The sequence below is a fragment of the Rhipicephalus microplus genome, chromosome 6 (genome assembly GCF_043290135.1).
Source record: "Rhipicephalus microplus isolate Deutch F79 chromosome 6, USDA_Rmic, whole genome shotgun sequence".
NCBI lineage: Eukaryota > Metazoa > Arthropoda > Arachnida > Ixodida > Ixodidae > Rhipicephalus > Rhipicephalus microplus.
The window spans coordinates 185,177,230-185,321,408 of NC_134705.1; positions in this window are offsets into that span (position 1 = coordinate 185,177,230).

Genomic DNA, 144,179 nt, shown 5'->3' on the forward strand with positions numbered 1-144,179 from the left:
CAGCAGGAGCTCTTGTGAACTCAGCTCGTGCGCGACCCCTGAACGGGGCTTCGAGTAGGCACCGATGCCTGCTCGATTTTATCATCATCATCGTCATCATCAGCCTGACCCCGTCCACTGCAGGACAAAGGCCTCTCCCATGTTGCACAAGTCAACTCGGTCCTGTGCTTGCTGCTGCCAATTTACACCCGCAAACTTCTTAATCTCATCTGCCCACCTAACCTTCTGTCTCCCCCTAACCCGCTTGCCTTCTCTGGGAATCCTGTTAGTTACTTGTAATGACCAGCGGTTATCCTGTCTACGCGCTACATGCCCGACCCATGTCCATTTCGTCTTCTTGATTTCAACTACGATACCCTTAACCCTCGTTTTTTCTCTAATCCTCTCTGCTCTCTTCTTGTATCTTAAGGTTACGCCTACCATTTTTCTTTCCATTGCTCGCTGCGTCGTCCTCAATTTAAGCTTAACCCTCTTTGCAAGTCTCCAGGTTTCTGCTCCGTAGCTAAGTACCGGCAAGATGCATATACCTTCCTCTTGAAGGATAGTGGCAATGTATCTGTCATAATTTGAGAGTGCTTGCCAAATGTGCTCCACCCCATTCCTATTCTTCTAGTTACTTCAATCTCGTGGTTCGGCTCCGCAATTATTACCTGCCCTAAGTAGACATAGTCTTTTAGAACTTGAAGTGCACCATTACCTATCTCGAAGCGCTTTTCTTTTCCGAGGTTGTTGTACATTACTTTCGTTTTCTGCAGATTAATTTTAATATTCACCTTTTTGCTCTCCTTGTCTAACTCCGTAATAATGAGTTGCAATTCGTCCCCTGAGTTACTCTCGATTTAGGATGACTGTATGCGGCCAGCGTTGCTGTATACTGGCTAAGGGATGACATTGCAAGCCGTGCTTATCCACCACCTGACAGTCGACCTTCCATTAAGCAGTTCACACCACTAATTTGACGCTTGTTTCCGGTTCGTCAACCTGGACCGATGAATTAAGCGCTGTAGCTTTTGCATGCTCACAATACAGGGAAACGTGATCAAGTCTATAACTACGCAAAGTTCACCCTGTTACGTGAACTGAAAGCGTTGCTTCTCGATGCCTGGCAGGCCGACATTAACAAGCATGACTCGCATGCTGCACACTTGCTGGCATTGACGTAGACCGTGTGGTCCAAGTCCACTCTCGCCACCACATATGTAAACAGTCCGGCACGCGGTATTCAGCACTGCTTCTACTATTTATATAGGCTCTGATTAATGATGTGTTCATATAATTCTTATGTGTGTAGCAAAGTGTTAACTGTAAAGCAGGCTATGTTAGCAACTGCTAAATTACATCGTATTTAAACAAAAATGTTATTTGTTTTTTTTTATTCTTCTGGCACCTTTCGAGTCTCTGCTAGGGAAGCTTGACGTTCAACGCATCAGCGGCGCTTGAGTCGTTGTTCTCATAGGTCTACATCATTTATAGATAATCAAAAAGTGTTTATAGGCAGGCAAATCGGTGAACTTACTTACACTATTGACTTGATTTGCTTTACGCTGTTGTAAATAGAGGAAGCGTAAGAAAAAATATGTGCAGCGAAGATCGCTACTCCTCTTCAAAATAAAAATACTAGTAGGATGAATTTGATATTGTTTTTGAGAACGATTTCCACGCAAACACCCAATGTCACGCCACCGCTATTACTTGCCAAGGCAAAAAGATAGCGTAGCAGAGCCGTTCATTTTGTACGGAGATTCCCCACGTGTACCAGAACTTCCGGAACTGCGAAGCTTCTGACGTAGGTTACGTGGGGTTTATGATCATTATTCACTTTACATCTTCCCTAATGCGACTAATGGTCCTACCACATGCTAGCAGTGACGCTGCTCGTATGCAAATTAGGTATGCTCGCTTTCCGGAACAGTGCCATTACCGGTCGCGTGGCACGATCATCAACTTGTTCGCTGTCGCTGTGCGTGTGGCATACATTTCTCAGAGCTTGCGACTCGTTTAAAAGCAGTCCGACATCGTAACCTACATCAATAATCATCGTGCATATCTGTCGTTAGCCTGCTCATTTCCAGAAGCACTTATTATTTATGCGCAATACTCGTACGTTACTGTATCGTTCTGCAAAGGTTGTGATTTGTGTTGTTACTGTCTACATGTTTTGCGTACGCCAATCAACTTCTCGTCTTTGGCAGCCATAGTGTCTCTGCTGTGTTTCACTGTAGTTGTGTTGATATGATTGATTTGAGTGATATGCGGGGTTTAACGTCCAAAAACCACCATATGATTATGAGAGCCGCCCTATATAGTGGAGGGCTTCGGAAATTTCGACCACCTGAGGTTCTTCAACTTGTGCCCAAATCTGAGCACACAGGCCTACAACATTTGCACCTCCATCTGAAATGCAGCTGCTGCAGCCGGGATTCGATCCCGGGACCTGCGGGTCAGCAGCCGAGTACCTTAGCCACTAAACCACCGCGGTGGGGCAGTTGTGATGATATAGTCTTTCCTCTATAGCAGTGATACCCCTAGGTTGAGGTTACAGTTGCGAGTTTTCTGCCATGACCGCTCAATCGGAAGAAAGAAGAGAGAAAAATTAGATTAGATATGTGGGGTTTAACGCCCCAAAACCATTAGAGGATCATGAGAGATGCAAGAGAGACAGATTAACTGCGTTGACCGGGCCCTTCGTACTCTAGCCCTGTGGTGGGCGCCTTCTAAGTCCAGGTAGCCATGGCTCACTACCGCCGCCCAAGCGTTGTTTGTCAATCTAGCTAGTTGTCAGTGTCCTTCGTCACCAGCGGAAGCTCCCAGTGGTCTTCGAACTCTTCCTCTGGACCCGTTTTTTTTCTTCGTTTTCACTTGGCGGTGACGACTATGGTAAGATCAAGTTGTTATACACACACCAGCACAATGTGTCATGGGCGAGGCCATAGTACTGTACAATTAACCATTTGCTCTCGTTACCTGTTACCATTTGTTTTAAATTAATTCATCCTTGTAATCGGTAAGTGGCGCTGACTTTGTGAAGCAAATATTCTTCAAATTCATGTTTATTAGGAAAACCTACAGGGCCCCATACGGATTCACTTAAGGCGGCTAGAAGCCAAAGCCACCTTCTTTTTTTTCTCTATTGGTTGCATCGGCCACCCTACTCCCCTCTTTTCTAAAACAAATATTCTCCATCTAAAGTCATTTTGAAATGTCTCCGCGATACCGCCAATCTTAGCCAAAACGAGGATGCAGTGTGAGGCCGTCACCATGACGTCATCAGAGGGTCACAAAATTTTCAATGGCAACGTCACTGTGCGACCACTTGTGAAACCAGAACTGTGTGTGTGGTGTCTGTGTTATGTACGATTTGTATCTTTCTCTCTCTCTCTGTTTCTCCCTTATTCCCCTCTTCCCCGTGTAGGGTAGCATAATGGACTTAGTCTAGTTACAGCAAGGTGGCAAGTTGGGCTAGTTGAATTGAGTTCATAATTGAAATTTTTCTGTTGAAGGGCACTAAAGACGGACGGACAGAAGAGGCTGACCAGGACAGCGATTTCTCACAACTGAAGGTTTATTAAACAGAAAAAAGTATTTAAAGCGGATACATAAAAATACTGGTAGGACGAATTCGATAGTGTTCAGGAGAACGATTCCCACGCAAACACCTTACGTTACGCCACGGTTGATACTTGCAAAGGCGAAAAGATAGCGTAGCAGAGCTGTTCATTTTGTACGGAAGAGGCTGACAAGGACAAGCGCTGTCCTTATCAGCCTCTTCTGTCCGTCCGTCTTCAGTGCGCTTCAACAAAAAAATTTTCAATTATGAACTGAGTCTGGTTAACCTCCCTATCTTTCTGGTATTTTTTTCTCCTCTTCAATCTGTGAGAGTCAGCAGGATGCGATTGCTCGAAAAGGTTAAGTTAGTTCTTGCATAGTTTCCTACAAATACACTAGAGAAAACCCTGACGCTATAGTGTCTATGGGAACTGCAACGCACGGCGCTTCAGCCAGAATGGCAATGTTGGGTAGTACATGATTTTATCTAACCTTAGTATATTCGACTCCGCTTGGCTTCACTCACGAAACAATAAGTCACTGTTCGGCTGTCGCACTTCACCCCATAAACCTTTTAGGCTCACCACTTAACGTCAGGTCACAAAGTTCACGACGTCTTCTTCTTTTATTCGAAGCAAAATCAAAACACTGCAACAAACAAATCCGCAGGTGCGCTCGAAGCAAGACAACTTGGAGACTGGGCAAATACGTGCACTACCCATCACTTCTATGCTCGCTCAACGATCGCCGCGTCAGAGTTCGTTCTAGCTAATTTTAGAAGACTCTATGGGTTTCTGGACGGTACATTGTGAGATTTTACGGGACGTTGGTAATCGTCGAGGTCTCGCAAAGTACCGCGAAATCCTCACAGGCAGGGTCGCGAGCAGTCAGTAAAGGTTTGCGAACAATCAAAAAGGGCGTGGCTAGATTTCCTGCTACTGTTGTTACCACTTTTTTCCTCGAACTTTCCTGCGAATATTTGTGTGTGTGTGTGTGTGTGTGTGTGTGTGTGCGTGTGTGTGCGTGCGTGTGTGTGTGCGTGTGTGTGTGCGTGTGTGTGCGCGTGTGTGTGTGTGTGTGTGCGTGTGCGTGTGCGTGTGCGTGTGTGTGTGTGTGTGTGTGTGTGTGTGTGTGTGTGTGTGTGTGTGTGTGTGCGCACTGGCTTCGACAGTGATTTTCGGTCCAGGTGGTGTAGCCATGGGAACAAGCACGCTGTTTTGTGAACAATCTTAACCTTTTGTTCTCGAGTAGTACAAGATACGCTTGCGCTTAGTGCGTAATGGAAACATAAACCTTATTCAGCAAGCAATCTATTTACGTTGGAGCACCAGACAACAAAGCAGCTTTACAAAAAAGTGCAGACACATGCATGTCCTCATATAGACGCGGCTGCAGTCTATTCTAGGGTTGTCCGCATACACACCTGCTGCGAATCACTTCCCAATTCGGTTCGTGGCTGAGATTGTATACGTTCGATCGTATACAACGAAGTCCATTGTTTTCTACGCTTGAAACGATCACCGTGGCTACAGCAACCGTCAACGATAATGAAGCGGGTGACGATGTGCAGTTTTTCGCGCGGTCGGTGGATCGTTATTTCATCTTGTACAACATACGCTTTCTCTCGCCTGCGCGCTGCGCATCGCTCTTTATTTTTCTTCTTTCCAACGCTGCATTGGTTTAAGTAGAAAGCGGGGTTGGAGAGACCACAATCACACCGCTTACATCACGACCGATAGAAACATGCACAGTGTGTGGATGAGTGCAATGAACCATGTTTGTTGTTCATTTCTTCCCAGGGGATGATTCCACGTGTTATTCTACCGCCGAGATGTTTTTTGCTTTATTTTTGTTATCTTTACTTCCGGCATGTTTGGATATGTTTATGGGTATAATTTTTTATGTAGCCTACAGCGAAATTGGCAGCTGGGCAAGTGCGTACAGTTACATTATTATCTTTTTTCACAAGTAACTCACAGTTTCCACGTGAGAATATTGAGCGAGGGGTTCAGGCAGTGTAAAAAACACTAAAAAGGAGACATAAGCGCTCACTCACAATTGAGTTGTTTCTGAGTAGAAACAAAAAGGTGAACTCAAACTAACTGCACTGTATTCAGCGGCGTAATTATCCCACCTTGAAGAAACTGCCGCGAGTTGCACTGAATACCATTTAGGTAACATAGGATTATTCTGGGTTGCTTCAGATTTCAATGCATCTTTCGAAGACCTGCTGTAATTTTTATCTGCTTCGTTTTTTTCTACCGTTGCAAGTACTTAAGATTGCTTGAAAATCTTATTGTTTTTGCTTGATGTTTTTGCAAGCTCGCAAGCCTTCCCCGAGGTGGCGACTGCAAAGTTTGTAGGAGTTTATCTTCTTGTTGTATTCTGATGTGGGCGTATTCTCGTTGTAATCTTATTTTGTATCTATTCTAATAAAAAATTTGGCTGCTAGTAAACGCTTGTTCACTTCATCTGTAAGAGCAGTTTGCTCTCCTTAATTTCTAATCACTAACCTATCACACGTCTTTCAGAATTAAAGCTTTGCGTTTACAAACTTACGTAAAAGGCATAACCCTGGTCAACATACCCTACTAGCTACTTTCTATAGAGAAGGTAATGATTCAAACGAAGCATTGTCAAGGTAATCGAGCGTACTGCTAGAACATTCTCAAACGAAAGACTGATTTCTCACAAACGTATAAAAATGCCGAACCGTGGTGCCCTTAGACAGCGAGCTGCCAATAACAACTGTCGTAAGATACGAAAAGTTATCTTCTTTTAGTGGTAGCGTTTCACCTGTGGTTAGTGCGTAGAGAAGGCGTAGAATATTTCACTGAGCTAGAAGCGGCACTCTAAGTCTTGCAGGTCGTGCCTTTTACTATGACAAATAGCGGTTCGGACAGGCGCATTGCTTTGCATCTGAGGGTGTTACAACATGTGCACGTGCGAAAAAAAAAATTGAATAAAAGCTTTAGATAGTGTGACATTGTTGATCTTTCTTCTGAACAGCTAATAGGGTATCTTGTCGCAGCCCTATACTGTTCCTGATTGATGAAATAAACGAGCCTGTTGTCACACCAGCAGAAGTAGCATCTAGGGAGAATCCATGCGGCACAACCACTTGAATGTGCTCCACCTCGGCAAACATGTAGGTGCCGCGGCGTCGTACATGCTGTAGGTTTGATCTCCCGGCATCCCCGAGCATCTGGTATAGCGTGCATTGTGCTGCGGGGCCGTGATCCTGGTGATTGTAACTGTAGTCATCGTTCCTTCGTGGATATATGAATAGCACTGCAACTGACCTTGCTCGGTGAAAAACTTGCTCCGGACAATATCAAGGTAACATTTAAACTATTTTTCTTCTCTTGTTTTTGTTTGCCTAAAATAAAGAAATTGAAGTTCATTTTCTTTAGTTCTGGGGCTTTTCTGTGGTGAAAATGGCAAGTAAAGAGATTTGAATCGACAGTCCAACTCGGACACACAACCAGATCTTGCAAGGAGGCTTTTCACAATGAGGTAACATATTTGTTGCCTGGCTCGTTAACCCCTGTCAGCCGTCAAGAGATTTCATCACGTACAGCACTGAACGTCTGATCTTCTACTGTGAGACCCACGGGACGGCTTTAGGCTCTCCCATAGTCGAGTACTAAGTACTCGAAATCGTTATCCACTTTTTCTAAACACACAGCACGGTCCTGACTGCTTCTTCGGGTTCTGGAAACGGGACTGCTTTAGACTCTCCCATAGACGAGTACTAAGTACTCGAAATATTTAACCACTTTTAAACACACAGAAATCGTTAACCACTTTTTCTAAACATACGATAGAATAAACCTTTTCTGAATACACAGTGTATACGGTCTCATGAACTTTGAGGCCCACAGGACGGTCCTTACGCTCTCTCATAGTAGAGTACCAAGTACTCTAAGTCATTAATCACTTTTTTTAAACACACACAGTAGACTTGTTTTCGCGCACCAACACAAAATAAGTTGCACGTACTTAGCGGGGACCACGCATTGCTCTCCCATAGTAAAGCACCCCACACTTTGAAATCGTCGAACGTTTGTTCTAAGCACACCACTCTGGTACGGTATCCTCCTGTGCCCCGATATTAGTATGACGCACTCTAAACCGTTAAACATTTCTGCTAAATACAGCCGGCACAGCCTGACGTCCTCCGATAGTAGTGAGTATTCCTTGCCCTAAATGCGAAACTTCTCATACTCTCTGGCCTTGGCACAACAGATTCTTCAGAATGCACGAGACACGTGACTTCTGCTTGAGCACCATGGACCGTTGATCTCGAACTGCCGATAATACGTAAACGTACGATTCGCCCCTCACCTTCCGTGCCTCTTACCCCCGTATTCGCAAACGCTCCTCGATTCGACTTCCACCCTTCACTTGACCGAGTTGAGCATGCGCCACAGCTCGGCTCGAAAATGACGCTGTGCTACTCAAGAATCGCAGCAGATTATCGCTGATATGCAGTGACTTGCCGTGCCTAGAGACGGCGCTCACATCGGCTTTCTCAAGTGAAGGTGAAGCGTTGAGTGAACGGACGTTCTAGAATACGGGGGCTAGTGAGCCGACCTTCCACTGCGTGCTTCATGCACCGCACAGACTACGCAATTCGTTCGCGCTAACGAAAATTCGCCGGATGCACAGAGGCCTGTTTTATTATTCGCTGAATAAAAAAAAAGAAGAAGGCATGCCAGTCACACGGCGAAATTGCCACCGACTAATACACCGGTCACTACCCAAGCCTAAAGTTTAGCTCGTGTAGCCTACAGTCGGCACGAATAAATGCATCTTATACATTATTTGCACAGGCGGTTTAAAACGAAGTTAACGTAACCATACTTACGCGTAAGTGCGGCTCATTTATGTTGTACGGTACACCAAACCACGATTATGCCACTAACCGTGGTTGTAGGAAATCAAACTTGAAAACCTCGGTTTTACGGTCAATCTAATAAATGAAGGCTTCTATGGAAGATGAGTCAGCAGCCGCTTCAACCGAGGACCTTCCGAGAACCAACCGGGGTTGGTGCCAACCGAAGTTCAATGTGGTTAACCGCGGTTGGTCAAAACCGCGGCAGAACTTGCCTGTTTAACGAAAGTATTACACGTATCACAACGCTCGTCGCAGGTTTTAGGCAAAAAAAAAAAAAAAGAAACCGACATAGATAATAGGAAAACCCCGTACGAAGACTGTGTCATGTGATTGCCAACGCACAGTGACAAAACGAGTAAAAAGGATGAGCTACCCGCTAATGTCAATTGAAGTGGTGTGAACGCTCAAGAGTTGGAGCTACCAGTGCTCCGCGCAATTTGCCGCCACAAGTTCACAATTCATGAAGGTTTCGTGGCATGGCACTGAAAGAAGAGCCATTACTGCTGCTGTCTTGAGGGCCACTACCTACCCCCCGGCGCTCGATGTGTTGGTGCGGCGTGTGATGGCTTTGTTAGGTGCCAAATCCAATGAAAATTTACTTGTCTAAGTAAATGAATTAGCTGCTATTTGGGACTAAACGGGGGCGGGTTGCATTGTCTCAGTCCTCTGTCTTTCAGTTATCGTCAGTTATTAGAGAGTTTGGGAGTTGAGGGCCCAAGGCACTGGGTCCCCATGCTCCGTTGAGTAGCGCACTCTTGCGTTTGGAGGATCAGCAGAGCTTGAGAACATGGGTGAAATGCAGGCTGCGTTAAATCGAAGGTGTTTTTAAACCTCCTTGGTTCATTTAGACGCACGGGGTGCCACCCGTGGCCAAATTAAGTACTATGTGAGACGCGGGCCATACGGCACCGTGGCTTGCGCTGCGTCTTCTTCGTCTCGCTGGCGACCAAAGACGCCTTGGGGCCGCCCACGCTAGTTTTCAATATTATGGCCTTGGGTCAACGCGAACGCAAGAGCCTAAGGATTGGCTTGGGTTCCGCTTATGCATCCTGGCGCGTCGCAAGGTTCTTGGGTTCCCAAGCTCCTTGGGGCCCCAATTCTCAAACTCTCTTGATTTGCGAGTTATTGATTGTACTATGACTACATTCCAACCTATTCAAGGCATATTATTTTCCTGTTCTCATTTTCCATGACATCGTTTAGCCAATGTAAAGAGTGTGATTTGTGGAATGGAAGGGCACTGAAACACTTCACACTGGACCAACTTCACACTGAATGAAGTTACACTACTCAAAGCGTTAGTGGCTTCATGCAACACCTGAAGCACCGCGACAAGTGTCTACGTACCCTACGTCACGATAATATAAAAAAAGTGGGGTCTGGCAAGAATGTGGGACTATGAAGCGTGATATGTCGTTTACTGAAAGTGCGCCAACTGTTGTCCATTAGAATCGATAGAAAATTGTTGTAGTAGTCCTTGCGCATACTGAACGCACCAGACAAGGCTTCTTATCTTTTTATTTTATTAATATAGTTTTCGAAGTGGCCCCAATGCATAGTGGCACGGAATACGCACGTGAGACCTAAAGGTAAAAAAAAAAAAATGAATGTAGTCATTCAGCTTGTAGTTAAATTCGAAGCCAAAGTATAAGAACGTTTACAAATGCAGCGCGTGAGAAAGCATCCAACTCTTTACAAATGCACTCACAACCGATTATCTTCGTGTCAATTGGTGGAGAAAAAAAAACGCGTGCCTTGGTCCATTGCGAAACTATTGTTCGCCAATTGTCCCTCCTAAGTAAACTCATGTAAGCGATGCGCGAAACACATTCAAAAAACGGGTCAACTGCAGGAAAAAAGAAGAAATGTGCTCGGCTGAAGAACGAGCGTCAAGTGGGAAGGTTAAATCAGCGTATAAGGACAACGTGAACCCTCGATGTTTTCATCAAAGCCGCGAAGCCGCTGTTAAGAGGACAGGCTATACCCTTCGTGATTTCCGTCAACAATTCAGAGGTCGCACTAAATTACATACGCGTCCCATTCGGAGGTTTCAAAGGAGATCGCGAAACATCCGTTTCGGGGAGAAAAAAAGGGTGTATCCCCTCAAAACTTCCATTCTTTACTCCAAACGTGGTGCACTGATGTTCTTTTTGTTTTGTTGTTTTTAATTTTTATTATAAATACCTGTTTTAGTTCAACCCGAACTTACGGGACGTCATTCATTCGGAGAAAGGTAAAGCAATGAATCGGCACTGTCCGGCGTCCCTCATTAAACAACTGAAAGAGCAAGCATATACCCAGGGTGTCTGGGTCGAATCGTACAAACCACACGTACTCCATTTCACACGCCACTCCGGTTTCGACAACGAAGATGGACTGAACGGGAAAGAACCATGCAGAGCCCCTACAATAGAAGCACTTCATTGAAAACGAAGTTGGGGCCAATAAAAAAAGTAAGAAATTATGCGGGAACCAGACGTGAATGACGGCTTCAATGGCGACGCACCGCTCTCTAGGGAAGCCACAATGCAGGCGATTGAAGAAGCGGCGAAAGACAATTAAGGAAATGAAAGAGTGACTAGTGTTTCCTACAGAAAAAAAAACGTGGATGACTGTTCGCGTGACGTCCACACTTTGTTCGCACGACATGAGTCACAGTCTCACACGTGGAAGTCGTCGCACCAAGCGTTCAATTCTAAACGCGAAAACGACAGAACGAAATACTAGAGAACAAATTGTGGAGCTCATAAAAATAAAAGCGATGCACTTAATCCTAGAACGCGTAGTTCTCCAACAAACAGCCGCGTTAACTCGTCGCCTGAGCGAAGTATATAATGGCGACGACATAGCGAGGTGGCTGCACCCCTGGTGGCTCGAACGGCGGTGTTTCAGTGCGTGGGACCGGGGCGACACCTGGCTGTTTCGACGGGAGCACCATCCCCCGTCCCGTTTTAGTAAAGAGACGTCCTCATTTCTTTTAAGGATTTGAACGTGGTAGTATCAAGAAGGCACACTCCGTGTAGTTGGTGCAAAGGGGGGGGGGGGGGGGGGTTGAGAGGAATAGCGTAGAGGAGGTCAGAGCGCGTTGGATTAGGTATAGAGGAGCGGAGTTGAAATCCCGATCGTATTCTGATATAGAACTTTGTACTCATAATTCTTTTCCTCATTTGCATTGCTTGAACAGTCGGCTAAATATTGCCGCCTAATGAAGGAAATAAATGAAATAAAAAAGCACTGCTCTACTTCGTGAAATGCTACGCGACATGTATTCGGTCACTTCGTCGTTGAGTGCGTTGGCGTATTTTTAAACTGTGTTTAAACAGGGCCACCGTGCATACACCGTGTTATATGGGCAATCGTTACGCCACTGTGTACAAAACGACAGCTAACAGTTGTTTTTTATTGTCAAAAACTTTTTGGCCATCCAGAGCACTTATTTCTGGCATAGCAGCTTTTCTTAGGGATAATAAGTAGAGCAATTCGCCAACTAGGTTTCGAAAAAATTGTTCAACACTATCAAAGAGCGCTAAGGCGAATATGTGGGTTTAGGAAAAGTGTTTACCGATTTACAGTACTTGGTACTCACACAAACACAGCCACACAAGAATGTGTCACAAGAAGACAGATACACGCATGCGTATTGCAAGGTAAACAAGAGGCACAAATAAAACATGAATATGTACACTTCGCGTATTTACATGCTGGCATGTCATTTCTGCCGACGCATCGATATACATCAGCCTACCTATACCAGTGCGGCCGAAAGACGAGTTTCACTCGTCTGTCACAGATGAACACATCAGGGCAAGAAGATCGTCAAAGGGGGTTTAGCAAAAGCATTTAACGATTTAGGCCACTCGGTATTCTACTATGGGAGAGCACAAAGCTGTCCCAGATGACCATGACTAAACAAAATGCTTAACGGTTAAGAGTACGATGCAAATTACTGAGAGATCGTCAACCTGTTCCAATAACGTCAGTAGATCATGTGTTCATAAATAGTGGATAATGATTTAGGAAAGACGGAAAGAAAATAGGAGGAAAAGAACGGCAGGGAGGTTAACCAGCCTATAAGCAGCCGGTTTGCTACCCTGCGCATGGGAGGGGGATGAGGGAGAAGAAAGGTACAGAGCAGAGAGGGAAGAGAGATAAACACAGCACATTGGGCAGCACACGCGCGCACACTCAGTCATAGTCCAGTCCTGTCTTTCGCGGTGTGTGACATTGCTGTCACAGCCGCTTATTCAAGTCCGTGTCGCGTAGGAATTTCAACGGAGCTTTTGTCGCCTTCTGTTGCAATGTCTTCTCTCGGGCACTTGACAGAATAGTGTCCACAAACATTTGCCTGTTGTCGATGCGCTCAAAAACGGACGCCAGTGACTGTCTCTGGATGTCATACAGTGGACAGTCGCACAGGATGTGGTGTAGCGTCTCTTCGCAATGACAGGCATCGCAGAGAGCGTTGTCGGTCATTCCGATGACAAAGGAATACGATTTTGTTAATGTCATACCTTCTTAACAATTTAGAGTACTATGTACTCTACTATGGGAGAGCACAGAGCCGTCCCGTTGGGCTCACACTAGTTTTTGTGACGTGAACACCCTTGTGCAAATAGACGCGAACAGAAGACGCAACATCATACGTGTGCGATTGAAAGCAAACTAGGAGGCGACGCTTTTCGCATCACACATCCTGAAAAACCACCGTGTTTTAGCGGGTTACGTTGCGCAGCTCGGCTGACTATCCAAGCAGCTGGACTAAAACCTACGCAACGAAAAATACTGAAAAAAAAGAATGTGTACCGTAAATTATATCTCTCAAACAAACTACTGAAACAAGTTCTCGAAATATTGTGTATCAAATATCTACTATGAATTCGTTATAAAGCAAGATGACTGAATTCTTTTTTTATTTATATTTATATACCTTAAAGGCCTCTAGGGCATTACATAAGGGGGTTTCATACAGTAATCAGTGACAACAGCAATTTTAAGATAAGGGTGAAGCCTTTCACCCTTATCGGTTACACTTTTATTTATTTTTTATTTCTTTTTATTTATTCAATACTGCCAGCAACTGTTTGGTCGCCAAGGTAGGAGTGGTTATACAGTGCACTGACCGTTAGATTAGTTCCCAAGTGAAATGTTGGTGCTTCTTGTAGAGGTTAGGCGCATGTTTGGCTTGGGTTTACCACAGTGTCTATTTCGGATAGCGCACATTGTGCCTCGCCTATGAAGCACGATCATCCCCCTCCCATGCGCAGGGTAGCAAATCGGCTGCTTATAGGCCGGTTAATCTCCCAACCGCTCTTTGCCTCCTATTTTCCTTCCTCCTTGTGCCTCGCAGGATCACGGCCATGGAAGAGTGTTATGAGCGGTCGGATACGTTTCGCAATGCATTAATCGCAGTGGTTGTTCTCGAACCACAGGCGGTCACAGACGTCGCAGCCGAAGCCTAAGTGCCCGGCTGAAGAAACTCCCGCCGAAAGAGGGCGTCCGCCCCGGCAAACCTGCTCCTGCAGTTATTACATCGACGCCGCAACGCCGCGTTGTTTCAAGTGTTCGACATTGCGAGCCAAGTCAGCGGCTTTTGACATCACGAGCCAACTCATAACGCAGCCAAAGGCGCGTGCATGCGGGGGTATGACACTGTGAATGACGTAACTGATAACTCGGCCAATGAAGACCGTTCATGACACCGCTGCCGGACGGTTTCTTCCTTTCCCATAGCCATATACAGCTTTCACTGTAATACGATCGAAGGATGATAGGGGATGTTATTAGGAGTAATTGTAATGTAATAGTGCAGAAAGAAGAAGTGGACGCGAAAAGATAACTTGCGTGGGCAAAGAGCGATCCTGCGACTTTCGAATAAAGCGTCCGAAGCTCTACTGACTGAGCTATTATGGCGGCTATCGCCCCGCCCGCGTTAATGAGTACGTATGTGTATCTAAACGTAACAGTGTCAGTAAGCGCCGCCTTGTGCTATTACGGTGAATATAGGACACTTTTTTTTTGCCTGTTGGTGTCACCAAGAACGGGATCTCATTACGAGCGAGTGATTACCGGTCAGCTGCCAGCTCGTAATGAGCCTCCAAATATACACATCTTTCCTTCGTTTTTAGAAAAAAAAACCTGCTGTATCGTTTCCTATAAAATGCTTTCTCTTCAATCTTTTCAGCTGGGCCATGACGACTCCACCGAAAAACTGACGTTCTTGATGATCTGTCAGCCCCATCATTCACATGCTCACTTTTCTTCCCTCCTTCCACAGTGACGTAAACATAGAGCTACATTTCTATTCCACCATGCACACGTGCGTCATGAGGGTCAAAAACAGGAATGAACTTGAAAGCTGCGTGACGTAATCAATGTTAGTTAATTCATTGATTGATTGATATGTGGTCTTTAACTGCCCTTCATATGATTATGAGGGACGCTGTAGTGAAGGGCTCCGGAAATCGCACCCAAATCTGAGCACATGGGCCTACAGCATTTTCGCCTCCATCTGAAATGCAGCCGCCACAGCCGGGATTCAATCCCGCAACCTCCAGGCCAGCAGCCGAGTACATTAGCCACTAGCTAATTCATCGTGGCTTCGCAACGTGCATGGGATAGCGGAATTTCGGTTCTTACTAGAAGTGCAGCCAGAACTTCTATAGAAAAAAACGTGAAGGGGGGAGAAATCATCCATCTTTTACGTACGTTCGTGTAATATACACATAGAAAACTGATCTCTGCCGAGTAGTTCAAACGCTATCATAAAGATGTCACAGCTTTGCCGCAAAAACAAAGCAACGAACGCGATAGGAACAAATGGTAAGTCACGTGCCGCATGACAAGCAGATTGAAACGTGGCCCACGTTTCTCACGCCCAAATGACACACAAAACCTACTCAAAGGTTTACATGAACGCAAATAAGCGTCTCAGTTGTTACTTCGCAGTGTTTGAAAAGCGCACCCTTTTAGGAAATGGAGACTGTGCAGTGGTGGTGGTGAACTTTGTGTGCCCAGTAACTACAACAGAATCGTTCTAGTGAAATCCGAAGGCCAGCCAAGAGGTACAATCTTCCCCAACGTGAGATAAAGGCGCGCGAGTGAGCATCCACCCCCCTCCTTTCCGCGGGGCAAAGTACGCGTGGGAGATGAGAGTGCGCGTCTCCGCGTCTTGACGATGTGGCGACGCACGCTCATTGCACCTTCTTGCCGGTAATGCTGACAACACGATAATTGCCCCCGTGATGCCCGTCAACAGGGGTAAGTGATATATTTAAATAGCTTGTCGTTTGAACGTTAGAGGAGGTGCTCCTTCATGGCTCAGGGGTTAGCGCCTCGCAATCACGATTCAGAAGTCCCACATTCGATTCCGTGCTCCATAGTCTTCTTGGATTATTTTTCTGTCTTGCGTTTACATATATGTTTACGTACAGATGCGTGTAGATAAATCCAACGGAACGTGTCGCTATAATTGCTATTGCAATAAAAAGCTGTCATCGCTTACAGAAGCTGGCGCCTCAAGGTACGTGTGCCTGTTCTTTCCGAAGTATTTCAATATCGGTACATTTTATTTGACTCATTAGTTCAATGAAGCCTGTTTTCAGGTAGCAGTGATTTCGCTCACTATGTTTGGTACTTTTTCTTTGTCCATGTGCGCGTTAGTTCTGAATTCGAGAAGAGCTTGTACACAGATAGCTGCTGAATTAGTTTAACGTTCCGAACATGGCTGCGTTCCAACGGCTTTTCAGTGGCGGGCTAAAAATCTCGGGTTTCGCTCGACCAGTACTATCGATCAGGCTACAACGTTAAGAAAGCAACCCTTCGGCACTGGTGTTCAAACAATTGCGTGGCGCGACTGCTTGCTCGATTCGTGGCTGCAGTAAAAAATGTTCGCAAATATACAACTAGGCGATGGAGGATGGAGAAGCGTTAACAAGGGAGAGCTGTCGAATCTATAACGAGTTTCTCTGCACGCTTCACGCTCCCAGGTTGTTTGTCTTCCTGGCCCCACTTTGCTTGGCGCGGAGGCGTTGCTCTGTATGGCTGCGTCGAGCAGACGCTTTCTTCGCTCCAAATATCTGAGCGAAATATGTGCATTTTCAAAGAGAGGGAGAGCATCGCACAGCTCCTCCAGATGACGTGGTTCGACTACAATCCCGACGATTCTTGAGGTGCAGGCCCGAGAGACATCATCTAACTCGAGAACTGGCCACTGGTGGCATCGTGGTTCGACTACAATCCCGACGATTCTTGAGGTGCAGGCCCGAGACACATCATCTAACTCGAGAACTGGCCATTGGTGGCGTCGGCGTAAAGACGAAGTGAGGCGAAGAATTGACATAATAATAATTGACGGGCTTTTTTTTATTTCGAAAGTCTGCTCCATGCATAATAATTTTTTCAAAAATACACCTACAAGTTTCCTTTGAAGTCTATAGCAGAGAACGGTGGTGTCGTCCACGAAGCCAGCAGTCAAGTCGGGTGGTCAGCCAGGACTGACACCTGTTGCACGTAGGTGACTGTGACGATTTAATTGTAGACCAGTGCATGTACACAGTAAGTGTGAGGCAGTTACATCATGGATTGGGGCGTCACAAAATGGACATGATGTGCCATCTACGGGCCTCGGTACTTTTGCACCCAAAGGGTGGTCATTGACGTGGTAAGCGCAACCCCAACGCTAAGCGTCCGCAACGTAACCTCCTCTCAGCGGGTTAAACCACCAGGTAGGTCTTATCCACACCGAGGTATAAGAGCTCATGTGGCACGTCGGAGGCTTTTTCTTTCCTGGAACATCTTTCTTTCAGCGTCCTCAGAAAAATTCGGTAGCGGGTATGGCGTAACTGCTGTCGCATTTTGCTGCGGACGCTCAAGGACATGTGCTCGCCACAGAACTTCGGTGTGATTATGAGAGAGGCTACAGAGCCGAGCTTCCCGAAGCACAGCTATTCTGCAAAATTATTGCTGCGCTTATATATTCCTCAAGGAAATCAAAGTGCTTTGATGTAACAAACATTTCGTTGTTCTTTTCTTGATAATTTTGATGTTTCGGGGTTCAGTTATTTGTAACACTTTTTCCCGATTCCGCACAAAGTTCAAATTACGATCCTTTGTTCTACTTATTTCCAATCACAGGTGTATACGCCTTCGTTGCTTACCAGACCAGAGCCAATAGTCAGCACAATGTTACGCGGTGGCATATCCCCTGCGCCTTACGCCAGACCGCCTTCACATAACCTACACGGTTATGTCACCGATAAATCTGCGAATCTCGCGTTAGTCGCGCGCCCGTATGTATGACTGGAGGGGCGGGGCGAGTTTCCCCGCTATGTCGTCAAGGCCGCAAAACGGCGGTAGTTTTACGGGAGCGTTATTGCGCACGAGTGCGCCGTGTTTCAATGCTGTGGGAACCTCGGTAGTAATTGAGAATTGATGGCGCACCGCTGGTGCCCGTCATTTGACACGGGCGCCGATGGATCGAGCATCGTCCGGTAGGCGGTCGCCGTTTAATCTCAGACAGAATAGACAGGCACAAAGAGCTTTTATGATAAAGCGAAGTCCTATATGTGGTAATAAATACCTACGCTTAACGACTAGCCAGTACCATAGCTTTGCTGCAGGCGTGTGTAATATATGGCTTGGAAGGCGATATCATTAAACGAAAGGCGAAGACGGCAGGTAGAGAAGTACACTGGCGGCGTGACCAAACTCCACATGAACAGAGCAATGAAATTGGCGATTCGGGTGAACCTGAGAGCCCTCCCTGGGGCAGTGCATTCGTTTTTGCTACTGAAATAAAGCGCAGACACCACATAATCCCACTAAGGTCATTCCACGTCAAACTTACCAAAAATTGCCCTCTGCCTTCTACAACTGTGTTGTAAAACATTGGGGACATTCATATCAGTGCTATATTGGCCTTCGGAAACTATTTATCGGAAAAAAAAGTGTTTACGTCTACTACAGCGCTTTAAATTTTGTTTTAGTGAGTGAAAACTACATTGAGAAAAAAAGTACTCAAAAATACAATACTCTTCGGAATGCCTCAAGTATATGCTATTCTTTTTTTCGAAATTGAATGCCACTATCTTATTATGGCCTATTGACGAACACTACTATATACGTCTCACGACGGGACTTGTACTGGAACAGTGCTGTAATTCTGTACCCATAATTATTGACTTTTAACATCCTACTTATATTACGGGTACAAAGAGACTGTAATACATGACTGGATAGTTGGCAGTATGCGTTAAAGTTTTCTATATGTAGCCAAGCAGATGGTCCATCGAAACTTTGTCGTTCACGCTCACAAGCCAAATTCTTTTTTTGTGTGTGTGTCTTCACTACAGCGTCTGCAAGGTTTCGGACACATCTTCCCGAGAAGCAGTATTGCAGTGCCTCATAGCGAAAGACTCCCGAAAGCACAGCTTTGAGTAGCTCATTGCGCCAACTCAGTTTGCCCAAGTTGACAGTCGAAAGTCTCAACTTATGTAAAGGATCTCTCAACTCAGTTATATTGACATATGAGCGGCTATAAGATGCCGTGTTGCTAACCTTACGGAGCAGCTTAAACACATTGGTGGGCTAGTTGGTTTGCATCCATGACGTGTGAGTAAGCACGACAGACAAGTGCGCAGAAAAAAAATCACAAGGACAGAGAGCTGTATCCTTGTTCGCTTTTGTTCTACGTCCTTGCCTGTCACACTTACTAGCAAGCATGTAGTGGAGACGGGTTTGAATCCCGGCTACTGTTTCAATGTTACGATGAAGTCGAAATACATAAAGACCGCTGTGCATGAATCATATACAGAATAAAGAATCCAAAACGATGAAAGTTATTCCGTAGTCATGTAATACGGCACGCTTCTTAGTAATCCTGCACCTTGTTTACTAGCAAGGTAAGCTCTGGTGTTTCGTGACATTTTTAGCAATGAAGCTGTTTGAGGGAATGGCCACTTGTGCTCGTCAGAAACTCCTCTGGAGGGTACGCCTGACGGGAACTGGAGAAGCCGCGCTATCGAGTAAACCAGGTAGGAGCGTCGAACAAAAATTCTGCTCAGAGAAGCGCTGCCCGTGAAAGAGATAGAAATTAACAAGAGAGAACAGAGACCGATATAGAACGAAAAAAAAATGAAAGCAAGAGAAATGAAGCAATAGAAAGACAGAGAATAACTGAAGGAAATAAAGACATAAAAATAGCCAGCCAGAAAAAGAAAATGAAACCGACACACACACAAAAAAATGGGACAATAATACAGAAATAGAAAAAAGTCAGATAGACACACAGAGATAAAAAAGGAAATGATAAAAACAGGAAGTGATAGAAATGAACAATAACAAAGAAAGATAATAAGAAATTGAGAGGAAGAAAGACAATGATAATGAAAGATATCAATAGTGACAAAGCCAAGCGTCGCGTTTCTCCTATAGTCGATTGATTTGTGGGGTTTAACGTCCCAAAACCATTATAAGATTATGAGAGACGCCGTAGTGGAGGGCTCCGGAAATTTCGATCACCTGGGGTCCTTTTACGTGCACCCAAATCTGAGCACACGCGCCTACAGTATTCCGCCTCCATCGTAAATGCAGCCGCCGCAGCAGGGATTCAATCCCGCAACCTGCGGGTGGGCAGCCGAGTACCTTAGCCACTAGACCACCATGGTGGGCGTTTTTCCTATAGTCATAAAGCATGCAACATGCATGCCATGCTAACTAAAAAAGAGTTCTTGAAAGAAAACACTAGAGAGGCAATGACCACGTGGTAGCACAACCAGCTGCTTACCTTTGGAGTATTTCATTCACGAAGCGCAGCTCGCGTTGCGTATAGAGGCCGTCCGGACAGCTTACATGACAGCGCCGAATGAAGTCGACGGTCGCCAACTTCTAAATGCTGGAGTTCAGTGATGGCACACATAACGCGGGGGCATACTTGATACTTTTCCCGTTGTAAAAATCGCAATGCGAAAGAGCCTTCAAAGATTCCTTGAAGTAGAAGAGCGTTTGTGAATATGAGCCAGATTACAAAAGGACACTCAAAATGCGAGTACTTTCGTGAGAAAATATCGACCAGCCAAAGTAGCACAACACGCGCCAGTAAGTCTAGTAACGGCGTGCCTGTCCGTCACAGGTGCGACGAAGCATCAAGGGCGGAAGGATTTGATATCGCATTGCCATGGCAACCGGCGCTTCGTGAGAATGCAGATTCAGATACAGACGGTCATGTGTCTAACACGTGCCTTACCATAGCTGTCGGGTGCCCGTGACGTGGCAGTTTTCGTAGATGTAGTGTTCATGTGTCCGCCACCGATCTTCTTTCACAGCGTGGCTCAAATATTTCGGATGCGTTGCTCAGCGTAAGTTGCGATAGCAACTCGAGATAAAACCTTTGCCGTTTTGGAAGTTTCGTTGGGCTTTCAATGGATGTCCGTTGCCGTCGACAGACCGAAGTGTGCGTCAGTGCTGCGCTCTATCGAGTGGATGGCGCCTTGCACACAAGCCGACATGTTTCAGCGTTTGAAGAGGGCGTGCATTACACCGTGGCGATAGCGAAGAGGGGTCGTTTACACGACATCGTTTGTGTCAACCCGATCGCGTCCAAGTGAGTACGTTAAATTCAAAATAACTTTTCCTATCGCAAAAGGCAGCGTCCCCAGCGCGATGGCAACTGGTACACGCTGGAAACACTGGGACACACTTGTATTCATTGGCACTTCGCTGGGTCGCACTGGTAGGGGCGCTGGCTTGACCGCTGTGACGATGGTGCACACTGGGAAGCACTGGAAGTGCTGGAAGTTTGACTGGAGTGCAGTGCTGCATACGGGAGCACTTTTCCGTCTCTAGGGCAGACGGAGCACGTCTTTGACTCGTATGTAGAACGACACAATTTTCAGTCGGCGATTCGGTACGCATTAGTGTAGTAACACACCGGCATATTTTTTTTTTTTCAGCAGACTGCTTTAGTATTTTCTGGGGCGGTTCAATCGTACGTATCGATATAACTGCCAATCTGTACCCTGCCATGCCCACTGTACGGCCAGCGAAGGCCAGAGAAACAGTTGTTGCTCAATATCGCCCCACTGAAAAAGCATTTCTGGCATTGCTTGCCCCTTTTTCTTACTTCAGGTACAGTTCAGCTAACAGTTGAAAAAGTTTCGAAACTCAAACGCAGAAACTTTAGAAATCGCAACTCTGCTGCTTCGGGAGCGGCCTTACCGAACGCCCCGTATCAGTTACACCGATGCGGCCGGCAGCCGGCCTATCGTGCCGGCCACATCGGTGTACTACCGGCGCTTCTTGCTTTAATTATACACAATTCTGTAGTGTTAGAACTTAATGATTCCAGGAATGAGGAGAAAATCGGACTTACCGACACATGCCCTGAAACAACTGAGTCTATTCCCACTGGAAGAAAACTACAGTAACCACGTGCACATTTACACGGATGGCTCTACTACGCCGTCTAGTTAAGGTGGAGCAGTGGTTATACCATCACAAGGGGTAACTCGGTGTTTTAAGACTTCACATGTGACAAGTTCTACGATGGCAGAACTCGAGGCTCTGCGCAATGCACTGGAACACATCAATTCAGAAGAAAGACCAGGTAAATGGGCTGTGTTTTCTGACTCAAAACCAGCGTTACAGTGCCTGATATCAGTTCTCCGACACGGATGCCACGACCAGTTGACCTACCAAACCGTGAAACTTCACCACTTGTTAATACAAAAAGGCCATGACATCGTCTTTCAGTGGTTACCTAAGCATAGTGGTATAGGCAGCAATGATTCTGCAGATCATGCTGCTCGCACGTCACATAAAGAAGCGAACAGCGTTCCGATACCGCTTTCAAGAGCGGATGCGGCGAGGCAGATTCGTCAACTGGCCCGCAGTCTCACACTGACTGAGTGGAACACACCAAGCATACGACGTACACGACTGCACGAGCTCGACCCTTCACTACAACTCCGGCCTCCACCCGGCCTACATCGACGTGAAGCTTCGCTTCTCTATCGCCTTTGGCTGGGAGTTGCTTTCACGAAAGCTTATACCACGTTAATCAGAATTACTGACAGCGCGGCGTGCGATGTTTGCGGCACCGACGAAAATATCGAACACCTGCTGTGTCATTGTCCTCGATTCGCCTCAGAGAGACAAGTACTTGCCAACGCAATGCGGCGACTGGATGATCGGCCCCTTTCTGTGCAGGTGCTATTACAGCAACGTACACATGCCTCGACAGCCCACAAGGCAGTAAAAGCCCTGCTGCGTTTCCTGAGAAAGACAGGCTTGTGTGAACGCCTCTGACATGCGGTAGAGTTCAACACGCTGCAGTGAAATTGCTATCAGTCTCTCCCCCACCCACCTTTTTCCCTCTCTTCCCTCTTTCTCGTCTTTCTTGTCCCCTTCCTTAATCCCCCTGTGTAGGGTAGCCAACCAGATGTCTTTCTGGTTAACCTCCCTGCCTTCTCCCTTTTTGTTGCTTCCTCCTCCCTACTGTAAAGCATATTTATGACATCTGTTCACCTAAATCAACCAAGTTCCTTCGTGTGCCGTGCCACACAAGGAGCGACGACGATCGATGTGTTGTGCTTTCAGCTACGCAGGCTTTCACCGAAGGCTGCTGGGCGTGTTATAACACGCAATTTTCACTTGGCAATTTGATACTTCTCAGTAAACTTACGCACTGGCATACTTTTTCATTGGATTGCATTAGTATTTTCTTGGGCTGTTTTTAGTGTAGATATCGATATAAGCGACGTTATGGTCATTCTACCGTAACGTCGCTTGCGCGAGAACACTATACCCAATATTGAATCCTGTATACACATCTGCATCAAACAAGTCATCATAAAACCTCTGTTCATAATGACCAGCAGCAAGAGCGAGAAACGGCCATCAAAGAAAAAAAAACGGTAGTAACAGCCGGCAATTTGTGACTGCTCCTACAGTCCATTCGATATCTTTTTAAGTTCAGATGTGAATTCCTCAAAGAACTTTGTGCTCTTTCCAATATGCGCATGTCATTCAGTGCCCGGCAGCCGTTCGTTAGTGTTGAATGAGGACGCCATTGTTATTTGAAAGGAATACCGAGTCTGTGTTGAGTATGCGACTTGTAAACTTGGAACGCGAACGGCAAGTTTATTGGATCAATAGTCATTTTAATAGCCGGTAGTCACGAACTTGTATGGTAGAGTGGGTAGAGTACTCGGTTGGAAATCGGGATCCCTGAATGGATATTCAAGCGAAAACTTACAACGAGCTGTATTTTTGCGGAATCCCGACAAAAACCCCGAATGCCACACTTTTCATGAAGAGGTGTTTCAATAAGAAAAAAAAAAGAATTCAGTGACACTGACATGGGTATTGACAGCAAAATTCACAAGGAGTGACACACTATAGATTTCCTGTTTCAGGAAGCATCTTGACCCATATCATGTGTGTTTTCCAACGCCAAAACAGTCATGACATGGGTGTTTAGTTTTGTCAAAACACCCATATTGTATGGTGTCAACCATAGACATTGGATACGCCCTTAAGGGTGCGAACTGGCTTATGGAGTAAAGCTTTCGCCATAGGAAAAAAAAACAAAAAAAAAACATTCGGCAGCTCCCACGTGCCTTGGGAATCTATGTTGTGCAAAGCGTGCCGAGCAAAGGGGACCGTATTGTGATTTTTCCTTTAGAGATGCGTTATGAAATGACGCTAAATATATGTACAAATGCTGCACGCACAAACATATGTTGAGTTACAGATGTTTATACAGTCAGCTGTTTGCACTTGCACAATGAAGCCAACATGGCCATGTGTATTAGCAACACCACAAGTGATAAGCTGATATGAAGCGCTGGTGCTTGCGAGTATGGTAGCTCTCGACACTGCTGCATACATCAGCTTCGATGCATGGCACTTCACTACCCCTGAATTTAACTTGACGTGACGTCTGTATCATTGGAGTACATGCGTAATTTTTATGAAACTGGACAGCCAACACTGCAACCATGATTGACGCTTCTTGAATATTAGCCTCTGTTTGAAAAGTAGTTTCAAGACCTGGCGCGGCTCTGAGGTAGAATGCTTGATTGTCATGCAGAATTCTTGGGTTCAAATCCTGCTAGGACCCTGACATTTATTTTTGGCATGCGTTCAGTCAATGCTGCTGGTGTGAGATTTTTCTCGACGCTCAAGCATTAAAATTACCGGCGAGTGTTCTTGCCATTCTTGGGTAGATACCATAGTGTGAATCACCTGTGGCAAATACCCGCATACCAGTGGCACATACTCACCAGCGGGTATGTGCCACTGTCAGTCGGGAGGTGTTTGATGACGTACACGATGGTGTTGTGAGATTGCTCATTTCTTAACCAGCACGTCATATTCGTGAAACCATTTTACCCTCCCGTATTGATTTTAAATTCCGCCAAACTGAGGGGGTGATCACGAGAGCTCCGAGACTTAAGTCGATAGATAGATAGATAGATAGATAGATAGATAGATAGATAGATAGATAGATAGATAGATAGATAGATAGATAGATAGATAGATAGATAGATAGATAGATAGATGCCAAAAGTTCGGACAGTAAGCAAAGAAATGCTTTGCATTAAAAAAAAAGATTACATTCACTGACATTGTGAAGCAATGAGTGCAATAGCGGTCAATAGGGTGTCATACGAAGTAAGGCTTTCAGCTCGTGCTTTTGAATCTGATCTCGTGTAACCCTACGGAACGCTTGCGTAAGCCACCATGGTCGCTTCAGGAAGCGAATCAATTAACGGATGGTCCCTCTGAGACTGGCTCAATTTCTTTTTTGTGCATTTAAAAAGAAATCAAAGCTCCTGTCCTAATTGATACTGAGTAAAAAACAAATTTTGTAGCTTTTCGTTCAATTTCGTGCCGAGGTATTTTGGATCGTTTTTTTTTTTCGTGGCAATGAGTGCTGAAACCTTCAGACAACATGACGGAGATATATCGATGACACAGGACGGGAAGTGAGCATATTGAAGAAAATCGCTACAAAATCTACAAACTCGCTTTCCGCTACGACGTCTTCGATGCATAACACGCAGCGCAGTGTTCCCGCTTTACGGGGACCCCGTGCACGCTGCATGTATGCAAATAGTCTGGGATTGACCGTGGACCGTTCCTATGCGTGCACGAGTCCGTCAAGGTGTTTGGTGGTGCTGGTGTTGACATATCTCAAAACGGTAGGAGGGACATAGACGAAAAAAAAGGGATCTCTTGTCCTATAAAAAAATCGAGGCAATAGAGGTGCGTACGTGTATGCCTCATTAGTTATCCTTCTTTCATTTTTCTTTCTCTCTTTGTTTCTTTGCTTCTTTTTATCAATCTTTATTTCTTTCCCATTTTCTTTTTCTTTTTTCATTCGTTTCTTTCTTTTTCTCTCTCTTCCTTTATTTCTTTATTTATTTACCTCTTTCATCGCGAAATACTCCCTCCGAACTCTATCCTTCCTCCTTGCTGGGAATAAGACCTTCATCCGCGCCTAATTAGCAGTGTGACATCAATAGTTGCAGGCAACAAAGACAGCCATGTGTTCACATCCGAGCAACAATGCAATACGGTAGCGTAACAGTTCGAATCCTTTTAATAAAAGGATTGCAAGAAGATGTCACAAACGGCTGACCTCCTACAAGCCCGCGATTGAGAGAGCACCGATCATTGCGAAACGCGGCTCGCAAATACGCACGTGAGCTGCGAACCTTTTGAGGCCACTTTTCTGTAGACTTACCGGCCCCTCTCCAAACTGTGTTCTGCCCCTCCAAACTGTGTCTCTTCTCGTTCTTGCGGATTCGACCTGAAACATTTCGTGCGGGCAGAGTCATCCTTCTGCTGAAGAGCGGTGGCGAAGCGTCAGACCCAAAGGCATGGAGACCCATTTCTTTACTGAACTCTGACTATAAGATATTACCGGTAATTTTAGCGCATCGCTTATCATTCGTCCTACCTGAAATAATCGGTACTGTTCAAACTTGTTGCGTTCCATGTCGTGCAATTTTTTTATTCTTTACTTGCTTTGACCCGTGATCTGTTCACGTTTGCTACGAGAACACAAGTGTCTGGTATTTTTGTCTCCCTAGACCAAGAAAAAGCCTTTGACAGGGTTGAGCACAATTATCTTTTCGTCGTGTTAGAATACTTTGGTTTTCCTACTTGTCTTGTCGAGGTTCTTCGTCTGCTTTATACTGACCTGGAAGCTTGCTTAGTAGTGAATGGCCACACCACTTAACCCATCGCTGTGAGTTGCGGTATACGACAAGGTTGCCCTGTCTCTGCGCTTTTTTTTTTGTACTCTGTATTGAATCTTTGCTAGAACAGATCAACAGATGTAGTTCAATACGCGGATTCCACCTTCCTGGCCTGAGTGACGTGAAAGTGGCAGCATATGCTGACGATATTTCACTTTTTCTCAGGAATATGAATAGCTACAGGTCTTTCTTGTAGCTGTTTCACACCTTCAGCAGCCTCTCGGGAGCACAACTCAATCCAGATAAGAGTAAAGCAATGCGCTTTGGTAGCTTCGCTGAACAGTTTCCCGATGGAGTCCACTGGGTAGACAGAGTAAAGGTTATGGGGGTGACCTTCCTTGCGTCCGGTGAAGTAGCTCGTACGACCTGGAATGAAATTAAGCGCAAAGTGGATAAACGTATTGAGATTGCGAGGGCCTTTCATTTACCTTTTACTGGACGAGCGTATCTCATCAAGACAAGCATAGCAGCTTCTCTTTTTTATGTAGCTAAAATTGCACGGCCACCTCGACGAGTTTTGCTAAGAGTGGCAACCGCATGTGGCTCCTTCTTTTGGGATGGCCATGCGGAAAGCATCGCCAGAGCACTATTCCGCCTGCAAACAAAAATGGGAGGTTTTAGCATTCCGGAATTTTAAGTTATGTGTCGTGTGTCGGTTTTGAGAACCACATGGGAACTCATCTCAAATACGACATACCGAGGACGAGAACTCACGAAGTACCTGCTGGGAACTTCCCGCCGTTTCTTTGGATAAGCAGACGAGACGAGACCAGCAGCTGAGCGGCCACCACCCTTACTATACGTGCGTGGTAATATCTCTGCATTTTTTGCAAAATAACTTACCAGACTGTGAACTAATGAATATGTCACCCAGTGAAATATGTGAATGTACTGCTGTAAAAAATTTAAACGATGATTAGCGAAAGAAATGCCGCAAAAGTCGACGCTGCTTCCTGAAAACCACGACCCTACCCGCGGAAGTCCGAGACTTCACTTGGTTCAGAGAATGGCAGGCGTTGCCAACGGCCGACCACCTTGCGGCGTGGGATGCGGCGCCCTCCGCCTCGTTTCCGCAGTGAGGGCGGACCGAAACTCTAAATCATGTACTTCACGAATGTCCTGCGGCACGTACTTTCTGGTGTTTGGTGACCAGCATGTTTCAAGTCAGCATGCAATGGCAGTCTCGGCACGGAGACATTTTTGTTGAGTTAATAATGTGTATTGGTGCTTTTGTACTGTGGAAGCGGAGGGGACTGGCATGCCTGTGGAGACGCCCTCAGAGGGCCATGTTTCCTCTGCTACATCGCTTAAGAACCATGATGTTAACACATCTGAACAAACAGTTATTCATTCTGGGGGAGGAAGCTTTCCTCCTGCGGTGGTCAACACGATTTAATATTCTCAGAAAGAACAAAGTGTCCATGCCTTGCCTTCATTACTGAGAAGGTAGGCCAGTGTTTGTGATTTCACTGAACCCGCATTTAGTATTGTATAAGTATTTATTTATTCTTATACGCTTTTTTCAATGTTGTTTTTTGTTCCTTTTCATGAATTGTACGTACCCCTGAGCATAGTTTTCTTTATGCACGTTCGAACTTCTGTTTAAAGGTACAAACAATTCCTGTAGTGCATTTGAATGTATATTAAGATATGTTAGCAATGTCTTGAGAACGAAAAATGTAACACATAAATGTCTTCTCTGTATGTATGATTTTTTCAGAAATAAAGTTCTCTTAAACATCTGCCTCTGCAAACTGTGCTCAGAAATTATGTTCGGTATTTAAGTGGGTGTGCAGCTGTCGGTTGTCGAATAGTTTGTGAGCTAAATGCTGGTGTTTTTATGCCTTTCGGCGTAACTTTTTATCAACAGGGCCTCATCAAGAGTAAGGCCCACAGGACGGCTTTATTTTATGCTCTCCCATTGTGGCGTACCTAGTACTCTATGGACGGTTTCAAGATCGCAAGTTTTGTACCCCCCAAAAGTTCCGGTCACCTCATTTACTAGCTCCTAACGTCAAAACTCAAAGCATATTTTCAAGTTTTTTTAAAAGGTAAGGAAGGTCTTTCTGTAGTTTTTCAGATAAAGAGAACGTGCGTAAAGTTCAAAAAATTTTCTTCTAATTTTTATGAAGCTCAAAAGAACATTTATTTGAATATATTTTGACAAATAAAAAAAGAAACTAGAAAATCAGTGCGCTATTTTTAAACCTCTTTTTGCCCGCCGATGCCATTCAGGCACATAAGTGGACGAAACCGGATGTCATCAAGGGCCTGTGTTAGCAAACAGTGAAAGGGTTGTTGCTCATTTTTTCTAAACACCTGTTGTTCGCTACGTACTACGATGCATCGAAGTATTTCATAAACACAAGCTCGTGTTTGCGTAATTTATCTGTGCGTGTTTTTATATCCTTGTGTGTGCTTCTTCTTAAAATATTTAGGCTCACCAACTATAGCCGATGAGTACACACTAAACAGTCTTTGCTTTCAGAAGAGAATAACAAATGACAGAGAGAGATTTGCAAGCAATGGCAAGGAGGCTAACCAGACGCACGTCTGGTTTGCTAACCTGCACCAGTGGAACGTGTATGATTGGGTGCATGGAAGAAATTAGCGATTGTTCTTGTTACGGAAGCAAAATTAATAAAGTCGTCTTTGGTGCAAGCCTTGCTCCATGCTATATATAAGTGTGAGACTCGAAATAAAGGGAGGTCATCGCAGAGATGGAGTTCTGATTCGGGGTTCGGTCGACAGTTGAGCGCACTCACCGCCAGGGGGTGGGTGACGTACGGTGACGTGAAAAGGACGCGATCGACCCCTACGGGCATTTTAGCGTATGCCGGCACGTGCGCGGACTTTTCGCGCTTCACAATATGCAAAACGACCTCCGGAAGGGTGAAAAGGTGGGGTTCAACTCTTTCTTTTCTCTCTACTAGCTTAGCTACCGTGTGGTAACATCAAGATGCAGATGCATGTTACATGCACAGAACAAAATGACTGCATGGTTGTTTCGCGTCACCAGCATCATAATCATCATCATCATCATCATCATCATCATCAGCCTGACTGCGTCCACTGCAGGACGAAGGCCTCTTCCAGGTTCCGCCAGTTAACTCGGTCCTGTGCTTGCTGCTGCAATTTATACAGGCAAACTTCTTCATCTCATCTGCCCACCTAACCTTCTGTCTCCCCCTAACCCGCTTGCCTTCTCTTGGAATCCAGTTAGTTACCCTTAACGACCAATGGTTATCCTGTCTACGTGATACATGCCCGGCCCATGTTCATTTCCTCTTCTTGATTTCGACTATGATATCCTTGACTATGATATCTTATGATATGTTTCGTGTGCCCATCATTTGTTGTTCGGGAGGACTGACACGACCTTGACACGTGCATGAATTCTAATGATTCCTGTGAAGCCGTATGTGATTGCTATAAGCGAGTACTCTCACAAAACAGTTAGCCTGGTTTGATAAGCAGTGTGTGTGGTACCGAGATGTATTGACAACGTATCAGCTATAAATGTTATACACAACAATGAATTTTGTTTCGAAGTTTCAAACCATTATCAAGCTTATCCTAACTAACTCATCGAGCTTTTCGCCACAAATACAATGACGATTCATATAGCGCGAGATCAGAACGATGAACAAAGGGACAAGAAATGAGCGCTTACTTCCAACTGAGTTGATTGTGCAGAGCTCGAAAACATATAAAGCAGACTGTAAACAATGAAACAAAAAAGAGCAATGCAAGAATGAGGAAAAAGACAAAAGCCAAGAAAGAACTCTATGGAAGTGGTACAGAAAACTAAAAGAACTATAAAATAGTTGTGCGCGACAATACTTTCAAAGAACCTTAATTCCTTTCGAGAAGCCTTAATTACATTATTAGAAATACACAGTGGCGCTGTACAAGCACAGCGATGAGCGCACCCGAGTCATCGTCGAGGCCGCGTAGATGGCACGCGAACAGGTTTCATGCATTAGCGAACCTTCCGTGTCTCTGTCCGAGAAAAAATTAAAGTTCCTCGAAAACATAGGTGCGCTAAACTAGTTAAAGTTCTTTGAGTGTTCTGTATCACTTCCTCGATGTTTTATCTTGACTCTATAGTTTTTTTCCTTACTCTTGCGTTGCTCTTTTTTGTCACATTTTTTTTCGGCACATGGTTTACTGTCTTCTTTATATGTTTTCAAACTCTGTTCAATAATCTCAGTGGGAAGTTAGCGCTCGTCTTCTTCTTCTCCCTCTGTTGTTGTACTGATCTCGCGCTATCAAAATTGCCATGTAAAACCAACTCCCACAAACCGCCACGCTTCTAGTATACAAATGCCATGTTACTTATCAAAAAATTGATTTCAGATGGATGCCCTAGTATTGATCTTTCAATTTTTTATATGATGTGACTTCTGGAAAAGTGCCCCGCCGCGGTGGTCTAGTGGCTAAGGTACTCGGCTGCTGACCCGCAGGTCGCGGGTTCGAATCCCGGCTGTGGTGGCTGCATTTCCGATGGAGGCGGAAATGTTGTAGGCCCGTGTGCTCAGATTTGGGTGCACGTTAAAGAATCCCAGGTTGTCGAAATTTCCGGAGCCCTCCACTACGGCGTCTCTCATAATCAAATGGTGGTTTTGGGACATTAAACACCACACATCAATCAATCAACTTCTAGAAAAGTAACGTAACATCTTGAATCTCTATCTGACATGTGCATTGGCGCTTAGATACGCCAAGTATGTGTCATTGGTTCGGAGTTTCTCTCACCATACTATGAAGTTGCCCAAATTTTATCAATAATTGTCCAGCACGTAAGCAGAATGTAATATACCATAGCCTGGTTCAATTGAAATACCCAGCGTTCCACAAGCTTTGGGGAGCGAGAAAAAAACAGCCAAAGATCGATGCTTTTGAAAAGTTTTAAATGCATCCGGCGCACCGGAAGGCATTTGCAAAAAACGCCTTTTCAAATTCTTGACAAGGATCGCACGCGTACCGATCCATCAAGCCGGGAGGCTCTTGTCGTGTGGCAGAAAGCACGATGATCAGTCAAGTCTCATTAGCGCTGGTACGAAAGATGTACAGACAAAGTGAAGTTCTTTTCTTTTGATTGGTTGGTACCACTAGTGCATTGTCGACAGTCAGTGGAAAATAAGAACAAAATGCATCGTACTGTTTTTTGAGAGACTCTACAAACTCATCAGGGCTGATACATACGCTCATCGACACTCCCCAAGATCGTATTGGTGCTCGGGGTCCCTCTCGACCGGAAACTTTCTCTCTTTTTAAAAGCTTTGAAACTTAGTGATGCGGTTACGTGCCACACACAGCGCATATAGGGACAATGCATCGGGTTTATGGAGCGTTGGTGCAAAAAAAAAGGAAGAATACAGTACATAAAAAAAGACTCTTCAATTTTGCGACTATTCGTTCCCTCTCACACACATACACACACACACACACACATATATATATATATATATATATATATATATATATATATATGAGGGAAAGAAGTGTATACCTAAGGGTTCGTTTTTCCGTGTTTTTAACACAATAATAATGAGATATAACAGACAGTAATGCCAAGGATTGTACAGGGGAAGGTATTAGAACCAATGGAATGTAAATAAGAAGAAAGAAAAGTGGATGAAAAAATTACCAACTGTAAGCAGGAATCGAACCTACGACCTTCGAATTACGCGTTCGATGCTCTAACCACTGAGCTATTACAGCGGCACTCCCTCCATCCACTTTTTTGGGTTTATCTGTGAATTTAGAAGTAGGAGCGACAGTCAGCGCCATCTATAAGCCAAACAACGAGTGTGAAAACACTCTTATGCGCATGTTTGGCGTCACGTAGCACGTGAACTTATTATGAGCGGGCAGCTGATTAATTGTCCCTCTTATACAACCTAAACACACCAAGTCTGCCAGTACGAGGCCCTCGTTCAATGAAATAAGGGAAAGAAGTGTATACCTAAGGGCTCGTTTTTCCGTGTTTTTTAACACAATAATAATGAGATATAACAGACAGTAATGCCAAGGAATGTACAGGGGAAGTTATTAACATTAATGGAATGTAAATAAGAAGAAAGAAAAGTGGATGAAAAAATTACCAACTGTAAGCAGGAATCGAACCTACGACCTTCGAATTACGCGTTCGATGCTCTAACCACTGAGCTATTACAGCGGCACTCCCTCCATCCACTTTTTTGGGTTTATCTGTGAATTTAGAAGTAGGAGCGACAGTCAGCGCCATCTATAAGCCAAACAACGAGTGTGAAAACACTCTTATGCGCATGTTTGGCGTCACGTAGCACGTGAACTTATTATGAGCGGGCAGCTGATTGATTGTCCCTCTTATACAACCTAAACACACCAAGTCTGCCAGTACGAGGCCCTCGTTCAATGAAATAAGGGAAAGAAGTGTATACCTAAGGGCTCGTTTTTCCGTGTTTTTTAACACAATAATAATGAGATATAACAGACAGTAATGCCAAGGAATGTACAGGGGAAGTTATTAACATTAATGGAATGTAAATAAGAAGAAAGAAAAGTGGATGAAAAATATATATATATATATACATATATATATAAATCACCAGAAGAAGCGAACGAGCAAACGAAAAACGATGCTTTATTGCCAACGTTACGGCCGGGGACCGGCCTTCGTCAGGGCATACGAATGGCAATAAAGCAGAAAACAATAAAGCAATAAAACAGAATGGCAATAAAGCATCGTTTTTCGTTTGCTCGTTCGCTTCTTCTGGTGATTTATAACTCGACCGGAATCCAGGAAGACTTTCAAGAAATACCTATATATATATATATATATATATATATATATATATATATATATATATATATATATATATATATATATATATATATATATATATGTGTGTGTGTGTGTGTGTGTGCGAGAGGCTAAAGAATAACCTGTCAGGCTGTCTTTTGCTCAGGGAGCCGCGACAAATGGTATGGAAGTGTACGGGTGCTCCCGTAAAAGAGTTCTCAACGCCCCAAATTGTGTGCATGAGCTAGGATACTTTTTTATACCTTTTTCAAGATCCACCACTCACAGTGCAGCTACGCGTTTGCCATGAACACATTGTCAATCAGGTGAGTTTTTCGACAACCTTTGATCGGCCAGCAATCGACCTGCTCATGCTTTTCGGCGGCCAGATGTCGAGTGTACGCGGCACCTAAGTTCCAGCGCCCCCCAAGCCACGTAAGCCCACAGGCAGCCGAGCTAGCCATCATTGGATACAAAATAAAGGTTGGCGTATTGAGGTGGCTCATGCGGATTTCTGCACGTTCTATCAAGCGAAATAATGGAGCCCTATTTCGTGCACAGGACCGAGTTAACTAGCGGAACATAGGAGAGGCCTTTGTCCTGCAGTGGATGTAGTCAGGCTGATGATGATGATGATGATGATGATGATGATGATGATGATGATGATTTTGTGCTTTTACGTCCTGCAAAGACGTGGCAAACAGAATGGCGATGACAGCCTACGGTTTACGTGGGCTACATATGTGGCTTGCGACGCTAGACAAATGTGTTCCCTTTATTATTTCATCCTCATCAAAGCTTAATAAGACGTGGAATGCTTATGCCAAATCTTCTCACTTGTGTGTTTAGTCCAGTAGAAGAATCGATGCCGTTAAAGCAGTTGGAATTACCCGTCCTGAATTCTCTTTAATTATTAAGAATGTAGTAAAAACTGCATTGTTGAGCCTAAATGAGATATGCGATAATCTTGTGATGACACTTCTCACTAGCAAGCAAACGTAATTGCTACTGTTAATTGCGAAAATGTGCATTAGTGGCTCATTTGTGGAAATCAATCGGTTCAACAGCAAGTCAATTACGTATGCTTAGTAAAATGTACTCTATTGATCACCCAACTAAACTTCTCTGTGGCTTATCGAAATGGAAATAAGTTCACATATCGCCTTCTACAGTACCGGCAGTGAATTAAAGCTGCAAAGACAAAAAAAAGGAAGATTGTTCTCTGCATAAAGTCAACTGAAGAGAGGATTTGACACGCACCTGCCATGAAGGCGTACTTGTTTGTAATTTTTTTCTCCTCAAGCTGTCTTTTTTATGTACTTGTGTATCTGGCTCTCAGTCTCAGTTCATGAAGCCACGCAGATCCCACCCTCATATTCCAACCTTTCCACAAGATGAATAGGCGGAAGATATGATTGATGGATATGATGATAAATACCATGGATGTGATAAAATCCGTTTTGTTTTTTTCTTAACCAGGTGCTTCACGTTGGACAATACATACCTAACAAATTACCGATGACCTGCTGAATCACTATCACGTACACGCCGGTGGTTTTTCTTAGAGCGTTTGCAGTGGACGCCTTTCAAATGGCATGGCACACCTGATACGCTTCGCTGGACACGTCACAGCTGGAGCTCTTCTGACCTCCACTCGTGCGTGACCCCTGAGTGGTGCCCCGAGTAGGAATTGATGCCTGCTCAATTCATGATGACTGAATTCAGCCAGCATCACCTTGGTCCTGCGTTGAAATTACAAGCCGTGGTTATTCGCTATTTGACAGTCCTCGAATAGGTAGCTTAAGCCGCTCATTTGGCACTGGAGCATGGCTCGCCGACATGGACTGACGAATTAAGCGCTATAACTTTTGCATGCTCACTATAGACAGACCCGTGATGAAATATAACTACGTCAAGCTTGCCTCACTATACGTGAACTGAAAGTGTTGCTTCCCGCTGCCCAGTAATCCCACTATAACGAGCGAAACATGCGGGCAGCACGCTTGCTATAGCTTTGGTGTCGACGGTGTGGTCCAAGTGCCCCCTCGGCACAAGTTTTTGTGAACATGTAGTATAGTCCGGCACACACGAATCAGCCTTGGATCCACAGTTTTCACGGGTATACCAGTTCGCGATGCATTCATATAACGCTTCTGTGGGCCGCTAAATGTGAAATGTGGAGGAGGCTATTTCAGCAACTGCTAATTTATATCGTAAATGAAATACGATTTCTTTCGTTTTTGTTCTCTATTGATATCTTCAAGTTTCGGCTAGTGAAGCTAGGTTTCTGTACTACAAATATGACATCACTTTGGAGAACGATTTTTGTGCAAACAACCTGCGTCACGCCGCCACTAATACTTGCAATAGTAAAGGCAAAAGCAAAAAAAAAATTGCGTAACCTATACAGAATACATTTTGTGGAGGTTTCCCGCGTATACCAAAACTTCCGGCATTGTGGAGCTTATATCGGTGGTTACTTGGGGTTTATAATCATTATTCACTTTGAATCTTCCCTAATGCGACTAATGGTTCTAGCGCACGTGTGCAGTCGCGCTGCTCGAATGCAAATGAGGTGTGCTCCCTTCCCGGAACAGCGCCATTACCGGTCGCGTGGCAAGACCATCAACTTGTTCGCTGTCGCTGCGCGCGTGGCATACACTTCTCAGATCTCGCAAAACGATTAAAAGCTGTCGACTTCAGAATCTACATAAATAACCATAGTACATATCTGTAATTAGCCTGCTTGATTCCCTAGGCACTTATTGTTTATGCGCTATGGACTAATGTTACTTTATATTTCTGTAGACAAGGCATTTTGCGTTGTTAATGTCTGCGTGTTTTTCTGCGTGCTATTCACCTTCGCCTCTTTAGCAGCTATAGTGCCTCGGAAGTGTGTAACTCTAGCGGTGATGTGATTGTCTTGCCTCTACACCAGCGATTCCCATAGGCCACGCTTACAGCTCTGAGTGTTTTGTCATGGCAGCTATATAAAAAGAAAGAAGCTTGATTTTCATTGCGTAAGCCGAGTTTGAATAGTTCTACCTGGCTTAGGTGAGCAGTTCTGCGCAAGAGCGAGGAACAGTGACGTAAAACTCCACACAGCCATAGAGCGCTGAAGGCCTGGAAGTTTCATGTTTCACTAGTTGGCTGGCGCTTGGCTCACGTGAGATAACTCGCTTGCTACAGTCCGTCCATCCATCTATAGTTCATCCGTTAATACACCCATTCGTGGTTCCTTCATTCGTTCGTGGTTTTTTCGTTCGTACATTCATCCATGGTTCGTCAGTGCATCTATCCGTCCGTGGTTGACCCGCTCGTCTAGTCGTAGCTCAGGCTATGTATATTCTGGCATAGCCAAGCCAAGCAGTTGATAATTTTTATTGAAAGACCAGAGTATTGTAGAATTAACTGTTTCTCTTGTTATCTATGACCCTGTTTTTAAATTATACTCTCGTTTTTTTTCATCGTCTCTGCTAAGTGACCCGGTGTAGTGGCGCTGACTACGTAAAGCGAATGTTTTTTTTTTAATACGTGATCATCAAGAAAACCAGCATGGTTCTTTGTGTATTCACATACGGTGGCTATAAGTTAAAATTCAGCTCCTTCTCCTTCTCAGTCAATTGCATTGGTCAACCCTAATGCTTTTTTTTTTCACTAAAAATTGTTTGCGTCTAACGTCATTTTGAACTGTCTCCACTATCCCGCCATTCTTTGACCAAATGACAATAGCATGCGAGGTCGCCACTGTGACGTCATCAGATCATCACAAAATTTGAAATCTGTGGCGTTAATAAATGTGATTGCTCGAGTAAACATAAGTTGGTTTTTACTAAGGAGGATTAAAAAAATTCTCCTGGGTTGTCACATAGTGTTTTCTATTAGAACAGTAGAGGGAACTTTGGCGTTAGTGTCTATGGGAGCGGCTACGCATGGCGCTTCAGTCAGCGTGGAAATTATGGGCAGCACTTGGATTTGTCTAATCCCAGTGCCTTCGGCTCCCCTTAGCTTCATGTGGTTTGGAGCTGCTTTGTCACGAAATGACAATGAGTCCATGTTCAGCAGTTGCACTTCGCCACATTAATCTTTTAGGCTCACCGTTTCATATCCGGTCATGAAATTCGCAACGGTTTGTTCTTTTATCCGAAAAAAAAAAACCAAAGCACTGTAACTGACAAATCCAGAAGTGAGCTCGATGCCCGCAAGCAAGAACACTAGGCAAATCCATGTGCCACCCATCATTCCCATGGTCGATGAACGATCACAGGGCTGTAGTCCGCTTTAGTTATTTAAAAAACAACAAAAAACAATGGGATATTTCGTGGAACCTTCGGATATTTTACGAGCCTTTGTGAGACGTTCGTAATCTTCGAGGTCTCGCAAAGTACCACACACTTGGGCAGGATCGCGAATAATCATTAAAGGGTTTGTCTTAAAAAAGCGTGATACAATTTGCTGTTGCATTAATCGAAATTCGTGCTTTTCCTTACTCGATGCACTCGAATCCGCCTGCGCATAGTTTTCTGTGCTCGCTTCGACCGTTTACTGTCCACGTGGTGCAGCTATGGCAACATATGTGCTGTTTTGTGAACAATCTTTTGTTGTTGTTGTTGTTGTTGTTTTGGCATGGTGTGAGATAAACTCACGCCTATTGCGTAAAGAATACAACGACCTTATTGAGCAAGCAAAAATTAGGGGACCCTAAGGCTTCGTCTTTAGAAGTTGAACGCGATAGGGACATTAAGGTATTATTTTGCATGACATTTGCATGAAGTAATTGTCGTCTGTGAATACTGATTGATGTCCGTCATATTAAAATAATAATAATAATAATAATAATAATAATAATAATAATAATAATAATAATAATAATAATAATAATAATAATAATAATAATAATAATAATAATAATAATAATAATAATAATAATAATAATAATAATAATAATAATAATAATAAAATTAAATAAATAATTAACATTAATAAATAATAAAATATAACATATATAATACATATAATATATAAATATATGATATAATAAAATAATACATAAATAAAAATAAATAAAAAATAACCATAATAATAAAATAATAATAATATACAAATAATAAAACTGACTTTTGCTGACTACACATCTGCTTCGCTGACTGCATTTTTCTGATCGCCCAAATAGAAACGATCTTATTGTTATCAGTCTCGTAATAATTTTTATGCTAGCATCGCTACCTCCTCTAAGCCCGATAATGTTAAACGATACGTACATACGCGACTACCGGTCGCGGACTAGTGATGCGTGTGTTGACTCATTCAAAACTGAAGAGCTCACGGCGTTGTGGGCTAAATTCTCATTGCGTCTGCGTCCAATCAGGAAATCCGATCACGTAGCAATACTCGGGGACTCAGCCCCGCTGCGCGCACCTGCACGTGCGGGCGAAAGAGCGTGCTTCTCGCGTGCGTGGTGTTTACACACTGCACCGTACACTCACTACTGAGGTGGCGCGTCGGGGTTGTCGGAGTTGTGTTTACTCCACGTTGCACGATGAGACGCGCACTCTTCAGCTCCGTTTTCAATGCCGCAGAAGTTGAGTGCAGTAGAGTCAAACCGGTAGTCTTCAGCAGCGTCGTCTCGAATGAAACAGTGATACGTAGGGCTGAGGGAGGTGGACCAGGTGATTCCCACTGCATTTTCCTTTTTTCTCTTGTCTCTTCCTTCTCTATCCATTGTTCCCCCCCCCCACCCACCCATCCCCTGTGTCGTGTTGTTGATATGCCCTCCTGTGCACGAGAGACAGTTACGACACGGTCCTTTTCTCTTCTTTTCCTTATTCAAAACCACTGCGTAGGCACTTTAGCAGCTTTAACTACCAAAGTAATTCCCATGACTGCTGTAAGAGGCAGCCAGAGTCGTGGCTGCATGTTCACTCCGTACTTTTTCACTTGACAGGGTAGCGTCGGCGACATCTGGAGGAATCTACATGTAGTTGTGAGACTTATTTCATCGTGTTCACTGGCGTGATGAACGCCTACGTGAGTTCAGCTTCGTCTTTGTCGTGTCTATACCATGTTGCCTAACGTCTGTGTCGAGCAAGATCTGTTTAGAAGGCGCTCATTTCAAAAATTTAAATGTAGCTGCAAAGGGGTGACAACACCGTGTTTTGCCAGATTAGCTGTTTCAGCTTACTCAAGGTTGCACGCAACTAGATAGCTGTAGTGGTGAACCAATGGCCACGGGCGGCCCAGCTGGACCGGCGATGAGCTCATAACTTCGCGTGACCTGTGGACGGGTGGCGGGGTGGATGGGTCATTTGGTTGGCATGACTGTTTTCCGAGTGCATTGAAAGATGGGCACTCTAGCACACCCGAATAATAAAGCACTTAACTGGATACCAACAGTTATCTGAAAATGGCTGAGGTTTTAAGTTCTACATCGTGAAACACATGCGTGGCTAAACACTGATTCATGATCCAAATGCGATTACAAATTCAATGTATGCGCTTCCTTTAGAAAGGGCTAAAAGCTTTCAATGGCACTAACAGAGAGAGAGAGAGAGAGATAAAGATGCAAGGAAAGACAGGGAGGTTAACCATACGCGCATCCGGTTTGCTACCCTGCACTGGGGAAGGGATAAAGGGGAGAAAAGAGGTTGCAGAGAGATGAGAAGGTACACACAATCACGAGCACACTCGGGGAGCACACACAGTCTACAGGCGGTCAGTGTGTGCTCCCCGAGTGTGCTCGTGATTGTACTAACAGGATGACAACGTATCCATGGTGCGTGAAGGGATTGGGGCTGTTCATTTAAAGGACCTGTTGACGGGCACGAACCACCTGCTGTGTAGAGTTCAGTGATAAATTGATGTACTCACATGATAGCTTGCTTTCAGTACACCCAACGAAAGTGCCCCCTGAATACAAAGTAGCTTCCCTATCATTTTGTTATTTTGAATAACCAATCTTACACGTCGACAGCCATTACCAGCTGTTACTGGGAGCTGTGAAGAACTGACCATTCTCCCCACTGACGAGAGGGACACGGTTCCTTATGCATTCGCCTTAGACCATTCAAAGACGGAAGCTGTCTTTTTCTTTTCAGAAGTTCATTGTACTTATCGACCCCTCCACCCTTAAACCTTTCTGTACTAATCGTGGCTTTGCATTGCTTTCGGGAATAAAGTCATTAAAAGCCTTGTACACTTCGCGCGGTTTAGTGCATCCCAAATCGACCCATCTTTGAGCAAGCAACGACGTCATGCGATGGCGCCACCATGCGGCATCAAAAACTTTTGCAAACTGTGACGTCATGTCGACTTTATAGGCTGAAGTGATAACAACTAGCTTAGGGGAGCGCGGATTTGGTTCCGGAAAAAAAACACGACATAGCAGACGTTAACTAAATCTGCGCTTCAAGGGAGATGTCGGACCAACTTAACCACCAAACTACCATATTGATATCACAAAGGGATGGTGATTTATTGTTTTTTTGCGTCACTCCATTTCTCGCCGCCAGCGTATACTGTCACACATGGCGATTTATCAGGCATCGGATGCTCTCGCCATATCAAGAGAGAGCTCTCACTGCACGCAACTTCTCATCATCGAGAATTCCGCTGACGTGCGGAACAGGGGCCCGTACCCTGCAATTTAGGCGCGTATCGGAGAGATCCCGTCTCACTTCAACCCTCATTTTCATTGAATACGACGGTGGTCGGTGAAAGGTTTCGGGGTTCGAGCCATGTTTAACCGCTGCTCTTCGTCATTGTCATTCGGCCCGCCCCGATCAATCGAATCCGTGTGTGAAAGAGACTGGCGCCGCACTTGCATCTGCAGTAGAGTTCAGACGTGGTCCAGCAAATGAATGTTACAGTACTGCCACTGATTCTTTAAGGAACATGGCCGGGAATACGCATACGATTTGGAGGTAGCCGCGGCCCGATGATTTAAATTCGTTGACGAGGTTTGAACAGGTTTCTAAGACGACTGCGTCTCGGGAATGAGGTGTTGAATGATTTATGAAGTCACCCACCTACATGGTGGGAGAAGAGGCAGCATTTACTGAATGTGTCCCTCAGGAGACTTCCTTTCGGGAAAACCAAGTTACTTCGTTGTCTGCTGAATTTTTATCACTGCGTAACATATCGCGGGTGGTCTGTCTGTGTGTCTGTCTGTCTGCCTGACTATCTATCTATCTATCTATCTATCTATCTATCTATCTATCTATCTATCTATCTATCTATCTATCTATCTATCTATCTATCTATCTATCTATCTATCTATCTATCTATCTATCTATCTATCTATCTATCTACTTTTACCTATCTATCTATTTATATATCTATTTGTATCTTTCTATCAATCTATCTATCTATTTATTTATATATCTATTTCTATCTTTCTATCAATCTATCTATCTATTTATTTATATATCTATTTCTATCTTTCTATCAATCTATCTATCTATTTATTTATATATCTATTTATTTATTTATATATCTATATATCTATTTTGGTGCACACCAAAATTTGTACGGGAGGTTAAGATGCCTTGACGAATACGACGGACTGGTTATGACATGAATATTGTCACAATCTCGTTACGTACGTCGTCAAACACTTTCCGAAAACTAATGGCACGTACCCGGAGGCGGGTATGTGATGGACATTTTAAATCTGCGCAGGAACGGTGAGAGCACACGTGGGTGATTTCAACGCTTGAGCGTTGAGCAAAACCTGGCACAGGCAGCGCGGACGGCACGAGTGTAAATAATAAATGCCAGTGTCTTGGCAGAAATAGAATCCTATCATATTGAGTGGCAATAAAATATTCTACCACAGAGCCACGCCACGTTTCGGAAATACTTTGCAAATAGACCCTAATGTTCGTGTAATGTCTCTTCTGGTAGCAGTACTGGCTATTAAGTTTCATAAACTTTAGATTTGTACTGCTATTATACAGCCATAATGTAGAGATAGCGTCAATTGTAGTTAGGCGCCATCCGGTGGTGTTCATAATTGTAGCTGTGTTGAGGGCTACCACCTTTGTGAGCTCCAGTGCAAACACCAGCGCTTTATATCAGCTTACTGCTTGGGGTGTTGCTAATATCCATTTTGCTGTTTAAGAGAATTTTTTTCCAGATATATCTTACATAGCTTATGCGCACACAGAAAGATATACAATGATGATCATGAGTATGTATAGTGCAAGCTGTTATGTACAGCGAAAATAACTTATTTGGGTATGCAGTGATGTACAATGCAAAAAATTGTACAACAAGGACGGGGCATTCATGAACTTTGAGAGGAGTCAACCTATATAAAGAGTGAAGGATATATATATGCACAAACAAGGGGGCCAGTCACGGTGTAAGGTGATGTGATCATCCCCGTGACGCAACTGCGAACTGCTAATATAAAACATATGTGACTGTTTAACGTATGTTTGTATGTGAATTTGTACATAATTGAGCGCCACTTCATAAGGTCTCGCTAAAAAAATAAAAAGAATTTAAACGCAGCCAGCTTGCATCCGCATCCTTCGCATAACATCGATTCCCAAGGTACGTGCAATCTGTCAAAGTTTTCATAAAAGTCAGAATTTGAAACTGCCCGTGTTTGACCAAAAGTAATTATGTGAATATGAATGTTTTCAATGACAGGCAATCGTACTCAATACGATGCTTTATAGAGACTCCCCCCCCCCACGTTTACCTCCAGCCTGCAATCTACTGTTGTTTGTGTGCCGACATCTGACAACAACAAAAAAAAATTGCCTAAAGAACCTACATTTGACACTAAGGTATTTTAGTTTATTCACTTTCTGCAAATAAAAAAATAAACTGCCTATAAAAGGCAAACATATTCGATTTACTGCATACAGAATTAATGCGTATATAGTCCAGTACAGCGAAATGCCATTCTTAAACATACGCATCAAACGTATTCATAACTATAAACTATGGTCTTCCAAACTTGAATTTTATTGCTATTCGCTGCTGCCTTACAATAGATAATTTTGATACAGAATATTATTATGTTGGGGGAAATAAAAGAATTAATACATGGAATACTTTGCATATGGTATGTAAATGATAAGTTCATAGGCGTCTGGCGTTGTTTCACGCGTGATTTGATGGCCCGTAAGTTCAGAAGAACTTCCGAGGGGATTCTGAGACTGATCAATTTTATGGCGCTGTTCTCCTATAGCAATGCCTCCCGCGAATGGCGAGAACAAAGGGAAGGGTTTTCTGTTTAGTTTATCCTATATGTTGTTTACTTTACAAGCCTCCAGGTCTTTCAAAAAGCAAGGAAAAAGCACTCTCCTGCAGTCTTAAGCGGATCATCGGGCATTGCGTTTTGATTCAGTTAGCGAGAAAACAGGAGACCGCCCGTAATTGCATCTTAGCAAGGAGCTTGCGCTGATTCTCATTCGGCTAAGCAAACGTTCCGCTCCCCTGGCTCATCTCCTCGTCGTATATAATAGCAACAAAGAGCAAATCATTTTCTTTTTTCTTTAACGACAATGTAGCACGCTCTTTTTATTATTGCAGCTCGCGCAATAAAGGGTTGTTTCTGTGGAGTCACCCACTGTTCCCATTTTACCATTTCATGCGAACGAGCAGGACCAAGTAAGAGTGGTATTTCGAGGCCCAGGGTGCTTTCACCTCATTACTCACATTACACGTGGCGTTCGGTGCACATTTGGGAAAATGGCCCACGCTATAGACACGCTGCCTCAGCACAAAGTGGGCTGTATACTTCCCCACTCTTGCAGTGTTTGGTAATGGGTGCATGGCTGTCCTCAGTGACCCGCTGCTTATTGGACTGGTGACAAATCCCTGCGCTATTTCGTTGCGTCACTCATACACAATAGGGGCCTGTTGGCGAAGCGTGGCGGTGGAAAGCTTACGCGCTGTTTTGTCGTTGCGTTATCAGTAAGAATTTTACATTTGAAGAGCTAATAAGAGCAGCTATTATCGCTGTTTCTATAGGACCACTTCACAGCCTTATTGATATGTCGTCCTGAGAAAGAGGGCTTGTTAAAGCATTTGCACTAATAAGATCCTTAAAATGTGCCACGGCACTGCCCGTAGCTATCTTTGCGAATGATCAGCTGAACAAGAGCCGTTTTGTTCCACTCGACGGCATAAACACATTTCTAAATAGACTTGCAAAAATTTATATGGTGCCTAGCATCGGTGTTCACACGATGCACTGCTGATCACGACTAAGCCCAATCGTGATCGCTCTTATCAACATTGATCTAATAAAACCTTGAATCCTTAGAAGCTGCTCATATAGTGTTCAATCACTAATATTTCTTGAAAAACAGTTCGACTGTTAACAGCACACTTAGACGGACGCAACAAGCTCTCAAACTGTTTAGAGACACTCTCTATAAAGTCGTCACGACCCATGGACATCGCGATACACTTCTCAATAGAGGTCTTTTTGGACTGTCTCGGTGCGTTGCTTGGGTGCAATAGATCCGTAGGCACCCCCACAATCAACTGTTATAACCCTCAACAATCCCTTTCACTGTGTAGCTTATTGCTTATTGGCATCTTTCAGACGTTCCACCCGCGCCCACTCGCTAGTGTTCCAGCGTAACATCAATGCTCTTCCCCGATTCACTTCAATAAACGACGGGGCTAATATGACACACGCTTCTGATTCTTACTGCGATCCGATATTGGAGTACGTCATAAAGGGGTTAAGCCCCGACCGTGGTACAAAGCCATCTGTGTGTATGGATGACTAACAGCAGAAGTAAATATGGTCGCGTGTGTACAAAGAGGAAGCGTGCCCAGTTGCGTGCTTCGAGCTATATCGCCGACCCGTGGGTCTTTTCTGATTGCGTAGTTATTGATGTGAGGTAGGTTAGAGATGAGAGAGAATACTTTGGATTTCTTTTGTGGGAACGTACAGATTGAGCAGGGCACGTTCGACTTCTTCCTGTCTGATTATTACTGCCCGAAACACTAATTGAGCTTGTCGGAACCCTTCTTCTGAGGACGTGTCGATTTTTTTTACTCCGTTGTACGTTGTTCCTGCGTCACGTTCTGCACAAACGTGTGCTTAGAAATTGTAAGGAAGCTTTGAATTTAGGCTTAGCAGTGAATAATGTCAAACCATAAAACGATGAGGATAAGCATTCAAATGTATCTTTACTAATACACTCACCAGCATTCTTAATTCGTAGTAACTTGACTTTAGTGCGGGCGTATTTACGGACCTAACGAACATGAAGTTACAAAGAAAGTCAACAGGGCGAGTACTACTAACAGGTGATTTTTACTTCTAAAACGTGGGATAAGAATTACAGAGACGAGGACCAAATAAACACAGAAAAGGTAACCATGCAAACTACCAACGTCCAGATAATTTCGCCTTTGCACTCAGTTTAATCAGCGACACTTTAGCATTACTGGCCTTTTTTTTTTTGCAACTAAATCAGTCTTGGATATTGATGTCTTGCATTGTCCTTGTGTTTTTAGCAATATTTATTCGTTGGATGCATTTAACAAACCATGCCCCAAAATAGTGTATGTATCGTACTTGATTGGTTCATGACCCAGTGTTAATTTTCTGTCATCAAAGTAATGTGATCAGTCTGACATTGTTACATTTATTTCTATAGCGGGCAACTTTTAATGAAGGAGCAGTTTATACCCCAAACCTTTCACACTATTCGTCACAGAATCACTGAACATCTTCGATTGCCCACCCCGGACAGCCTTGGACTTTTTGAGACACTGCATACGCAACCCTTATTCGATGAAAGATCGCTTTCATGATATACACAGGAAAATTGTAAAGCTTACGATCGGGTCCACACACACACACACACACACACACACACACACACACACACACACACACACACACACACACACACACACACACACACACACACACACACACACACACACACACACACACACACACACACACACACACACACACACACACACACACACACACACACACACACACACACACACACACACACACACACACACACACACACACGCACGCACGCACACACGCACGCACGCACGCACACACACACACACACACACACACACACGCGCACACACACACACACACACACACACACACACACACACACACAGAGATATATATATATATATATATATATATATATATATATATATATATATATATATATATAGAGAGAGAGAGAGAGAGAGAGAGAGAGAGGTTTCTTTTGTATGTAAACTTTGACAAGAACACTTGCCAGTGGGTTACGACCTCCTTTCTATGGTTCACTTTATGTGGCTTCCGTGCAATACTTTTCTTTTTTGTTTACCGAAAGCAAGCTTACAGTTACCGGAATTTTACATCTTTGAATCTCTCCTGAAGCAATCTACGGCTCCCTTGCACGCATTTACGTTGCTAATAAACCCCCGAATTACATGTTTACGTAAAGTGGCACGTCCATGAGACTGAAACAGTGGGCCACGAGTTTCCCCGCTCTAACAGTGGGACCGGGTTACTGCGGTCGTTCCGTTGGTGCGTTACTGCTTAGGCCGGGTGCCGCGTTTTAATGCTGTGGGTACCTCCTCAGTCGTAATTGAGAAATGATGACGCATTTCTACAGCTCATCGTTTGACTCGTGCATCGAAGGGATATGGTCTATAAGCAATCAACATATAACCGCCAGAGAATAGCGAAACTCAGTGAAAAAGCTTTGTCTCATAATGCGGGGCCGTATACACGGTAATAAATACGCACGTGTACCGAGTAGCCACTACAGTTGTTTAGTAGGCGGCATTATAGCTTCGAAGGTAAGAGCTGTAAACGAAAGCCGAAACGGAGAAGGGTATTCGTTGCCGTGACTAACGCCCACATGAAAGGTTACACTGAAATGGCGATATTTGTGAACCGGGGAATATCCTACCCGAGTTTGTTTTTTCTCCGTTTACCTACCAAAGTGAAGCATAAACATAACATATCTACACTTTGGAAGAACTGTCTCCACATAATTACTCACGCGTCACTGCTGTTTTATTTTGGCGCAATAATAGACTGACACATACTGCAACTGCGGTGGTCCACCTGAAAAAAAGTGTGCAGATGTATCAGAGAACTTTCAGCTGTACTCAGCGGCAAGGAATTTTTGTTCTTGACCTTTGTATCTCCCTGAATAGAGTACGAAGTACTCCAAGTCGTTATTTAGTTTTTCTAAACACATGAAGTTTTATCCTTTTTTCTGTTTTTGTATTTTTTTTTACTTCACGATTCACAAAGTAGAGGCTGACTGAAGACTCTTGGTACTTTTATGTTTTGTAATATTCCTTAATAAAGCTTAGAGTAAAGCAGACGCTTGTTCCATACACTCTGTTCTTGTCTTTCGTGCGCACTGCAATTTAGCCAGGAAAGGTCCTAGATTTTTGTATATATAACGAAGAGCATTGTCTGTCGAATCTACATCCTATATTCTTAATTAGAATCTTCTTATACGACGAAAAGTTAGCGATGTCACAGGCCGAGCGCACGCAGCGGAGAATGTCAGTACCAGTCTGCCAATGCACGACCCTAGTGCCCGGGGACAAGCATTTTATCGTCCCTATACGAGCAGAGCTTGAGTGTATACGGCTGCATTTTAGGATTCCTCTGTGGTGAAAACTAAATTGGTCCACCAGCCGTCCCCGAGTGCTTCTTTTATATGGCAATGTCAGAATCAAAGCGTTTAATCTTCTATTTATTGCAAGTAATCTTTATTTCCCAAAGATGAGTCTAATTTCGTGGTGTTTCGTTCATTTGCTTCTGTATATTTTTTTTCGGCGTTTCGTGTCACTGAGTAGCCCGCCTGTTAGACAACCCCATGAGAAATGGAACGTTATCCGATCGACGAGTTAGAGTAGAATGCGTTGGCGATAAAGTAAATCCTCGGAGAGTACAACCTCTCAGAACAATCGGATGTAGACGAAACGAGGTATGGTATTAGGCGAGACGAGAGATTAACTTTTTTCGCTCCAACCTCACCGTTGTTGAACCCGCAGCGCAGTGTTCTTAGTCTACGCTGAACCCTTCAACGCGTGCACGTATGCAAATGAACTGGGATTGACAGCCCATCTTTTCAGCACGTACATGACTCCCTCGAGGTATGTGGTGGGGTGCCGTTGACATTCCTGAAATGAGTGGGGAAACCTTCACAAAAAATTAATTGAAATATAAAGGAAGGCCACAGAACACAGCCTCTTATGCCGCCTTTTCGTGTATTTAATGTGCAAGAGCGTGATTTTTCGGGGGGTTGTGTTTTTTATTTCTTTTTATGGTATACGCAGAACTTTTTTAAAAATGTTAGAAAGTGCATTCAGGCTGCTGTTTCTTTTCATTTGATAGCAGTAATTTTACCCGAAAAAGAAAGAAGTGGGAGAACTATATAATGTTTTTCTCTTAACAGTAGAAGAGGCACATGCATGACGAAGAACAAAAAGTAGAGAGTACTGATCATAACAATGCCACTCTCTAGCGTCAGCCCTAGCACACCTCGACAACAAACCGATGTCCGCTAAAGCCGTCCTTACATGTCGCCAACGGAAGACATAGCAGCTGAAGGCAGCGTATACGCATAACTTGAGATCTTAAAATCCTTTGATAACTTGATTCATGGGGCTTGCAGCTTCGTTAGCGCCATAGAATCGTGGATATGGTGCTGCACTAACATTTCTAGGACTCTTCTCTTTAAGTCAGGTGACTAACTGGTCAGCCTTCCGTAGAACATGTTAGCAGGGAAGACATGAGGGGAGGCAGTATGCCGCTAAGCTTCTGCACGGCAAGTATCAAAACGAGGGAACAGTGGTGTACCTAGATGTAGCAAAAGCAGAATGAACAGCTACGCTTAATGAGTGTCATCACCGGAGAGAGGCCAATATGAAACGCTACCTCTTTATTCTTTATTACTCAGATACCCAGAAGCGCCCCAAGGCGTTATAGCAGATATACTGCATCAGTAAAGGGAGTACATCTTCGTTCACACACATAATACGACTTTGCTCACTAGTCAACAACTGAAATAAATTGTCGTTCACACACAGAAAACAACTTTGTTTACACAAAAATAAATCTTCAACTAAAGCGCCGTCTGCACCAGAAGCAGAAGAAGGTGTCATTGCGCTGACCATCACCAGCGTGTCCGCTCGGACGGTAATAAGCGGCTCGAAGCAAGCTATAACAATTTTTCATAAAGAAAGCGTAGCCACCCGTGCCTCAATGAAAGGATTAAGACGACGCAATTGTATTAAGACGACGCAATTGTGGTCATAAGAGCGGTTAGAACCTTTTTGGAAGTGACTGGACTATACACGCGGCTATAAAGTTTGTCTCAGCTAGAAAGAATACTATATACTCAGCTCTCTATCTCACAATTGCCATCCATTATTTTTTATTTTCCCTTTCCCCTCCCCCAGTCTAGAGTAGCAGGCTAGAGCAAGCTATGGCTCAGGCCAACCTCTCTGCCTTTCTGTAAATAAGCCTATCTCTATCAACGAGACGACGCAACCATCGAGCTTGCGTAAGTCCCAGCACACTCGGAGAGCCTAAGGAATGAGGAGACGCATTGTGTGTCCTGAGGTCTTACAAACTTGGAGCTGCACCCCTCGAGCCTTGTTTTTTTCAGGTCAGGCACTGATCCTTTACAAGTTACGTCACGAACTACTACAAGAGCGAACGGAGGCTTAACCCTCCACCAGATTACGACCTCATTAGAGCACAGGCTGCTATTCTACACCGCATACAAACGCACACTTTCACCAGTCCTCATATACTGGCAATTATCACCAACGAAGAATTCGAACCAAGCTGTAAAGGTTTTACTGTAACTGCCCTGTAGCTACCCAAGATCGCGTTTTGCTGGAACGGGAGGAGGGTGTTTCAACTACAAAATCACTGCTACCAGATCACTCAAAATTCATATTGGATGAACTTGTCATAGATCCGGACCGGGAAAAACAGTTGGCCGTCACTCTCTGGGCTGTAGAAGCAGCTTCCCGCGTGGAACTAGCCTGAGGCGCCAGGCGGGTGATTTAGTCAAATGAGGATACCCCCACCTGTCTCTGTCCAGGACTGCTGGACGTAATCAGCAGTCCTGAAGACAATGAACGAATGTATTCGCCAGTACAAGATTCAAAATGTAAGGAAAATACATAGGGATGCATGCGGCCTATCAACGTTCCTCTAAGAGTCCTCAGTTTCATAGAAATAAGACGTTTCTGAGTAAGTGGTACTGTTTTTAGTTACTCGCTGATTGCTTTTGATAATACCTTGTTCAGTTAAGCTGCAGAGACGGAATGGATCTCATTTGTGTGTGTGTGTGTGTGTGTGTGTGTGTGTGTGTGTGTGTGTGTGTGTGTGTGTGTGTGTGTGTGTGTGTGTTTGTGTGAGGCACCACTTGACTTGCGGTATCTGTGTGTTCGAACATAATCGTGTAACAAAACTTCACATTTCACCATCGGCGTCTAGATTTTAGCCATTATGAACATCAGTATCGACATTCCTCCCGAATACTGGCGCCAAGTTCTCTTCAGAAATTATTTATACGTGAGATGACGGGAAGAAGCTCTTTGAAATGGCCGCGCTACAGGTAACACTTTGTTCGGACCCCCCCTCCCCCTCCCCTTCTTCCTCTGCGCTTTCGCCCCGTTTTCAACCTTCTTCATTGTAGCACTGATGCTACAGTAAAGAAGCACTGATGTTCCTGAATAAGCACTTATGTTCTTTGCAGCACTGATGTTCCTAAATATGGACTTGTTATTCCATATCGCTTGGATTTTCTTGGTGTTAAATTGTTTGTGTCAACCGTATATGTTGTGGCTGAGGAGATCACGCTTCAATGAACCTATGATCAGACCCAGCTGCATCGATGACAAGCGGCGTGGGGTGCTCATCTGCTCAGTGAACCATTACAGCACAAATGGTCGATGATATGCAATCGATCATTCCACGAGGCACCCACGTGGCAACCGCGTTTATGGGACTATGTGGAAGACAATTAGTTACAGTAGAAGAAGACGTAATAAAATTAAAGGCCTGATAGAAACCATAGGGTACCTACGCATTCCCATCTTCGGAAATACCGAAGAAATTGAGAAAAAGTGAAGACAAAAATTGGCCCCGTATCTTCATGTTTCACTGCAAATGTCGTCGAAAGACGATAGCCTTGCGTCTGGAGAGAGTGAAAAAAAAAACGTTTCTTTGATTCACTGTGAGATAAAATTGGTGAATGGTATTCTGGAGGCGCTGAGTTAGAGTGCGTCAATGCGTGCAGTGGAGACGAACGAGCACTTTAATTGATGTGAGACACTAGCGCCATCTGGCAATTATTTTGGAAAACGAATGACGGCATATGATATAGCCAACGCGCGGCGTGCGCGCACGTTTCGTAGGTGATAAGATCTAGAACGCAAAGCGACGGGTAGGTGCCACCACAGTGTCGTTTAGCAAAGCGTTGAAAACACTTGCCCTTTGAATGCGAAGCATTTCTTAGCAAACTTCGGTGACTTGGAGCGTATCTGTCTATATAGACACTTACGTTTGGGAGCTCTTGTGGTCACTCCCTTGCGTCATGTGAACCAAAATCAGCATGGGGGGTAAGATGATCTGACGAATATGACGCGCTAGTCAAGACATGAATAATATCACAACCTGGTCGCATACGTCGTCAAAAACTTCCCGCCAGACAGTGGCACATATCCACGGGCGGGTATGTGCCGCTGGTATGCGGGTATGTACCACAGGTGATTGACACTTAGTATATATATCTACCCGGGAATGATGAGAACACACATGGCTAATTTCAACGCGTGAGCGTTAAAAAATACCCGACATCGGTAGCGTCGAGCCAACGAAAACAGAATGAATATTAGGGTTCCAACTGGAATTGAACCAAAGCATTCTGCGTCGTACTGAAGCCTGCTACCATAGAGTTACGCCAGGTCTCAGAACTAATTTTCAAATAGACGGTAATCTTCGTGAAACGTCAATAAGGTTGCAGCGCTGAGCGATGAGTGTCGTGTGTGTTACTCGGGTGAATGTGTGAGTGTTTGTGCGAGTGTTTGCGAGAGTCAAGGTTGCGGTAAATTCTTACAATATGAAGAATAACCAACTAGCCCAACAACAAATTTTATTGGGTTGCAGTGCTGCCCACCCAATATTATAAACATTACGTATGTACTCCTTTGATACAGCTGCCACGCCTGGTTAATGCCAATTGCGATTAGGTGCCATGCGCTGAAGTTGATTTTTGTAGCAGTGTCCTGGACCAGCACCTGGCGCTTCACATCAGCTTCCAGTGTGACTAATATGCATGTGACAGTTGGCATAGTTGCGCAAATGCAAACAGCTGGTTATATAAACATCTGCAATTCATCAACCACTGTATAAGATACAAGTAATCAACGTATGTGTGTGCGCGCAAAATTTGTACATTATTTAAGATCATTTCATTACGTGTCGCTCAATAAAAAGAATGCGACACGGTCACCTTCCTCCTGCATGCTTCAATTCCCAGGTATGAGGGATCTGCCAATTTTTTTAGTTTCGAAGCTCCTCATAACGGCACACGTTCGTCCCTCGGAGCCGTTGTAGTATGTAACAAGTATAACATTTTGACCTCCAAGGTGGTGCCGGTGAGAGATTTCTTCTGTGCGTTGTTGAACAATAAGAGATAGTGCTCAATGTACACGCCAATGGCTGCTAATGGGGAATGAGAGACAGGATCATGCGGCTTTTAGTTAACGCGCAAGCTGCGATCCCCATTAGCAGCCATTGGCATGTACATTTAGAACTATCTGACAAGAAAGGGTTGCTACATCATACTCGCTCGCTGTAGCCTCCTTAGATTTAGAAAGGTTTAGCGAGTGTTGAGCCGCAGTGCCATGAATACAATGAACTAGTATATACCATGAATGAACTCGAGGTGCTGAAAGGTGGGAAGTAGATACGAAGCGCAAGCCGTAAGAAAGTAAAAGCCGAATTCTCCAGTCTCTCATTTCCTATTAGCAGCCATTGGCATATACATGGAGCTATCTGACAGGAAAAGGTTGCTACGCTATACTTGCTGGGCGTAACGTCCTTGGTTTTAGAAAGGTTTAGCGAGCGTCGGGCCGCAGTGCCATGAATACAGCGAACGAGTATATACCATGAACTCGAGGTGGTTAAAGGTGGGAGGTAGACCCGAAGCGCAAGCCGTAAGAAAGTGTGTGTGTGCCACCTCTCGTTAAGTCCTTGGAATGTCCGCTGGATGGCGGTGCTTCTATATGGGAAATACATGATGAAATGATGTGAGATGGTGGTACTTGGAGTGTTGAATAGATGGATGAACGGACATACAGACAGATGCATGGATGGACGCATGAACGGACGCAGGTGCGGATGCATGGACGAACGCAGGGACGGACGCACGAACAGGCGCACGCGCGCACGGGCGGATGGACGCATGGACGGTCACACAGATGGACGCATGGACGGACGGAAGCAAGAACGAATGGACGGACTAATGCTTCGCCCCACTCTCCATCATTCACTCCGTGGATATGCTGCCTTTTTTTTTCTTTTTGTGCATAACGTTGCATTGTGAGAACAGCGTGATAAACGCTATATACGGTTTTTAGAATTTCTCTTGTATGCTTTCTATAGTGTAAAGAAACACACTGCAGAATATTGACTTTATGTGATTGTGCCTCAGATATGCGCAATAACTGCTTTTTAATTGATAATCCCACAAGTATAAACACTGAAACTTGAGCAATATTGGTAGGCGCTGCGGATGGGGTTGGATTTGGGCCCTTTCGGGTATCGTTTCGGCGGACAGTCGGACAAACGGACATACAGACAGACCAAAATTTTTGCGTCGAAGTACTCCAAGAAAGACTATCGTCTTTAAAAGAATAATATACATTTCGAACAATGCTACCATGCTCAAATCTTTCACTACCAAGGTAAAAACAAAAACGATAATCGGGTCCCTTGTGAATACGCCTAAGATGCCTTGAAGGTTAAACTCGTTTGCCCTTGTTTCTTCAGTCGGCGTAGTCACTAGTATGCCGACGCCACCCGGTTACGCGAGCCGTGAGTTGACGCGTCACTGCCATGCGCCGTCTTTGCTTTCTTATCTCGAAGTCCCGCTCTGCGGTTTTGTCCGCCGCATAAAACAAGGCGTTGTAGGGTCTTGCGACAACGCGAGTGCAAGATTCCGAGAGTGGTTTACGTTCTGCGCATGCGCCCAGCCGCCTCGCAAATTCCTGGGGCCTCCAATTCTAGAGTGTTGGAGTGTTTCGCAAAAGTCGGGATTTGTCGTCTCTGACTTGTACTTCGATATACGGTCGTGGTCAAGCGTGCTCGCGCGCTCATTTTCTCAGGGGCAGTTTTCTCATGCGTCTTGTGCTTTCACCGCAAATTTTGTGTTTTATCTGGAGACCACACAACGTCACTTAGCTCATTGAAGAATGAGCTAAGTTGGTGGAGTTTCTTCTTGCACCTTCGTGCTCGCGCTGCAGCCCTTATTACCATGTCACTTAGCTCGCTGCAGTGATTGCGTTTGAGAAAGAAGTGAGCAGCTTGCTAGACGAGCCAAATCAGGGGCCACGTTTAAGTGACAGCTGTGACAGTTGACGCTCGCCCCGTCCTGTGTAAAACTGTTAGATATTTCCGTTCATCCTTCTTTGTGTTTGAGCAGTGCGCTGCAAGTGGCGAGCTGTGGCAGTCATAAGTTCGCGCGCGCCTCATGCGCTTTCTTTTCTTGCGTCCTTTGTGCTTGAGCAGCGAGCAAGCATTTTCTCGCTGCTTGCCGGAGTGACATTTCAATAACTTGACATCACAAGCGTTGCTTTGCCCCTCAGGTAGAATAGTGGCTTTTTAGATGCGCGGCAGCTTATGGCGGAGTTCAGTCTGGTGTGTGGCGTGACCATCCTCATTGCGCATGCGCAAGAGCTATAGCCCAAGCACTGCTAGAACGTGCTCACGCGCTAGCGCATTCTGGTCTGTGTAAGGAGCCGGGTAAGACGCTGTGGCCTGACTCCTTACACTCTCTCAGCAATTATGTGATGGCGTCGGGGAACGAGATTCAGCAGAGGCGCGGTGAACCAACACGTTGTTTGCTATGATGAACGTGCTGGCGCGCGCTAGCGCGTGCGCACCTGCGTAAGTGGTCCGAACGCTGTCTAAGAAGCGGCTGTGTAAGAAGCTGTGGCCTATCCCCCTTACACACTGTCAGCAATGACGTGACGGTGTCGGGTAACGAGACCGTGCGAGCGTGCAATGAACCCACAGGTTTCCGCGAGGTGGGGCGATGAACCTGCGTGACGTACTTTAACAAGAGTTCGAGGCGAGTAAGAGCAACAGAAACTACTGTGAATCCGTCATGCGCTCCACTTGCAAGTACTGGTTAGCATAGGGCAAGGTGCCCGTGATAAACGTATCTTTAAGTCGACCTGTGCGCTGCTTCGCCTTTAGAGGGACATTGTGTAAATTTTTCAGTAAGCACGTCGTAAGACACACCAATTGATCGCCCTGGCACACTGAATTTAGAGAGGAACGTTAAGTAGTGTGTTTGATAAAAAAAAAATTGAACTACGATTTAGAGTACCTGGTAGTCTACGATGGGAGAGCAAGAAGCCGTCCCGTGTGCCCCACCCACAACGTGCAGCAGCACTGCCAATAAGTTGTGTTCCGAACAAGTGCTTAACGATTTGGAGTACTAGGTACTCTACTATGGGAGAGCACAATCCCGTGTTTAGAAAAAGTTTATTTACAGCATGTACAGAACTCAAAGGCTTTATGCCATTCCAGTAACAGGGCACATACACTTCGGCACATCTATATTTCACGACTAACATCACTACGTTACAGTGAAGACATTTGCTCTAATATACATGATTATGTTGGCATACATGTACACAAAAATTCAATGTCATATCATGATACAAGGATATCACGATTCCGTACACCTGAAAACTTTGTGACACAGTGCTTCTAGAGCCGAAAGTTATGAGGAAAGGCTGAAGAGCTCTATCATTAGAAGTCATCATACTTACTCTAGTTTTGCCAGTAAATTTGGCGGCATGTCTAAAAAAGTTTCAGGCTATTCAAGTTCTCAACAACTAATCTGAATAACCCTATAGATCAGTTCATAACTTTTAAACTAACATCTTCGGAAAGATCAAATATATAATTAAAGCTTTATTGCGCAACTAATCACGAAACGAAGTATACCGTGTCACCCTGTTACAACCGGAAAGTTTCCGCTGCTGCCAGGCACAGCCGCTCAAGCCCTATGCCTGATATGTGTACTACACTGTTTTGAAATGAGCAATTAGTATTATATTGTTACAATAATATAATAGTCTTATCAACGTTTATTGTAATTATTAAATAACAGTGGTTCATCAAACTTTTTATAGAGACACACCGGCAGCATTTTGCTACCGGTGTCAGGTAAAGGATACCTATATCTATGTGTGTAATGATGAAAGCATCAAATAAAAATAAATCAAAAGGAGAAAAAATGCGAAACCGCCCCCGGGATTTTAACCTGCAATCCCTCCCTCCGAAACATGCCCTGTTATACCACTCGGCCACGCACCGTTCGTGTTCTAGAATGCTAACGGCAAGCTATCTAGATGCACCGTTTACTTCAAGCATTACGCAGAGCTTGTACGTGCTTCAGCGTTTGCAGTATCACCCGAAGGATTTATCGAAGAGCGTGTGCTTTTAAGCAACGCTTTCATACTCTGTTCCAGAAGTTCCCTTCAACGCTGTGGAGGCTCCAGGGCCGCCTCAGTCCATGGGAAGCGCGATTCGCCCTTGTACGTGTGTTCATCTACCTCATGTCGTCTGCTAATAATATTATAACGTAAATTGAATGATTGCGAATAAAATCGTTCTATCCTATTGGAAAGCCTAACTATTCAGCATTTGGCTAACCATCTGTACTGCACAAGTCCACCCTTTCGGAACGGCAATAAATTCATAATGACATCCAAAGTATCATTAATGCACACAGCTCTGAAGACGTTGATCACCCCAATCACTTCAAATTAAAAGATTCAGCATTACACGCACACCTGCTTAGCGTATCCAAAAGGGTGCTTGTATAGGTTATTTCCTCATTCACACTGTCGTCTCTACTTCTGAATCTCGTGTCCCTCACAATGTACCTGGCTGCACCTATCTTGTCGATACATGACAGTTACCACTAAAAGAAATGAGCGGGGCATGTGAATGGTGAATGTGGTTATGCATAGTTCAATAGCTGAAAGGACGCTGCATTTGGCCGAATGCTGTGCATATCTTGTTTCCACAGCCAACTGCGGCGTATCGGACAATACAGGTCTAACACATTAGGACTCGTGTGATGGATCTCTATGAAGTACACACTAGAGGGATCCTCTTCGCGTGTTTGCTGTGGACGCAAATAGTGTGGCGCATTCACTACGCTTCGCTGGACACATCACAGCTGGCCACCCGGTGACCTCATCGTGCGTGACCCCCTGAACGTTGCTTCGAACAGGGCACGGTTGTTTGTGTGTATTATGATTAGTTTATTGGTTAAATGAAGGCCTCAGTAATAGCATAGAAGAACCTATATCAGCGCGTTAAACATTACAATACGTGGCATTTGCTAAGCTTGATTGTTTTATTTTAAGCGTTTTTTTTTATTGTCGCGTCAGCAAAAGCGTCGGAATAGCATAAAGGTGCCCACACAATGACTTTAAACTTTATATCCAGCAACATTTTATTCAAGGTGTGAAATCACCACTGAAGCTATAGTGACAATGACTGAGATACTATGCCGTTTACCTTCGCTTTTTCCGCTACGTCTAATAGCACCATATATTAAGGCGGAAGCCTTCAATCCCACATCAAACGTGAAATTTGACCGTCAGCGTTCGGGCTCAGCATTCCATCAGCTAGGGAAGGGGGAAGCAGTGATGCGAAAATTCATAGCGTGATTACATTAGTATATGACATAAAGTGGACGTCACAGAATATCTAAACTCGTGACGTCACTATGCAATGGTTACGTCACATGACGTAACGACGGCAACCAAAACGGCAGGTTTTTGAACAACCTTGTGTTTTTAACCTGTCGTGATAGAGGCTATAGCGCTTTTTTGTATGAAAGAAAAAAAAAAGTTCATCAATGCTGCTCAATAAATACCGCAACTACGATGGAGCATCGCACAACAGGACAAAATGCCAACAAAAAGAAAGGCGTGATTCCACATGTAGACGTGGCTGCGATTCATTCTAAGGTTCTTGCGCACAAGTACGGGCAGCGCATTGCTGCCCAATTCTCTCTGTGGCAGGATCGAAACGCTCAATCGATCGAAGTCGATTGTTTTGTGTGCGTAGAATAACCGCCAAGACCACAGTGAGTGAAAAAATAACTGTGAAGCGGTGGACGGGGTGCGGGTTTCACGCAATTAGAGGATCGTTTTTTCATCATATGCAATATGCGCTTTCTCACGCCTACGTTGCTTTTCACTTTGTATTATTCCCAACGTTGCACTAACAATATAGTGTTAGTGGCAAGCGTGGTTGGTGAAGCCACAATACTCCCATCTTAGCGCGACTGATAGGAAGGTCTGCAGTGAGTTGATCAATAAAAAATCTCCTTGCTTGCTATTAAGTTCTCTTCGCGGTATAGTTTCTTCACAGTTTCCTGCTGGTGCCATTTGTGATGGTGGTACTCCTTGTGCGTTCCTATGTTCCTATAAAATTAAAGTTTTTTGTAGAATATGACGTTTTTTTTAACTATTAGGAGTTTGCATTTACAAACTTTCTTCGCTGAGACAAACTGTCACCAGGAAGCAGAATGACAGGCATGCGACAACCGGTAGGTGCAGGGTATAGGTCGAGATTTGGTAGACCAGTGGAGCTTAGTTCAGGGAAGTACTGTCTCTGGCCATATTCTACACTGTCCGACCATGCACTACAGTGTATGGCCGGACAGTGTAGCACAGTATAGAGGGCAAAGGAGTGCGGAGTATTGCAGCTATGCGGGTTGAGGTGAACAGCCCAAAAACAAAAAACAAAGACAGAGTAAAAGAAGGACACAAGACGAACGCCGACTTTCAACTGAAAAATTTAATGAAGAGACACCAAACATACACAAATTCCTCACCAAAAAAACACACCAAACATATACATTTCTGATGTTTTTTTCACCTCGTTTCACTGTGGAAAGTCAGAGCTTGTCTTGTGTCCTTTTTCTACTCTGTCTTCGTTTTTTGCGCTGCTCACCTTGACCAGCTATGAATCGTTACCGATTTGCCCAGTTTTCAATACTACGCAACCATGCGGATGAGCTGGTCTGCCGAACATATGTGTTTTTTGTGGTATGGATGATAGCCGCGTGTACTTAGTACACTTGCATCATCCTGTAATCTACATGTTTTTTGTTTTTATGCTCGAACCAAGCCCGTAGCAATAAATTTTTTCGGGGGGTGAGGGATTTATTAAATGCCTCGATGAAATACTTACTTTCATTACTTATCATTGGTAAAACAGCCCCTCTATCCGAATTTTGGAGGAAGGGGTGGGTGTCTGGGCACGTCGGCCTGCCCCTCTCCCTCCCCCTGGCTACAGGCTTGGCTCGAACACAAAGAAGTCTCTGCTTCTGTATAAAAAAATAATTGCAACTGAGTGACAGTGCCACGCATAATGTGTTCAGCTAGGTAAATCATGTTTTTTCCTCATCGTTCACCTCATCTTACAACCTGTCATGTTCACACAAAGGCCCACAAGCGAATGACGTGTAATATGAAGAACGAGGGCTCTTTTAACTTCGCCAGAAGTTTTAAGCACCTCTCGCGTCCATGCAGGTACCCGTACATAGAAAAGAAAGAAAAGGATACATGTGGTAGTCAAAAAGGAGTGCTACTTGCTTATGAAAATGGCGAGAAACCCACTTAGCTCCGCGCAATTAACTCCGCACCTGCGCTATTTTTCTTCCCCGCGTGTAGCTGCTGCTGATGGAAAATTACCATATCAAATAACTGCTCTTGTTTTTGAAGCATCATCATGTGGGAGTTTCAAAACTTTCTTTTTTTAGTTCGTTATTGTTAGAACCCGCTCATTGTCTGTCTATTTGTAATTTCTCCTTTTTGTGCTATGAGCCTGTGGCTCCCTGAAAGTGATAGATAGCTTTACGTGGTGTGCTCTTTCCTTATTATCTTTTTCCTTTTTTTCATTCTGAAATTTCATATGATTATCACGATAGTTCTGAAACTGTTGCTTTATTGCTAGATGGGTGTAGTTCTCATATGTTGAGTAGACACACAGACAAGAAAAAGACAAAAATATAAATGTATGGATGGGAACGAAAACTCTAGAAGAGAAAACAAACACAGCTTGCTTGCTAGAGACTAATTTTATCTCCCTTGTGAATAGCTGAGCCACTGGTTGTTGTCGTCTCTAAGCTGCAGCCCCTTGATATTGATTTGATATGTGGGGTTTAACGTCCCAAAACCACCATATGATTATGAGAGACGCCGTAGTGGAGGGCTCCGGAAATTTCGACCACCTGGGGTTCTTTAACGTGCACCCAAATCGGAGCACACGGGCCTACAACATTTCCGTCTCCATCAGAAATGCAGCCGCCGCAGCCGGGATTTGAACCCGCGACCTGCGGGTCAGCAGCCGAGTACCTTAGCTACTAGACCACCGCGGCGGGGCTGCAGCTCCTTCACTACTTTTGTTTTGGGATATCGCAAACAGGAAACATAATACTGCGAACACTACCTCGTTTCTACAAAATTCATCAACTCGCGCGCGCGGCGTCCATCGTGTGGATCAAGTCGATGCTTTAACTATAATCTGAAACCAGATATATTTAGTGTCTAGACCTTTAATATTTATTTCCCATCTAGTAGTAATAGACGGCCCAAAATCGCAGAATATCCCCGGAGTTAACGAAGACGAGTGGGGCGAAGCGTCCATCCGTCCATACATCTGTGTGTCCGTCCGTCCGTCCGTCCGTCCGTCCATGCGTGCGTCCATGCGTCCGAGTGCTTTCGAAAATGCAGATCGTGTGGGGGTAACACCGACGAGACGCAAGCCAAAGAAGCGGTGCGGGCTAACACCGCCGAGACGTAATCCAAGGAAAAGTGCGCGTAGCAGCCAATCCGAGAGTAGCGGCAGAGTAACGCCATCTAAAAAATGAGACGAGAAGTTAGATCCATTTCTTTCGCATGCCTTCTTTTCTTTCTCGTCTATTCTTCTCTCGGTTACGCGCGACCAGTGAAAAGGTTACACTAGGAGGAGCTTCGGCCCTAAAAGGCCCCGCTTTCGGGGATTTGAGGTTTTACTGAATTCGGGAAAAAAGATTGCACACCGCGAGAAGGCAACCGTGTTAGTATGTCAGCGCAGGGTGTGGTATAAGAGCTAGGATAACAGCTTCGTCCATTCGAGGTAATCCTGCGTGTTCGTGGGTGTCTGGTCATGCTTCTGTTGTTCTTATTACTAGAGTGTGCAAGCTGTCCACTGTGTAGTGGTCACTCACTGCGTGCGCCTCCAAATCCGAGCTTAGCGCGAGCGCCGCCGTTGGATCCCGTAATTTACGAGTGGTTCCAAATGCAGTCTATCACGTGAGCCTGCACCAGAACGAATACAAAAAAAAAAGACAGAAAGCTACAGAGAAAAAAAGTGACTCAGGGACAGCCATCAAGATGTCGAGCTTAGTCGTAACAGCTGTGATAGTGGTCCGAAAAAAAAAGAAATATGCGCCCCTCGGTTATCGTGACCTCGCCGGCTGGAGTTGTGAATCATGGATTATGAAAGAACCAGTGCAGGGTCTGTGAATACGGCCTGATGGACATTGCTCTAAGGCAGTTTTTTTTGCATTTTAGCTTGATGTCTCACCCCTCCTCGGTGGTCTAGTGGCTAAGGTACTCGGCTGCTGGCCCGCAGATCGCGGGATCGAATCCCGGCTGGGGTGGCTGCCTTTCCGATGCAGGCGGAAATGTTGCAGGCCCGTGTGCTCAGATTTGGGTGCACGTTAAAGAACCCCAGGAGGTTGAAATTTCCGGAGCCCTCCACTACGGCGTCTCTCATATTCATATGGTGGTTTCGGGACATTAAACTCCACATATCAATCATCATCATAGCGTGACTTTTCAAGGATCCTGCGTTCCACAGAAATAGGACACGGTCGTTTGAACTAATTTTGCCGATTATGCGCCAAGAGCAAGTTTCGCAGAATGCGCAAAAAGTTCTGCTGCTATAGGCATTCCGCTTCATTGCTCAGGGATTCTCTGAACCCTATAGCTAACACATAATCATCGGCCAACAGCCTTTAACACTACACAACTCAAATGAGCCGGTACTTCTACATTTTCTGGCGGAACACGTTCAGTGCTGTTGTGCTGTTACTCATTATTTGGCACCAGTTATCGACAACCAGCCAAGCTACCACACAATAACTATCAGGGGCGTAGGCAGAATTTTTTTTCTGAAAGAGGGGGGCAAGGGTACCTCCTTAATTTTTTGAAGAGGGAGGAAGCACCCTCTTGAAATAGTCATTTTTCGCTCTGTATGCCATCGTGAAAAAGTTTCAGGGGGAAGGAGTGGCGCATGGGCCTGGTGTGCCGCTCTATACGTACGCCACTGCTAATTAGCAACGACCCACAGCCCGAAGGCAACATTCGAATGCGACTGCTGCCAGTTTCCCAGCATATATTGCACTTCTTGTTTCGTCGCGTTTATCTAAAATTCAAATCTAGTACAATACATAAAAAGGTAAACCGAATGAATTATGTAATGGTATATGCACGAAATTCTTCAGAGCGATTGCATACGTTAGATGAAAAGCGTGTTGTGTTTAGAAAAATGATTAACGATTTCGAGTACTTCGTGCTGAACTATGCGGCACACTCACTCGAACATGCTGCACTTCGTGACCCATGTCACGAAGTGCAGCATGTCACGGCGTCGTATATCCACCAAGTTTAAACCCACTGTCCGCCAGAATTCATGGTACTCCGTGCATTTCACAACATGGCCATGATCCTCGTGATTAGTAGTAGTTAACGGCTACGTCAAATTACTGTCAACACCCAGTGCTTCTCATTGCGTGCTATGAGCAATACTGGTATGGCTCGGACCGATATATTTCGTTCATAATTCGGTCATATAGTAAGATGACAGGCTTAAAGCGTCTTCGAAATCAATAGTATAAGAAGTCTATCAGCGAGTGACAGCGTTGTTTGACTTTGAAATAATAATAATAATAATAATAATAATAATAATAATAATAATAATAATAATAATAATAATAATAATAATAATAATAATATTATTATTATTATTATTATTATTATTATTATTATTAATAAAATTAATAATAATAATAATAATAATAATAATAATAATAATAATAATAATAATAATAATATAATGTAGTAATAATAATAATGCGTGTGGTTTTACGTTCCAAAAATCACCATATGACATAAACGTATTGGACGGTGTAGTAGAGATGCTGCATTGGACCATCTGGTGTTTTTAACGTACTTTGAAAGGCATTACTTTTAAAATTGTCGTGCCGCATTGTGTCACGCTGAGGTGGATTTATGCCCTGGAATAGAAAAGGGGTGGGCCATAGGCGGTAGCCATTCATATGGAACCCTGGTGTAAGTGCGCATAGCCAACAACAACATATTGCGAGTGGGATACCTCAGGTATTTAATAGGGCTGGTCGATGTTAGCGACAATATAGCTCGTAGTTAACCTGCGTTAGCACCTGTTAGCCAACAACTAAGAGCTTTGCTTAGCACCAACTGGAAGTTAAGAAGCATTATAATAGAGGATAGCTAGCTTGCGTTAGCATGCATGAACCGACGGATAGCCAACGTTATCAGGTAGTGCTAGTTAACAATGGTCGCCAGTTAACCACTATTTGCTAATATTCGTGCGTAGTATACGCCAACATTGGATATGTGTAGCATCCTCCAACCAACGTAGACAAGCTCTAGCCAATGTGACAGGATGACAGCACGTGTCAGGGAACAAACATTGGCTGCAGGTATCTTACTTGGCGTCAAGTGAAAAAGGTGGACCTGGGTTGGTTACGTAATGCGCAACCGGTGGACAGAAAGAGGTACTGAAGGTTGGCCAATAGATGGCAAACGCAGTCCAGAAAGTTTCGGTGAAGGGAGAACATGAAAAACAGTTCGCAGGGACAAAATGTAAGCTGCTCACTTGTGCAAAATAAGGTGAACAGGAGACTCGAGTGAGGTTTTCGTTCGACATGGGACTAAAACAGGCTCAGAATAGAGACGAAATAAAAGCGAGTATCGACCGATACATCCAACAATTATGCATATAGCAACTTGTGCTAGTCTACGGTTCATTATCACCTGGCTACTATTCAAAAAAACTCCACGCAGAATCTTATGCCGGATTTATCTAAATGTTGCTAAGGCACCCATTTATATTATAAGACACCGTTTTCTGACATGACTTTTGTCATCTTATTTCCTGCTTTCATAAGCGTCTCGAACGGCCCATAGGAAGCGTAGGAAAGGGGTGTAGAGTTAAGGAAAGTGGCAGGGTGCCGTAGTGCACTGCGAGAACAAGCCATACAAGCTCGTCAGGTTACGTTATATCCATTCATCGGCATCGTGAAAAATTGTTGGGGACATCCTGAAAACCGTTACCTCTTTTCTCGTTTTTTCTTGTCAAACATTTGGAAGTGTACGCGAACTGCTCTTTTTATTTATCGGGCAAGGTAGCGTATTCGCAGTACGTGTCAGAAGCGGAGAAACCTAACACGTGAAGTATTCTCAGGGACTACTTTTAAAACGCCACGCGAGCAAACACAGCCCGTAATTAAATACCCTACAATGCATAGCTCTTAGTGTACCGAGTGTACCTTAATTACGAGGGACTTGCAACGAGATATTCCTTATGTTGAGGGGCAGTTGCATGGTTTTATAGGCTTCAGTTTGTCTGTGACTTGCATAATAATGTTGCAACGTTGAGAGCAACACAATCTACTGCTAAGGAGAAAGATTACATGAGCGATTACGTGAGCACGCACTTTTTAGGCATCTTACTTGGCTTGCATTTTTAATTCATCGACGCAGCAAAGCTCATGGAGCACGGGCATAATATAATTATCAGGAAATGCATCGAGAGAGCCTCTTTCAGCTGAGATTTCGAGTCATATGCACGTCAGTGGCTAGATTTTACTGCATGTTTGTAAAATTAGAGATACGAGAACGCTGGTAAAAACATGCCCTGAAGTAAGCGTTCTCCGGCGAGTGAACGCCGAAGTAAAAATTAAGGATAACTAGAAATATTAACACAACTCGTTCCGCTTACCACCCCAAACGTAGCAGGGGGTAATATTGTTACGGAGGGGGGGGGGGGGTGCACACAGAGAAACTAGGTGACAGTTGAGATATATTTTCACGACGCCAAGCCAAAGCCGAGATTAGCGCTAAGACAGCTTGGTAACCGTGTCCAGACATCCACTGCGTCTTACGTAGCCTATATTCAAGATATCTTGACCCTCTACCGTAAGGCTGATACCACCATGACCAAAGCCGACAAGGTTGCGCAACGAACGTACTCAAGGGCATCGCTGATGATGCTTTTAGCCTCCTTGTATTTAAAGGCTGTTCGGCAGTTCAAGACGTCATTAAGGAGTGCCGATGCTTTTAAGAGGCTAAAATCCATCGCATTGCCCACCACTTACTTGTCTTCCGAACACGGCTGCAACGTCAACTTGTGAGGACCACCGTTTTGAAACCCAGCCCAATCCACCCTCTGCTGACATTACGAGGGTCATTCGACACGAAATCGAAGCGATGTCACCAGCACGCTGGAGGGTCGTGACGCCGAATGATCCTCAGCCCTACATATCCCTCATATAGAGCGTTGTGCGCCAAGAATTGGCAAACGCGGGCCTTCAGATGATCTGTTCTGTGCCCCGACCCAATGTCCATCCGCCTACATTGAACACTGGTCAGCACTACCGGCGTCCTGCTCCACGTAACTGAGATCCAAACGCATGAAGGACGCCTGACGACAGGCCGATTCGCTTCCGGTGCGAACGAGTGGGACACATTTCGCGTCATTGTCGAAGCACGTGTATCGCGACTCGGCATGTTGGTCTCTCTGAGAATCTGCTTTCCTGGTACTCAGAACCTTACCACGTCTCGCACCAGGTGACCGACGTTACCTACGAAATAGTCCCGTAGAAGTCGTCGTCTCCCTCCGCTCCACTGCCAACATTGTTCATGTCTCCCGACTTAAGCTCTACCATTGCGAAACACTATAGTATGCACCGAGACGGTGCTTCTGCACCCGGGGGTCACGTTACAAGACTACATCACGCCGAAGAAGCAAGACAAACAGCGAGAAAGACGACGTGATTCTGGGATGGGGGGACGCTCTCGCGCTTGCCATCTCGGCTTAGCCTTGGCGTCGTGAAATTATATCTCAACTGTCACCTCGTTTATCTGTGTGCCCTCCCGTAACAATGTAGACAAGGAAAAAGTCACAGCTTTGCCGCAAATGCGAAGCAATGAACGCGATAGCAACAAATTGGAAGGTCACGCGCAGAATGGAAGGCAGATCACAACGTGCCCCGCATTTCTCACGCATAAATGACGCACGAAACGGACTCACAGGTACAGATGCACGCGAATAAGCGTCTCATTTGATACTTCGCTTTGTCTGAAAAGCACGCGATTTTCGCAAACGGAGACTGCTATGATTCCAGTGACCTTTGTGCGCCCGGTAACTACAACAGAATCGTTCCAGATAAAGCCCAAGGCCAGCCAAAACGTACAATGCTCCCCTCCTCCTCACCGGAGATAAGGACGTACGAGGGAGCGTCGCTCCCCTCCTCTAAGCGGGGCAAAGTATGCGTGGGAGATTAGAGCCACACCACCGCGCGATCGAGCGACGCGCGTTCATCATATGCTGAAAACACAATAATCCCCCCCCCATGCCCGTGAGTGGGGGTAAGTGGTAGATCTGTTGCCGTTTGAACGGTGAAAGATGTGCTCCTTGGTGGCTCAGTTGTTAACACCTCGCGCTCACGATAGGGAGGACCCAATTGTGATTCTACGTGCCGCAGTCTTTTTCTGGGTTTTTAGGGGCGGAGGTCCTAATGTCGTGAGTCTCTCCATCTCTTGTATGTATGTATGTATGTATGTATGTATGTATGTATGTATGTATGTATGTATGTATGTATGTATGTATGTATGTATGTATGTATGTATGTATGTATGTATGTATGTATGTATGTATGTATGTATGTATGTATGTATGTATGTATGTATGTATGTATGTATGTGTGTATGTATGTATGTATGTATGTATGTATGTATGTATGTATGTAGGTATGTATGTATGTATGTATGTATGTATGTATGTATGTATGTATGTATGTATGTATGTACGTGACTGCTTATAGTTCCATCTTTGCCATATGCCCACTACTTCGTCCTTGCAAACATCCCCCTTCGCTCCATCACCAATCCACGACTTCACCGATCATAAAGCAAATACCGTTGAGAAGTAGCCAATACGAAATGCAAGATGGGTGTGTACTTGTATCCAGGTGTGCGTTAAAGAACCATAGATTGTCCCACTGCGTCCATTCCTTGTTTGTTCGTGACCGTCTAGGTATAGTTCCACCATTGCAAACTGCCCGATACTTCGTCCTTGCAAACATACCACTACGCCTCATCACTGATCCACCACTTCACCGACCATAAAGCTGTTATAATGAAGGGGAAAGGGAAGCGACGTATAGCTACCACTTACAAATAATAAGGTTTCTTGTGTAACTATATACAGTGTTTTTCGCGTCTTTCGTGATGTAGTGGGCGATATTCGCGGATGGTTCACTGTTTAGCGATGAAACCGTCAAGCGCTTCGCCCTACTCATCATCATTCACTCCGTAATATGCAGTGATCTTTTTCTTGCATTTTCATATATATAGATACGTATACATATACAGTGAGGAAGGCCTGCGTAGGCGCCGACGGCAAAATCCAGCCGAGAGTGTCCATAAATTGCTATCGCATCAAATGTGAGGGAGATAGAGAGGAGCCACTTCATTTTCACTCAACATCAGGGTGAAAGATAGGTTGCCTCCAGGTTTAAGCGGGCGTCCACCTCCTCAGAGCTTTTTGTGGCTCTTTCTGTGGCGAGGGTGTGGGTAAATAGATCTGAGGACAACAAGCTCCTAGACTCGAACTTCCAGTGGGGAACTGGCCAGAAAACAGGAGGAAGGGGGTACGGGTCCTCTTTACAATCCCTTATGATGCGATGGAGCCGGGAGACATTGCCACATGATTTGCAAAGCAGGACGCTATATTCAAGGAAGACACGCGAAATGGGGTAGTGGTTTGGAAAGACACTTGTTCGAAGCCACCTGCAAGTTCCGCCTGTAGGTGGCTTCACCGCCTGCAGGGTCCTAGCTCTTTAATAAGAAGAAAAAAGCGCTCGCTTTTCCGCACGTGAGAGACTGAATAAACAAGATTTTACATGGACATGTCTTAATTTAGGTAGTCCAGCAACATTCGGCGGTTGCTCTAGACGTCAGCTACGTAGACAGTGCATGTCCCGTGGACCTTTGCGTCTGTGTAATATCACTGACCTTCACGAAAATATTTGTAATCCACGGGTGATCTTAGTGTATTCGGCTTGCAATGATGTCAAGACAGGAGATTAGATTGTTCGATGAGGGTTAAAAACTGGAACAATAAAACAAAACGTACTCGTTATTGTAAGGCCTCCGGGAACGGAATGACCACGCACACATTGCTTAGGAAGCAAAACATCACGTGGCTCAATGCCTGCTGAGACGTTTTAGAAGCAAAGCTCCTTAAGCCGTGGGCTGAGCGTCCCGTCGTAATCGTATGTGCTCACCTCTCGTTAGTTCTTGAACCGGCTGTAGAGGGCGGTACTTGTACATATATTGAAATGCATATACGCTGAAATATGAAAATGGTACGATACTAGAGAACGTTACTTGTATTATGATAAGTGATAAAAATTACAGCATATCCATGAAGTGAATGATCATGAGTGGGGCGAAGTTCCCGTCAGTTTGTCCGCGCTTCTGTCCGTTCCTTCATTCTTGCTTCCATCCATCCGTGCGTCCATTCGTCTGTCCGTCCTCTTGAGTGTCCATATGTGTGTCCATCCGTCCATCCCTGCTTTCGCCCATGCATCCATCCGTCCATCCGTCTGTCTTTGCATCTGTTCCTGCATTCGTCTATTCGTTCGTTCGTCTGCCCATCCGTCCGTTCATCTGTTCATTTGTGCTTCCGTCCATTCGTGCGTACATCTGTGCGTCCGTCCATCCATGCGTCCGTCCATCCATGCGTTCGTCCATGCGTACTTCCGTCCGTCTATTCATTCGTTCATGCGTCCGTCCATCCATGCGTCAAACAGAGAGACAGATGATGGACGGACGCGGCCAGCAGATGATTCACGGTTTGCCGATGAAAAGTATGATACGCGCAAGGAGGCGGCGGCTCGCGCTCGAAGACGGAAACCCGATGTGCGAGCGCGCGAGAGTATAGGAATGACGTCACACGAAGACGTTGGCGATCGCGTGTTCGTCAGCGGCGTCGTATGCTAGGCGGCGCGGTATAGTAAAATAAAAGCCGTTTTGGCGCGCGCGTGCCTTCAGAAGGTCGGCGGATGAACAAGACTTTAGAGCAGCGTGCGCGCAAGGCGGCGGCGGCGGCTCGCGCTCGAAGAAGGAACCCCGATGTGCGAGTGCGTGAGGCAAAAGCGTTCCGTGAAGCTGCGTGCGGTCGCCGACAAGACTCCGGCGTACGAGAACGGGAGGCCGAAGCGGCGTGGCAGCGGCGTGTAGACCCAGCTTAGCTCCACTTTCTATCTTTCACCCCGTGGATATGCCAAGGGTATGCTGTCATTTTTAGATGCGAAGCATCTTATACTCGCGCCTTGTAGTGCGCCATCCGCGCCGTCCGCGCCGTCCGCACCGCTTCTCGAACATTCGACAGCTGACGCGCGCGCATGCGCCGTCGCGCCGTCGCCCACTCTTCCACCATCTGTGCATCCCTTCCTCCTCTACACACCGCGCGCGCTTCACTCCTCCACCATCTGTGCACCCTTCCTCCTCTACACACCGCGTTCGACATCTACAATTCTCCTGATTCTCCAGTGGACGCGCATGTGGCGTCGCGCTTCGAGAACATTCAACAGCTGACAGTGCATGCGCCGTCGTGCTGTATATATACTCAAGGTCGGCGCTCGCTCGCTCAGTTGCCGCTCGTCGGTTGGTTTGTACGGCGCGTCGACGTCCAAGGTCGCGGTGAAATGAATTCCAACGAATCCACAAACACAATGATCGACGTCCCTTCGACCAGCGCCGCCCTTTCGCATACGTGTGTACGTGTTCACTCATTTAACACCCCCTCCTACAACCACGTTAACCAATTTAGCCATCGACCCAAGTAAGTCGCAATTTAACACCCCATTTCACAACCACGTTAACCAATTTAGCCATCGACCCAAGTAAGTCGCACTTTAACACCCCGTTAACCAATTATATGGTCCGCATCCTCCTCAGTGTTCCCCCGAGGGAAGCTGCGGGCAATTTTTTTTTTTTGCTCTAACGCAGTGACCGGGTATTCAGCCGATCTGTAACCTGTTGCCAGTGTGTTTAGAAAAAGTGGGTAACAATTTAGAGTACTAGGTACTCTACTATGGGAGGGTTTAAAGCCGTTCCGTTCTATATTTAATATTTATTCCGAATAAATCAGCATTTCAGAACGAAATATATTGGTCATGCAACATACACGCAATTACACATGCACTATCATTAAAAAGTAAAACACCGCTACTGGAATAAGAGGCATTCTATTGGGTACAGAAATCCAAGTACCTATATGTTCGGTGCATCATCTGCACGTGAAAAGCCACCGTTCTTGCTCTAGGTGATTCACGAAATTTTCCGGCTTGTGTATTATAACTCGTGGATGAGGAACTTTGAAAAAATGTTGAGGTATAATACTTTCTGATTCCATGACATTTTTTAGTACGTATTCGATGAAAATACATAAGCGTTAAAAAATAGGTGACATATCAAAGTGATTGATTTTAGAGGAGTTTGCTCGGAGATGATCGGGTAACTCGCGAATCCTCCGTACAATCTTCTTACCATCATATATAGACGTGACGATGTTACTATTTACACTGTACATACAAGATTGTTATTATTTATATTTGAATGCATTATATACATTGTGAATTCAAGAAGGGCATTGTCCCTGGATGACATCGGGGACTCGATTTCCTTCAAGTTTCATCGCTTTATAGTATATATATATATATATATATATATATATATATATATATATATATATATATATATATGTATGTATTCATGGTGGTTGAGTGGCCGTACTGTTGCATATAGTCAAGTAGATCCTCCGTGCGCGGTCAAAACGTGGTTTACTTTAATAAATAAACCACGTTGTGACCACTCGCGGAGGATCTACTTGAGTATATATATATATATATATATATATATATATATATATATATATATATATATATACATATATATATATATATATATATGAGGAAAAGAAGTGTATACTTAAGGGCTGGGTTTTCCGTATTTTGACACAATGTTAATGAGATCTAACAGACAATAATGCCAAGGAAAGTATGAGGGAAGTTATTAAACCGAACTGTAATGCAAACATGAAGAAAGCAACGTGGGTGAAAGAACAACTTGCTTTGGGCAGGAACCAAACCTGCGACCTTCGAAGAACGCGTTCGATGCTCTAACAACTGGGCTACCATGCTGGCTATCCTCCCAGCCACTTATTGGGTATATATGTGAATTCAAACGAAGGAGTGTCAGTCAGCGCCCTCAGTAGCCCTGGCGGCGAGTGTGGCACACTCTTTTTGAGCCTGTGTGGCGTCACGTAGCACGTGAACTTATTACGAGCTGTCAGCTGACCAATAGTCCCTCGTATAAAGCCTAAGGCACCCAGTCTGCCGGAACGAGACGCTCGTTAATGAGTACGAAAAAAGTGTATACTTAAGGGCTCGTTTCAGGAGCGAAGCTCCTTAAGGCGTGGGCTGTGCGTCCCCTGTATGTAGCCACCTCTCGTTCAGTTCTTGCAGTGTTCACTAGATGGCGGTACTTGTAGCTGACGGCATTAAGTATTACGCTAGCGACCGCCCGATCTAAAGGGTACAGCCATATCCATCCGTCCATCCATCCATCCATCCATCCATCCATCCATCCATCCATCCATCCATCCATCCATCCATCCATCCATCCATCCATCCGTCCATCCGTCCGTCCGTCCGTCCGTCCATCCATCCAAAAGATGCAAGATGTTATAAACTAGACGGCGGTACGTGTAGTTAATTATGAAAGATGCGAGGTGTTATAAAATAGGAATGATGCCACATATGGCGCGTGTCATCGTTCGATATAGTGCGGCGACGTACGCTAGGGGGAGCGTTGCAATTAAATCGGGTGGGCAAAATGTACGGAGGATTCATGGTTTACCAGGTTTACCTCCGGAGCTTCGCCCACTCATCATCATTCACTTCGTGGATGTGGCGGCACTTTTTTTCCTTGTTTTGACACACTGTTAATGAGATCTAGCAGACAATAATGCCAAGGAAAGTATAGGGGAAATTATGAGACCTAATTGTAATGTCAAAGTCTGGAAGTATACCATCTTTTGATACGACGTGACGGACAATTGTAAATTGCCGAGCAGCGAAGTGGCATTTCCTGAGGTGGAGTTGGAGCTGAGCATTCTCCATGTACGTCAGTATATCTTTCAGGCGCTGGAGATGTGTTGCGGATTCTGGCACAAAGACGACAATATCGTCAAGATAGCAGAGACATATTTGCCACTTGAAACCCCGAAGAACCGAGTTCATCATGCGCTCGAAGGTGGCAGGCGCATTGCAGAGGCCAAACGGCATAACAATAAACTCATATACTATATATAGAAGTCGGGTGTCATGAGGCTGTTTTAGGGGCAAAGCTTCTTAGGGTGTGGGTTAGTCCAGCGTCCGTCGTCGTAGCCACATCTACTTCTCAAAGTGTTCACTAGAATGCGCTGGGGGTACTCTCGTACTAAATGTGATCACTAAATGGCACTGGGGTGCTCCCTGCGTCCGTCGTAGCCATTCGTAGTAGGGGGTCGAAATTTCCGGAGTCTTCCATTACAGCGTCTCAATAAAAGTTTATCCAATAAAATAAAAGTTTATCCAATAAAATAAAAGTTTATCCAATCCAATCCATTACAGCGTCTCACATAATCATATGGCTGTTTTGGGACGTTAAACCCCACATATCATACAAATCGTAGTCCTCATAGTCGTAGTAGCTAGTGGCAATGCATTGCATGTCAAAAAAAAAACGATGTCACGGCATATCCATGGAGGGACCGGTGCTCAGTGGGGTGAAGTGTACGTCCGTGCATCCGTCCGTGAGTCCGTCTCCCACCAGACCGTCTCTGCGTCCGTCCTTGCGTCCACCCATCCACGTGTCCACTCGTGCTTGCGTCCATGCGGTCGTGCATCAGTCCTTCCGTGCGTCCATTCGTGCGTCCGTGTGTTCGTCTGCCCGCCCGTGAGTCCGTTTCTCGATCCGTCTATCCAACCATCCGTCCATCCGCTGCGCGCCATTCGTCATAATTCACCTCATGGATATGCTCTGATTTTTTACTTGTGCGTTGTTTAACGTGACGCGTAACCGGGATGATCTGTGTAATGATAGGGACGCGTCAATGCCTTTGCGGTTGACAAAAACGGCAGTCAGACTGCCGTGAGGGTGGACCGTCACCATGTCAATGTAGTTGTCAGTCCAATTGACTTCATTTTGGCTCATGCTTATCCTATAGTAGGAAACAGTACGCGTAAGCACAGAAAATAAAACAGTGCACACAGTGACATAAATTATTCCCCTTCGCAGAATGGCCAGTTAGAGTGCAATGGCCATAAAATAATATGCCGTCCATCACACTTCAGTGACGCAGCCTAAGAGACGCGGTAACAAAAAGTGAAAAAGAACAGCTTCTTTCACATGCTGCCCCACGGCGCGGCTGGTACACGCCTGTATGTGACAACTGTATATTTAGGTTAGGGCGTTGAGGGGGATGACCGCACTTATACGTGGGACGGGGGAGGAGAGGTGTGTCATCATAGTGCGACCACTTCTGTTGATGCTACCTTCCTTGAATTGCAGGGTTCCGGCAGAGAGTCCATCTTTGTGGCCAGCAAGTGAGGCTCAAATATCTGACATCAGTGCCCGCACACAATCTACACAGTGGTCATCTGGAGTTGTCTGTGAAGAGCCCTCCCCGACTGCCTCTTTTTTTTTTAGAGCATCATTCTGGCTGGCGTTTTCTTCATCACTGCGTTCTGTTTCGTTGATTGATCATATATCATTTGCGATTGCGGCATTTCAGCTGTGTTCCAGAAACTTTATTATAATTATAAGAATAATGCTTTCCATCAAACTAAGACTGTGGCGGGGGTAACTAAAGAGAAACGGGATATAACATAAAACGTGACTATTCTGTAGTTTCGTTTCGCTATCAAATTGAATGGGAATATTCGCGGAGCTACCTTGCTGTTGAAGTTGTTAAATTGTCTTGCTGCACTAGTCATCAACACGCATTCGGTAGCGTCATCATAGAGTCAACTTGGCGTAAGTTGGCTTGGGATGGGGCTGTGTGTGTGGGGGGGTGTGGGTTTCTTGAAATCTTCCTCTTCTTTCTGTGTCTTGCCTTTCCAGCCTGCTAGTTGTAAGCAATGTCATATGTATCATAGGGAAAAAAACAAGTCTATTATCTCTCTCTCTCTCTCTCTCTCTCTATATATATATATATATATATATATATATATAGAGAGAGAGAGAGAGAGAGAGGAGGTGCTCCAAATCTACTGCCAATGAATGACACCATAAGAAATTCTTTCCACAGACATCTGTTTAACATTTCAACAGAATTTTTTTTTCTTCGTCTTAACGATGCTGACAAAACAGATTCTTTAGTGGTGTCATCCATTGGCAGATTAGGAGCATTTCCGGTAATGCTTTCTTCAGCTCCATGCTGAGCAAGTCCATTCCATTGGCAGAGTAAGAGTGCTCCCTGTATGTTCCAATGGCTAATCTGTAGCAGCTCCGTCGCGATATCCACTCCAAGGAGCAACTTTTTTTTTGTTTACTCTGTGAAAATAGACGGATTTGACCTGAAGTCGAATGCGCCATGTGACTTTAAACGGTGCCAACTTTGGGCGCGCCAACGGACGCCTGTCGCGTCAGTCGTGCCTCACGTCAGAGCCTTGGTCAGAGCGTCAGGGCTCACGTTTTGCTAGCGTAGCGTCGCTGTGCCCAGCGTGTCCACTCAAGCAAGACGAGAGAGACGTGCATCGCGTTCCCTTCTGACCCTGCCAATCGCTCCAGAGGGAGCGCGTGCGCTCCATTGGTAGATTCTCTTCTGTTGCCCTCCGCCAGAGTGAAGTGTTCCGGCGCAGAGTTCATCCGGCACTCCGAATCTACCAATCGACGACACCATATAACGAGTGCTCAACGATTTGGAGTACAATGTACTCTACTGTAGGAGAGCTTTAAGCTGTCCCGGCAGTCGATTAAAAAAGTGAAGTTTATTGTACACTTAACTTGTACGTACACAAACGAAGCATTGAAAACAAGTAAAGACAGTGTATACATTTTACAAATGAGCATCAAAATCTGATTGATCACTGGGTATCCAAATGTTACAAGTCAAAGGAAAATTCAAATGAATCAAATTAATCACATTTTACAGGATAACACTTATGCATGCGTACTAGAGTTGGCGCATGGCTAGTACGGGACGACAGGTAACCTCAGCTGTCTCTCTCTTACTTCGAAGAAACGCGTGTGCCATCGTCGAAGGAAGACCTCTTCGCCATGCGTTTCCAGCTGCTGATCTAGGTAATTCCGCACAATGAGCCGTATTTTCTGTAGTGCGGCATAGGCGTCTCTATGCGGTTTGTGCCGTACTTCCGCTAAACAGCGTCGCCGCCACAGTTTGTACAAGGTTACTGTAAAGACCAGTCTTGCAAAGAGCCCACGTTCTGTTCCCATGCGGGCTGTGCGAAAGCCTAAGAGGCGTTGTACCATGTGCCAGATGCCCCTCGCCACCGAGCACTGGCACAGAGCTTGTTGGGCCGTCGTTCTATTGCCGGAGTTAGGGCTGTGGTCATCTGGAACGACTCCCCAATGTGCTAACCAGTCACGCGTAGAATCCATCTTCTCAACCACTCAAATTCGCGCACCTGGTTAGGTACGCGATTACAACGCAATCGTTTCCATATATTCGCGCAGGATGCTGTTTCTTTCTGTTTGCTCAGTGTGCTACTTGTCACCATTTCGCTTATTTCCTGCGATGAAACATCTTCAAGACTGCATGAACCTATTGATTTCACTGTTCGTTTTAAGCCACTGGCAGCTCTGTAAAACTTAAGCGGAATTTTTCCTCGTGGTTCGATGTACGGATTGGCCGTTAAAGTACCTTTTAGTGTACTATGCCAGTACATCAAGAGCATGTACCCGGGGTAATTGCTGAAATCGAAGAGCCTCCATGTAGTTTTTGCAGCAAGCGCTCTCATGAATGTTGGTATGTCTGCGAGACTCAAGCCTCCACGGTTTGTCGGAAGCTGTAAAAATTTCCTTTGTACTTTTGCTGGTTTTCCTCCCCAGAGCAAGGTTCCCGCAATAGAGGCGAGACGTCCTGTTACACGGCGAGGTAGAAGGGCGATGTGTGCTATGTAAAACGCAAAAGCGCATGTCCGTGTCTTGATGACTGTTGCTTTTGCCGTTAGTGATAGGTTAAAATGAGTGGCTGCTGCTATGACATCGGTGGAGCTCCTAAGCACGTCATCCCAGGTCGTTTTTGAGACATCTCCTTCCTCAAAGTAAACGCCTAACACCTTAACAGCTTGAATGTTCTCTAAGTCTCCTGGCAATAGTTTTCTGAAGCCTCCAAAGTGCAATACCTTACATTTGGTGGTGTTTAAAACAGCACCAGACAGATAGGAATACTCAGCAAAAATGTCACGGAATGTACTATAGCTAGACAAATTACGAAAAAATACCGAAATATGATCGGCATATGCGACAATTTTGAAGGTTTCCTTGCCCATGGTATCGGGAAACCCACTTTGCGCTCGCAGTTTGCAACCTTTATAATCAAAGGCTCTAGAGACAAAATGAATAATACTGGAGACAACGGACAGCCTTGCCTCACCCCTTTTTGAATTGCAAAGCTTCTGGTCATTTGATTGTTCAAATAAAGACAGCTTGATAGATCCTGATAAAAAGTTTCTACTAGTCGCAGATACTGCTGTGGGAGGCCAAAGATGCGCAAAATAACGAAAAGATACCCATGTTCAACTCTATCAAATCCTTTGGCCTGATCAAGAGAAATGTGTACTCTTGAGATCTGCTTTTCCTTGGCATATGACAAGAGATCTCTGATGGTTGTAAGAGGTACGAAGACGGAACGTCCTGGTACTGCACATGACTGCAAGGGGGACACAATCTCTTCCAAGAAAGGCTGCAAACGCCGTGATAGCAGCGTGGCTACTAAATTATGGTCTGTGTTTAGAAGGGTAATGGGCCTCCACGATTTAGGATCTGATGGCTCCATACCCTCTTTCAGCAATCTTTCAGCAATAGAATCACCCTTCCTTCGCAGAAAGACTGTGGTTTTTGGCCATCATGCAACAAAATATTCACGAGATCGGTGATCGCACCTACCACGACTTCAAGGAAACGCAGATAAAATCACCGTGAGCATTCCGTTTGAACCTGGTGACGTGGACGTATTCATTGATTTTAGGGCGTACCATACTTCTTCTTTATCAGTTTCTGCATATAATCCTAAACCGTCTTCCGAGCCTAGCAATGGCAAAGCTTTGCAAAAAGCTGAGTTTGGCAGTAAACTCGTCGCGTCATGGTCTGCAGTAAACAGTTTTCCAAAGTAGTCTCGGAAAACTTTTTGAACTTCGTCAGGGTCATTAACAGCGGTACCATCCTCTTTCTGCGCCTCATCGATGTAGCGGGGCTGGCATCGACGATCGCTGTTTCTTTGCGCATATGTCATGTTTTCAACTTCATCTGTCGATAAGTGCATTTCCCTTGCGAGCCTTGTAGCCCGAGACCTCTGCTTTAGAAGATTTTGATATTTAATTTTTTGTGCTTCAATGTATTCGAGCATAGCAAACGTACTTGACTCACCTCTTTCAATAATTTGAAAGCGTCGGCGAATGTCATTCATCTTGGCCGTGAGGCGAGCGTGGTGCGCTTTCCCTGCCTGTTGAGCTAATAGGCGCCAGCGAGATTTTAAGTGGTCCCATGTAGTCGGAGTCATGCAACCCACTTCTTCCAGTGAGGCCACCAGCTCAGTTTGAAGAACGGAAATGCTTTCGTCATCATGAAGAATAGTTGGGTCCATCCTCCATGGTTTGTGGATTCTCGTTGTTATGCTCACGTTAAACGTGAAGTGTAACGGAGCGTGATCGCTGAGTTTCTGCTGGCTTGGCGCAAGCTGGACCACCTCACATGCTTGTAGGTTCGCTAAAAAGTCTTCGGGCACATAAACTCTATCAATTTGGCTTTGGTGAATGCCACAAGCGCGGGTTACGACGAACCCGACTCGATGTAGAGTTAAGCAACCGTCTGACAGTTTGAGATCTTGAACTAACTGCTGTAGTTATCTGGCGTAATAATTGTTGGCGCCTTGGTCGGGACCCCTGACGTCTCGTGTAGTATCGAGCACGCAGTTGAAATCTCCGACAAGCACATATGATAACGGCTCAATCAAAAAACTTCTGACACTTTATAGAACCCGTTCGCTTCTGACCTCGCTACGGTCGCATATACGTTGACAAAACTAGCTCGTTGGCGGTTAAGTACCACATCTACTATTATGATGCGGCCTTCGGTGTCAACATGACAGTGAGCACCCCTCCTCAGCATTGCGTTCATGAAAGCAACTCCTGTGCCACGCGCAGTCGATATATGGAGCATGGGCACTTGTGCAAAAGTCGATTGGGGGCGACATACTAGTTCTTTATTTTCTCAATTCGTGCCCTGTTACCAGTGCAAACAGTGGTCCGCGCTACAACTACAACATAACTCGAGCATTTCCTGCCTTCGTTTACTTGTGCGTCCACATGTACCAACGATCATAAGTTATGTTTCGCTTTTATTGAACAGAAGCTCTTTTCAAACATATGTACGACGTGCAACCAGCCTGGCCAAATATACTATGCATGCTGATATGTGCTATGGTTAAATAAGGCGAAATGGGAGGCTTATATTTAGGGCGTTTAATAATTTTTAATGACAATTAGAGTGCCCTTATGTGATTGCCGAAACAAACTATTGAGAAAAAAAACCTTAGACGTCCCTCTCTGCCCTCAGGCGGCGCTGCGAAAGAACACTGTCATAGGTCCCGTCATCGCAGTCCTGGCGATAACTCGGTAGCGCAAGAACAACCGCTTGCAAGCGAACGTGCATAGAACACAATAGAGCCAGCTCTTCCGTTGATGCCGAGGCACAGTTTCTTGATTATCAAGGACCTGGAAAGCTCCTTTCGTCAGTGCACACTTCAGTAAAGCAGGAAGCTCATCAATGCGAACTTTGGGTGCAGTGTAAGAGAGAGAGAAAGATACAAGTTTCAGGTATTTCAACAAGTGAGCATCGCACGACATGGAGTTGGAGGCAGAGCTTCGGGTGGCCATTCTGTAGCGCCTAACGTGGTAAACTTCGATATATGAACATTTAGTAAGCTATGTACCTTACGAACAGTGATGAAGAGCTCACTTTATCAGAAAGGAATGTACCTGCCAGTTTACTCTTGATTTTCATCCGAGCTATAGCTGTCCCTGCCTGTACGTTGTTTAGAAAAAATGTTTAACAATTTCGAGTACTTCGTACTCAACTATGGGAGAGCACTGAGCCGTCCCGCTAAAAGAAGATCGAATCCGTAAAAAATCTCTACCAGTCAACAAGCATCTGAAGCGTTTTATTATGCATTCTCGAATGCAGTGTGGTCAGTGGTCTTGCTTTTGCATATACTTTATATAGTGCAAAAGGCGATACCTAGGTGTCCACAATCGTATAGACCTGAAGGCAAAACAAACCTGAAGGCAAAACAAACCTGAAGGGTACCATGCATGACCAACACTTTGCAGGTTAATTGATGACGCATGTGATGCTAGTTAAAACTTTAAAACTGGAACATGGAGCTTCCGTAACGTCCGTGCTCAATGCTGCGGAATGGTGACCAAAGCATATCATGTTAGGCTGTGGTGTACGTCTGATGTTTATTACGCGTCATCAATCTGACTGCAGATACTCACTCGGCATTACATGGCACGTACCGCAGTCAGACATTTTGCCGAGCTTCATACACGGTTCTCTATTAGGACTACACGAAACAATAGCAGAGCCAAGTTATCGCAGTTGCTCATGTGACCAACTGGGGAAAATAAGAGCAATTCGCTTCCGCAACACGTTCAACGGTCCGTACCCAGCGCTCTAGCCTTACTTAACCAATTATATGCTCCGCATCCTCCTCAGTGTTCCCCCGAGGGAAGCTGCGGGCAATTTTTTTGCGATTGTTGACTGCGTGAAACGTGCAATGTTCAGCTAAATCGCTCGGCCTTGCATAAGCGCCAGGTGCATAAAAGCAGTGAATTGGCGCCGCTTTTGTGCACCTGGTTCAACAGCAAACGTAGCGAGAGAGTCAGAGTTTGCAATATCCGATACTGTTCCGACTCGTGGTGCAACGCGTTGTAGCATTCTTGGGAAGCCTTCGTGTGCTCGTCGCCTCCACAAAACGAGGGCGACGTGCACATCAAGGCTCTCTATATCACTCTCAGACGCGGTTCCGAAAACACGGCGCAGTATATTCATGCGTCTCTGCCATCATTCCAACTACCTCCTCCTTAGCAGACTACCAACTTACCAGTTTGTGTCCCAAGTGTGTCGTGTCACAAGAAGAAGAAGAAAAGTATGACACAGCATCTTCAAAACTCAGGAAGACCTTTGTACTTCGTCGATATTGCATGCGTGCGTCGATAAAGAGATGTGCGCCGCCATTTCATGGCCATTTGGTCGCTTTGCACATTCAAATCGCGTAGACCAGAGGTACTAGTTGTCAGTTAATCGTAACACCACAGCTGGTATATTGTCAAAGTGGCTTTTACAACACATGTCAATGAAAACATATATGCTAAACGAAAATGTGACCGATAAATGTGACATTCACTGAATCTGACAGCACCTGTTTTCTGGTTAACTCATGCACCACAGATTTCGCATATGAACATATATACAGGCGCATATACAAATGCAGTCACCAACATACAGAAAAGTTGGTCAGCCCCTCTCCAGAGAAACACTTCCTCGCAACGTTTGTGCTAGCTGAAACAAGTTTCAGCAGCTGTCACAGCACACGGCGAGGCACTTCAATCCACTGCGGCACTAAAGGAAAGCTCCATGTAGTGACGTTTTTACTGCTTACGCGCTGCAATGCTACGTAAACCATATGACCGGGGTCGTCACTATGATGTCAAAGGTGATGTGGCGCCGCTTTGATGCAATTACAGTCAGACGTGTGTTGGAAAAAAAGCAATTGCGGTCAAAAAAAGTGCCTTGTGCGCGTAATATACCGAACATAACGGCCAAGCATGCTTTTTCACAATTTCGTTTATTTAGTTATAAACCTATTTCGCTTACTTTATGGAATCGAGCTTTACGAACAAAAACGAGCACTCTGTATATGCTGACGTACCCTCAATAGTTAGAAAACGTCTTGATCATTTTATACGATTTCTATAAGATATAGTGTTGTATGATACCGACTATTCAATTTTATTCTGCGGATCGAACGCCGGCCGCAGTGGTTGCATTTTTGATCGAGGCGAAAATGTTTCAGACCCATGTATAGTTAGACTTATGAAAACATTAGGACTCCCATGTGGTCGAAATGTCTCGAGTCTTCCACGATATAGGGCGTCTTTCATAACCGTATAATGGTTTTCGGACGTTGAACCACAACAATAATTTATATTATTATTTTAGGCTGGAGCCATGACACTGCAAGTTTTGAACATTCGTGTATAACAGATCCCACACTTCGCCAATGACGACCGACGAGGGGGCGCTCAGTAATGTACAGCGCGCATCGCTTGCGCTTTCAGTTTGATTTTCTGGCGACGACTTAGCCCGACAAAATTTCTGCATTGCCAGTGTGACAGCAGCCTTATCCAGCGTCACTAGCATGTAACAATAATATGCTCAGCCTTTGGTCCTCAGAGTTATACAGTCAGCAAACAGCGAACAAACAGCACTAAGTCGCGTCACAGAAAGAAGTTCGTTTCCGTAAGAAGACGTGCAATCCCGCTCCAAAGCTTTTGCTGGCAATGCCTTTGGCGAGGTAGGAGGGCATTTCTTGCGGCAGTTGTCTGCCCCCTTTTCCGGGCCACGCACTCAGTTTCCGCCATGGTACGATAGCCTGCAGTGTGTCGCGTGATGCGTTTTCTACTCTTTTTGCTAACATGGATGAACAAATGCAGAGAATGCGAGGAGCCATAGACTCCTCACTTTAACAATAAGGCCTAGCCGCACGCAGTTTCCGTATGTCGGATACCTATCGGACGTCGGCCACTAGGGAGCGCTGCCAATGAGGGCCGCGTTCGGAGCGCGGGTACGTGTGGCGCCCTCTCTGATCACACGCTTCAATGGGTATTGTCCAGCCCAACCCGGATGCAATGACCCTGGCTCGTGGAAGTGGGCACACTGCGCTTCTATTGTTCGCAGGCTACATACAAACTATATGCTGCTCGCCTTCAACTGATGTCGCGCGAACCGTTACACGAGTCAACTTGTTCGCGTCGGAAATGGAAGGGGCAGGACGCTCTCGGATCCCGAACGTTGTCTAATGACACAAGTAAAAGACCAGCTCTCGAAAGAGTCGTGATGTATCCTAACTCCATTTCCTTCGCGGATATCTGTTGTGCGGGGCGACGGGCCGCGCACGGAGGCCACGTGTCGCAGTATTGTCGATGAAGAACACGACGCTCAGTTTGACGAATGAGCGGCCAGGGGCCGATGCACTAGAAATGTCCTCCATGTCGCTTCCGCGAAAAGCGCTCGGACAAAGCGAGAGATAGGACTCGCTCGCTGGATTTCGTGCCGACCGGTTGTGCCCCCGCTACCTCCGACGACAGCGCAGCTCTGGCCGACTGGGCTCCCCCTACGACATCTCCTGACGCCGACAAGAGCTCTCGCCAAGTGGTGCCCCGTCCTCGAACTCCTGCGACCGTGTCCATCTTTCCTATCTCCTCTTTACTTCCGTCGTTTTCTGTCGTTCACTGTCCCTGCGCCTCGCTCTCTCCTTCCTCTCCATATATCTATTTACCTTTTAATCCTATCATTTTAATCCCCCCTTACCTCCATCCCTCGTGAGCTACTGTTGAGGTGTCGCACTCTGATGCAGACAGTTACGGGACTCACTTTTTTTTTTCTTTTCGCTTTAATAATTGCATAAGAGAGAGAAAAGAAGGGTTTGTTTAGGTGTCACACTAGTCGTTCACGAACCATCACGTCTAAGAATGTGGTCAACGTCTCCTCATTACACAAAAAGCAGTATAACAGTCACCCGATCGTTTTGCTCGTGCGGCAGCATGTTTTCATAAATGCTGCTGACGGATGCATGCAGGTGGAGCTATCAACGGTGGGGCTATCAACTAAAGAAGGCCACGAATACTTTGTCAAACGTAGTACCGATCGTTTGACAGTTGCAAAGTTGTGAGCATGATTTGTTTTGAAGGGTCACTGTTTCCCTCCACCATGTGTCACTCTTCAACACGTTATATTCGCAGTCTCATGATAACACGGCGGAGCCTGGAAGAACGCAACTGCCGCAAGAAATAACTGCCCGTATTGGTGGCGCTCCTCGCGATATGGTAACGCGTTCTTATCTTTCTTTTTTCCAGGTTGGATCTCATGTACAAGAATCCTTAGCTTTACATTTTACCGATCATAAGGCAGTCGTAATAAAAGGAAATGCCGCCTTCATCTGAACAGCATACGATGATTGATATGTTGGGTTTAACGTTTCAAAACCACCATATGTATATGAGAGACGCCGTGGTGGAGGGCTCCGGAAATTTCGACCATCTGGGGTTCTTTAATGTGCACCCAAATCTGAGCACACGGGCCTACAACATTTCCGGCTCCATCGGAAATGCAGCCGCCGCAGCCGGGATTTGATCCCGCGACCTGCGGGTCAGTAGCCACTAGACCACCGTGGTGGGGCTGAACAGCATACATGCAGTGTGAATAATAGGCAGCTTTGTATATAATGTACACAGGTGTTTTCACGCATTTCCATGATCGAGTGGGCAATGTTCGGAAATCAGTCATTCCGCGGAGCTTCGGCCACTCGCCATCATTAACCTCGTGGATATGCTGTGATTTATTTTAATGGTGCGGCAAGTGCGTCCCACATATCTGTCAACAAACAGCAATAAACAAACGAACGAGCATGGAAACCAGTGTACTGCTGATATCAGAAGCAACACGGTGATCTGCACGAAATCGGATAATCTCGAGTGGTAGTGGCGCTTTCCACAGAAAAATACAACTGAGGCGAGTTATTCGCGACGCCGTAGGAGTTTGACATCCATTGGTATTTATGACGCGTATTAGCGTCCCCTACTCGTCCTGTAAGCGTTATGAGAGTGACAGGCATCATGGAAGAAAGTCTCCGGGGGAATGTCGCACCCGGAACATTTCGGTAATTCGATTTGACGCCACTCTGGCCTCCCCGCATACTACGGCCCTTAAAAGCTCAGCGGGACGATGCGTTTGTCTAATTTACTTTGTCTAAATATCACTCGCTTTCCACAGTTATGAAGGGAGCTGAATACCTAAAGAAAAAAAAAGAAAAGCAGGTTCATCGAGGAGTCAGCGCTACGCCTACAAAGGACGGAAACTTGATGTGTATTGAACGTACAAAAAATGCGGTATATTCGCGGTTTTCTTCTCTTGAGTGAGCATTATCTATGGGCATCCTTTCTAAGAATCGCGGGATCGTTGCTCATAATTTATTCCGTATTACTGGGTTGTCTTTAGATTGACGTAGGCGCATTACCATAACGCCAATTTCGAGAAATGTACCATTAGTGCCGCTTAACGGTGCAGTATTCATTGAATTTGTGTGAAGTTATTGCCGCAGAATGATTTTTTGACAGTGTCGTTATGGCTTACGACTACTCAAATTTCGTAATGAGAAACGCTGGAGCTTCGATTTCTCTAGGAGCATTTGTGAAAACAATAATACTTCGATGATGGCTTAGAGTGGTCGCAGACATTTCCAGAAACTGTTCGTTTATTTCTTTGATGCGGCAAAGGGGTTGGCTTGTGTTAGGACGCGGGTTACCTTTTAGCTCTTGCATAAATATTTTCATCCCTCAATCCCCTTCCCCCAGCGTGGGATAGCAAACCGAACGCTCATCTGCTTGATCTTCCCGCCTTTCTTTTATCTTTCTCCTTCTCCTCTCCCCTTGGATAGATTCAGCATGAGATAACACGAATGAGCCCATAAACAGGAGGATGCATAATAAATAAAAACACACCAACACAGACATGCCAATCACTATCACCCAAGCGCGTAGCCAGAAATTTTTTTCCGGGAGGGGGGGGGAGGCACATCCTTGAAATGTTCATTTTTTTTTTGCTCTCTGTGCCATGACGGAAAAATTGGGGGGGGGGAGGGAGGGGGGAGGGGCCTTCTGTGTCATCCCCTTGCTACGCCCCCGCTATCGCTGTAATACGAAAGTAAGGCGACATGGAATTATTATCTCTTTGATAATGTGTCGTGTCGTCATTGACATCAATTCTCAAAAATTGCGAATGTATGTTATCACATCACAATAGCAAGGACTTATGTGTAATTAGTAGGGCATAGGTTTTTTAAGTGACCTTGAAGTAAGATGAACACGAATACCTTATAATCGCCAGCGAGGCTCCTGACTTCAAGCAAGCGTTCTAACGCTTTCAGGTCGCACGTCTCTCAGGCTCTGTTTCTGGCAAACTTTGGGGGCCTTGAGCTTACACACCAAGAAGTTGCAGCCTATAGCCGTCCTGTCTCGACCTGCCCTCCCATACTTGCTTATATTTTCAGAACTAGACAGTGGTTAAAATAGGTTCCAACGACTTTCTATTGTCCACAGCGAGAGTTCAGATGCCTCTAGATTGTTTTTGGAGTTCAAAAGCAGGAATAAGTTGCGGTCATCGATCACTTAAGCATGCAGGTGCCAAAACGTTTACGACGAAACAGCACGCTCCGTTGCACCACCGGTCGATCGGCTAGAGAAGAGTTGAGATGACCGGCGGCAGCTTAGCGACTATTGCCTTTTGTCTTTCTCACTGAGACGCAAAAAATACACGCGCATGATTGACGTACGTGGAAAACATTTCTCGTTTTGTACCCCGGACCTTATTGTAGACTCGTATCTTGATCAAACCATTCACATTGTTGTCGGACTCGCTGCCTGGTAGCAGGTACCGGTGGCAGGCGAAACGACACCTTATTCTTTTGCAGGTTGTTTAACAGGAGTGAATGTTTCTGTCTTATTGGTTGTCACGTGGTATGGCTGTCGGGCGACGTTTTTTTTTTGGGGGGGGGGGGGGGGGGTTACCGTACAGCTGGTAACTTGAAGCTGGGAATCGTTTTTGAGGTGTTGATGCTTCGTTTATAACCCGCATTGCAGCAAGGTTCATCTCATAGAATCTTTTTTTCATTATAATATATGTCTTCAGCTCATACCGCCGTTCCTAAATACCCCTCCTTCCCGTATTGGTAAACGCTCAGCAAACGCACAGATCACGTGTGCGTGAGTACGAACACAAGAACAAACACATAGGAAAAGAACCCTCTGTATTACCATCCTCAAAAGAAGCCAACATGGATATTGTATACTTTCAGTGTCATAGCTGTGTAAAACCGCGAATAGATGCTTCTAAGTTGAATTTGTGAATATCGCACAATGTACAATTGATGTAGCACCCAAAGGTGTATTACTACACAAGTATACAATAACTAAAATCACTGCGTATTTACAAAAATGTTGTATTTATTTCCATCCTGGAAAGTGGCTAATGAGATATGATAAATAAACGGTCATGTTACGTAAAAGTAGTTTCTCTTTGCCGCTTAAATAGGAAGACGCACTTATTCATTCATGTCGTTCATATGAGCACACAGAATGCTCAGTCGATGATTGCTCATGTAACAGATCCACGTTTTTTTACAGCAACGGTGATTTTTTTTGTAAAATCGCATAAGGTGGCAATACAGAATTGCAGCGTTGTGGAGATCTTGAAGTGACCAGCATACTATACAGATTGACGATCAGTCTATAAATACCTTAAAATTTGGAGAAAAAGGTTCCTGGCCTATTTTAGGAGCTACATCGTACGTTCTGAAGCACAAATCTTATGTCACTCAAGACACCGGCAATACAATAATGACATGTATGGTTCCCACGTAATATATAAAGAAATGTAGAAATGCTTTCACGAGCTTACAATTGCTTTTAGGGACGTACCTTTTGAATCTGCTCGCGCAACGTTACAAGACAAAACAATCGGACTGCTTGACAGACGTCGACCATAAAACTGCCTTCCCGATGTCATCGGTTACACCAACACAGCTCCCACAAACGTGAACATGCACACCACTTCTTGGAGTCATTAATCACCGCAGCTTGCCGACAGCGCAACAGTATAGTGAAAATAGAAACTGTCGGAAAATGCTTTACTTTTCAGCAGGACACGCTTGAAGATGGCAGGCAGAACAACAGAAGAGTTCCGACCATTCATCACCAGACCATTTGGATGGCGACAAGCGTGTAAGTTGACTCTAATGGTGTGCGCAGCAGAGACGCGCGCGCGAACGGAAAGCAATCTGAACACGCCACTGCGGCTGTGCCTGTTTTCTCGAACTGGTGAAGGAAGCACCCATGTGGGAGAGGCTTTTTATACTTGTAAACACCGTCAGAACCTACCTTTGTTCTAGTTCAGAATGCGTTGCTTCGTGTACGTACGTGTGCGTCAGGGTATTGTTTGCGACGGGTCTTTGCACGCGTACACCCTACACCACGTTTCCTGTGCCATGTCGTTTGAAGAAAAATGACCTTCAGCGCAATCTATCTTTTAGCTATCGCACATTGCGGAGGTCCCCCCACTCCCCTAGCAGCGTAAGGGGAAATGCGTTCCAACCCATGTTTGGGGAGGCCATTGTACGCGCCATACTTTAGCCTCAGTCCTATATGTTTCCCTTCCGATGAGTTTGGCTTCCCCACGCGTATATTTGCGAACGTTCCGAACCCCGCTTCAATTTATGTCGCTTTTTTTATTTTTGCAGTCTGAAAGCGCTGTGCATCAAATGAAGCATTTGGTGTTAAATTCGTCGCTTTGTTGAAATACATGTTGTACTCTTCGGCAGTTGGTCTAACAAGGCTTACCTTGTGATACAGCGCAGTTCTACTTCATTAGAACTTGCCTACGCAAAAAGTGCCTGTACACACCCTTAGGTGTGTAGGCTCTTTCTTACATTCTTTCTCGTTTTTAGTTTATTCATTCATTCATTCATTCATTCATTCATTGTCAGGATAATTCATGGTACCTTCGACAATACTGGGACACTTCAAATGGACTGAAGCGCACGGATGTTTGGGCAGTGAGACTCAACCTAAGCGTGGCAACCATGGTATATATTCCGCATACTTTCTGAACGAATAGCTTTTTGAAAAGAACATAAGTGCGGAACTAAAACATTTGTAAACAAATAATGGCATAGCTAATGAAAGAAGAGGTGCACAAGATTTAACTGTTGTCTTAAGAAAAGGGATTCTTACTTCTGTGTCATTGGCCGAGCCCATCCTCAGCCCAGAAGGTTTTGAAAGCATTATTGCGTTTTTGTGGACAACTAACCTTAGGGACAGACTTTAAGCACTGCCGTGTTTTTTGTTTTTTTTTCCTTCATTTTCTCTCCTCTTCCGCTCTTTTTTCTTTTTCTGCAACGTTTCTGTTCTATAATTTATTACTCCTGCTCCAGCACATGGTAGCCAGATGGTCTAAGAACTAGCTAAGCTCCCAGTTCTTTCGACTAACTCTTTCTTTCTCCTCATAAAGGTACTGCTGCATGAATTAATAACGCACGCAGGGGCTGCAATTCAAGGTAGCAAGGCGGCTCAAATCGATAGCGCATCTTTGAGCAGAGAGTATCGAGTGGCGAGAGTTTTAGCATGTTTTCGTCTAGCTGCTGGTTTGTCGAACAAAAACGTCTTTTAAGAAATGTCGGTTTCAGTGACCGGCATTGCTTAATGAGCACACATGGCTCGCGTTGTCCAAGTATCTTTGAAACATACACTCCGTATATAGTTTCAGTCGGATAAGGTATTTCGCTTCACTGAAATAAATCTTAGCCTTTACTTCTTACAAATTTCGAAGACATCCACCGAAAAACTCCATATCGTGCAATAGCTACAAAGGCTGTTTCTTACCATCCCCATGCCAAATCTGATAATATAAGAATGCAAATTTCAAGAGTAATTGTTAATTGTTAATATTCATCGGCTCTATAGTTAAGATGTCCCTACTCAGCGCATAAGCTCTCAAATTACTAAAAAGCCATCAAGGTGGTGGCCGCAAAGAGAAGTGTAACGCGTTTAAAAATTATAAAAAGAAGTATCGGGTCAATTAAGCATAAGACAGCTCCTTTCTCACATTCAAAAAGTCATTTGAAATGCTTGTAACGCAACCGTAGTTGCGAAACTCCATATTTCAAAGTGTAGATCTCTTGTTAGGGGGTTGTGACTGCATAGAAAAATAGGATGTGGCCACAGAAAAGTGGCGGGGGGGGGGATGAACAAAGAGAGGGAAGGCAGGGAGGTTAACCAGGCACATGCCCGGTTTGCTACCCTACGCTGGGGGAATAGGAAGGGGGCATAAAGATGAGAGAGAGAGAGGAAAGAGAAGAGAAAGAGAGAGAGAAAAAACAAACAAAAAAAGGAGGATTGTCAGTCAATCGGCTGGCGCGTATGCGGCTGTGGCACTACACAAAAGCCCCGCCGCGGTGGTCTAGTGGCTAAGGTACTCGGCTGCTGACCCGCAGGTCGCGGGTTCAAATCCCGGCTGCGGCGGCTGCATTTCCGATGGAGGCGGAAATGTTGTAGGCCCGTGTACTCAGATTTGGGTGCACGTTAAAGAACCCCAGGTGGTCGAAATTTCCGGAGCCCTCCACTACGGCGTCTCTCATAATCATATGGTGGTTTTGGGACGTTAAACCCCACAAATCTAATCTAGGCACTACACAAAAGTTAAAGGTGGTCACGTAGGCCTGTAGTCCTCAAAAAGCACAAGACAGCTTTGACTGCTTTTTGAGCCGACGAAAGGCGATGACGGTGTTCCAGTAGCATCTGCACAGAGAGTGGCCGATCGTCCAATTGTCGCAATGCGTCTGAAAGCTTCTGTCTTTCAGAGGCAAATCGAGGGCAATGGCATATCAGATGGTCGATGTCTTCTTTGGTGCAGCAGACGTCGCATTCCGCATTGTCGGTCAATCCGATCAGGGTTCTATATGCTTTTGTGAAGGCAACCCCCAACCAAAGGCGACAAACAAGTGAAGCTTCACGTCGACGAAGTCCGGATGGAGGTCGAAGTTCCAGTCGAGGGTTTATTTGGTATAGTCTCGTATGTCTTATGCTTGGGTTGCTCCACTTCTGCAGACTCAGACTACGTGCCAGGTGACGAAGTTGCTTTGCAGCGTCAGTCCTTGACAAAGGAATCGGAAGGGTGTGTTCTTCTTGGTGCGATGTGCGAGCCGCGTTGTCTGCGGAATCATTGCCACTGATCCCACAATGGCCAGGAAGCCACTGAAACTTGACCTCGTGGCCTGTTTCTGTGACGTGGTGAACAAGCTTGACAACTTCGTAAGTTAATTGTTCATGGCAACCTCGTCGAAGGACTGACTGCATGCTCTGTAGGGCTGGTTTTGAGTCGGAAAACACAGCCCATTTACTCGGTCTTTGGGATTTGATGTACTCTAGGGCGCCACGCAAAGCCGCAAGTTCTGCCGCCGTAGACGTAGTGACATGTGACAGTTTGATTCGCAGAGTGATTCCTCTAGCTGGAATCACCACCGCACCACCAGAACCAGACGCTGTGGTTGAACCATCGGTGTATATGTGCACGTGGTTGTTGTACATTTCGTGCAGATAGCTCAAGCTCAATTGTTTTAGGGCTGATGAAGGCAAATTTGATTTTTTCTGTATTCCTGGAATTAAAACGCGTACTTGTGGAAGTGTCAGGCACCACGGAGGATACACCAGTTTCTCAGCAGGCGTAAAACCTGACGTAAACGACGCACGATGAGCACAGACAATTGCACTAAATTTCGTGCAGGGCCTCTCAGTAGCGAGGGTTGCCAAGTGGTGGGAAGGATTCCTAGCATGTTGCCTGAGGTACGTACGCATCGTTTCAATGGTGATGTGCGTCATGATCGAGTAGTCCTGTGCAATGGCAATTGTTTCAGCTGTCGATGCGCAGCGGGGTAAACCAAGGCATATCCTAAGCGCTTGGGCTTGAATATTTTGGATTGTGCGCAGGTTCGTTTTGCACGTGTTAGATATAACAGGTAGGCTATACCGCAGGAATCCAGTAAATAATACCTTGTACAGCTGTAACATAGACTCGACAGACATTCCCCAACTTTTCCCAGCAAGAAACCTGAATAAGTGACAAATGGCAGTCAGCCGCTTTTTCACGTAGTTTACGTGGGGTGTCCAAGACAGGTTTCGGTCGATTACGACTCCCAAGAACCTGTGACTCCGGCTGCATGACACCAACTGCCCGTTAATTGATATGCCGTAAGCGGACATTGGTTTTCTGGTGAAAGCCACGACTGCACACTTCTCACTTGCGATTTCGAGCCCTTGTTTGCGTAAGTGGTACGATGTCACTGATGATGCCTTCTGAAGCCGAGCGCGAAGTTGAAGTCGAGTCACACCTGATGTCCACACACAGATGTCATCAGCATAAATGGAAAGTCGTACACTGCTTGGTTGCTTGCCAACTAGTTCAATGAGTGTTAGGTTGAACAGCGTCGGGCTTAGCACTCCGCCTTGCGGGACTCCTCGGCTGCAGTAATATTCGGGTGTCGGGCCATTCTCTATCTGCACGTGAAATGATCTATTCTGTAGGTAGCTCTGAACCCACGTATATATCCTGCCACCGAGTCCCACTCCTTCTAGTGCGCTGAGAATGGCTTCGTGGGTGACATTGTCGTATGCCCCTTTAACGTCAAGAAACAGAGCAGCAGATAACCGTTTGCAGGCCTTCTGGTGTTCTACATATGTCACCAAGTCAACTACATTGTCAATTGACGAGAGGCCTCGTCTGAACCCGGACATGGCATCTGGATATATTTCGTAGAACTCTAAGTACCATTCCAGACGCGTTAAAATCATCCTTTCCATAACTTTTCCCAGGCAGCTCGCGAGGGCAATCGGGCGGTAAGAGGAAATGTTTAAGGGTGACTTGCCGGCTTTGAGAAGTGGAATCAGGCGACTTGACTTCCATTTCTGTGGAACCATGCCAGTTTGCCAGGAGTCGTTGTACAGCTGCAAGAGTGCCTTCCGAGCTTGATCTCCTATAGGTGACACAGAGCGCGGTAAGTGATGCCGTCAGGTCCTGGCGCATAAGAACGTCTACACAAAGCAAGCGCAGCCTTTAGTTCGTCCATTGAAAACGAAATCTCCATTCGGGGATCACGTGAGGATATAGAAAAGTCGGGCGTCTTTGTCCCAGTTGAATTTGAGCCGCTGGCAATCCTTCGACAGAAAGAATCTGCGACATCAATCTCTTCGCAGCGTAAGTGAAGTGCCAGAGATTTTAATGGGCAGCGCTGAGTAATGGTTGTACGAAGACCCCGGACAGTTCTCCAGATTAGTGACAGAGGCTTTCTGGGATCCAAAGACTCGCAAAAAGATACCCATCGTCGCTTGTCCAACTTGTCCATGTGACGCTGTATTTTCTTTTGTGTGCGTCTGGCCACTCTCAGATCATCAAGTGACCTCGTGCGTCTATAACGTCGTTCTGCACGACGACGAATCGCTCGGAGTTTCTCGAGATCAATGTCCATATCAGTGCGAGATGAGCTCACCGGAAGTGAACGCGTCGTTGACTGTAGGGCACTCTTTATTGCGTCCTCTAGATTGAAAGGTGAGGCGCCAACATAGTCTTCCATGATTAACTTGTATTTTTGCCAATCGGTGCACTGGATGGCTTTGGAGGAATTGAGACTTGGAAAGCCGTCAATCTTCAGGTATGTTGGGTTGTGGTCACTACCCCTTGTTTCCAAATCCGAAAACCAGTGCACTCTGCGTGTGAACGAGCGTGAGACGAAAGTGAGGTCCAGGCAACTGCCATAGGCCGATCCGCGCAGATAAGTAGGGCTGCCGTCATTCACGAGGATAAGTTCACATTCAGATGCGAAAAACACTAACTGTCTACCTCTAGTGTTGACCCTGGAGCTTCCCCATAAGTAGTGGTGGGCATTGAAGTCACCAGTTATCACCCATGGCTGGAGAGTTGAATTCAAAATTCCGCGCAAGCGCTCACGGTCTAGACGACTTGATGGACGTAAGTAGGCTCCGATGATGGTGAATGTGGTCTTCTTGTTTTTTACTGTTAGGCAAACGTACTGGTTTTCTTCGTCAGGGGGTACAGGGTGATGAACATAAGTTAAGTCGCGCCGTATGAACACAAAGATCTTGCTGCGCTCTCCGTGGGTAGAAGACATAAAGCACTAATATCCAGACAGTCTCATCTGAGCTGACAGGTTTGGTTCACAAATCACAATTATGGAGAACTGGTTCGTGAATACATATTGCCGGAACTCGGACATACGCGCCCTAAGTCCTCTGGCATTCCACTGAAGGACAGATGCGTTCTTGACCTCCTCTCGAAAGGATAACATGTTGCGGGCCATCGTTTTACCTTAGAGCTGCAAGCACCGGACTCAAAGTGTCCAGCACTTGGAGTGCGCTCTGCGCTGATGGGGTGTTCATGTTGCTTAGGAGCATGCGCATTGCGCTCATAAGGGTCTGCAACATGTTGATGACCTGGCGATCCTCAGTTGTCTTTTCATCAGTGGTTCGTGATGGCATCGAGGTTGGCGGGGATCGATGCACCTCTGAAACAGGCTGTGTTCGTGGAAGTGACGGCCACTCTTCACGAGGTGGGAGTCTTGACCCTGATTCTGTTTTCGGTGTATCCGTCTTCGCAGAGCTTGACGATGGGGGGCCAGTTCTTCTTGCTCTAGATGACGGGTCTATATCGGCAGATGTCACGTTGCGTGATGATCTTCTGTGGTGACGCCGACGTCGCCTGACAGTAGCAGCGGCTTCCCTGTGCGTTGAATTGTCGCGCACCATGCGTTTCAGCACCTCGCGTTCATTTCTCACTCGTGGGCAATCTTTAGACGACGCTTTATGAGCGCCGTGGCAATTGGAGCATTTGAACGCAGTTGCGTGGCAGGTGTCTTCTGAATGAGGTTCGGCACACCGCGGGCACACAACATTGCTGGTACATACTCCTTTGACATGTCCCATCTTGAAGCATCTGAAGCATTGTAGGGGCGTCGGTATGTATGGACGGACCTGGTGGCGAACGTGGCCAACTTTGACGTGTGGGGGAAGACTGTCTCCCTCAAAAACAATCTTCAGGCATCGTGACTGACCAAGCCTTGCGATGTGCTTGATGAGGATGTCGTCTGTAGTTGCCTTTATCAAGATTGGGAAATCGTCAGCGGGAATGGAAATGTCCACGTCATAAATGACGCCAACACTGCCCTTACAGTCAGTGGGGATCACTGATTTAACTGTGACTCTGTCGATTTCCGAGATGTTCTGTAGGCGTTGCAGCGCACTACGGTGTAGAACATCAACTGCCAGAATATTCTTCCGTGAGTTGATCCTGACGTCTTTAATCTCATTTGGAGCGAGTCCTTCGAGGTATGCAGAGAGGACGTGCCTGTTAAGCCGCCGTAGATTGGCTGAAGGGTCCACAGCCATGACTGGGGCTACACGTACGATACACCCAAAGGTAACGAGCTTTGGAAAAGTGCGAATGACATGGGCCTCATTCTCATTACGGACAAGGCCTTCCCCACTCGCACTGGTACGTCCACGCAAAGAGATACTACGCCGGATCTATGCTTCGTCAAGAATATCTCCGACGCCCGCTGGTCCAACCTCGCGGTAGATCTCGGTAGTGACCACTTCATATTGGCTGTACACCTCCCCACAGTAAGCAGGAAAACCAAGTCGTACACGTGGGTCGACTGGGACCTCCTTCGTAAGACCCGCGCAGAACGACCTCCTCCCGATACCCCACCGAGCCTCGAGACGTGGACGGCCCAGCTCAAAGCTGATGTAAACAAGGCAACAAAAACTATCAGCACAGACCTTCCAACCGAAAGGATGGACAGTCGTCTCGCCCACCTACTAGAGGCCAAACAGTCTCTATTGGCCCGGTGGAAGGGCCAGCGCCTTAATCGGAGGTTACGCAAACGCATATCTCAACTGAACAAGACAATGATGGATCACTGCCGCATCCTTTCAAAACAGCAGTGGGACGAAATTTGTAATTCGATTGATGGTCAGGTTCGAAATGGCAAAACGTGGAACTTACTCAAACACCTCCTCAATGAAACCAACACCCGCACAAATCAGCGTCATTCGATCGTGAAGATACTTCATCAGGCTAAACGAACAGTGTCACCGGAAGATGTTGTCAAGAACCTCGTGGAAAAATATCTCCCGCTCCCCACGGGCCCTGTGACCCCTCACCCTGATTACTCTGGCAGCGACAACACTAACTTAGACGCCGACTTCTCTATTGAAGATGTGCGCCGAGCTCTCCATGAGCTCAATGGCCGCTCAGCCCCTGGCCCCGATGGCATCACCAACAAGCTCCTACGCAACCTGGACGATTCTTCCGTCACTTACCTGACTGACACTATCAACGAGATATGGAAAAAGGGTGAGATACCCGATGCTTGGAAACTAGCTCACACGGTTCTCATACCCAAACCGGGAAAGGCGCCGAGCCTAGATAACCTACGCCCCATATCTCTCACGTCGTGCGTGGGCAAAGTGGCTGAGCACGTCGTCCTCAACAGGGTTGGTCGATACCTCGAAGATAACGACTACATCCCGCACCACATGATTGGCTTCCGACCAGGGTTATCCACTCAAGACGCAATGTTACTCCTAAAGCATCAAATTCTAGATGGCGGAAACACTCGGGACACTCGTGCGATACTCGGTCTCGATTTAGAAAAGGCCTTCGATACAATAACGCACTCGTCAATCTTGAAAGCGATCGCAGCCCTCGGCCTAGGTCATCGATTTTACTACTTTATCCGCTCTTTTCTCACTCGACGCAGAGCCGTCCTCCGCGTAGGAGACCTAGTGTCGGATGAAGTGGAGCTCGGACAGCGGGGCACTCCTCAGGGATCCGTCCTCTCACCCACGCTCTTCAACCTCGTGATGATCGGGCTTTCCGAACGACTTTCAAAAATAGACGGGCTAAATCACACTATCTATGCGGATGATGTAACCATATGGTGCTCCACAGGGTCGGATGGCTTCATTGAGTCCGCCCTGCAAGAGGCTATCGACATCACCGAGTCTTACCTCAACCACACCGGTCTCAGGTGCTCACCTGCGAAGTCGGAGCTGTTGATATATTTGCCCAAACGCTGGGGTGCCAAGCCCAAAGGGTGGAAACCTCCGGCGGAACGCAATATCACCCTCCACACCAGAGATGGTCGTACTATACCCAGGGTAGACACCATCAAGGTTCTCGGCATGATCATCGAGTCCCGCGGAACCAACACCCAAACAGTACACAAGCTCAGGAGTAAGACTGAGAATGCCATACGACTCGTACGTAGAGTAGCCAACAGGCACCATGGCCTCAAAGAAGACAACCTGCTGCGTCTCGTACACGCGTTTGTTTTGTGCCATTTTACCTACGTTGCCGCTATACACAAGTGGCTACGTGCTGAGCGCGATCAACTCAATGCGCTTATTCGCAAGGTGGTCAAACGAGCCCTTGGCCTCCCTATCACCACTCCAACGTACAAACTCCTCGAGCTTGGTGTACATAACACGCTAGAAGAGATCGCCGAAGCTCAGGAACGTGTGCAATTGACCCGACTCACTACCACCAAGGCGGGCCGCCATATTCTGCGCGAGCTCGGCTTCTTCTCCTCGAGGGCCAGGGACCCCCCAGAATTGACTCTAATTCCCCGTGAAATCCGCGACCTTATCACGATCGCTCCCATACCACGAAATGTACACCCCGAATACAACAGAGGCAGGCGCCTTGCGCGGGCGACCGCCATTCTCAAGCGCATAGACATGGAAGCGGACAACGTCTCGTTCGTGGACGCCGCTGCCTATCGCAACAACCAAGCCTTCGCCGCGGTCGCGGTATCATCCGCGCAGCAGACTGTTAACTCTGCCACAATCCTCAGCCGAAACCCCGAAGTAGCGGAGCAAGTAGCTATAGCTATAGCTATGCTCGACAGCAAACGGGAATTCATCTACAGCGACTCCAGGCCGGCCATCAAAGCCTTCGAACGCGGAGTCATCTCCGACCAGGCGTTACGCATCCTGCGCAATGCGGACCCAAGTGCCCTGAAGCACCACACTGTCATCTGGTTCCCCGCCCATCTCGGCCAGGTGCCGGGTGCCCTATCCAACCTCAACGAGATCGCCCATGATGCAGCGCGCGCACTTACCGACCGCGCTGCCACAGGGCAACCTCATCTTGCTGGGTTGGATACTAATCGGGATGCACCAATCACGTACAATGAAATTACAAAGCACTTTTACTTGGAACGCCGCATTTTTCCACCCCCACATCCGAAACTTAACCGACCGCAGGCATTAACCCTACGCCTATTACAGACACACACGTACCCAAACCTTGCCACGCTTCACATTTATTATCCCGATGCATACCCCAGCGACACATGCCCATCATGTGGACACACAGCGACACTCGAACACATGCTCTGGGAGTGTAGAACAACTCCTCCCGACTCTACCTCAAGCAAGTGGGAGAGGTCCCTCAGGAGCTCACTTCTCGCCGACCAGCAATGGGCTGTCCAGCAGGCCCACGAAGCGGCCGCCAGGTACTCCCTGTCGGTCCCTACGTGGGAGACGCCCGCTACGCGCTAAGCGCGTCCTGCAGGACCGAAATAAAGTTTTTTCATTCCATTCCATTCCACAGCCATGAAGAGTATAGTGTGCTGCCAACGCTGCGCGGTAGCCTGCACGGTGGATATACTCGTCGTCGACGATGTTCGTAGCAGTCTTCTTTTTGCATTGCGACTCATGACGACTGTGTAGTCGTCATCCGATGACTCGAAACCGTCGGAATAGAGCTCCGTTGCCTCGCTGTCTGTGCCACTTGAGGTGGTCCCACGTTTCCTTGCCGCTGCCAGAAGTAGCGGTTGTCCACCTCGAAAATCCTGAGAGGCTTCATCCATTCTCGCAAGGAGGGAGCGGCAGCTCCCAGAATTTGTGGTAAAACAAATAGAAAATTTGAGACAAGGGTACAAGCGTTCTATGAAATAGACAAAAGTGTGTTGTGAGCAAGTGTAGGGGGACACAGCGTGTTCACTCCAAAAAAGCACACGTACTGCATTATATTATTTGGGGGGGAAGTGGTTCTTAAAATTGGAAAAGAAAAGAAAAGTGAACCCCGCAACTGTCTGCAGCTAAGTGCGACACCTCAGCAGTGGTTCACATGGGAAGGGGAATGGGGGATAATAGACTTGAGCGAAGAGAGGAAAGAGAAAGGAGAGAGCGAGCAAAGGAAGGGGGGGACGCACAGATCGTCTACCAAAATCACGGGGCGCGAATTCTCTAAATTCGCTCACGCAGTCCGCTTCCGTCTACAAAGTCGAGCAGCGCTGAAAGGGCACGCTTGACATGCGCGCGGCCACTGTTCGGGAACAAGAGGTGCTCAGTTGTTGTCCGAGGCAGGCCGAGAGCTCCGTACGTTGCGAGCATCACCTGTCTGCTCGCGTCACCAGCCGGGCAATGAAGCAAAAGGTGGTCCAGAGTCTCCAGGTCGCCGCAGTCCATGCAGTATGGACTGCCACGCCCGGAGTGCCGATGTTTTCGCTCGGCGGTGTAGTTGTCTCCGGTGCGGAGACGGAGAAGGAAACCGCGGTCTCGTCTTGGGAGTCCCTTGAGAGGGAGCCGCCGCGGCGGCTTTCCAGCTGCTACGCGAGGGTCGGGATGACGCTCGCGCACGTAGCGGGCGGTGAGGAGACGGCCGGCGTCCGCGGAGCACACGAAGTTGGTGACGCCGGTGTCGGGGTCGTGCGCATCCCTCGCGGCACAGTCGGCCGCCTCGTTGCCGGGTATTCCGATGTGCGAAGGCACCCAGTGCAGCGAAAGGTCGCACCCCGTTTGCTGCACGGCGTGCAGCTTCCGGGCAACTCTCTGCGCAAGGAGGCTGCCGTCTTCCTCGCGCGAGATCGCGGCCAAGGCCGCCCGGGAGTCGCAGATGATGGCTGCAGCGCTCATGGGTGCCCGCTCACTGAGGAAATCGGCTGCCAAATTTATAGCGGCGAGTTCCGCCACAGTGGAGGAGGCGAGGGAGGGGAGGCGGCACTTGAGAACCGCGCCGACTGATGGCACAACGCAGGCGGCGGCCGCGGAGCCGTCGCGAAGCACTGACCCGTCGACGTAAACAAGCAGCCGGCCGTTCAGCTGTTCGTGAAGGAGGGCGGAGCACTCCTGCTGCATCGCTGCCAGCGGGGTGCGCGCCTTCGCTTTGATGCCGCCAATGGTCTTGGTGATCACCAGAGGGGTGTGGCGGTAGGGTGGGATAGCCAGCCAGCTGGGGTACTGCATGTCTGGCACAACCGTCAAGAGCTCACTCGCCCGCTGCCCCATGGATGAGTGAGGTAGAGCATATAGCCTGTTCACAAGGAGCTGCCCCTGCCTTGTGGTTTTCAGCCGCAGTACATGATTTAGTGTTCGCTGGGTCACCCGCAGGGAGATGGGAGTTTCCCCCGCTTCGGCGAGCGTGGGGCCCACCTGGGAGGTTTGGGGAAGTCCGTAGTACTCCCGCACGGCGTTGCGATGGTCCGCGTCCAAGGCAGCTAGCTGGCAAGCACTCAACGAAGCCACTGCTGCAGTGTAGATCACGCGTGCAGATGCGACTGCGTTGTAGACTCGCAGGGCAAGGGCAGGGGTGCAGCCGTGCCCTCGCGCGAGGAGACTACGTGCGGCGCCCAGTACCTTGCCGGTGGTCTATGGTCACCCCCAAGTAGCGCACCTTCGTGCTCCACTCGATGGGGAGGCCCCGGAGTGAGAGCCGAGGCGTGGAGCGGCGTGTCGACGCTCGCGGGTGTACGAGCAGTGCCTCCGTCTTGGAGGCGGCGAGCGCCAGTCCAACCCCGTTCAGGAATGCGTCAACCGCGTCGATGGCCACCTGGAGGGACTCGAGAAGGGCTGCCCGGTGGCGACCGGGGCCGCAGGCAAACAGCGCAATGTCATCGGCGTAAATCGCCACATGCACTTCGCACGCCGTGTTGCACGGGATGTAGTCGGGCAGCCTGGCAAGAGTCAGATTGAACAGAAAAGGGCTCAGTATGCTGCCCTGGGGTACGCCTGCGGTGACGGAGTGGGGACCGCTGATTGTGGAGCCAACACGAACGCGAAGAGTGCGGTCGCCCAAGAAGCTCTCCAGGTAGTCAAACATCCGCCCGCACACACCGAGGTCACGAAGTGCGTCCAAAATCGATGCGTGGGGCAAACAGTCAAACGCACTTCTCACGTCGAGCAGCACGAGGATGCCGTAATCGCCGCGGTACTTGGCCTCCTCGAGGGTGGCGATCACGTCGGCCAGTGAGTCGAACGTACAGCGCCTTGGGCGAAATCCGCTCTGTTCGGGAGGGAATGCGTTGGTTGCGGTGGCAATCCAGCGAAGGCGTCGCAATGCCATGGCTTCCATGACTTTCCCTGCGGCCGAGGTAAGTGACACTGGCCGGTAGGATGAAAGCTCCGTGGCCGGCTTCCGTGGCTTCAGGATGGGCACCACTAGCGCCTCTTTCCAGCCAGGAGGCACCTGAGTTGTGCGCCACACTTCGTTGTAGGCCTCCAGCAACCGGGGCCGCGTGGAGGGGTCAATGTTGCGCAGCACCTGGTAGGTGAGGCCGTCCACTCCCGGGGCAGACCGCTTCGTGCGGTTGTTGAGCACTGCGGTCAGCTCGCTGAGAGTAAACTCCTCCGTGCACAAAGCGCGGATCTCTAGCAGAATGCCCTCGGTGGGAAAGTACCGCTCGGGAGCGAAGAGCTCAGGCCTGTTGAGTGCAGGCACAGGTGGTAGTCCCTGTGGAGGCTGTGGGCAAGCAGGAGGGGCAAACTTGTCTCACGTGCTCTCAGCAGCGTCGACTACGGTTTGGCAGCGTTTTCTGATCACGCCGAAAAAGTGTTGCAGGACTGCTTTAACCTGAATATAAGGTACCCATAAATGATTAGAGTGAGGTCGGAGTTATGATTCCTGGCAATCGATGGCCGGGTTTTCGATAGATGAGATGTAAAAAAAAAGTTCTAGGGCTTATATTTGGGTCCACCTAGAATAAGTACCCGTGTTGAAATTTTATCGGGTGTCACTCAAGAAAATTGTTTTCGTTATGGGGCACGAATGTTCATCATACAGGCACCATTTCACCGCCATACTACTTATCAGCACAAGTTGTCCTTTTGACCTATTCCTCACTTCTCACCCCTTCTTTGACTTTGCTAGGACAGCATGTGTCAACTCAGTGTACCCCATCGCTTTCTATCACACTCTCTCTCCTGCGTAACTCTTCCTCTGTTTAACTTCATGGCACCCCCCCCCCCCCCCGAATATTCCTTTCCAGTGCGTCCCCTGCACACCTCCTCCATATTCGTTCCCAGAGAGCGCCCCTTTCTCGTTTGTGTCCTCACTCATTCGTTTTTTTTTTTACATTTCTGTCAGCTGTTCGGCAACGCAATGACCGCCGTTTTTGAAAGTCAAAGCACACTGCTCCTGTAATTTTCCATTGCGACAGAATGGGCCGCCTGTTGGCGGTAACAGAGGGTCGGGTGTGGTGGTGTGGCAGCGTTCTATGCAAGGGGGGGGGGGGGGAGAAAGGCGTGCTTTGTAAGAGAACGGGGGTGGGGGCTTGTCCGAGTCGCGTGTGTGACACAATTCGAACCCTCTGGCATCGGACTCCGGCTCCTAATGCACTCACCATGACGAGCGTGTGTGAGCGTACGTGTCCATTGTTGCCAGGCGCCTAGAACGAGGGCCACCCCGTGTAGTAGTTTTATTGCTACATAGTTAGTCACAACTTTTAAATAAAGTAGTTTTCAAAAATGGTATGCTAGAGCGGGCGACACCAGCAATATATAGCAAAAGGAAAAGAGAGAACGTAGAAGAGGATACAAATGCACTGCAGGACTGTACTGGTGGGAAATTAGGTGGGATTGGAGCTGTGGGAACCAGTGTTCAAAGATGTGCTAGATGACAGATTCTTCATGTAATGGAAAAACATACGCTTTAAAATGGGTGGCTGGAAAGGGATGATCATAAAAGGGTCTGTAGTTCAGTGATGCGTATTCGACATACTCGTAAAATCTTCAACGTTATCGTCACCTTTGAGCAGGGCGACTGCGACTATGGCACTGGCAATGTCGCTGTTTGCCTGCTTTCCCATGGGGGTCAAGGATGTTAGCTGTAGTTAGCTGTAGCGTGACCGTGACGATCGCTTTCTGCTCATTGGCTCATTATTTTTGTAGCCATCTTAATTTACTATAGTGGCGATTGCCAGGTATATGATGTCCCTCACCATGCGAAACCTCTTCCAAGCGATCTCAGCTTTCCGACGTTAAACCTCAATTAATCTCATCGCATGGAACTATGAAGGATTAGAGTGATAGATTTATGATGTTCGCAGGGATTGAGGCCCCTTACGTAAGAAAAAAAAATGTGATTAGAAGTACAGAACTTGACATCTAACAAGAAGAAAATAGGAGCAATGGAATGAGCCAGGCGGGCCTGCTGAGTGAATGTGATTTCATTTTCCTGAGACAGGTCATCGGTTCAAATCTAACGTGATATTAACTAACGATGAGAGTGTAATGAAGATGATGAATAATTATCTCTGACTACCTTTAAACGAAGTCAGTGAGGTAGCGTGGTTTGTTTTTGAGAAGCTCGCACTTATTATAGCACGAATATTGATGTTCAGGAAGGCTGTTCGCGTGACAGCTCGTATCGCTGAAAGGGGGCACCATCCCCAATTAGCATGTAGTCCTTCTGTGATCTTTTATGCAGGTATATAATCTTGACCGCCCCGCCGCGGTGGTCTAGTGGCTAAGGTACTCGGCTGCTGACCCACAGGGCGCGGGTTCGAATCCCGGCTGCGGCGGCTGCATTTCCGATGGAGGCGGAAATGTTGTAGGCCCGTGTACTCAGATTTGGGTGCACGTTAAAGAACCCCAGGTGGTCTAAATTTCCGGAGCCCTCCACTACGGCGTCTCTCATAATCATATAGTGGTTTTGGGACGTTAAACCCCACATACCAATCAATATAATCTTGACCGGCGACTGATCAGCTCCCTTGGTGCATAGGTTAGCCAGATGTCGAAAGTATCGTATTGATCAGTCAAGTGCGATACACCCTATATGGACAGCAGGGGAGCGCGGGGTGAAATGACGCGTACGTATAGGGGCGTAGAGAGAGGTCACGCATGTAGATTTGGGGCACGCATCACACCGCGGGGCGGCATAAGTGACTCTCTGTCACGCGAAATTACGGCGTGTCGTCAAATACTGAAACGCCGGGCAGCATACGGTTCTCGTGCGCTACTTATCTGCTCACTACGGCGTATCTATCTTTGCTTTGCGCGAGAAGTCCGTATTGTGTCTTTAAAAGAATCAGACAGTCATGGTGGCTAAAGCTGGACCAACATAATGATAAAAAAACACCGGTTGTTTATGTCCAGCCTTTTTGCAGTGAGTGATATGAAATGGAGGCAAAGAAAAAACCAGTAGGAATCACTCAGAGTAACGCATAGTCACACTGATAAGCTGCAATTCGATACAAAGCTGACAAAAAAGGAGAGTTGCGACTCAAGTAGAAGTATTCACACAGTCACCGCCCTTACTTTTTGACAAGCACTTATAGTCGAATGCTATTCAATGCAGGCTCCGCCCTAATGACTGGAGTGCGGCAGTCACTTGCTTTGTACTGAAAAAAAATTCCACTTATGTACACGGAAACGCTGTGCTATAATTTACACGAACACAATGTCACTTAGTCATTTCCTACGTCTGCGGTGATACCAGCCATCTCGTTCGTGACGTCAGCCTTGAGAGCGCACTCATTGGTGCCGGCTTGAGCACACCCGTCTATGAGGTTGCAATGCAGCTGCGTTTTAGAGTAGTGCCCGAGTATATGATTATTGGTTTAATTCACCTTCCCTTACGTCCGCTATTCACGTTTATGACAAGCTCTGTTGGCCGATTCACTGTGGCATGAAACTGTGATGCACTGGGTGACAAAAGTCGCAACGTCTTATGCATTCGCCTAAGACGGCTCGAAAGGAAAAACCATCTATCTTTAAGGGCAAAGCACCTTTAATATCGCACAATGTCCTTTCTTCTATAAACCACATCGCGACGTCTACCGCACATGTAGAAACTGAAACATCTGTGAACAAAGAAAATGTTATCGAAAGGCTGCTAACCAGAACAAACAATATAAAAGGCCAGAACGCCGGAAAAACACCGACAATTAACTACCCAGTAATCAAAGCCCATGAGCAAAAAAAAAGTTATAGAGAAAATAAAGGGCTGTTAACCAGAAGAAAACAGAAGGCCTTGAATCATGATGTTATGCACGCTGCTTCGCCCTGTATTGAGTATAAATTTGTCGAAGTATTTTGAATGTGTTGGGCGGCCTCAACAGCTTGCACTATACATACGCATGATCATCATTGTCCACATTTCTGTGAGCACGTAAGCTATGTAGGATGTATTTGGAAATAAAATTCACTTAAACTTCATATGACGGTGAGGCACACGGTACGGCTTTGTGCTCTCCCATGGTAGAGTGCCGAGTACTCAAAATCATTAACCACTTTTTCGGCGCGAAGCTTCTTATAGTGGCACCCGTTCGTACCTCGTAGTCATAATAGTAGTGTGTAACCAGTATTACATTTTGACCTCATGTGGTGCCGGTGGGAGATTTTTTCTGTGCGTTGTTGAACAATAAAAATTCGCAGCGTGCGCGTTAACTAAAAGCCGAATTCCCCTGTATCTCATCCCCCCTTAGCAGCCATTGGCATGTACATTGAGCACTATTTGAAAAAAAAAAAGGGTAGCTGCGTTATACACGCTGGGCGTCACCTCCTTGGTTTTAGAAAGGTTTAGCGAGCGTTGGGCCGCAGTGCTATAAATACAGTGAACTAGCATATACCATGAACTCGAGGTGGTTAAAGGTGGGAAGTAGACCCGAAGCGCAATCCGTAAGAAAGTTTGCGTGTGCCACCTCTCGTTTAGTCCTTGGAATGTCCGCTGGATGGCGGTGCTTCTATATGGGAAATATGTGATGAAATATGCGAGATGGTGGTATTTGGAGTGTCGAATAGATGGACGAACGGACACACAGGCAGATGCATGGACGGACTCACGAATGGCTGCACGGACGGATGGCCGCATGAACGGACGCAGGAGCGGATGCATGGACGAACGCAGGGACGGACGCACAGATGGGCTTGCGGATGCACGAACAGACACACGCACGGACGGGTGAATGGACGCACGGGCGGCCACACAGACGCACGCATGGACGGACAGAAGCAAGAAAGAATGAACGGACGGATGCTTCGCCCCACTCTCCATCATTCATTCCGTGGATGTGCTGCCATTTTTCTAATCACACAGAAGTATTTTGAATTGTAGAGGTATTTTTATAAGGAACAGTCAGTAAGCCTACGCTTTTCCGCTGACTGTATTGGTGGGAGGCCCACGGGACGGCTTCATGCTCTCCCATAGTAGAGTACCTAATACTCTAAATCGTTACCCACTTTTTCTGAACACACTTTGACTGGGACGGCTTTCTGCTTTCCCATGGTGAAGTACCAACTACTCCAAATCCTTAAACCTTCTTTTCTGATCCCCTGTACGTTATTGGCCCATGGGACGGCCTTATGCTCTCCCGTAGTAGAGTACCAAGTACTCTAGGTCGTTAACCACTTTTTCCAAACACACAGTTCTGCTTATCCCCCCAACGCGAAAGATTTCTGCACCCACCTACAGGATCGAAGGGGAGGGAAGCTTTTTTTGGACTTGTCGCCCTTCTTTAGTGCCTAAGGCATAGGCTCATCTTTGACAAAGCCACGATGGTGTGTGACGGTGTCATAAACTTTGGTGAGTTGATACCTTGTGATGACGCCGTACAGTTACAGGATCGAATGCTGATTTATTGAATCTCTCGTGTTTACACCTCTAAGCTTGTAAGACTTTCGTGTCCATAGTGTTCCCTACTTTTTCTGCGAGTAATAACAGAAATGAGTTTCACAACCAATCATGGCTCGAAAGGCAGAATAGCTGGGTGTCTGTTTGTTCTGCCATATACGCGTAAATCCGTGCTCAGCTATTCAAGTCAAGACGATACCCTTTCACACTCTGTCCTCCACCCTGATGTAGACGACACTGAAGATTTCACTAGAATATGTGCGCAATTCGGCCCCCAACGAAAAGCAATAGTGCACAGCCCGCGATAGAATCGCCTTACGCACGCAGCCTTTTAAGGCTTCTTCATCACCGCAGGGCAAGTGGCGATCAGGAAGAGTGTAATGACGACTGATCACCTGCGTGTGAGACACGGGGTACATAACCACGTAACAGATCCCTGACATCAATTTATAGGAGGCTCAGATGCAACCATGTATTGAAGGCTATGCACAACATTTGATATTTCTATCTATGAAAAGCCGGTGTCTGGAAACGTTGGCTATGCATGCCTGGCTAGCTTGATGCGACAACAGTAATAGAACGTCCTCTATATTCTTTTATACAAAGTGCCAACACATTCTTGCACAATTAAACAACGACACAAACGTACAATCACACACATTAGCGCAGCTGTATTTACTGTCTCTGCATTTCCATGTCCCTTTTTCCAGTTCAGGGTATACCCAACCACACACCCTTCTGCGCACATACCCTTAGTTCTTTCAGAACGTTTATTCTTACTTACTTATATTTCGGGGTCAGCCCTCTGAATTTGAAGCGTGAGGGGCTACGCTGTCGTGCGCGCCACGTTGCGTGCGCGGCACGTCAGCGGCAGAGGTCCGAACCTCGTTTCTAGCGTGGACCAGCTTAAAACGAGCAAGTTCCATTGTACACCGTGCTGGATGCCGAAAATGAGTTTACTCTCGCGTCATGTTTGACGGAGTGCTGCTTTCCATGGGTCCTTTTCTGTTGACACGCATTGGGAGACACGCGACAGAGCGGTGCCATTGAGTATTGGGGTCTGCGTACTTTCAACACAAAACGTGCGGATGTGCGACCGCTGTGTGTTTGCAGACCACTGGAGGATTGAACATGCCCGTACTTGTGCCATATGTGTGAAGTTTTCAACGGAAAGCGTCAAGGTGTGAATTCATGTACGCTTCTCGTTTGTTGACTGCGTCGCTCAAATCAGTCCTAATGGCCAATGTCGTTAAGCGTGCTTGAATGTTTGGGGTGCGGAAATGACAGAGGCGTGCTGTTGCCTGAAGCCTCTCACCTGCTCTTTATATTGCGCATACATACACGATAGGCGTCGTTTTATTTCGTATCCCTCGCACGTCCAAACAAAATACTTTTTGTTTGCCTTCGGTCGATCTTTCGGAAATGAAGTTTATACAGGTGAGATTTTAGTAACGAGATTGATTTTTCATCACGTACCTTCTTGCTTCAGCACATTTTTGTAACATTATTATAGTATACACATTGTATGTAATGCGTTGGTCAGACAAGCAGTGGCCGTCAAGAGAAACAGAATGGTCGCCGAGGAATGACAAACAATGTCGAGGAAGACAGAGAGTTAGATGGATGTTCGCAAGCATAAACTCTAATGAGCTCACATGCTAAAGTGTAAACTAGAGATTATTGCAGTCTTCTCATATCGCACACGTATTCTTACGGGATATACAACTCCATCCAAAATTTCAACTCCCCCATGGAGTATGACTTATGCACATAATGAACTCACGGTTCCAGGCATAGGGTCAAAAGCCCGGCTCTCGTCTCTAGCGCTAAAGCAGCTTTCTCTTCTCTTGTTATATGAGAAATACAGTGAGCATACTCATCTATATACTGACGCTTCAACTAAAGTGGATGGGTCTTTGGGGTCGGTGATCTTTCCTGCAACAGCGACAACGGTGAAGTTTCAGTTATCCTACCAGACATCATCGACAGCTGCGGAACTTGCTGCTCTACGTAGTGCAGTTAAAGTCATTAAACACCAAGAAGCCAAGAAATGGAACGTGTTCACGGACTCTAAGGTAGCACTACAGTGTGTGATATTCGCCTTACGCCGGGGACCTCATGAACAACTAGTGCTGAAAACTAGAGAGCTGCTTCACCACCTCTTCGACGAAGGACACAGAATCACGTTTCAGTGGCTTCCAAGTCACTGCGGCATATTGGGCAACTAACATGCCAATGCAGCTGCTCGATCAGCACACGAAGATGGTGAAGAAGAATCTATACCATGTTCAAGGACTGATGCTGCAATGACAACCCGAAAAATTGCTAATGCAGAATTAAAATTCCTGTGGAACGCCGAGTGCTTACGGCACACTCGACTGAATAGACTGAACACGTTTCGTCGACTCCGGCCTCCGTCTGGACTCTCTCGACTCGAGACAACGGCGCTTTGCCGACTATGGCTTGGTGTCGCCTTCACCAAAGCTTTCGTCTTCCGAATCGGTATGGAAGACAGTGCTGCTTGCGGTCATTGCGGCAGCGATGAAACTATAGAGCACGTTCTCTGTCACTGCCCTCGTTACAGCGTGCAAAGACAGCAACTAGCTGCTGCGTTAGCTCGCCTTGACGACAGACCTTTGTCTGAACAATCAGTGCTCGAAAGGCGACATGATTTGTGTGCTCACAGAAAATCTGTGAAGGCCTTCCTGAACTTTTTGCGTGGCAGGTGCCTATTGTATAGACTATAGCACCCCAGCCCCCCCCCCCCCCCCGCCTTCTTTTTTTCGCTCGTCTATTTCCCTCTTCGCTTTATTTCCCATCTTTCTTCCCAGTTTCTCTTCCCCTAGTGCAGGGTAGCAAACCGGATGCTCCATTTTCTGGTTAACCTCCCTGCCTTTCCCTCATTTTATTCTCTCTCTAGTGATTATTGAGAAAGGCATTATTCCTGCAGAGGACTGAAACTGGCTCAGAATGATCACGATAACGATCACAAAAATGTTGTAAATATTCGGAATGATTCTAGCACAAGAGAGAGAGGGAGAATTTTTTAGAAGGCAAATAGTTCAGCCTGAGCATAGTTCACTCTAGCCTGCTACTCTACCCAGGGAATAAGGGAAGGGGGAAGGAAAGAGGGATGAAGGATGATGATGGGGACAGGAAGAGGTGGTGCGTATGCACAGTAGCCACTTAGCATAGCACCCTCCAATCTCGGATCTAGTCCAGTGCCTTTGATTACATTCGAATGCTGAGAGCTGCGACAATTGACGAATCTTTTTCTCAAGTGTGTGCCATAACTTGCATATCGATAGAACTTTGTTTTAAAGTGACTATTCTCCTAGGTCGAAATTTCAAATGCACCCTTACCTTCCCGACATAACGTAATACAATGTGCGGGTGTGGCAATCTCCTCTTACGCCACCCTTTTCTCAGCGATAAGATGGAAAGCGAAGAGGCCCCAAATAAGACCAATAAGTGACGTCATCCTTTATACGTTAACATTATTGCCTTTACCATACATAAAACATATATGCGCATTGTCCTTCAGATACGTACGTTTTTCCCACGTTTGAGCCGCCGCACTCTGTTTAGAAGAACACGCGAAGCAAGTCGACCGAACGTGTAATTTTACTGCTTAACGGGGAGCACGAGCGGAAGTGATGACCGCGCAATTGCCTTTCATAACCACCAGTGGTATTCGACACAGACAACGACCGGCCGTTTGAACTGCCCTGAAATCACGGTGCGATCGGCGTGTGAATCCGAGTGTGTCGGAGTGTTATTGTGGGTGCTGTTGGTAATTACTGGGCGTAAACCAGTGTTAGAGGCTGTTGCTGCTGCGAAGGCACAGGTGTTAAGTTATTTAAGCGTTGTTCTCCGTTCACTGGTAGTTTTCGTTGGGGCTTCAAACATTTAGTTTTTTTTTTCTTTTTTCAATTTGTTTGACAAAAAGGCTCCACGCTTCAGAAGAGCTTTTCAGTGATTGCAAGAGTTTGGCGTGCCCAACCGCGGTAGTCTAGTGGCTAAAGTACTCGGCTGCTGACCCGCAGGTCGCGGGATCGAATCCCGGCTGCGGCAGCTGCATTTCCAATGGAGGCGGAAATGTTGTGGGTCCGTGTGCTCAGATTCGGGTGCCCGTTAAAGAACCTCAGGAGGTCGAAATTTCCGGAGCCCTCCATTGCGGCGTCTTTCATATTTATATGGTTGTTTGGGGATTTTAAACCCCACATATCTAGAGTAGGCGTGAGAAAAGGCGCTCACATCTTTTTAATTTTTGTGGTTTTATTTCTTCCCAACCACCAAAGCCTTTCTCTTGCCAAAGTTTTCGTGCTTACTGACACATTTGAGTGTAGTCTCTTTGCCTACACTATATAATTATAGAATTCCACACCTGTCCGCATTTGTTCACTCCCCTTGAACGATATGCGTCTGTTTTAGTTTGAAATGATTATGTAGAAGAAGAGCTTAGATGCCTTCATTGTTGCAAATGATTTTTTGTTGTTACTCTTGTATCTTTTGCATGTTGTGAGCGTTTCTGCGCCGTATATTCCCACTCCTGCAACAGCCCTTTCGCAGTGCTGTAGTGTGCCAAAATAAATTTAAAAAATAATAATAAATAAGGCGAACGCCTTACATGGTTCATCGGACGTAGATATTGAGCATCGGTGGCGTTGTCGTCCCCAAAACGATGGCAGCAAAAAAAAAATTATTTCTCGTTGGCATCACCGTACGGCGTATTCGATCATGATGTTTACATATTGCCCAAACCTGTAACGTTATCATGAAGTAGCAATGGGTCATCACGTCACACGACATTCACAACATATCATAGCACAACATTTATATTTTTCCCTCGCGTAGCAAGGAATATTCTGTTAAAAAAATTTCAACTCATCTGAATTGTGTATCTAACTATTGGCAGCTAACAGTTCTGCGTTAGTTTCGCACCTACACTTGATTTTGTACAAATCATACCACTGATAATAAATGTAGTTTCATTTTGTCATGTTCAGTTCATTATTTTTGCTTTGTTATATTTTTATCACCTCCTATTGATTATTTTTATGTCTCATTTTTTGCAGTATCATATTCATCACGTTTTTCATTGATTGAATTATCATTGTTATTTAAGCTCGCTAGTCATTCCTTACACATGCGCATGTTTTTGCTGTACTTTTGTAATTATTTCACTCACGTATCCACAGGATGTCTCCCTATCAGTTTCTCGGAAACTCTGGGACCTCCTGATCTACTAATGTAATGATGGGACGGAACTGAATTATTGAATAAAGCATCACGTATCTCTATATGACGTGACACCGTCTCATGGTCAAAGTTGGTTCGATCACGGAAGCGGCACAAAGCCAAATGACGTGAAGACTTCTTGCGATGCTATGGAACCAGGAGGCAATGCGAACCCTGTTAGACCAGAACGTAGTCAGATTTTTTTTTTGGGGGGGGGGGAAGGGCGGGAAAAGAGGGTTTCTACCATACCCAGTGCAGGATAGCAAACACAATTATTTTTTGGTTCACATCTCTATCTTTCCGTATTACATTGTTCTCTTTCTCTATTGACGCGTGTTTGTGTGTGTGTGTACATATACACTGACAAAATTGGCAATTTTGGGGGGAGGTGGGGAGGACATGCATACCCCGAAGTCGCCTTTCTCTTTCATTGGGCTGTGCAGATTGCTTTAAGAGGAAGCGGCGGTACACCGATCGAGATTAATCAGAAGACAGCTTTTACCTTCGAGTCGCCTTAGGCGAAGGAAGACGGAACCCTGCGAGTTCCTAGTACTAACTCCTTGAACACAAATTGCGGGACTTCTAATCATCGCTTTTAAGAGTCGAATGCGATAGCGATGTCTTGACCCTAGTGCGTACTTCAAAAACTTGGTGAATGAAACCCACTTCTTGGCCTTCGGCAAATAGGCGCAGTAACGTGGGTGGTGTTTGTAGTCGGTGACCAGCTTTAAACCATAGAGTCATGATAATAGTTACACGTTTTGACGCCTGATGGCAATGAACGCTTGTACCACGTATTATTACTTCAATATTTCATCCTACATGTGAAGCATCTGTACAGGATGTGTGTGTTTCTGAAGCGTGAATGTTACTTTTACTGAATTATCAAGCAGAGAAAGTTAATTTCCCACTGTTCACAAGCACACACGTAGATGTGTGGTAGAAGATTCACTTGCCACGCTACCGACCATGGTTTGATCCCCGCGCTGACCTCGGATTTTGTTATCATTATTATATTCGCACCGTTCACAATTTTTTGGTCACGCATAGGATGATGATTTTTTGCTCACAACAACGACGCCACCGCGAGCAGTTCTGCGAAACGAGCTCTTTGACGCTATCACGGTATAAATATACAAACCTCAAAACCAAGTTTCTCATCCACTTCCTGCGGGGTCATGGCCCGTTTTCCATTGGGTGTCTTTCTTTCTTCATTACCGTCGTATTCATCTATTTCTTATCTCCTCGGTGATCCGGGCCTATCCGCACTAGCAACAGTATATGAAAGCATCATTATCTCTCGAGAAGAGTGCCACCCCAGGCACACCTCTCGCTGTGGAACGCCCAAGCTGTTACTCTCAGACTGCCCCAAACAAGAACGTACCCGAGCCCTGCGACACTGCACACAACATACCCCGAACAGTTCTCAAGCCCGGATTGCCCCTTGTATAGTGGTTATGTGGACTTCGAGCATGTCCTGTAGGGCTGTGCCTTTAGCGGTCCCCCTTTCCAGCAAGAGGAAATGAGCAAGCTTATTAAGGCCCAGGACCTCACCTCTGAAATCCTGGCCCTCCAGAGGGTCCTCGAGAGGGCGGTCAGGTTTTACCTGACCGTCCCCAAATGGGCATTGCCAGGTGATGCTGAGTGAAGTCGAGTCTATTGTGGACCTATTAAGGCTATCTCACTCACTCACTCACTCCTCCAGAAAAGCACAAGTGTAGAGCTTTTAAAGAGAGGTGAAAAACGGATAGAAAAGGCAGGGATGTTAACAAAGCTTTGGCTCAGTTGGCGTATACCCTGCAATTGGGGTGAGGGAAAGGGCAATAATCGAAAGAAAAGACAGAGAAGGAAAAATAAAAGTGACAAAGAGATGGATGGACAGTTAGCTGGAAACCACACAACACGAACTCGAGTGGTTCGTTCACAGACGCTTGTGAAGCCCGTTGGTTCTCAAGATGCACAACAGGGATTTCGTGGCCTTGCGCACATGCGAAACCCTAGGCCAAGGTCCCATTATGTTCTTTTTTTCTGTCAGCGGCTTTGAATCCAAGGGACGGAGCCTGGCTTTCATACCACGTCGTTGAATCGTAATGTGCTCGAGCGCCTCCTTGCTGGTGCAGATGGCACATGCCGCTCTTCTGGCCATTCCAGTGGGACACGTGTACGCATTCGCAAATACCACGCGCAACCACAAGGGACACAGTGAAGTTGCATCGCTTCGTGAGAGCCCGGCTGGCAAACGAAGTTACAAGCTGCATTGCAAAGAAAGTTTTGTCAGCCACGTCAGCCGAAATTCAGTTCTTCGAGGTTTCAGCGTTTTCATAAATACCACGTGCCAGCACCAGAAATAAAAATTTAAGAAAATCTGCTGCAATTACGCGCAACTACATCTGTCGCAAAGACTATTTCTGTAAGAGTCCGAGTTGAATGATGTGTGCCGTACAGCATGCTAGCAAGACTTATTGCTGTTTACGACTCGACTTGCTGTCATACAAAAAGCTGGCGTACCAACGTAATTTGAAGGTTCATTCACTATTGAACAAAAAAACACAAAAAGTACGCAAAAAACAACGCCTTTGTGAAAATGCACATAGGTAACAGATGGTACGAACCCTTTTTTTCAAAGTGATGAATCACACCTTTTGCTCCTTAGCGTTGTAACTCTGGCTTGTCCCCCAGGATCCCTGTACTGCTCTGCGACACACGTGCATGCTGAAATTTATGAAAAGAGCATTATTATTTTACACCCTCTTGATGTTGGAATCGCTAAGACCAAAGGGTCGTATATTTGGGCAAGTTTCGCAGGCATTTCTACCAAATTTCGACAGGAGAAGAGGTTCTTTAGCCATGGCGAGCACGCACAAGCAGCCACCTGTATACACTTGCATCACCGTCAAAAACGCGGAAAGTATGGTCAGCCCACGCCTGCTTGTGTTTTACGGCCCGCGAAAATTAGCGCCGAGGCTCTTATGCGCACCAACGAATGGGGGAAGTGCTCGCTGTGCTCACCAGATGTCTCTGAGTACCATGGCTTTTGTTTCGAACCACCGCCTCACTGAGGGCTCTCTCATTCTCTTTTTTATTCGACAAAGACTTTTATTTATTTTTAATTACAAATACTGCTGGCCAGAGGCCAAAGCAGGAGGGGCAAGATAATACAGTTGTCATACACACTTCAAAACAACATCAACAATAAAGAGAGTAAAAAGTGGAAAGCGTGACATATTTATACAAAAGCAACAAAAGGAAAGAGTGGGGAGTGAAAAGAGGAAATAGTTGGAATAGTTAAAAAAACAACTGCAAATTTCAGCGTAAATAAGATTGGGAGAGTGTAAACTGCTTGCAGGCAAATCGTTCCACTCTTCAATGGTACGAGGAAAGAAGGAAAATTTGAACAAGTTAGTACGAGCAAAATATGGTGTTAAAGAAAGTGCGTGTGAATGCCGAGTCTGGCGTGTTCTTAGTGGTGTGAGGTAGGGGTCAGGGTTCAGAGCAAATTTGCGGTTAGAAAGTTGGTACAAAAATTTGAGACGTAAGAATCTGCGTCTCGACTGCAAAGATGTGATACCATTTGAAAGCATTATAATAGTTACAGAACTACCAGGCTTGTAAAGAGAATAAATGAAACGAACTGCCCTCCGCTGAATTTTTTCTAATGCATCAATGTTAGTTTTAGTATAAGGATCCCAGGCAACGCATGCATATTCTAATTTAGGGAGAATCAAGGATTGGTAAGCTAAAAATTTCACTTTCGTAGGAGCATCCTTAAGTTTGTGCCTTAGCATGCATAATTTGCGGAAAGCTGCAGAAGAAACTTGTTTAATGTGGGAATTCCAACTTAAATTATTCGTTAGAGTGACACCAAAATACTTGTATTCCTTAACTTCTTTAAGAGGTTGGTTAGAGAGCGTGTAGTCAGTTAGTACTGGCCTTTTCTTGTTAGTGACACGGAGCAGAACTGATTTATCCGAGTTTAGTTTCATCCCCCATTGATTGCACCATAGACATATATTGTTTAGAGTGGACTGGAGAGCTGCTTGGTCATTAGAACTAGTTATCGAGTTAAACAGAGTACAATCATCTGCAAAAAGTCGAACGGAAAATTTGAACAAGTTAGTGGGTTTACACAATTGTTTACACAATTGTTTACACAATTTACACAATTTACTACATCATTACAGTATATCAAAAATAGTAGGGGACCGAGTACACTGTCCTGTGGGACACGTGAAGTAACCGGCAGAAGAATTGAGTTCTGATTATTAATGCACACAAACTGGGAGCGATCAGACAGGTAGTTACAAATCCAGGCTAATAGAAAATTTGGAAGTCCAATAAGCTGTAATTTACCCATAAGTTTATCATGGGGGATGCAGTCGAAAGCTTTGCAGAAATCTAGGAATATGACGTCTACTTGGCCGCCCTTATCAATCACAGATGCAAGAGAATGATTGACTGTACATAACTGAGTTGTTGTCGACAAGCCTTTTCAAAAACCATGCTGATACGGAGATAAAAAGTTATGCTCATCTAGGTGTTTTGATATGAATGTTATGACAATGTGTTCTAACATTTTGCTACAAGATGATATAATCGAAATTGGCCGATAATTGAAGACAAGAAGAGGGTCTCCCTTTTTGGGAATTGGCTTGACACGAGCCATTTTCAATTCTTTAGGTAACGTTGCAGTACGGATTGAAGCTTCAAAAATTGTAACAAGGTATTTGGACAAGGGCTCGGCATACCGTCGAAAAAATTCGTTGGGTATTCCTCTGGCCCACCGGAAGATTTTACTTTTATTCGAAGAACCATGTTTAAAACTCCTTCATATGAAATTAAATTTCCTGGTGGGATATCTGCGGAATCATGTACAAAAGCCACAGACTGAGAAGACTGACAGAAAACACTATGAAAAAAAGAGTTAAAATGATCAGCAATCGCTTTCGCATCCGATACCAGAGAACCGTTCACAGAAATTCGTTCTGCGTTCTTTTTGCAATCGCTAATGTAGGCCCAAATCTTCTGCGGGTCATCTTTAATAAAATTAGCCAGTGTGGTATTGAAATAAAAGCTTTTCTCGCATCGAATCGCTTCGTGTAAAGCAGATCGGACTTCACCTAGGCGCTGGGGAGCTGCCCTCTTTTTCCTGAGACGTTCAGCCTTCCGTTTTAGATGCAGTATAGGTCTCGTGACCCACGGAGTGAACTTAGTGCGTTTTTTTAGCTTATTGGGAATGAATTTATCTAAACAAAACGTACAGATGTTCTTGAATTTCTCCCAAAGGTGTTCCACATTGTCACCACAAAACTCAGCCACGTGATCATCCAAAAACTCAAAAATACGCGAGTCTTGAGCGTGCGCAAAGTTTTTAACAGCTTTTGTGGTATTCGCATCCCCAGAACGGTTTATATTCAAGGAAAACGAAACACTAATCAAACTGTGGTCCGATATGCCAGGGGTTAGGGACACGTCGCACTGAGCAATTGATCGCTGTAAAAATACCAAATCAAGCAATGAAGATGTGGACTCTGTAACACGCGTGGGTTCAACCACAACTTGCACAAGATTGTGGTCAATCATAATATCAAACATACAAGAAATATTGACAGAGTCAGAGCCTGCTTCTAATCTTTCCCAGTCAATGGAGGCGGAAATGTTGTAGGCCCGTGTGCTCAGATTTGGGTGCACGTTAAAGAACCCCAGGTGATTGAAACTTCCGGAGCCCTCCACTACGGCGTCTCTCATAATCATATGGTGGTTTTGGAACGTTAAACCCCCCCATATCAATCAATCAATCTTTCCCAGTCAATACCTAGAAGATTGAAGTCTTCTGCCAATATTACTTTTCTCTCGTTGAATTGTAGTATGTGCGCATGCAGCTTTGTCAGATAATCGCTTGTTGCATCAGGAGCCCGGTAGGCTGCGTACAACACGAAATTCTGGCAGCCAAGTGTCACATTTAAACGCAAGCACTCGAGATCGGGCACATCAGATAGCAACGTAGCTTTTATGCAGTCTTTCAGAATAACTGCCACACCACCCCCCCTAGTTGCTTTGTCCTTCCGGAAAATTTTGAAACCCGGCGGCACCACATCATCATCGCTGACGAAAGTATGAAGCCACGTCTCAGTAAGGACAACTAGGTGAGGATCATGTGCCAGAAGTATAGCTTCAAGATGCTCAGTTTTGTTTGTAATACTACGAGCGTTTATATTTAGTAGTCCTACACGTTGGTTGTTCATGTGTCATGCGCTTCCATTATCACTACCTTCATGAGCATTGCTCAGAACACCTTCTGCGTTGACTGCATGCGTATGCCGTTTCTTTTGAGTGATTTTTCTACGTTCGTTCGCCGTTTCGTTCCAAACAAAAACTTTTTTTGTCAACATGCAGTTTATCGTGAACTAGATAAACGTTTTTCCCTTGGGATTTTTCATCTTTTGCACTGTCCAAAAGCAGTTTTCTTTTTTTTTAAGGTTTGCTTGGGATAGTCGTTTTGAACGAATATTTTAGATCCCTTGAGTTTTTTTGCATTCTTTAGTACATCAGATTTTTCGTTGAAATCTTGGAAGAACAAGATGACGGCTCTTTTCGTACCGGGTTTTCCAATTCTATGAATACGCTCTACCGATTTGCACGTGACACCAAGCTTATCTTTAAACGTCGCGTCAATTACTTTCTGCTTTAATTCCGCTTCAGTCTCTTTGGGGCTTTCAGAGATACCAAAAACCACTAAATTCGAGCGAGCGCCTACTTTTATCCTCAAGGTCCATAAGTTTATGCGTCTGAAAGCTAACTGATTTTTGGTATGTTGAAAGAAAATTGTCAAGAACGTCTAGTTTGGATGATTTGGTCTTAAGTTCAGAGATATGTTTTTCAATGCCATCGAACCGCTGCTTGATATCCACAAACATACCCTTAAGGCCACAGATTTCATTGCGCAATTCGTTTTGACCTTCTAAAACCTTAAGAAGTAATTCTTCGACAGTAGGTCCGGGATTAGATTCAATGTCGCCACACAATAACAACCGCATAGCACAAAAACATTCGTTAGCAATCACAGAGCACTGGTTGGGACACGGTAGGACTATAAGAAAGCGCGAATCGTTCTTAAAGAAACCAAAACAAGGACCAACCTGCACAAGGCAGAAGAACGGCTTGGTTAGCGACATGCAGCTGCCATGCCCGCCGTGCCCAATGAAGTTGACGTTCAGGAGGGGTTCATATATAGGCGTTGTATCTGCTGACGTCACGGTTTCGACAGTGATAGCTGAGGAAGGACGAAGGGTGATGTCGCTTGCCTTTAAGGCATGCGACTTTAAGGCATGCGACTTGCCTTTAAGGCATAATATTTTTTGTTAGATGTGTGCTGTTAGGCCGGTGTAGTTGGGTTCTTGGGCCCTCTCAAGATGTCTCTGACATCTTTTGGCCTAAGGACCTCCGACTTGATGTTGTTGGAAATAAACTTGACTTGACTTGTGTATGAAGTGAAGCAGTGTCTTGTGGAATGTGTTGTCATGTATCCAGCGGTTGTAACTGGCTGTGTCGCTGTAGCGAAGGCCGGTTTGAGCGAGGTGACGGGAGCGTTTTGGCTGCAACACTCTACGTGTCCGCAAAAGGTGGTATGTATCTGCTTGCATCGCTGGAGTGGGACAATACGGACACGCATCACCAACTCGTAAAAGTGACCAGTTCCATGACGATATAACAGCCGGGGTAAGGGCCACCCCTGCCCGAAGCCTCCTAAGCATAACTTCCTCCGCCCTATAGTAAGGTGAGGAGAGAGAGAGCAGACACTTTCTATTGATCTGTTCTTTTATACGCGCTTATCTGGGCTTCCTTGTTTTCGAGTGTGACGGCCTATGGTTCCTAACTGTCTATGGAGCACACGTGCGCATCATTCCAGGAGCTGTTCTGTGACAGAGATGAGTCGGTGTATTGTTATTCCCTTAAGTTTTGGTGAAGGGATGGGTGGTACGGGCTTCCGGTTTGACGGTGCGGACGCCGTTAATGAGGGTTACTGTTACCTCTCTGCGATTCGCATGGCAGCAGGATCAGTACAAACGCGTGAGCTCTGAATGGGATGCTGACACCGATGGCTTCGGGTATGATCGCGAGTTTTGAAAAACAACTGGTGCTTATAGCTAGTGATCCATCAGTTACGGTGTCGTGATGACGTGTGGGAGCTACCGGTTTCTTAGTGTTGTTTGCACTATTTTAGTATGTGTAAGCGTAGGCGTATAACCGGCTGTACTTGTTTATGTTCGCTGGAGTGTGTCCGTACTCATTATTTTACTTTTTTTTTCACTAAATGGATCTGGGCGTGAATGTTTCCTTTGTCGTATGACAGATCACTTCGCATATGGAGGTGGCTGTTTGAGTGCGTTAGTACAATATCAGCAATACTGGACACGTATTTGCGCGAATTTTACTCGTATACTTGTGCATGACTCATTACCAAATACGGCCCCGACAGAAAGCACTCACGCTAAGTAGTACCCCCTGCTCTCCTTTAATCTGGGATACAACAGCTAAAAAAGGAAGACTAGTTGACTTCGTCGTGTATATTAAGGTGACCTTCAGTGGAACGTCGGACCACCCCACAGTGACATTAATAAAGAAGTATTTGGAGCTCAACGTCTCAAAACAACGATACGAATATGACGCAAGTTGTACAAGAGGGATCTGGAAATTTCGAGCGTCTATAGTGTTTGACGTCTATTTGGGTTTAAGTAGTCTTTCGCATTTTGTATCGGTCTAACTGCCCCCGCCAGGGTCGGTATTGTACCCGCTACCTATGGGGAAGCAGCCGACCACCGTAACCACTACATCACTGGGGCGGACGACATGACAATGACATTAGCGCGACACTTTGTGAGGTCGTGCAAAGTCTCACAATATCCCGCGTGACCAAGTTCAAGCGATGGCGTCATGTCACCATGTTATATTGACGTCACAAATTGTCTACATTTTTGACGTCTAAATACTCGTCTTTGCACTGCGTTCGTAGTGTGAGAACCTCAGTGGAACGGCGTCAGGAAGTATGGAAAGAGGAGGGGGGGGGGGCTGCAATAAAACTACGCCTCTTAGCGCCCCCCCCCCCCTGCCCACAACTGTGGTGACGGGGAGTTTGTAGTTGCGCTGAGTGAAACTTGTCTTCGTCCAGCAATCGAATAGTCATGGTCATATGTAGTACGCCAAGAGCTCCAGTGCTCCTCAAGTTCTGCATGCTGCGCCATCCATCAGCCTCGTATACATTGGGTATACGAGATATTCTGGAGTGCCGAAGCAGACCCAAAATTGCGCAATGAGGATGTTACTCTTTGCTTTTCTCCTTCGGATACGTTTTCTCTGACCAGTTTTTTTTTTTTTCGTGTCATTCACTTCTTCGTCACATTAATGTCTGATGTCGTTACGGCGCAGCACCGCAGATGAGCGCAGTCAAGAAAATGACGACCGACATGTCTTAGATTAGATTGTGATATCACTGCGGTTTTTCATTGACATTATGAGAGGAGAAGGTGGTGCACAATGAAACTGCCGGCTACGCCCAAGCTCTTGGAAGGGTGGAATATACAGCCCCCTAGTTTCTTAGAGTAACACACCGAGCAAGAGAAAATGGTGATGAAAAACAGCCCAATGGAGTTCTAACAGTGAAGCTGTAAGAACTGGGCAGAAAAACACCACAAAGACACAAATTTGAAACAATGACCTCGCGGTAACGTCCGAACATGAATGACGTGTTGCACATATAACAGACAATTTAAGCTGCACCATGACACTATAAACAAAATTGTACCTAATGCAATGAACAATGGGAATATCGCTACAATACAAGATGTCTATATTTTTCTCGTACTTTTTACACCTGACAGCATTTCGCTGGCGGCGATTGCCCCTTTGGTTCCTGCAGCCACTGTGATTGTATAATTCTCAGTTCAGCGCACCTTCTGCGTACGTGTAAGTCGTCACCATTAATTCGCGCTTCGTAGTTTTAATTCCAAGCACAAATACTCGAGGACTTATGCAAATCATAAGAAATTAGCATATGATCTTAACAAAAATATTATACGAGTTAGAAGACGGGAATAATGATCCGTGACTGTACTGACAGGTCAGCCCCCGTACCTATTCGCTTCTTTCACTCGCCCTTCTCTAGCGGGGACAGCTCTTTGGTATAAGGAACAGAATGTTGATTCAAATTAACACAGAGTGACAGAAAGAACAAAACCGCTGTCGAAGATGAGGAGGAAGAAATGCGGGGCAGTGCAGTCAGCGGGCTTCTATAGTTCATTACCATTCACGATTACACGCGCATACAAGGGGCAATGGTCCTCCTCCCATCTGCGTGACGTAATTAGTGTAAGTGCATTCACTCATGCTTCGTTAAGCTTGATGCGGAAATAAGTTTCAGTGGGGGGAGTGGAAAGAAAGGGGGTTTTTCGAACCCCACTATAGCGTGAACGAAGGGTTGAGACCGCAGATTGGCGTGGAGCTGCGCAAGGGGAGATTTCGTTCCCGGTAGTTCTTAGTCGAGAGAAGTCTCAGGCCTTTCGTTTTTCGCAGCTATACGCTATTAATTAGAGAGATGGTGGTCTCCAACAGGCGGGTCGAGGTTTGGGAATTCCGTTTCACGCGTCGACAGACTCTCATTTGGTCGGGGGTTCAAGCTTTTAACGTGAACTTGTGTCTTCGGCGTCGTGCTCCAACTGAAGAGTTCACACCGTCAGCAGCGGTCGGTACGTGCTGAAAAGCAACGTGGCCTGCAACACTAAGCAAACCTATTGTCTCTGTAGATATTAGTTAGTGTGGATTATAATTATATCTAGAGGATAACAAAAAAATTCATTATGTCTGGAAAGGGCTTAATGATTACCGGTTTAAACAGGTAGTGAATCTGTTGCAGACTACGTGGAAGATATTTCATCTACTCCCAGGCTCTTTGGGGTTTTCTGATGTAGTATCTTATTTATCCTCCATGCCTTTCATCTACATTTCTCTCTCTTTCTCTTTCTGTGATGAAAGTATGCATGAAATGTGCCCTGTAAAGAGCTAGTGTTCTCAGTTTTTTTATTGCTTCATTTACAGCTGTAGAAGGAGTTGTAAGATTCTATTCTTGTTTTAGTCAAGATAGAAAAGTATGCTGCACCTATTGTTTCTGTGATCAAAAGGGATGGACGCATCAGAATCTGTGGAGACTGGTGTCACCATAAACCCAGTAGCAACAGTGGAGCAGTACCTCATTCCAAGGATCGAGGACCTGTGGACTGTGCTTGCTGGAGGTGAGAAATTCAGAAAATTGGATTTGCAAGATGCGTGCCAGTAAGTTGTCCTTGACGTGGCGTCAAGGGAGTACGTCGCTATTTACAACCATATGGGGTTATTTCAGTACACCCGGTTGCCTTTTGGTGTCTCATCTGCCACTACCATATTTCAGCGCGAGATGGAGAACTTGTTCAGGGGACTGCACAATATAGCAGTCTATTTTGATGACATTCTTGTGAGTGGCGCAAATGATGCTCAGCACCTTCGCAACCTTCGTGCTGTGCTCAGCAATCTTCAGGAATCTGGCCTCAAGCTGAAACTTGAAAAATGCCATTTCTTTGTGCCATAAGTTGAGTATATCTGGCACATCATCAGCAAGGAAGGCCTTTCCCTGAATGTTGAGAAGGTACCAGCCATTCTGCATGCTCCTGTGCCTCAAGATGTCAGGAAACTTCAGAGTTTCTTGGGACTTGTAAACTTCAACAGGCGCTTCCTACCCAATCTTTCGTCACTCATGTAAAATTGAAAATGTAATTCCTATAGACAATAATTGCATTCTGAAGGGCTAAACAAGCAACATTGATTAGTTCTTTGTAACTCATTTTGTCATTGGTGAACTGAAAAAAGACGCCTTCTGAATCTGAATATGGCAGGAACATACCGCCAGTCATTTGACATCGTTGCCGCGAGCCCCGCCGCGGTGGTCTAGGGGCAAACGTACTCAGCTGCTGACCCGAAGGTTGCGAGATCGAATCCCGGCTGTGGCGGCTGCATTTTCGATGGAGGCGAAAACGCTGTAGGCCCGTGTGCTCAGATTTGGGTGCGCGCTAAACATCCCCAGGTGGTAGAAATTTCCCAGAGTCCTGAACTACGGCGTCTCTCACAATCATATGGTGGTTTTGGGACGTTAAACACCACATATCAATCAATCAATCAATCAATTGTTGCCGCGAGGCCCAGATTTTACCACTCAGAATCATCAATCACGCGACAAACCTTTGCAGCACCCACGCGAATGCACACTCACATAATTAAGCGGGCTCGGTGAACGGTAGCGTCAATTAAACTATCAACCCCGCCGCTAAACCGATCTGTGAATCCCTGCGGTGGAGAAGTGGGGGTCTACCAAATCCCAAGTGACGTTTGCGTTGGCGTCAAACAGGGCATCGTATCGGGGGATGCTGTTCAGGCTTCGTCTAACGCTGGAATGAGCGCCCCCATTAGGTGTCATTCCGGGTACAAGCTCTCTGGCAGGCAGGCGGCCGGCATTTCATAAATCATCAACGCCGAGTTTACTATGCGTCCAACAAGAAAAATAAAACGTTGCAGGGAGTGAGTTACTTTCGGGCTCAATGCCGGAGTGGCGCGCCGTTCTGCTGGTCTCCCAAATGAGCCACAATCGAATTATGCATTGCGGCTCCCCTCTACATCGCACCGGCCTTGTTCTTGCGGGCTGGTGAGTCATATGCATAATCACCCTTGTTTAGTACCCGCATTAGCACAGATGGCATCAATGTAGAGCTGAACAGGTGATTTAACTAATTTTGCTTGCGATGCACCACCACGGCCGGGATAGAGGAGCGGCACGAGTGCGCTCGTGCCGCTCCTCTAGCCGTGCCGCTCCTCTAGCCCGGCCGTGGCACCACTAAGTCCTCAATTGTTAGGTTTAGCGTTGTTTGTTGCTATGGGTAAGGAGCGACCGTGTAGGTGCTCCTTACCGATAGCGCCCAAGTGCAGCAACGATAGAGCGTCAGTAAATTTCAGAGCGCTACTCTTAAGGCCTGACCACACGTACGCACTGCAGCGTGCGAGCGTGGTGTTTTAGGACGTGGTTCCGCGCGCTTTCTCTATCGAAAGAGAGTGCCCGCAGCTTAACTTAGCCGAGCGCTCTGTTTTACACACACAGAGAGAGAGAGGACTGATTTGTCGTAGTGTGGTGGAAAAGTAACAGAGCAACGATAAGTAACTGCTCTCTTTGTATATTTCAGAAGTGCCCTAAAAAATATCACGATAATCCTCGACGCACTTTTCGATGAAAAGAACAAAAAAAAAACACGCAACAGGCCAGCAGTTTTCTTTTCTCCGGAATATGCAGAAAATAAATCTCCTGCGGAGTCTCCTGACTCCATAATAACTTAAGGTCACTGGAAACGTCGCCTTGCGTGAACAAAACACTCTCACTTTGGTTGCGTGTTTCTTCAACGTTTCCTACTCTTCTTCGGACGCATAGACGCCCACATTTCACCTTATGCCAGACAGGCGACCATGCCAGGCTGAGTGGTGTCGCGCGGTGTCTCTTTGTCATAAAGGGTCACTCTCCCTTCTGCCTGGTGGTCATTCATCCGCAATGGAGCGCGCTCGGCACATCATAACTCATGGCAACCTGCTTTCTAAAGAAACGAGGGAATAGAAGTGTGTGAGAGGAACGAAATCTAGAATGAACAATGCCACTGCTTTTGCAAATTCTTTGCGTACCGTCGTCGTACCTTTTTCATTTCGTGTATTTGGGAACGCATAATTTGTCTTGCAACTTTTATCTCGTGCATTTGAGGATGGCTTATTCCACGGGTGTGCAGAAAAACTCGCAGGATCCAACGTGCATTCGTCTAAGGCTACCAGAAGTCGAAAGCCATACCGCACCCTCTTCAATGGCCAGGGGTGTATACGGAACAGGGCGAATGCAAACTGCCAAACAGTGTTACCACAGTAGCGCTAGGACGAGAGAAAAAATAAAATTGAAAATGCACGCATGCAAATACTCGCATGCTTACAACTACACCGCGAGTGTAATGCAACGTTTACACGTTCCCAGTAACTCAAAACAATCAATTCAGCGCACCTTCTCAGTACGTGTAAGTCGTCACCATTCATTAGCGCTTCGTAGTTTTCGTGCCAAGCACAAATACTTGAGAACTTATGCAAATCATAAGAAATTAGCATATGATCTTAACAAAAATATTATACGAGCTAGAAGACGGGTATAATGATCCGTGACTGTACTGACAGGTCTGCACCCGTACCTATTCGCATTTCTCACTCGCCCTTTTTTGGTGGGGATATGAGTGGACGGACAGACAGACGGGTGGACGAACGAAAGAACCGTCTGACATAAAGACAGACGGACGGACGCATGGACGACGGATGCACGCTTCGTCCTACTGATCATAATTCACTCCGTGAATATGCTGTAATTTGTTTTGATTACGTACTACTTCCGATATGATGCAGCGAGTTTGTTGCGTCCAAGTAGTAGACAAAAATTTGTTTATATATATATATATATATATATATATATATATATATATATATATATATATATATATATATATATATATATATATATATATATATATATATATTCGCCTGTGGCATCGTATTTTTCTTGACCTATAGCTCAAAAACTCTGTCAAGCACACAATATTGTTTTGAGAAAGGAGGAAGTGACAGCTCGAAAAATCATCTGGCGGAAAAGATTGACTAGCCTTTAAAGGGAGAGGAAACAAAAGCCGCACACTCTCGTGGTGCCTAAGCCACTTTTGACACTGTTATTAACCTTAGGGACCAGCTTCTCCACCTAAAAGAGACACATTGCTCCTTCTCTCGTTTCCTTTAAAAAAAAAATGGAAGCAAGTGGAAGTTTTGTGAAACCAGCACTACGAGCCACGTCTCTCTCCGAGTTACAAGTTTACAATCGAGGAAAAAAAAACAATACAAATCGCCGAGAACAAACATGGCTAGCTGTTAACGGGTCTGAACAATAGCAGTCGCTGTTCAAGTCGAACGCTCGTCGACTTTCGTAGCTCGCAGTTGTCCTGTCCACGATGTCCTCGTTTCGACGACCGCTCGCAGATCGGGGTCCCGTTTACGAACTTTTCTAACAGCCTCCTAACCTTTGACCTGTCTCTCAAACTGAACTTCTCTCTCTATCTCTTTTAATCCCTTGTTATTTCTTCCCTTGTGAGACACTGTGAAGGTGAGGCGGAAATGTTGTAGGCTCGTTTGCTCAGATTTGGGTGCACGTTAAAGAACCCCGGGTGGTCAGAATTTCCGGAGCCCTCCATTACGGAGTCTCTCATTTTCATATGGTGCTTTTGGGACGTTAAACCCCACATATCAATCACTGTTGAGGTGTCGCCCTCTGACGCAGACAGCTGCGGGGCTCACTTTCCTTTTCATCTTTTCTATATAACATTTCTACCCCCCTGAGGTAATAGTCAATGGAATTTCTTTTTTCAGGAATGGAGTCTCTTGCATCCACGTCCTGGCCACTGGTCCTTTTTTGTATACTTTGTTCATTTACAACCCGTTATATTTGAACATGTGCGAAAGGAATTGGGAAGCGCCTGCTTTCTGAAGAGCTCCTGTTAGCGCTACTAGGAATGCCATCGCATGAGCCAAAATGAGTAGAAGGAAGTACACGTGTGACAGAAATATATACTTGTCGAAGTTTTATTGCAAAGTGAACCCCTGCAAGTGAACGTCTGCGAGTGGAGTGTACGATAACATATTTATTATATTTGTTCAACTTAGGTACAAATTTTAATACTTCATGTTTTTATTTTCTGTAATTTGTTTCGCTGCAGAGCTTACAAAAAAGGAGCTATTTAGGGGACGTAAACCTCAACCGTATTCTCCAGAAAGTCAGAACAGAAAGGTCTGTCATCGACGCCTTTCAAAACACCACCACCACCATCAACAACAAAACACGTGTGCCTAACCCTGGCCCCAGAAGTTTGCCCTGTTTAGACTCCCATGGACTTGTAGGGAGGCACTTTCAAGTTTGGGCCATAAAAAACAGCTTACCTTTTGCAAATTTCGAAAAAAACATTGTGTCCACGGGAGGGTGCATCATTACTCTGCCTTCATTGCGTTGTGCTCCCTCCCATTCTAGTTGAGAAGCATTTCCTCTTTTTTTTAAAAACATTAATGAATAAATAAAAATAAAAGCAGAATAAGGAGGCGAATCTCACGCTCTTGGCGTTCAAACGAAGCGCAACGCTCAGAAACCCCTCCCCGCTATTAACGAACAATGGGGATCGTTCCATCGTCAACCGTAACGGAAAAAAAAGGGAACCCCATTCGCGTCGCACCACTTAAACACGTGCGCGTTTCCAACCCGTCTAAAACGGCACCAGCAATAGTTTGAAGTCAAGCGGGGCGCTCGCTGCAGTATCTCTACTCTTGTGTTCGGCAATTGGCTGCCACGCCGCGAGGTGTTTCCTGCTGGGAAGCTTCCGGTCGCTCCGTTATGCACTTTCAGACTGCGCGCGTTGGTGCACTTGAAGAGCCATTTTAAAAATGTGTTTCCGTTTTCCTCATAGCTCGTTCCCAGCACTAAACAGTGTGTGAGAGAGCGTCGTTCAGCCGGCTACGATCGATGAAGTGTTTCGATTTCTGTCGGTTTGTTTGTTTGCGTCGCGTGTATTCATGATTAAGAACGGCGCAAGAACACGAGACACGAAACGAAGAAAAAACAAGCACGGGTGCCCGTTTCTCAACTCATCTTTATTCATGTCAACTCCTACGTATGTGTAGGCATGTGGTCACAAAAAAGAAAAAAATACAGGTAATACTGCTCGCAAGTTTCAATAATGTTTGCCTACTCAAATACAATAATTCTTTTTTCTTTTTGTTTATCGATTGATTGATATGTGGAAGTGTCGCAGCTTGGGCTAGTTCGTATGGCATGACGATAGTTATAGCGCGAGAACTCAACGACGACATAGAGAGTCTTTCGTGTCCTTCTTGTATCTGTGTCATCGTTTCGTTCACGCGCTATAACTATCGTTGATATGTGGAGTTTAACGTTCCAAAACCACCATCTGAATATGAGATACGCTCCATATGAATATGAGATACGGCTCACTGCTCTGTTATAGTTAAGTACTTCGTACACAACTACATAAGAGCAGTGAGCCGCCCCACTACCAAGCGGATAAAACACGTGTTTAGAAAAAAAAAAGGTTCAACGATTTAGAGGACTTTGTGCTCTACTATGGGAGAACATAAAGGCGTCCCTACAAGTACTGAAATTACTACAAGTACTGAAAGTACTACAAGTACTGAAAAAAATACAACGTGGTTTGGAAAAAAAAATATCACAGCATATCCACGAGTGAATGATGATGAGTGGGTCGTAGCGTCCATCCGTCCGTCCATGCCTCTGTGCTTCCATCGGTTCGTCCGTCCGTCCATGCGTTCGTTAGTCTGTCCGTGCTGTGTTCGTCCATGTTTTCATCCATCCATGCTTGTGTTCGTCCATGTTTCCATCCATTCGTGCTTCCGTCCGCCCATGCGGGCATCCGTCCCTTCTTCTGTCTGTTGATCCGTGCGTTCGATCGTTGGTCGGTCCATACGTGCTTCAGTCCATCCGTGTGTCCCTCCGTTTATCTGTCTGTCTGTCATTCTCACTAGCGCCCCCTGATGAGTGAGTCATACAACTATAGGTGGTTACGAACCAGTCACAAAAGACATGTGTGGACAGACCCATGGCTTTGGAAGCGTCTCCCTTTAATGTCGTTAACGATTTAGAGTACTTGGTACTCTACTATGAGAGAGCATGAAGCCGTCCCGTGGGCCTCACGTCATAATGAATATACGAACAATGTCGCACAGAGAAAGTGGTTAATGACTTTGAATACTTGATACTCTATTATGGGAGAGCACAAAGCCGTCCCAAGGACTTACACTTAACGAGGCACTGGGGGGATTAGAAAAAAGTTCCGCCATATCCACAAAGTGAATGATGATGAGTGGGCGAAGCTCCGGAGGTAAACCTGGTAAACCATGAATTCTCTGTACATTTTGCCCACACGATTTTATTACATCGCTCCCCCTAGCGTACGTCGCCGCACCAAATCGAACGATTGCCTTCAACCAATGACACGCGCCATATGTGACATGATTCCTATTTTATAACATCTCGCATTTTTCATCAACTACAAGTACCGCCATCTAGTTTATAACATCTTGCATCTTTTCATCATCAGCTACAAGTACCGCCATCTAGTGAATACTACAAGAACTAAACGAGACGTAGCTACATACAGGAGACGGTACCGTCATCTAGTGAACACTTAAGAACTAAACTAGAGGTGGCTACATACAGGGGACGCACAGCCCACGCCTTAAGGAGCTTCGCCCCTAAAAGGGGGTAACGATTGAGAGTGCATGGTACTCTACTATGGGAGAGCTTAAAGCCGTCCCGTGGCCCTAAATATGTGGTGACATGAACGTACTTGTTTAGAAAAAGTTTATTTACAGCATGTACAGAACACAAAGATTTCATACCTTTCCAGCAACAGGGCACATACACTTCTGCACATCTATATTTCACGACTAACATCACTACGTCACAGTGAAGACATATTTGCTCTAATATACATGATTATGTTGGCATACATGTACACAAAAATTCAATGTGATATCACGATACAAGGGTATAACGATACAATAGATCCAAATGAAACACAATTTGTAACAAATGAAATCATATATAACAACTCAACGGGCGCTGCTTAGCACCAAGTTGGTCGAAAAATTAGCTGTATCCTTTCGTGTTCCACCTTGACGAAAGGGCACGACCAATGCCGCAGAAACTCTTGCTCCCCGAGGAAGAAAAGCTCTTCGGAGAGGAACGCGAGGATCTCTCGTCTCATTCTCCCCAGTATCGGCCACAAAGCACGCCGGCGGCAATTGGCAGCTACGGCCTCACATCGGTTTCTCCAAAGGCTGAAAAGCCCCGCAACTATTAAGAGAGCGGAGAAGCGGCTACGCGGAAATCGGCCGTTGGACACGAAAGTTCGCACACCCTGTGCACTTTGTGCAGTAGTTGGCTGCTCTGTTACTGCCGTAGGAGCTGAATTTAAGATGACACTTCTTCTTTTATCAATCCTGATAAGTCGCCGTCCTTGATCTGGTTACGCTGTAGAAATCTTGGGCCTTTCAGAATTAGTTTCTTCATAACCTGCGCAGGGAAAGTAGTCGGGATATGAAACTATCATCAAATTTGACCCTTTAACTTAACTAAGCCGTGGCTGTACTAGTGCGCATTTCTAGTTCGGCCGTGACGGAGGCTTCATACAGAACACTGTGAAGTGATGAAACCTGTCAGCGTCTACTATATCTCATGTCTTTATGTTTATATTTTTCATTTGTAAGAGAGACGTACTAATGACAATAATGTAAACGTGAGCAGCGGAGCACGTGGATCAAGCATTAGCAGTCACGAATGGCAGGCGCACCTAGCTTAGAAGCACTACACTATGTCGCTCTATTTTTAGCGGTGAAGCTTCCTAAGGTTTGGGCCTTTCGGTCGTAGTGTACTGTAGCAGCTACTTCAAGTTAGTTTTAGGAATTGCTCACTAGATAGGGTTATGTCTATATGTACTTGGAAATATTATCACTAGAAGCACTAGTGGTTCTCACGTAGTTGATGATTAAAGAGGATATATGGCACTCTTGCAATAAGAAATTTACAGCATATACACGGAGGAAATGATGATGACCTGGCCGAAGCATTCGTCCGTCCGCTCGATGCGTGTTCCGGTGTGATATGAGTGGGCGGACAGACAGACGGGTGGACGAACGAAAGAACAGTCTGACATAAAGACAGACGGACGTACACATGGACGACGGACACACGCTTCCCCCCCACTCATCATAAATCACTCCGTGAATATGCTGTAATTTGTTTTGATTACGTACTACTTCCGATATCGTAATATGAGGCTAATGGGGAGTTCGAGAATTGGGGGCCAGGACACTGGGCACCCGAGCTGGTGATGAGGGGACTGCGCGGAATTCATTTTAAAGGGGCCCTGCAACACTTTTTGAGCACGTTCAGAAAACACTACCGGTGGGTAGTAGAGTGCCCAGAGAACACGCGAGCCGAACATTATAGCGCGGCACGCGGCCTGAATTTGAAAATAAATTATTGATTTCAGCTGAAATTGCTTTCACTTCTATCGATAAATGACGGAAGACGTTCAAAAATCCCTCGCAGAAGGCCGTCTATCAGTCATTGCCTGATTCGAGCATGGTGCGCTCGATTGTTAGAGGGATCGCCGCGGGAGGTCGCCACTTGTGAATGCGAGAAAGGTTGCCCATAGAAAATGGGCAACCTTTCTAAGCTGTAGAAGGGATGCATCCCTTCTGATCAATGAAAAGATTAGAAGGAAGGGAGCTCAGTGGCTGGCAGAAGTGCATAAAAAAGATAGAAAGGCAGCTGCGAAATTTTGGAACCATCTAAACTCCCTAAGAAATGAGACGAGCCTAGAGCAGAACTTTATAACTACAGCCCAAGGTGCTATGCTAGAAGGGGACGAAGCTATTGAATATATAAGAACAAGGGTGACAGAAAAATTTCAACAAAGAAGTACTTTATGCACCACAATAGACAAAGACGAATCAAGTGGTGCAATGGCTCCATTTTCACAACAAGAGTGGGAAAGGGCTGAGAAAAGGGTTCCTAGTAGTACATCAACAGGCCCAGATGGCATTCCAATTAGGCTGATAAAAACATTAGGTCCGAAGTCTAAGCAGGCTCTGAGAGAGGCAGTGAGTACAATAATAATCGGTGGTGAAGTTCCCGATGGATGGAAACTTAGCAGGATGAGCATGATCTATAAAGGAAAGGGGGACAAAGCTGACATAAACAACTACCGTCCTATAACAGTGACATCAGTGGTCTACAGGCTGGCGATGCAGATTATAAAGGAAAGACTGCAGGCGTGGATAGAGGATGAGGGGGTGCTGGGGGAACTGCAGAATGGGTTTCGGAAACACAGGAGGTTGGAAGACAATCTGTTCTCACTGACGCAGTGCATCGAAATAGCAGAAAAAGAACACAGGCCCCTGTGGCTAGCATTTTTGGATATCAAGGGAGCGTACGATAGCGTGGTTCAAGAGGAATTGTGGGGAATACTGGACACACTAGGCGTGGAACATGTAGTCACTAATCTTTTAAAGGGTGTCTATAAAGGTAACAAGGTAGTTATAAAGTGGGAAAAACAGGTATCCAAGCCTGCAGAGGTAAAACGGGGGCTTAGGCAGGGGTGCCCCCTGTCACCTTTATTATTCATGATGTACCTACAAGGATTAGAGGCAAAATTAGAGGGAAGTGGACTGGGCTTCAACCTCTCTTTAGTCAAACAAGGAAAACTTATTGATCAGGCACTACCAGCATTAATGTACGCAGATGATATAGTGCTAATGGCCAACAACAAGGAAGATTTGCAGAGATTGATGGACATCTGCGGTAATGAGGGAGATAGGTTAGATTTTAGATTCAGTAGGGAAAAATCAGCAGTCATGATTTTCAATGACAACGAAGGTAGTGAGCTTAGAATACAGGAGGTCACGCTAGAGATAACAGATAAATACAAATATTTGGGCGTATGGATAAGCAATGGGACCGAGTATCTGAGGGAACACGAAATATATGTGACGACTAAAGGTAACAGGAATGCAGCAGTCATGAAAAATAGGGCACTGTGGAATTACAATAGGTATGATGTTGTGAGAGGAATATGGAAAGGGGTCATGGTTCCTGGGCTGACGTTCAGCAATGCGGTCTTGTGCATGAGATCAGAAGTTCAAGCAAGATTAGAAATTAAGCAACGTGGAATAGGTAGGCTTGCTTTAGGAGCTCACGGGAATACACCAAATCAGGGAGTACAAGGTGATATGGGATGGACATCATTTGAGGGCAGGGAAGCTAGCAGCAAGATAAAATTTGAGAAGCGATTGAGAGAAATGGGGGAAGAGCGTTGGGCTAGGAAGGTTTTCAGCTACTTGTACATGAAGAATGTCGATACAAAATGGAGGAAGCGAACCAGGAAGTTGACTGGTAAATACTTAGAAAACAGCAGGTGGCCAAACCAAAAGGAACTATCGGTTAAAAAAAAAAGTGAAGGAAACGGAGACTGACATGTGGAGAATGGGCATGATTAATAAGTCCGCACTAGAGATCTATCGAACTTTTAAGCAGGAAATTGCCAAGGAAAGGATCTATGATAATACTCGGGGTAGTTCTCTACTGTTTGAGGCCAGGACGGGAGTATTGCGAACCAAGACATATCGGGCCAAATACGAAGGGGTCGACACAGTATGCAGTGCGTGTGGAGAGGAAGAAGAAACTGCCGAACACTTGATAATGTTCTGTAAAGGGCTTCACCCTATAGTTCAGGATGATGGCGCAGAGTTTTTCAAAGCACTGGGATTTAGGGACAGCGAGGGCAAAATAGACTTTAAGCGGGTAGACTTAACTAGAAGGAGGTTATCTTATTGGTGGCTAAAGTCAAGGCACGAGTGAAAATTAAACCCTTCACTGCGAAGTACGAATCCTCAACTTCATTATTTAAAGGGAAAAAAAAGATAAATGTAATGGTTAGTTCACTAAGTATCACGGCTAGGTGGCGTTAGCCGCCGCCCGATCTAAAGGGTACGGCCACATCCATCCATCCATCCATCCAGCGCGCGTGATCCCTCTGAAAAAGCGATGTATTCGAAGAAAAAAAAAAGAAAATATGGTCAAGGTCACGATGCACGCGTGATGCATCTTGTTTGCTCCTGCCTTCCCTCCATGCTTAGACCAGCATTTTCTCCGGGACGAGAAAAAAAAAATGCCGTGCCCTTTCGGTAGATCTATTCCTTGGTTACTTGAAAAAAAAGTGTTTCAGGCCTTTTTAAAGGGATGCGCTCCACTTTTTCAGCACTCTAAGAAAACACTGCTAATCGTAATCTAGGCTCCCGAGAACTCATGAGCCATATATTGGAGCGTACCACACGTTCTGAAATTTACAAATAGTTCTCCGAGTCAGCTAAAACTTGTTTTCTCTTCTAGAGAAAAATAACCTCAAGTGGCCGCGCCATAAAGCAACAGTCCATTGCAATTGGCATAGATAATCGGGAGCTGTATAGTTACCACGGGAGGCCGCTCCATGTCCGTGCTCACGCCCGCTATCCCACGGAAAGGAAGCCGAGTGTTCAAAGAAAAAAAAAGAGACTGTTCTCAAGGTCATGACTATAGCTCATCAACGGACGCATCTTGTTGACCCCCTGTAATCACCCCCCACACACATTCAGTCTAGATTTTAGCACACTTGCAGGTACGAAGAAAAAGAGAAACTGTTTGAAGTGTGCGACTAATCCCTATAATTCCGCTCGTGTACTTGATGGATTCTAATAGCTCTTGCGGTGGTCGATTCGTAGGGAAATAAACTGTCTTCAATGGAGCCATTCGATGGTTACTTGGAAACGTGCAGTAGAGCCTCTTTGGATGGCCTCTAATTGCGAAAGAACGAATTTGTTTAAAATGATGATCTTTTCTCTGGAAACTCCAATCTCGTTAGTTTACCTATCACAAGTTTGTTAATAAAGGAGAAAATCGTGGTCAAAGTTGTAGTTTTAAATTTCGCGCTCAGTTCCCCTCGTGTGAAATCACGGCTTGCAAAGAGCAGTTGATGTAGTGTGGCTCCATTAACTCAACGGACTTCCTTGAACTTCCCTTCAAGTGTATGGCACGTCCATTCAGATGTCAGCGTGCACCGTCCACAGACCAGAAAGCAGGGGCGTAGCCAGGGGGTGGCTCACCAAGCCCGTGCCCATTCTTCCCCCCCCCTCCCCAAATTTTTCGCTATGACATAGAGAGCAAAAATTTTCCAAATCAAGAGGGTGCCCTCTAAGAAATAAAAAAAATGCCCCCCTCCCCACCCAAACCTTGAAAAAAATTTCTAGCTACGTGCCTGCCAGAGAGAGTGGCGTTCTTCGCTGTGGCCCGTCCCAAGTTTGCACGAAGTCACCGCAAGGGATTGACCAAAAATAGATACGCATAGGCGTACCCCTGCCTTGAACGAACAAGCTCGAACAAGGTCTGAAATAATATAATTACAGACATGAACGCCGGACGTCGTTCATCTGAAGGCTGGTTGCATTAAAGCAAGGTGTGGCCATGGCTGTCCATTGCTAGCCGTAATGCAACCAGCTTTCAAATAGGTTTTACTGATTAGATGAACGATATGGAAATGCTAAAATACGTGGCCTCATTAAAGGGATTCCTTAGTAATCATGCTCTTTCAACTAGAAATGCTGTCAAAAACGACAGTTTGGCTATTTCATGTTTTTGTTTTTCTATAAAATACTGTCCTGGTGTCCTTCTCGGTGGAGTCAAGAGAATAGCAACTCTGTGACACGAGGTTATTTAATATTACTACTGAGAGAAACGAAACTCCATTGTCGTAAGAGTTAAGCAAGCATGCGCATATCGTCGAGTTCCTGAGTCATTGCTTCGCTGTGAAACAAAGATGAACTTTTGTATTCTACGGCATGCACATGAACACGTGTCACGTTTGCGCTCGCTGCATTCCTTCGACGAGCAATGTATACCTGTAATTTAAGGACCTAACCAGAAGATGACTTAAAAAGGAACAGATCGAAAGTAGGTCTGAAGATTGTGTAAGATAGTACGGGTTCAATATTACTGAAACAGCATGATGATAAGAGAAAAGATAGTGCGAGTGTTTTCAGTCTCTTTGTCGTACCATTTACACCAGACCAAAAAAAAAAAAAAATCACAGCATATCCCACGGGGTGCAATGATGATGAGTGGGCAAAGCTCCGAAGGGAATCATCGGTGAACAGTGAATCTTCCGTGTAATTCGCCCAGTCGATCTTCATTTAAAAACGCGAGAAACGCTTTCTGTGTATATATACAAATCAACTTTTTATTTGTCCTTAGAGACGCTGGATGGCTTGCGATGTCCCTGCGTTATGGCGGCTTTATGGTCCGTGAAATAAAGGGTGAGGGGTTCCTGTATGGGTTTTAGTGGAAAATTTGCAAATACTAGGTCTATGCGTATTCCTCGGATCGTGGTAGGTTTCATATAGTCAAACGATATACATCTGAGAGCGTATGTAGAAACCGTATGTTGGATAAGCCAATTATTGGTCATGTCTGCGATATCCTCGTTAATATCACCAACCAGTACGAGCAGTACATTCTAGTATTTTGTATCGTACTCTTTCAATGCCGTGTCTGTGTATGCCTTGAAATTTCCGGCCGACAGGTTAGGAGCCTGGTACATGGTCAGGAATATGGTTCCAGAGTTAAGGACTTTGATGGCTGCATGTTCTCTGTTGTGGCTTTAACTCATGAGTGGTAGTTTGAGATCTTCAGCGGTGTTCGTTTGCCTCACGCCCTCTCGCATCTCGCATCCTCTATGGCACATACCCACTCTAGAGCGGATATGTGCCACCGGTGGCTACGTACTACTACATGCATCGGAGGATGTACAGAACCATGCCTTAAGGAGCTTCGCCTCTAAAAGTGACGAAAATATTTGTTCAGATGGAGAGCTGATGAGAAGTTCAGCGGAAAGGCGTAGCTGTCAGCCAATAAAAGAGGACCCAGGTACATTTATAGAAAATTATTTACCCGTGATCGCAAGTGTGGAAACTTATAGTGTAGTTGTGAACGAGCCTACTGTGAGTGTGTGAGATAGATAGATAGATAGATAGATAGATAGATAGATAGATAGATAGATAGATAGATAGATAGATAGATAGATAGATAGATAGATAGATAGATAGATAGATAGATAGATAGATAGATAGATAGATAGATAGATAGATAAGCAGACGGATAGACGGACGGATGGACAGACAGACAGACAAATAGATAGATAGATAGATAGATAGATAGATAGATAGATAGATAGATAGATAGATAGATAGATAGATAGATAGATAGATAGATAGATAGATAGATAGATAGATAGATAGATAGATAGATAGATAGATAGATAGATAGATAGATAGATAGATAGATAGATAGGCGGATGGATAGACGGACGGATGGACAGACAGACAGACAGACAGATGGATGGATGGATGGACGGATGGACGGACGGATGGACGGACGGATAGATGGAAAGGCGGGTAGATGGATGGGTGGATAAATGGATAGATGAATGGATAGATAGATACGCTAGAAGTCGCTGAAGTTTGAAGTTTGATATTTGAAGTTTGAAGTTTATTTCACCACAGTGTTACACCATACAATTTGTGGTGTGGAATGCGGGCAAAAAGCTGCTTCGCTAAGAAATGTTCGCTAAGAAACGCTTCTCTTTAAAATGGCACAAGTCCAAATACTGCTTTATAAACACTAATGAACATTGCCGGCCCCTTTGCCATCACAGTCATTCCCGGTGTGGCAAAGCGGTCATTTGTTCAAACCATCTTCTATTGCAACTGTCCACTCGCCCATACTTTTCGGATGAGTCATAAGTACCACCACAATACTCGGCTGCTGACCCGCAGGTCACGAGTTCGAATCCCGGCTGCGGCGGCTGCATTTGCGATGGAGGTGGAAATGTTGTAGGCCCGTGTACTCAGATTTGGGTGCACGTTAAGGAACCCCAGGTGGTCGAAATTTCCGGAGCCCTCCACTACGGCGTCTCTCATAATCGTATGGTGGTTTTGGGATGTTAAACCCCACATATCAATCAATCAATCAAGTACCACCAGAAACGGCCGGATTAGCTATCGGGGAAGATGCTAATAAAAGGTCGCGTTGTTGGCTATAAGTGCCAGAATTTGGCGGTAAGCCTGCGTGAGATTTGTGGTGTCATTTTATCGGCCTAACGAAGGATCAGATTATCTCTTTTGGGCACATCGCGTCTGAATGTTGCTCCCCCCTCCTCTCTTTACGAAAGAACAGAATAATTGCAGTAGGTATGACAACGCTGAGAATGGCGATTCTGATATATGTAAAAGGAAGAAAAGCTAGTCATTTTCCCCCGAATAATTAAAAAAACTGCAGATTTATTATAGTTTACCAGTGGTCATCATCAGATTAAGTTCGTTGGATGGATTAAAAAGATTACAGGACGTCTATATGGAGAACGTCCTGAAGTTATGCGGCAACAGGACCTCTTTTACCAAATTTAGATTAAAAATAATTTAGGGCAGTTTACATACACTGAGGACAATGATCAATAGTAGTTGTTTTTTTATTAACAATAAAGTTAGAACTGTGAGGTATGTAATTATTATAATACATCATTGTAGAGTAAAAATTAACTTGTATAAACGGTGTGGATAGCAAGAAACATATACCACGTTTAAGAAACACATATTCAAAAAAAATATAACAGTGGGAATAGTGTGATGCATATATATTTTTTAGATAATAGAAAAGAGATAAACTAGATTTGAATAAGACTGGCGTTTAGCGGCTACAAAGAATGTAGGCTAAATTTCACTAGAATAAATTATAGGACACCTATTGTACGGTGTTCATCATAAACTACACACTCGCTTCTGAAAATCCCACCCGGGTTACATCTTTACCTTTTATGCGACGGAAACCAGACCACTATGGAGTGGTGCTGAATCATGGTCTAAGAAACAAATATACCATCTCTCCGTAAAGGGAACGATGAAGGGATGCACATGCACCTAGCTTCCGTTGACGTTCACTCGGCGTTTCCATTAGTTTTTGGTTTTTATTAGATGTTTGTGTTATCATTACGTTGGGTTTGTGCTTCCGTTGTCTCAAAAGCCTCTCCCACCCTCGACGTACGGCGGTTTCCTCGCATCATCAAATTTTGTACTCGCATGACACTCGTGACGTCGACAGACTAAACTTGTCCCTATATGAGTAAAAATGATATCATCCATGAAATTTGAATCGAAGCTATCTTCGATGAATCTATTATGTGACTTAGCAAATATTGTGAATGGCTACAATTTGTCCCCAGGATAGGAAAAAAAAAACATGAAAATTTTATTTTCAACTGGAAAGCCAGGCTAGTTTTAAGGTGTCAGATGCCGTTAATCCCTCGAGTTGAGGCCTAAAAACTGCGGAAGTACTCCTTGTATTCTACTCCTAAAGCAATTTTAATGAAGCCTTTCTTATAGGAGCAGCAGCCTGTGAGCTCGTGCGCAAGATGTGACGCCTGTGTATTGCATTTGTCTATCACTATAAATATTTTTTTCTATCGTACAGAAGTGGACACTACCATGTCCTCATTGTGTAGAAGAGGTGACTTCTTGCCTTTTGATTCATTAAGCGGAAAGACGACGTCCCCTAATTACATCACGTCGAGGAGTTGAGACTGAACCTCATCGAGCTACGTGAACTTTCCTCTCCTCTCCAAGATTTTTGTTTTTTTTTATTTTTCTGATGATGTGCAACAGAAAAGTAGATTCACTCTTATACTTTGCTCAGTTGCGTGATACTGTCAGCGTGCCTGAGTGTTTTTTTTTTGTTCACTATAGCTTGCGTAATAAAGGGTTATTTCTGGAGATTACAACCGCGTCCCATCTTTGCTCTTTATGCGACGGGAACCACCCCACTACGGAGTTGCGCATGATGCATCCCTAACGCGGGGTGCTTTCATCGTCTAATTAACTCGCATTAAGAGTGCCCGACGCGGTGCATTAATAAGGGATGTCTTGCAAGTTTAGGTCTTTTGCGAACGATGGTTATTCGTGTACAGGGATCAGAAGATGTTTGAGTGGTGAACAACATTTACATTGCTGCGTAATATAGTAACTAAAGAGATTGTGGGTTCAGATCATGAACTCTTTTTAAATATATTCTTTACGCCATACTATTGAATAATTTGTTTGTAATTGGAAGGCTCGTCCTCCACCCAGCTTTCATTCTACAATCTTTTAACGTTTAAAGTTCTTGATTTTTTTATTTTTTTTACTCTTTTGAAACGTCGGATTACCGCAGTTTATTTGAACACTGAGTTATGCGCAGCAATGCGAAAGTCACCTAGGGCTTCAATTCTTTTGCAGATTTGTTGTCGTGAACCTCCGTAGCAGGGCCTTCGTAGCCCTTTTCTAAGATACTGTATTACCTCTGAATCCGAGATTTCTTTCTTCAAACAATGGCCTATGAGTATTACAATCATGCGCGACTGGCAAGCGATCTTCTCTGAAACTTTAGGCGAGAGAGGTCGCCCCTGGCGTGTTCGGGGGTCTTACAGCAATCATCCTTCCCGCGTTGAGCTGTTGAAGAACGCAATACGGAGGTTACCGTCAATCTCGTAAATTGTCGTATCAACTGGACGCTTATTCTGAACAATAAGCCATGCCTTACCCCTTATTGCCGGCAACGGTGCCTCATAACGTCAAGAGTGCAACACCGAACGGTCAAAGCCGATAAGTGCACTTGTCGTAGGATCCGAAGTCGAGGTATTTGTCGGGGTCTAAAGTGCAATAAATGTAATAAAAGAAAACGAAAGCGAAGGAATACGCAGAAATCAATGCCGATGGCCACTGAAGATGAAGTTAGCGATAAAGTGCCGTTTCATCGTCAAACGCTTATAGGAGTACAATATCCCGCCATCCCTCTAAGAAGATTGGTCATCCTCAAGATATTACAAGACCTAACGGTCATCGAGAGACCGTGGCGTGTCGTCTTCTGTTATCAACAATGTGGGGTATTCGCTCCATCTATTAAATGAGCGCATTTTGACCATTGCCATCGATTTCTCTTTCTTTCATTTCTTTTTTTGTTTCCTTCGTTTTATCTCTCTTTCTTTCACTCTCTCTCTCTTTCTCTCTCTTTCAATCAATCGCATTGGATGGGAATCGCTCGGTAATGCGTTCTCTGAAGCTCTCGTACGTATCGTGATGTCGATGACCATGTCATGTTTAGCGACTTTGTGCACTGAAGCACAGATCTTATTGGGTCACGTGATTGCGTAATGCGGTCCGTTTCACCTTCTAGCTTATATACCAAAAATGTTTTTTTTTTCTAGTTCCAATATTTCTTTGTCTTCTGGAACATTTTTTTGTTGTGGTTTACATTGTCGGTGAGAATAATTTATCATTTCTTCTTTTGTCTTCGGAATTTATTATCATGCAGCATAGAGTGTGTCTTGCACTTCCACAATCTCTTTGTTATTTCTTCAAGCTTGTTTTTTTTTCTTTGCCAGATATACCGGTATTTATCGCAGTGACTTCTCTTGTTCCTTCTAAACCATGCTGCCTTTTTTTTGTTCAGATTGTATATTCGCTCTAATAGCATCAAAACAAGAGAAGTAGCAACGCCAATCAAGAACTTCTTATGGCACACAATTTAATTACCTTTTCTTACTTAACGATCGCCCATTACAAACGCCACTAGCTGTTATTATCAGCTTCTTTTGCAGATAATATGTAATAAATTCTGCGGGTTGAACCCTCCACAATTTTACTTTCTTTCACTGACTACATAATCATCACCTGCGAGAATGAATTACAATTTTCATTTTTTATCATTGAGGCAATCACTGCTAAATCGCTGCATCGTTATAAAAGAAAAAAAAAACACTCTTTATCAATAAGCATAGATAAGATGGTGGTGGTACGAATGAAAAATACTAAATCTTACTGTGATATAACTGTGCCGGTAGACTGGAATGTGATCATGACGTTTACTCTTTTCGCTTAGTGCATCCGCGAACAGATAGAGGAGGATATTACCAACCTTAGAGTAGATGTGTACGCTATTGTATGATTGGGTCAACGACCCAGTGCACATTTCTAGTCGTGAGTTTTTTTTTTTTTTTTTTTTTGAGGCTACGTTTTGGTGCATAGTGGCAATACAGATAGAAAAATAAAGGTTATGCTTTTGTAGCACTATGTCAATATTTCTACCCCCGTAGGTTTATGATGTCAGTGCTTCAATTTCCAAAGCGGGAATGTCTTCGCGTTACGCACCGGTTTTTCGAAGACACATGATTGTTGGGATCTATTTTGCAGGCAGGATAAACGTTAGTGTAACCCAACCTGAAGTGAAATTAAAGTTTGAACACGAATCCTGTGGCACTGATTGCTAACTTTGTTGAACGTTGGGCTTGCATATGTATGCATATGTATATGTAGCTGTCAAGACTGTTATAATTAAAAGGTATTGCTCCTTTATTATTGGTAGAATAGCGTCGGGTAAAATATTCCGTGGCCTCGCGTTGAATATTTTATTGACTCGGGGGATGATTATAAAATAGAATGCTCTATGAAGCTGTTCAACGTGCAGTATTTCCAGATCGGCGGTCCTTATGATGAAAAGATTTGATCCTGATCCTCTCATTCCGGTCCTAATCTTGAAACCTCGTGTGTTCCAGAAGAAGTACGCAGTATTCACAGGAGAACATGCAGACTTTCAACATCGCGCTTTACAAAGTTTACCTGATGTCGACTGCTGTTCAGCAATATTCTGCATTACATGCTGCATACGGCAGGGGCTGTACACTTTTGCAGTGCCTTTCTGAAATTTCACTCGCAGACTTGTGCACAATGCAACGAGGAAGGCGTCGTTTCATTTGTTCCAGATAAACTGCAATCGAATCGAAGAGACGAGGGCATAATGGTGCTTTTTTTTTTTTTCAGGATGGGCGATTTATGGTCTCGTGCTTCTCACCGGAATCTTTTTCTTTTCTTTTCTCGCTCAATATTTGTTCAGGTTAACCATCCTCGAATATCGAATGTCTGC